General features: G+C 36.8%; 7 protein-coding genes and 1 long non-coding RNA gene across 13 annotated transcripts; 5 read left to right on the forward strand and 3 right to left on the reverse strand.

Moving 5' to 3' along the window:
- Positions 1–6,051: 6,051 nt before the first annotated feature.
- On the reverse strand, positions 6,052–9,814 carry LOC126712698 (uncharacterized). Its single transcript, XM_050412143.1, has 4 exons — positions 8,637–9,814; positions 6,858–7,079; positions 6,660–6,779; positions 6,052–6,591 (listed from the first exon to the last, which is right to left on the reverse strand). The coding sequence occupies exons 1-4, from the start codon at positions 8,925–8,927 to the stop codon at positions 6,208–6,210; spliced, it is 1,017 nt and encodes a 338-aa protein (XP_050268100.1). The 5' UTR covers positions 8,928–9,814; the 3' UTR covers positions 6,052–6,207.
- A 7,619-nt stretch (positions 9,815–17,433) lies between these two features.
- On the reverse strand, positions 17,434–39,591 carry LOC126712699 (E3 ubiquitin ligase PQT3-like). 4 transcript variants are annotated; one of them, XR_007651145.1, is made up of 18 exons: positions 39,209–39,591; positions 38,919–39,003; positions 38,737–38,806; positions 37,962–38,098; positions 37,759–37,829; positions 37,597–37,678; positions 37,376–37,506; positions 36,895–37,065; positions 36,470–36,814; positions 36,212–36,262; positions 36,065–36,105; positions 34,355–34,445; positions 34,070–34,268; positions 33,813–33,944; positions 32,577–33,276; positions 32,160–32,286; positions 24,548–25,756; positions 17,434–24,447 (listed from the first exon to the last, which is right to left on the reverse strand). XR_007651145.1 is itself a non-coding variant. In XM_050412145.1 (16 exons), exons 1-15 carry the CDS (start codon positions 39,375–39,377, stop codon positions 32,601–32,603), a joined length of 2,451 nt encoding a protein of 816 aa, XP_050268102.1. In that variant the 5' UTR covers positions 39,378–39,591; the 3' UTR covers positions 31,845–32,286; positions 32,577–32,600. The 4 variants fall into 4 exon arrangements, 3 of the variants coding, with proteins under 3 accessions (XP_050268102.1, XP_050268103.1, XP_050268101.1); XM_050412145.1 differs by lacking the exons at positions 17,434–24,447; positions 24,548–25,756 and having other exon boundaries at positions 31,845–32,286; XM_050412146.1 differs by lacking the exons at positions 17,434–24,447; positions 24,548–25,756; positions 32,160–32,286 and having other exon boundaries at positions 32,360–33,177.
- A 4,027-nt stretch (positions 39,592–43,618) lies between these two features.
- On the forward strand, positions 43,619–46,353 carry LOC126695663 (serine/threonine-protein phosphatase 7 long form homolog). The gene is made up of 4 exons (XM_050392496.1): positions 43,619–43,729; positions 44,767–45,524; positions 45,825–45,915; positions 46,042–46,353. The coding sequence occupies exons 1-4, from the start codon at positions 43,619–43,621 to the stop codon at positions 46,243–46,245; spliced, it is 1,164 nt and encodes a 387-aa protein (XP_050248453.1). The 3' UTR covers positions 46,246–46,353.
- Positions 46,354–46,868: 515 nt separating this feature from the next.
- On the forward strand, positions 46,869–52,091 carry LOC126712700 (uncharacterized). Of its 3 annotated transcripts, XR_007651146.1 has the most exons (12): positions 46,869–47,333; positions 47,436–47,543; positions 47,650–47,759; positions 47,900–48,111; positions 48,603–48,760; positions 49,635–49,765; positions 50,039–50,097; positions 50,345–50,461; positions 50,559–50,604; positions 51,419–51,448; positions 51,540–51,586; positions 51,744–52,091. It is a non-coding gene; the product is annotated as an uncharacterized LOC126712700 (long non-coding RNA). The 3 variants fall into 3 exon arrangements; XR_007651147.1 differs by lacking the exon at positions 51,419–51,448 and having other exon boundaries at positions 46,870–47,333; XR_007651148.1 differs by lacking the exons at positions 51,419–51,448; positions 51,540–51,586; positions 51,744–52,091 and adding an exon at positions 50,786–50,848 and having other exon boundaries at positions 46,872–47,333.
- Positions 52,092–53,375: 1,284 nt separating this feature from the next.
- On the forward strand, positions 53,376–58,714 carry LOC126712701 (chromatin-remodeling ATPase INO80-like). The gene is made up of 9 exons (XM_050412147.1): positions 53,376–53,574; positions 54,245–54,307; positions 54,815–54,940; positions 55,826–55,987; positions 56,093–56,150; positions 56,379–56,609; positions 56,784–56,930; positions 57,655–57,762; positions 57,846–58,714. The coding sequence occupies exons 3-8, from the start codon at positions 54,900–54,902 to the stop codon at positions 57,661–57,663; spliced, it is 648 nt and encodes a 215-aa protein (XP_050268104.1). The 5' UTR covers positions 53,376–53,574; positions 54,245–54,307; positions 54,815–54,899; the 3' UTR covers positions 57,664–57,762; positions 57,846–58,714.
- On the forward strand, positions 58,038–59,611 carry LOC126712702 (alanine--glyoxylate aminotransferase 2 homolog 1, mitochondrial-like). The gene is made up of 4 exons (XM_050412148.1): positions 58,038–58,155; positions 58,631–58,774; positions 58,915–59,094; positions 59,256–59,611. Exons 1-4 carry the CDS (start codon positions 58,123–58,125, stop codon positions 59,493–59,495), a joined length of 597 nt encoding a protein of 198 aa, XP_050268105.1. The 5' UTR covers positions 58,038–58,122; the 3' UTR covers positions 59,496–59,611.
- A 44,315-nt stretch (positions 59,612–103,926) lies between these two features.
- On the reverse strand, positions 103,927–105,392 carry LOC126712703 (transcription factor MYB123-like). Its single transcript, XM_050412149.1, has 3 exons — positions 105,222–105,392; positions 104,920–105,049; positions 103,927–104,831 (listed from the first exon to the last, which is right to left on the reverse strand). The coding sequence occupies exons 1-3, from the start codon at positions 105,355–105,357 to the stop codon at positions 104,183–104,185; spliced, it is 915 nt and encodes a 304-aa protein (XP_050268106.1). The 5' UTR covers positions 105,358–105,392; the 3' UTR covers positions 103,927–104,182.
- Positions 105,393–140,965: 35,573 nt separating this feature from the next.
- On the forward strand, positions 140,966–142,727 carry LOC126712704 (transcription factor MYB1-like). The gene is made up of 3 exons (XM_050412150.1): positions 140,966–141,171; positions 141,502–141,631; positions 142,073–142,727. The coding sequence occupies exons 1-3, from the start codon at positions 141,039–141,041 to the stop codon at positions 142,611–142,613; spliced, it is 804 nt and encodes a 267-aa protein (XP_050268107.1). The 5' UTR covers positions 140,966–141,038; the 3' UTR covers positions 142,614–142,727.
- Positions 142,728–144,179: the final 1,452 nt, after the last annotated feature.

Consider the following 144,179-nt stretch of genomic DNA (forward strand, 5'->3'; position numbering starts at 1 on the left):
GAAGGATTAGATAATGGTTTCCCCCCTGAGGGAGTCAGATGCGCATTAAGCTCAACTGGAGTGTCAACAGTCTTACTATCAGTGAGTCCAGCTCGAGACAAGAGTTCAGAAGCATATTTAGCTTGAGTAAGATAAAGTCCATCAGTAGAATGAGTGATTTCAAGACCCAAGAAGTAGCTGAGATGTCCAAGATCTTTCATCTCAAATTGCTGACTGAGAAAATTCTTGAGTTCTTGAATGCCACTGAGGTCATCACCAGTTATGATCATATCATCCACATACAGGAGAAGTAAAATAGTGCCTTTGTCAGTGCGACGAAGAAATAAGGCAGAATCATAATGACTGGCCATGTAACCCAAATGAGAGATGGTGGAGCTGAATTTGGCAAACCAAGCTCGTGGAGCTTGTTTAAGGCCATAAAGTGCACGTCGAAGGTAACAAACCTTATTTGAGTCAACAGAGAGACCAGGAGGAGGTTGCATATACACTTCTTCATGTAAATCCCCATTAAGGAATGCATTTTTGACATCCATCTGAAAAAGATCCCATTTACGGGCAGCAGCAACAGCTAAGAGGGCACGGACAGATGAGATACGAGCAACCGGAGCAAAGGTCTCTTCATAATCAATCCCATACTCCTGTGTAAAACCTTTTGCAACAAGACGAGCTTTGTAGCGCTCAATGGACCCATCAGAGCGAGTCTTAATCTTGTAGATCCACTTACAACCAACCACAGATTTCCCGGGAGGGAGTGTCACCAAATCCCAAGTATGGTTTTTAGATAATGCATCAAGTTCCTCTTTCATTGCAATCTGCCATAAAGGGTCAGTGGAAGCCTCACGATAGGTGTGAGGCTCATGTAATGTAGCAAGAGCAGTGTAACAATGATAGTCAAGTAAATGTGTAGGAATAGATCTTACTCGAGTTGAGTGACGAGGTGGAATGTCTTGTGCAAGATCTTCAGGCGGAGCAGGAGCAGGGGACCCAAGCTCAGGGTTGGGGTTGGGTAGCTCGTCTTCAACCTGTTCATCTTCCACCTGTTCATTAAAGGGTGAACTAGGAAAGGGATCAGTGATATCTGGTGGTTGGACAGAGAAGTCTACAAGAGAATCAGGAGCAACTACAGGAGGATCAGGAGCAGCTACAGAAGGAATATGTGCCTCATCTGGAAAAAGATCTAAAACAGAGGAGGAAGATAGGGAGGCACGAAAGTGAGAGAGCTCGACAAAGAGGCGATGTTCCCAAAAGACAACATTGCGGGAAACACGAAGACGATGAGAGACAGGGTCATAACACCGATACCCCTTTTGAGTTTCACCATAGCCAAGAAAACAACAAAGCCTTGACCGAGGCTCAAGTTTGTTATGCTCATGTGGCTGAAGAAGAACGAAACAAGCAGAACCAAAGGAGCGAAGGTGGTGATAGTCTGGAGATGACCCAAAAAGGCGCTCATATGGAGTTTGATTTTGGATAACCGGACTCGGAATGTGATTAATAGTATGAACAGCATGAAGAGCAGCTTCGCCCCAAAAAGGAGCAGGAACTTTGGCAGAGAGAAGAAGAGCACGAACAGTGTCAAGAATATGACGAAATTTCCGTTCGGCTCTACCATTTTGCTGAGAGGTACCTGGACAAGTTAGTTGATGAACAGTGCCATAGGAATGCAAAACACCTTGGAAAGCATATTGAGTATATTCAAGAGCATTATCAGATCGAAAAATTTTGATGCGTTTGGAAAATTGAGTTTCAACCATTTTTGCAAAATTAGAATATACTTGCAATAATTCAGAACGATGTTTCATATTAAAAATCCAGCTATAGCGAGAGTAATCATCAACAAAGACAACAAAATATCGAGACCCACCAATACTAGAGACAGAAGAAGGGCCCCAAACATCAGAATGAATAAGGTCAAAGATATCAGTGGATATTGATTCACTGGTATTGAAGGGCAAAGCTGGTTGTTTTCCTAATTGGCACGAAACACAATCAAAATTTTTGGTAGACACTGAACCTAACAAACCTCTAGAAGCTAATTGTTGTACCCGAGAGGAGGATGCATGACCAAGTCGAGCATGCCAAAGTGCAAGGGAAGGAATTGAAGAAGCTGTAGCAGCTGCAGCAACAGAAACAGGAGCAACAAGTGGAAGACGAAGGTTGTCCACGGGAAACATACGCCCAACTCTGGGACCAGTCCCAAGCTCCTGTCCCGTCCTCGGATCCTGCACAATACACCCAGAATAATCAAAGATAATGCGATAACCCAACTCAGCTAATTGTCCAACAGAAAATAAATTATAAGAAAGGTCAGGAATATTAAAGACTCCAGGAACCGAGAGATTGGAGGTCATAACGGAACCTATATTATGACCAGACATTGTGGAACCATTTGCTGTGCGAATATTAAGAGGGTGCGGTGCAGGTTTAAGCTCAGAAAATAAGGACGAGTGAGGTGTCATGTGATTGCAACAAGCAGAATCCATAAGCCAAGAGGTAGGAGACATACCAGATAAAGCTGAGAGAGAAGAGGAATAAGATGCATTACCCACCGTACGAATGACATTGGCGATGATATTTATAAGGTCATCTCTGGAAATGGTGAAAGTGGATCCAGAAGACTGAGACTTTGCAGAGACGGGAGCCATAGGTTGGACACTCTCAGTGTTAGCAACAGTAGCAGCAGAAATGGAAACAGCTGATTTGTTGCGTTGATAACAAGTCTCAATATTATGGCCAAAACGTTTGCAAAAATTGCAAAAACGTTTGTTGGATTGTCGGCGACGATTGTTACAAGAGGTAGAAGACTTGTCCTTATTCTTCATTTTGAAGCAAAATATGCAAAAATGGAGCGCAAAAATGAAATCTACGCGAAAAACTGGGTAAGGAGAACCTGGACTGAAAAAGTCAACCCTGGAAAAGTCAACGGTCAACGGTCAACGGCCAGTCAAAGTCAACGGTCAACCTGAAGTCAACGGTCAAATCCAGATTCAGAAGGTGACGTCAGCGGATGACGCAAGCAGTGACGTCAGCAAGCTGTTAGGGCTGACGTCAGCGAGGCTGTTGAGGGGCGTGGAAGCGCGTGACTGCGCGTGACGGCGCGTGACGAGAAGCTGCTGGCGCGTGGTGGCGCGTGGGGCGCGTGATCGGCGGCCCAGCAACTTTGATCGGCGCGTGGGGGCGCGTGCAGTCTCCGATGGCGACGAGGCTTCCACGAGTGTGTAGAGCGGCGCTGGACGATCTCAGTGGTACCTTCAAAATCGTAATCGGAGCAATAATTGCAGCGGAGCAGTGGTCTGTGCAGTGTGAAACTCCTTAACGACGGCGGCTGCAGGTCCGGAACCCAAGGACGACGGCTGGATGACGTCGGAAGTTCAACGGCGAGAGGCTGCAGCGGCAGTGTGATGGCGGAAGCGTTGTTAAAAAGAAAGCCACACTAATGAAGACAAGACTGCTAAGAAAAGGTCAGAGCAGTGGCTCTGATACCAAGTTAGAAATACTGGAAGAATGTATTGTATTTCATAATGAGAGAATATACATCAGAGCCTTATATAGGAGGCGTAAGTGTGCGGTACAAGTAAAGTGTAGTACAAGTACAAGTGTGCTATACAAGAAAGGTAATTGGGCCTAAAGCCCATAATATAATATAATATACATTAACATATATAATTTTCAAACAAAACAAATGAATAAAATACGTTTATCTAAACAAAACCCTTCAAAATGGTTTTTACTTTAGAATCATTATTCTTTTTTTTTTTTTTTTGAGGAAGTGGTCACCATATTGTTGTGTTGCTTATTTCCACAATCTTTATTGCTTTCACAAATTTAATAATTGATTGCATTAACTAAGAACTGTTCACAATTTGACTCAATACCTACTTTTTTTTTTAGAGTTCCAACCTATGACGTTTACTCCTGATAATAACTCTTATACAATCATCAGAGACTTTATCAGTTGAGCTAACTGGAACCCACACTCAATAACTACTTAGACTTAAAACTTTTTTTTTTTTTTTTTTAGAATACTAAGTATTTAACACACACACGGAGAGATGGGAGAAGGTCTAAAACTTGGTTAACCAAGGGTCTAAAACTAACATTTTTTTTTTGGTACTAGTCCATTTTAGGCATATTGATTGAAGTATTAGATTTCAGTTTGTAAATAAAGGATAAAAGTAAACTCGTGTCACCATCATAATAGGTTTAATGTATTGGTTTACTGGACCCAAGTCAAGTCCATAAATATTAATCTAGTATATTTATTTCCCTCTTATAAAAATTTTCTAAAACAAAGGAGGGCATTTTGTTTTTAACTCACCCTCCCATAATATCCAAAGCGAAACACAATTGACCATTCCTTCCATTTCCAATTTCCTTCTCCACTCCAAGCTTCTCTCTTTGCATCTCGACCTTGTTGGCATTGCTGCCTCAATCAACCCCTTTCTCTCTCTCCAAGAATTTCCCTTTTATTTCTCATGTTTTCTTTTTCAATCTCGAACATATGTGATTTTTATTTTTCTTGTTTTTTTCATTTCATTTTCATGCAGTAGGAATGTTCCCTTAATCTAATCCAAAATTATCATTTCATTTTCAGTAGACATAGGTAAGAGTTTTGAAATTTGTTATTTGTGTGATTTCAGTCAAATGCTAAATTGCTAATTTTATTTTTACAGAGCCTGACTACTAATTTTATAGTTTAATTTCTTTGTTGGAAGAGGGGCTATAAGGCTTAAAAATAAATAAATAAAACTCAACCCTACAAATACCGTTAGATACCGTCATATTTGTTTCCACAATTTTTTTTTTTTTTAGAGAATTTCAACCTATGGCGTTCACTCTTGATGGTAGCTCTTTATCATCAAACTAGGACATCAATCAGTTTTTGGTATAGGCAAAGATTGAATCCCAAATCTCTTATTTAACAATCAGAAATTTTACTAATTGAGCTAACTGGAACCCACTTTTTCACAGTTAAATGTGCATAAATAAGCTGGGAAGATTAATTGTAGTCTCCGATCGATCTACTTATTGTGAAATGCATAATCATATCTGACTTCACCATTTTAATTCATGAAACAAATTATGGTATGATTTCCTCTTGTTTTATTCGAAGGGGGAAGAAAAAAAACTTTAACACAGAAAAATAAAATACAAAGGCGCAAAACAGAAAAAAGTTTAAGAAAATTATTGAGCACAACTGTTGAATTTGATTAAAAGAAAAATGTACTGTTACCCTTAATATACCAACAACATTTTCAAAAAATAATAATTAAATTTCATACACACTATCTAAATGCACAGACCAACAAAGCATATAATTATATAAGATTTATAGACCTAATATTTTCAGAGTCATGAAAAAGTATATATGCATTAAAAAATCGTAGTATTCAAGCGAAAATTTGATTTGTACTTCTGCTGTATGCAAAATTAAAAAAATTCAAGCATAAATATTGCCTATCTCACTACCCCAACCAGATTATATAATACAAAATTGTATCTTTCAATAATTTCATAATTTTCAGCATATTATAACCTTTTCAAGCAGTCAAAAAAGAAAAAATAAATACTCTCTCCATCTCAATTTGTTTGTCCTCAATTCCATTTTGGGATGTCTCAAAATATTGTTCTATTTCTAAAATTAAAAATTATTAATTTACTAATATTCTTATTATGTCCCTACTTTATTTCCAAAACTATTTTTGATAAATTTATTTAAGGGTAGTTTTGAAAATTTATACATTTTTATAAAATAGACAAGATAATAGATAATGTTCCTTTAAAAAGTTGGACTTTTGAAATAAGACAAATAAATTAAGACGGAGGAAGCATATGTATAATCCCAAATATGTGAGCAAAAAGAAAAATACTCCGTATCCTGATTGGCACTCTGCCCTATGGTTTAGGCTTAGCCTCTTTTACCTATTTTCCAACAAACTGAATCCCAATGACCTAATCATCAACCATCATGAAAATCAAGGCAACAATTTTAAAAAAAAAATTAAGATTGAAAAGTTAATGAAAGAGAAAAATCAAGAAGCACCTCAAAAATCAAGTGCAAAAGAAATCCTTCTTTACCAGGGCATTAAGCTAATGTCATTCACCTAAAGTATTGTTTTCCATTTACATGGTTCCCAAAAGTTACCTACATGTTATAAGAATTGTACTAATCAAAAGGAAAAAAGAAAGAAGCTCTGCTGCAGGTGCTCACAGACGACCTCTCTTTCCCTGACGTTGTACCAAAGGTTCTATGTACTTCTTCTCTTCCTTGTCGTAATCATTGAAGGTAATCTGTTGACTAGAAGAAAGATGTCCGGATTTGGATTTGGATCTGGACGCGGCCATAGTTGTACTCTCACAAAGCTGGTAGTGAGAAGGATCTTGAAGAGCAAGACACTTCATATGTTGAGAGAAATCCTCTTTAGATTGCATTGTAGTTTTCATGGGATCTTCTTCATCAGCCGGAGGAGTTATAACACCGGCTGCATCAGTAACGGGATCACTTGATCTTCCAACCTCACGAGGTCCTAAACTACAAAGACATCTCTCTAGAGTCCTTATGTTACTTGCTTGACTTTCCACCTTGTTCCGCTGCAAGAAAATTGGACATGGATTAGTCAAGACTCAAGCAGAAACAACATGACAGAAAGTATACATACCAAGAGTTCAATTTCATGAGAAAGTTTGTTTTGACGGTCAAAAGATGATTGAGAACTAGACCAAATCCAGTTCTTCATGGATTCAATAAGGTAATGGCACTCAACAAAATCTACTTCAATCTACAAAGGAATAAAAAAAGTGGGTTAGCAAAAAAATGAAAAACCAAGAGAAAGACATACATGTCATAAGAGATTTACCTTGCCTCCTGTCAATGGCATGTAAGGAACATGCTTTGAGCGTGGAATAATCATGCTTTCAACTTCACCAGAGTCATTCGTCACCTGCACTTCCCATGAAGGTAAAGATGGGTATTTCAAACGAAAGGGGCAAGCATCCAGTGAGGGGTTTGTTTCTCTAGGATTTTCCTTGAGACTCAAAGGACTATCAGGTTCAATGACTTCAATCTCAGCTTCATTATGCTACAAGAGAGACAAAAAGCATTAAAACATGATAAATGAGTTGAAGAGAGATACACTACAATTCTTATGTATCTTGCTCTTCCACACACACTCCTGAAAACCCATGACTTAGAAATTGAGAACTGATAATGTTTAGCGAATAAGGTTATAGAGCATAGGTCAATGCTATTTACACTTTTCTTTTCATTTTTCCCCAGCCCAGGGTCAAAATTATAGGAAGCGATGAATATCAGAGACAATTTCAACTGTTGCAAAAAATTCATTCTGATGCCTATTATGCTGATGCCTATTATGCTGATGCCTATTATATATCAAAGATTCATTCTTTCTTTTGGTGGCCAATGGCTAAGAGCTTAAACTAATCTTGCTGATTAACATGTTTGTCTCTAGGACAACAACGAAATAATATTATTCTTGATAAGCAGTAAGCACTTGACAATGACATTGTCATGTCAAATAATGTGCATGACAACACTAAGACAGTAGTCTTAAGTTAAATAAATAATAGGCATCAGCATAATGCTATAGATGTGTCAAGTTTTGAAATACAAAACAGAAAAATAATAATAAATAAATAAATTCAAGAAATTTATTTTTTATGACATTGTGCCACCAATCACATTAATTGCCTCCTCCATTTGCAAACTTGTTGTAGCAAAATTGGTAGTACTTTTAGCATTTTGAAACTTTAACGTCTACAATATTAGCAAATGACTACATACTACAACTTGTGTAAATCATATAATTTATAAGATTAATAGACCTAATAATGTCAAAAGCATGAAAAAGTACATATGCACTGAGAAATGGTAGTATTCAAGGCAAAAATTTGACATGTACTTCTGCCATATACAAAATTAAAAAGGATTCAAGCATATATGTTGTCTATGTCATTAATCGATCCCACTTATCGACTATCTCACTACCCAAGTTGGCTTATCTCATGCAAGATACTTTATTTCAATAATTTCATGATTTACAGCAAATCCTAACATTTTCCAGCAATTTAACAAGTATAAAAAATGAATAGGAAAATATATATGTGAGCAAAAATCAAAATCCTGCTATTAGGATATTGAAATATACAATTTGACTTATTGCTTAGGACCAATAAATCAGCTTTATGCATCCGGTACAGATTGCAGAAGTTCATTCCCATTTTTCTTTGAACCAAGCCTAAGAGACGAAGCTCACCAACTAGTTCAAGTTGTCACTAAGACATACAAATGAAATAATATTATGTTGGCAAAGCACCTCTACTGCACCATGACATTGTCATCTTTGAGGAGGTGCACAATGTGCTAGACACAAAAATCAATTGGCATATAATAGCCACAATCTCCAAGGGGATTCATTTTTGTTTAGTAAATTGATACGTCTGCATCAATATATTAGAATAGGGAAAAAGGCAACATAATAAGAGCATCCAAGTGCAAATATGATGCCATGCCACAAAATACTTGTAACATAAACTTCGCATAGATTGTCATTTTGCTAGATAATTCAACGGAATAATATTTGATACAAACTAATCTTCAATTTAGATGACATTTTTACCTGATCAAGTAAAACCAAGCTCTCCAAAAGATCAGTTGTGCAACCCAACCCAGTGTCAAGTCCAATAAAAATTCCAAGTTTGTTCTTGTTCAGACTTTCAGGGTCATATGAAATGACCTCTGCGCCGATGTCAAATAGAAGTTCGCCACAATCAGTGCAGCCAAAGAAGTTATCAACCCCAGCCACTTGTACAATTATTTTTGTCCAAGACTCAACCACACCATACTCACTCATCACCCACAATTGGTATCTATCAATAAGTCCAAATTCACTTTCAACAAAAACAATCATAGCCAATGATCCCTTGAACACTACAAGCTGATCAAAGTGGTAAAACTCAGGAGAAAACTCATCTAAGTAAGGCAATAATATCTTTTGGAATGTCTCATCGTTGACATTGAAAGACAAAATGAAATTACACTCCTGAGTAGATGCTACACAGTGCAGAGCCCCATTAAAAAATAAACAAACTTCTGCATGTGTCTGAAAAATAGACCCAACATTGGGTTCAGAGTCAGACTCGAACGATATTACAGACCTTCCCCAAGAATCCGTACTCAATGTGTAAACCTCGGCCTCAGCCGGAGGCAGTTTTACTCCAAAAACCTCTACGTAAGACACAATTCTGAGAATCTTGTAGTCATTGTTTTTGGAATGCTAAGCAAGTCCAAGAGTGAAACTATAAGCATAGTGGTAATTATTGTAGGGAACAGAGAGCATCTTAAACTTTCTGATGCTCGGGTTCCACAAATATAATATTGTGTTAACATGGCGGTTGTCATAACATTCAAGGCAGAAAATGCCATTGCATAAGCTAATCACGTTGACACGATAAAAGGGGATTTTCAACCTAGAAATCTCGGTCGCTATTGCAAACAACCGTACGCAGTTCTTTCCAACATGAACCAGTATCATCGTCGTAATCCGTATATTGCAGATAACCATTGCTATTGGATAATGATTTGGCTTTGTTGAGGTTGAGGTTGAGGTTGAGGTTGAGGTTGAAGTGTTTGTTAATAAAAAAAGGGGTCTGTGATGACAGAGTACCAAGATTTAGAAACGCACCTGAATCTGATTAAGGATTTCACTGGCAGCCGACTCAGTATGTCGATAACGACGTCGTACGGGACACGCTCGGACAACGATTTTAGCTTTCTTCTCCTTCTCCTGGGCTCTTAATATTTAAGGTTTGAGCCCGCTCGGATCTGTATATGCTGGACCAAAATAAAATAAAATAAAAAAATATTTGGGCTCTTCAATAACACAAGGCTTTGCCTTTAGTGGAGTGTGTGCCTGTTTAATGGAAAAATCTCGTATGTTCAAATTTGTCATTACCACTAGTTCGAGTTCATATTTTTATATACACTAGATTTATCTTAATCAAGACTTTTATGTAAAATTAAATAAATATTAAAAGTGTAACTAAAACTGAATTAAAAATTAAATAATAATAAATATTTTAAGTTATATGATAAATTCATATTTTGCAAGCTAGTTTTACTAAAAACAAAATATAATAATAGATTATTTAAAATAATTTATAATAAATAGTGAAACTTACTTTTTAATGTTGAGACCATGAGTGGGATTTTGTTTAGTAAATTTATGAAAGTATGAGGTTTAAAGTGATACATTAAAAATATGGAAAATCATGCAACACTTTTATTTTTTGGGTGGAGAAATGGGATAGTAATTTTCATTAAAATGATAGCAAAGAAGTTACAATGCATCCTTAAGAATAACAACAGCAATACATGGTAAATTTTCCTCAAATCAAAAATCTCAGATCATATTGTTGTGTTGATTATTTCACTGTCTTTATTGTTTGTACAAAGTAAATGATTGATTGCATTAACCAAAGAACCATTTATAATTTGACTCAATAACTACTTGGACTTAAAAACTTGGTTAATATAGGATCTAAAACTAACATTTTTCCTACTAGTCCATTTCAGGCATACTAATTGGAGTATAAGGTTTTAGTTAGTAAATAAAGGGTAAAAGTGTACACGTGTTACTAGTATTAGACTCAAGTCAAGTCTGTAAATAAATTCTAATCCAATATATTTATTTCCCTATTTAAAATTTTTCTAATACTAAGGAGGGCATTTTTTATTTTATTTTTTTATCTCACCCTCCCATAACATCCAGAGTGAGACAAAATTGACAATTCCTTCCAATTTGCTTCTCCACTCCAAGCTTCTCCACCTTGTTGTCATTACTGCCTCAATCCACCCACTTTTCTCTCACCAATAATTTAACTTTTATTTCTCATGTTTTCTATTTCAATCTCAAAAACATATAATTTTTATTTTTCTCGAAATCTAATGCATCAATTCATTTAATTTTCATGCAGTAGGAACGTTCCCTTAATCTAATCCAAAATTATCATTTCATTTTTAGTAGAGGTAGGTAAGAGTTTTGAAATTTGCTATTTGAGTTATTTCGGTCAAATGCTAAATTGCTTAACGCTTTGGTTGATATTTATAATTTGTGACATTTTCAACAAATTATTTAGTAGGTGACATTTTCGGATTTTCCCCATGTCCACCGTGGAATGGCACGAGTGAGCAACCTTTTTTTTTTTTAGAATGTCGAGTGAACTACCTTGACTTAAATCCTTATTTTCAAATTGATGATGTGTGATATTGTTGTTTAGTTTTTGTAAATTTCTTTTATTTGGTTTCTTAGTATGTAATGAACCATTCAAATTTTATGTTATTTTGTTTTGATGCTAATGCTAAGAATATTGAGAACTTTGATTAATTTGTTTTGGATTGAGATGATGTTAATACTTTAAATGATGATGATCTAAATGAATAAAATTTCACTTTTGACTTTTGAGTATATATATAAAGGTAGTTTTAGAACAATATACTAGTATTGGCTAGTATATCTATATATATAACGAGTGAATAAGTATGTGAATAGTTTATTTACAGTACTTTGGTTTAGTCAAGTATTGATTTGTAGCCAAAATGGTGTGTTTTTAGTGAGGAAAAGCCAAAATGGTAAGAAATGGGCTTCTTGTATGATCAAGTCAAGAGAAGAAAGGTATAGTGAAAGAAACAATTCAAAAGGGGGATTTGTTTCATTTTGCCTTGCACGTGTTGCCAACACCAGGGCTCTCTCTTCTCGCTTACTGCCAATCTCTCTCTTGATGGTGGTGGCTCCATGGTGGCACGGTCGTGGTAGTATATCTATATATAAAAAGAGCAAATGAGTATGTGAAAAGTTTTTCTATAGTACTTCGGTTTAGTCAAGTATTGTCTTATTTGTAGCCAAAACGGTGTGCTTTTAGTGAGGAAAAGCAAAACTGTTTCAAGTGAAAAACCAAAACAAAACTTAAAGAGAGAGAAGGAGGAGAAAGAGTGGTTAAGAGGTGGAGAGGGAAAGTTCACAATACCTACACGATATGTCCATCGGACCAAGAGAGAGAAACGAATGATAAAGGAAATAGATCAAAAGAAGAGAAGCGTGTAAGAAATGGGCTTCTTGTATGATCAAGTCAAGAGAAGAAAGGCAATGGAAGAAACAATTCAAAAGGGGGATTTGTTTCATTTTGCCTTGCATGTGCTGCCAACACGAGGGCTCTCTCTTCTCGCTTACTGCCAGTCTCTTTCTTGATGGTGGCGGCGCCATGGTGGCATGGTCGTGGCAGTGGTGGCATGAGGGTGGGTTGTGGGTTAGGTGGATTGTGGGTTTTGTGGCATGGGTTTTTGTTGGGTTGTGAGTTGGTTCAATGGTTATGGCGCGATGGTGGAGTGGTCGTGGGTCTTGGTGGAATATGGGTTGTGGGGTAAGGATTAGTGTGAATGATGTGGAGTGGGGATCGAAGTCGTGGCGTGGACTGGGAATTGGAGTCGACAGCGTTGACTGAGGATCTACGTCAACAGCATGGTGGTGTGTGGCTAGGAACAGCGGCCTCTCTCTTTCTCTCACTCCATTCTCTCTCTCAGATTGGGTTTTGGTTTTGGTTTGATTTTTTATTATGGGTATCGATGCATTTGCAAGTTCATGGTGGTGGTGGTGGTGGGGGGTTGCCGTGGTGGAGATGGGGATGGATTCACTGTGGATTTACAAAGATGGCCACAGATTTTGGTGGTGATTGGTCAAAGTTTGGGTCGAATTTAATTGGTGTTTGGGTCAGATTTGGTGAGCAATGGGTGTTTCGGTGGTGGTAAGAATTTTCAATGGTGGCAACTAGGTGGTTGGTGGTGACAGTTTTTGTTTGGTAATTTTCATGGTGACGAAATTGATGTTTGTGGTTGAGTTTTGGTGGTTCGGTGGTTGTGTGGGTTTGTTGGAGAGAGATACAAAAAGGTAGAAAGGAAAGAGAGATGAAAGTGAAGAGAGAGAAACTAAGTTGTATGTAAGTATAGAAATTGGGATATTGGGTGAATTGTAAAATGAGATGGTAAAATAGATAAAATAAATTTTTAGAGTGTAAATTTTTTTTTTTTTTTTTTTGCATCCTCGGATGCTATGATATTAGCTAAAGTATCTACTTAAAAAGAAAAAAATATTGGTTAAGTTGAAGCAAGACTAGGGCGGTCCTTCAGCAAGGCCACTTAGGCCATTGCCTTGGGCTCCAAATAGAAAATAGGTCCAAAATATTTTAATTAACATTTTTTTTTAAGATGAACTCTTTCACTTTAAGAAGACCCCTCAAGATTCCCAAGATTGTGAGATAATAGAAATCCAACTCATTTGAAATTCTAAATTGTTTAACAAAAATAAAATTTAGGGAGTGTATTGAATTATCATTAATTATCAATTTCCCATAACAACTTAAGATTTAAGTTTTTTTATAAGTTTCTCTCCCATACAGTAAATTAAATTGTCAATATTAGTCATTTAATCTCTAATACCAAAAACAAATTTGAAAATTAGATTTCAACTTTCCTTCATTATGTATAACTTTATTCAACGTAAATTAAAACACATTTTACAACTTTATTAAGAGAGTGTTTGGTTCGTTGTAATGTGTCCTTGATGTGATGCACATTATGATAATGTAACATTAAAATTTTTGGTTTATTTTATTTTTTCTAACATTATCATAATTTAAAATTATAAAATATATCATATTACCTTAATCTCATCACCTTCCTAAACAATGTAATGTTGTATTCTTATTTTGAGATTACATTAACGAAAGATTACAATAATATAATATTATGGTGTAATGTAACATCACGACGAACCAAACACCCCTTAAGAGTCTTGTAACTCAACTAACATTTCTTGATATTTCCAAACGAAGACATCCAAAGTTTAAATCCTCCACCCCTAACTAACCAATTATCAAAACTCATTTAAATAAATAAATGAATAAAAAGTAGATGTTATATAGGCTTGAATTTAAAAACGTAATTAGTAATTTTGTAAATAAAAATTAAATAAATAATATTTCAATAAAAAAATGGCCTATTTAAAATTATTGTCCTAGGTCTCAAATAGGAGTAACACTTTTTCACCATAACCTATGAGATTATTTACAGTTCCACTTTAAACTTTAAAATTAAACAATTACCCGTAAACTAAATAATTACTTATATTTCCAAGATTTCTAATTTCCTTCATATTTAATTTTTAATTTCCACATATTCACAAAAACTCATTATCATGTGCTCATATGATGAACATGTAAAATTTGAGATTAAGTATAATGAAAATTAAATCAATTGTACCAGTTGAGAAACTTTACAACGAACTCTAGTTCAAGAGGCTGCTTGTGCTTGTTCAAATTTAGAGTTTGAAATGAATATTACAATTTATAACTAAGGATAATTTTTTAAGTATGGGGTCCAAAATTTACCATCATCGATTAAGACTAAAATGGTGGTAACTTCTAATTTCTTTATGTAAGGACACAAGTAAAGTGGGCTGTAATGAGTCAGACAACAAGTAAAGTGGGTCCAAATGACAAGAAAATGAAGATAAATTTGTTTGATCTAAAGAAAACCGTCCTCGGTACAATTCAAGGAGATCGGTTCTTATATATTTCTTCTCAAGTTTGATTACAAGTTCAATTCTTGATGACTACAATGTTTTCCTCTCAATTTCTCAATTCCCCTTTCTCAGGGCCTTCTTTCTATTTTATACTATATTTCTTCTTTCCTCTTTACCCTCCACGTGTAGGGTAGATTGCTGGTGTTGATCCTTGTTCCATCAGCCCCTTCCTGAAGTCACTGGAAGTTGCTGTAAGGCTGAAAATTACTATTTAGGTATCACCTCCACATTAATACGGCTAGTTGGTTAGGTGCAGAGCATTTAATGCGGTAGTAGCAATTTTCTCTTTAGATATTTTAGGACTTCCCTCTATCCTGCGCTTCTGTGATGCTTATCCGTATCAATAGAATCTCTTGGAACGCTGCCCTGGATGGTAGACCACCCCTTCGGACCTCGGCTCTGACTAGCTAAGAAGGTATTCATCCTCGAACATCCCTCATGGACCCTTATGGTCAAAACTAACCTCTTCACTTTAACACGAACTCCCCTGATAATGTTCACCCGTCCTCGGACTATTTCATATTCTCGGATTGGGCCTCCGGCCCAATATATACATAGATATATATATTACTGGGCCTAACACCCCTACAGTAGTCCTTCGAAATTTTCCTCTCTGGTTCCTCAGGAAGAAAGGAGGATTTCGATGTCACTATAGTGACCTCGTACCTTGCCACACATCACCCCTGTTTGCGCAGGTATCTTTTTAACTGCACAATGCACACTCCTGACACTTTGGCATCCGAGACGTGCCTTTATTAAATTCTTGCAGCTCTATGTTCCCCACGTTCTACGGCGCGATGTGGATCCAATAGCTAAGGATTTTATTGGAACTCAAGCGAGAATTTTCCCGCTTCTCACCCTTTCTTTGATATATATACTACCCAAACACTTCATTCACCTCATTTTAGCACTCACACACTGATCTTGCACACTTATTCAATCTACTCGTGCTTTCATAAATTTCAAGAGCCTGTTCGAGAATACTTCTCTTCTTTGCGTTAAGTCTTTTATAAACCTTTCCATTTATCTTTTCATCTACTTTTCTTTTCTTCGTGTCTTTTTCCCTTCTCGGCCCTTCTATTTTCTCTTTATCTTTATCTTCCTAGTACCCTTTTAGTTCCTTCAATCCTCTCTTAGGAATGGGTAGGTTTGCTTACCTAGCAGACTCTGCGGAGAATATAGAGAGCTTTAAAGCTCAATATAGAATCCCGTCAAGAGTCTCCATCAGGTACTGCAAGGAAGGGAAATGGCATGAGAAGAGGCAAGAGAGAGAAGTGGTAATCCCGATGATTACCTTTATAGAGGAAGGGATGAGAATCCCTATGGACACCATTACTAGGGATTACCTTAGGGCTCATAGATTAGCTCCCATCCAGTGTGCCCTAAACATGTTTAAGATTTTAGGTAGCGTCGATGCCCTTAATGAGAAAATGGGCTTAGGTCTTACCCATCACGATGTCAACTGAGTCTATAACTTTCACCATTTAAAGGGGCAAGGGTATTACCTAAAAACTAGGCACCCCGAGGTCAGATTCATCTCATGCCTCCCTGAGTCTAACAAAGGCATGAACAAGGATTTCCTGATTGTTTCAAGGGAGTGGCACGATGTCCTCCCCTACCCGACAAGAGAGGGGAAACCAGGTGGGGTTTTAGGTCTGGGTTTATCACTTGAAAATCACCCCTTCTTCTTTACATGTTTTCTACCCGTTTGTATGTGTTTATGCTTGCAATTGAACTTTTTCCTTTGATTCGTGCCATTTTTTCTAATGATGTTTTTTTGTTTTCCAAATCATCTTGTAGATAAGAATGTAGCTGTTCAAAATTTCAATCTTGTCAATCAGCAAAGTTTAGACAAGATCCTCCAAGCCGAGGTGTTCATTCATAAGGATGGCCAGCTAAAAGCAGCCCACCTAATCTTAGAGTACACCCTGCTCTCGTCCAACTTTTAAGCTCTGAAGTGCTAGATAAAGGCGAGAGACCCATGTCTGCACCAAATCAGCATTGCGGTTCCTGGCTTTCTTGTCATTGACCCCATACCAAAGGGCGTGCCAAAAGTAGATTTGTCATTCCTACGTACTGTCGAGGAAGCAGCCACACCATCACAACCAACCATCAAGGAGGAGGAAGAGGTAGTGGACATCTCTGAATCCGAAGACAATTTCGAAGTCTTCAACTACCTTCAATCCTCAGAAGTCCCTGCTGAGGATTTTGGTCATCCCCCCTCTGCCTAAGTGAGTCAGATACAAGAAGATATGGGGATACAACGCAAACCCAGGGCCAACCTCATGGAGGTGATGGAGTCCCAAGTTGGGGGGAAGGCGCCCGAGGTGGGTGCTTATGCTAAACTCCCTTCCCTTCCCACTCCTCATGACCCCCAACAAGAGCTTGTAGATAAGAAGAGAAAGCGAGAGCAGAAGGGGAAGGACGTGATGGAAGAGGGCCGAGGTGCCCTCCCTGAGGAGAATGAGCTTCAAAAAGGGGCTAAGGTAGCTAAGATTACCTAGACAAAGTCCTTGAGCAATGGGGCGCCTGAAGACAAGGGATGTGATCTTCGTGCTAGGGTTGCAAACTAGAACCCCCCTCTGGTACTAGATGGATCCCCTTTCCCTGTGAACTCATCAATCAGGGACTTTCAAAAGGGAAAGGTCGGGTATGTAGCAGATGCTATAGAGCAAGCTCTACTACTACCCGAGGACATGGTTGATCTGAGGACCATGAAGAAACACAAGGTGCTTTTAAGTCTAAAGAAAGACCTCGCTATGGTAAGCCTTTCAAGCTAAGGTTTTTTTTGTTTTTTTTTTTTTTTAATACTCACTGTCAAGTTTCCTTTGTAGGCTATTCAAGCCACTTTCAGAGCCAAGGAGTTGGTGGATATTTCCCACTGACAAATGAAGGATGAGGAGGGCAGGCGAGTTGTTGCTGTTGAGGCCTTTAAAGTGGCCGAGAAAAGGTTAAAGGAGTCAGACGCCAAGCTCACCAAGGTAGAAAGGGGTAGGAAAAGTGCTGAGGCAGCACTGGATGGGGCAGAGAGGTAGACTAAGGCTTAGCGCAAGCAACTCTGCCTGACCGAGGATGAGCTCGCTGCTGCTAGAGAGCAAATCAAGCTGTTAAAGAAAAAACCGGAGGATGTTGAGAAAGCCAAGGATCAAGCCGAACAAGACAGCTACGATGTGGGGGTAGCTAAGATCGAGGAGGCTTTCAGGGCCGAGGTCTCAGGGGTGTGTAGAGCATACTGCCTCCAAGTGTGAAATGAGGCCCTTAACCTGGCAGGGGTTGAGGCCTCCTCAGCACTTAGGAGAGCGGAGAATGTGTACTATCCCCCCGCAATTCGGGCGCCAAGCTCTTCAGCCTCCTTAGATGATGTAGCCCCCAACGTTACAAGCCCTATTGAAGAGGCTTCATCCAAGGACCCTCTTTATTCCAACAGTCCTCAAGAAGTGGCAGAGCAAGCCGATCCAGCTGATAAGGAAAAAGAAGTCTTCAAGGAGGTCGCCCCCGAGATGCCAAAGCCCTCAGACGCATCCAAAGATTCTTCCAAGGAATGAGTGATTTCTCAAAACCTAGAGTTGGTTTTGGCAACTCTCCCCATTCCTGCCAAGGAAGACCCCATAGGTAAGGGTCCGACATCCTCAGTAGTAGCAACCATCCAGGCCACCAAGACTCCAAAAGACAAACTTGTAATAAAGATAAAACCATGAATTATCTTCTTTTTTTTTTAGTTGTTTTTGTTCCTAGAACTTGTAATTTAGTTTGATTTTTTGTAATCAACTTTGCCTCTTCCTAAGGCTCAGATCAATGATAATTATAAGTTTTTTTTTCATATTTGTGATGTTTGTGTTGATCTTAACATAATTTCTGTCTTATCTAACACTCAACTAACTTGGAAATGAGATATAACTCCATTCATGTATATAAATGGTAAAGCACCCATTTATGTTAGGCTCCATCTAACTCTTTTCCCATTACTAAGTTTAAGGAACTGGATACAATAATCAACTCTTAAATAGATCATGGATATACTTTCAAATGCTTTAAGTGATGCTCATGAGCATGCAATTGATCATGTCACTTCGACAATGATCTTTACCATATATTATGGCTAACTCTGTTTGATACTTGAATAAATAACAGAAAGCATTAACTTACTCAAGGCATGTGGTTCAAGGAACCAAACATAACTTAGGTTCTGTTTGATACTTAAAAAACGGTCATGTAGTATTAATTTACCTATAGTAGATGGTCCAAGGAACCAGACATAACTATGGTTCTGTTTAACACTTAGAAAAATGATTAAAAGATATCAATTTACTCAAGATATGTGGTCCGAGGAGCCAAACATAACCAATATTCTGTTTGATACTTAGAAAACTGTTATGAAGTATTAATTTACTCATAGTAGATGATCCGAGGAATCAGACATAACTATAGTTCTGTTTAACATTTAGAAAAATAATTAAAAGATATCAATTTACTTAAGGTAAGTGATTCGAGGAGCCAGACATGACCAATGTTCTGTTTGATACTTAGATAAATGTCAGGAAACATTAATTTACTCAAAGCATGTGGTCCGAGGAACCAGGCATAGCTAAGATTCTGTTTAACACTTAGAAAATTGTCATGTAGTATTAATTTACCCATAGTAGGTGGTCCGAGGAACTATACATAACTATAATTCTGTTTAACACTTAGAAAAATGATTAAAAGATATCAATTTACTCAAGGTATGTGGTCCGAGGAGTTAGGCATGATCAAGATTCTATTTGATACTTAGAAAACTGTTATGAAGTATTAATTTACCCAAAGTAGGTGTCCGAGGAACCAGACATAACTATGGTTCTATTTAACATTTAGAAAAATGATTAAAAGATATAAATTTACCCAAGGTATGTGGCCTGAAGAGTCAAACATGACCAATGTTCTGTTTGATACTAGATAGATATTAGGAAGTATTAATTTACCCAAAACATGTGATCCGAGGAGCCAGGCATAGCTACGGTTCTGTTTAACACTTAGAAAAATGATTAAAATATATTAATTTACCCAAGGTATGTGGTCCAAGGAGCCAGGCATGACCAAAATTTTGTTTGATACTTAGATAGATGTCAGAAAGTATTAATTTACCCAAAGCATGTGGTTTGAGGAGTCAGGCATAGCTAAGGTTCTGTTTAATACTTAAAATATCAATTTACCCAAGGTATGTGGTCCGAGGAGCCAGACATGATCAAGATTCTGTTTGATATTCAAACAAATAGTAGGACACATGATGCATAATGTAATAAACCAAAATATGGTAAAGAAAGCTTTCATAAATAATAATACCTTCTCAAGTTATTTACATTCCAAGGGTGTGGTATAACATTTTTATCTAGATCTTCAAGATAATATGCACCTATTTCAGTCACTGATGTGATGCGATATGGCCCTTCCCAATTGAACCCTAACTTTCCCTAGGCTGGGTTCTTGGCAGTACCCAAAACCTTTCTTAATACTAGGTCTCTAGGCACTAATGGCCTTAACCTTACATTTAAGTCGTACCCCTGCTTGAGCTTGTATTGATAGTACGCCAGCTGAACCATAGCATTTTCCCTTCGCTCTTCAATTAAATCTAAACTTTTCTCCAATAGCCCATCATTGCTACTCAAAGTAAAAAAGCTTGTCCTCAGCGTTAGGAATCCTGTCTCTAGAGGAATCACAGCCTTAACCCTATAAGTCATTGAAAATGGGGTCTCTCCAGTGAACCTTCGAGGTGTAGTACGATACGTCCAGAGAACGTGCGACAAATCTTCCACCCATTTTCCCTTTGCATCATCCAACCTCTTTTTGAGCCCACTCACTATAACCTTATTGACAGCCTCGGCTTATTCATTCCCCTATAGATATGCCGGGGTGGAATATTTATTTGTTATGCGCAGGTCACAACAATACCTCCTGAAGGCTTTACTATCAAACTGAAGACCATTGTCTAAGATAAGTGTACGAGGGATTCCAAACCGAATGACAATATTTTTCCAGATAAATCTCTTGGCATCCATATCCCTGATATTTGCTAGTGGTTCAGCTTCAACCCATTTGGTGAAGTAATCCATACTGACCAGCAACCATCTCTTATTCCCTACTGCCTTAGGGAAGGGTCCAATAATATCCAAGCCCCATTGAGCAAATGGTCAAGGGCTGGACAGAGGATTAAAGGACTCCTCCTAGTTGATGAATGTTTGGAGCAAATCTTTGGCATTGATCGCATTTCTTCACATACTCTTGTGCTTCCTTTTGCACATTTGGCCACTAATATCCCTGGGTGAGGGCCCTGTGAGATAAGGATCTGCCTCCAATGTGGCTTCCACAAATCTCTTCATGTAACTCTTCTAGGAGTAGTTCAACTGCTTTAGGGTGTATGCATAGCAAATATGGTCCAGAAAAAGAGCACTTGTACAACTTTTGATCCTCAGACAGCCAAAGCCAAGGAGCCTTTCTCCGTAGCTTGTTGACCTCGAATTTACACTCGAGCAAGATATCTTCCTTAAAGAATAGCACAATAGAATCCATCCAGCTAGGACCCACTCTAATATGATGAATATGAACCACGTTTCTCCCTATTTCAGTAGGTTTACACAAGTCTTCCACAAGGATCACTCGAGGTAAACTTTGTGCCGAGAAGGCTACGAGCGTGGCAAGAGAGTCAGCATGTGTATTTCTACTTCTAGAGATTTGCGATAAATTAAAAGACTCAAATCCTAATTGTAAATGTCTAACCTGGTTCAAATATTCCTGCATTCTGAGATCTCTAGTTTCCAACTCTCCCCCTACCTGGCCTACAACCAATCTCGAATCTGAAAACATTTCCACTGCCTTTCATCCCATTCTCTGAACTATAGTTATCCTTACCAATAGAGCCTTATACTCAGCCTCATTATTGGTGGCCGAGAAGCCCAACCTTAAGAATTTCTCAATAATGATCTTCTCAGGATAAATAATATCTAGCCCCACTCCAGACCCTCTTTAATTCGTTGCCCCATCAACGTGTACTCTCCAGGGTAAAGGCTCTTGCAAGAAGACCACACCAACCGATTTTCCATCCATATTCTTCTTTTCAACTTTTTCTTCCAATGGAGATTTAGTGAACTTGGCCACCAAATCTGCGAGAACTTGACCCTTGACAGAGGCGCGAGACATGTACTTTATATCAAAAGCCCCTAGGATTATTCTCCACTTGGCAATTCTTCTAGTGTAATCAGCACTCCAAAGAAGTGATTTAAGCGAAAGTTGAGTTAAAACAACAATTGTATGAGATTGGAAATAATGGGGAAGCTTACGTGTAGTATGCACCACTGCCAAAATGGCCTTTTCCAGTGGTAGGTAACGAATCTTGGCCTCATGTAGTAACTTGCTCACATAATAAACTGACCTTTGTACACCACTATCAACCTGTACAAGCACTAGGCTCACTACATGGGAAGCCACAGCAATGTAAGCGAACAAACCTCATCCACCTTGGGCCTTAACATAATGGGTGGCCGAGATAGGTATTCCTTCAACTGCTGGAAGGCCAAGACACACTCCTTGGTCCATTCAAATCCCTTCCACTTGTTCAACAACTAGAAGAAAGGCCTACATCTATCTGCTGACCGAGAAATGAATCAGTTTAGAGCAGCAGTCATCCCTGTCAACTTTTGGACCTCTTTGGGATTCCGAGGTGGCTGTAAATTGTTAATTGCTTTAATTTGGTCAGAGTTGACTTCAATTCCGCGATGAATAACCATGTACCCCAAGAACTTTCCTGATCTAACACCAAAAGAGCACTTAGAAGCATTAAGTTGCAGCTTGTGTCTCCTCAAGATTTCAAAGATATTCCCGAGATCGTTAATATGCTCGGATTCCAACTTACTCTTAACCACCATGTCGTCTATATAAATTTCAATGTTTTTTCCTAGTTATGGCTCAAACATCCTGGTCATTATCCTCTGATAAGTAGACCCTGCATTCTTTAGACCAAAGGGCATCACTTTGTAGTGGTAATTCCCAATAGGAGTAACAAAAGCTGTTTTCTCTTAATTATCCAAAACCAAAAGTGTCTGGTGGTACCTTTGAAAGGCGTCCAGAAAGCTCATCCAAGGATGGCCTACAATGGCATCCACCAACTAGTCTATTCGAGACATGGGGAAAGGATCATTGGGATAAGCTTTACTCAGATCTGTGAAGTTTACACATACCCACCACTTCCCATTCTTCTTTTTCACTACTACCGTATTAGCCAACCACTCAGGGTAGAACACTTCCTTAATAGCCCTGGCCTGCTTAAGCTTGTTCACCTCTTCCTAAACAGCATCAGAATGCTCTTTAGATGAGCGCCAAGGTGATTGCTTCCTAGGGGGACAGCTAGGTTGACATTCAGATGATGACAAATGAAGTCTAGATCTACCCCAAGAGCTTCATAAGCATTCCATGCCAACACGTCAACATTCCTCAGAAATGCTAACAGTTCTTCCTTCTCTCGAGGAGGCAACTAAGCTCCGACCTGAAAAAACTTCTCTGGATCACCATCTATAACAATTTCCTCCAATCTCTCACACTTTGCCCCTTCTAGCACCACATCCGTAGACAGGATTGAGATCCTTGACTGTTATGAGCCCCCCTCAACGGAGACCGAGGACTCAACTACGGGCTGATGCATAATTGCAAATACCAAACACTGCCTAGCCATAAACTAGCTCCCAATTAGATCCTCAATCTGGTCCCCAGACAGATACTTAACTTTCAAATGCAAGGTGGACGAAACGACTCCCAAGGCATGGAGCCAGGGCCTTGCCACAATGGTGGTGTAGGGGGAATAAGCATCCACTACAATAAAATCCACCTTCACTACCTTTGAACCTGCCTGCACGGGCAGTCTAATCTGACTTTTTGGAATGATAACTTTCCTATCGAAGCTTACCAAAGGTGAATCATAGGCCGTTAAATCTTTAAGCTTCAAGTTTAGCCCATTGTTTAAGTTAGGATACATGATCTCTACACCGCTACCTTGGTCTACCAACACCCTCTTCACATCATACCCTTCTATCCTGAGGTTGACCACTAAAGCATCATCGTGCGGGTGTATGGTTCCAATCTTATCCTCATTCAAAAAACCCAACACCGGTCAGATCTCCACCCTCGCCCTCTTCGGCTCAGAATTAGAGTCCTTAACGATTGGTCGAACTATAGACATCATCCTGGAGGGATGAGAACTTGTCCTCCTAGGAGCAGCAAAGATGACATTAATTGTGCCCAAATGGGGCCTTGAAGAAGCATTCCTTTGAGCCCCTGACCTTGCTTGGTCTCCTTGCCCATTGGGTCGATACAAAAACTGTTGTAACCTTCCATCTCTGACCAATTGCTCCAGATGATTCCATAGAGTTTTACAGTCCTCGGTGGTATGCCCTCATTCCTGATGGTAATGGCAATGAAGACTTTGGTTGCACCTCATGGGGTCTCCTCCCATCTTGTTTGACTATTTGAAGTATGGCTCATTCTTGATCTTCTCCAAGACTTGATGTACTGGTTCTTGGAACACCGTGTTAACCACCTGAGGAACTGTAGACCCAAATTGCCCAGCAAAATCCCTTCGGGGCCTGTTATTATTGTTTCTGTCCAACCTAAAATCCCTCATGTCCAGAGGGATAACCTTAGCCTTTCCCTTCCCTTGCTGCTGGTATTCCTCAACTCGCTTATACTTGTCAATACGGTCCATAAGCCGACGCATACTCCTTATTGGCTTCTTGGTCAAAGACTTTCTCAAATCATGCTCGACGGGCAGGCCGACCTTAAAAGTCTTTATAGCCATGTCATCAAAGTTCTCATTGAACATCTCTCAGTATCTGTCCGAGTACGTTTTTAGGGTCTTCCCTTCTCGCATGGCCGACCTTAAAAGTCTTTATAGCCATGTCATCAAAGTTCTCATTGATCTCATTGAACATCTCTCAGTATCTGTTCGAGTACGTTTTCAGGGTCTTCCCTTCTCGCATGGACATGGACAACAAGGAATCTAGAGGCCGAGACACCCTACTGCATGTAATAAAACAAGATCCAAACGTCCGGGTCAGCTCTTTAAAAGAATCAATGGAACCTACACCTAGACCATCAAACTACCTCATCGCCATAAGCCCCAAGCTGGATGGAAATACCTTACACATCAAGGTCTCATTCTTGGAGTGCACTGCTATTCTCTGGTTGAAGTGGCTTACGTGCTCCACAGGGTTTGTTCAACCATTGTACATGGTGAACGTTGACTGAGTGAACCGCCAAGGAAGTCTCCCTCCCCCAATTCTACGCTTACGGTAGTAGTCCTCATCATACGAGAAAGACTCACTAGGAGAAGTCCTTGATTTGGGTTTATAACTACCATCCTCCTCATCATCAGAAGAGAAGTCAAAATTGGAGGGAGTTTGTCTTCGCCGTTCATGGCGCAACTGGAGATTGACTTCCTTTTTAAGTGATCAATCTTCAGTTGCATGGCCTTAGTATTCCCCTCATGAGAGAGGTGGCTTCCACTTCGAGACTTGCTCCTGCTAGTATGGGTGGTATGTACATTAACTTCCTGGTCCCTTCTTCGCTTAAGATTAACAAAATGATCTTAACGTTGGAATCCCATAGATTCCTTCAGACTTGGACCTAAACCTACCATAGTTGAACATCAAACTCACTAAAAAACAAGAATTTCCCACAGACAACGCTAATTGTAAGGACACAATTTGGTTCCCAAGCCCAAAAGATGGATGAACTTAGGCCCAAAGAGTCCAATACAATGAATTTGTAAAGAGTGGGTTAGAAAACTGGCTTTAATGAGTCAAACAACAAGTAAAGTGGATCCAGATGACAAGAAAATGAAGATAGACTTGTTTAATCTAAAGAAAACCGCCCTCGGCACAATCCGAGAAGATTAATTCTTATATATTTCTTCTCAAGTTTGATTACAAGTTCAATTCTTGATGACTACAATGTTTTCCTCTCAATTTCTTGATCTCCCTTCCTCAGGGTCTTCTTTCTGTTTTGTACTATCTTCCTTCTTTCCTCTTCACCCTCCACGTCTAGGGTAGATTGCTGATGTTGATCCTTGTCCCATCAGCCCCTTCCTAAAGTCATTGGAAATAGTTGTAAGGCTAAAAATTAATGTTCAGATATCACCTCCAAATTAATGCGACCAGTTGGTTAGGTACAGAGCATTTAATGCGGTGATAGCAGCTTTCTCTTTAGATATTTTAGGACTTCCCTCTATTCTGCACTTCTATGATGCTTATCCATATCAATAAAATCTCTTGGAATGCTACCCTAGATGGTAGACCACCCCTTCGAACCTCGGCTCTGACTAGCCCAGAAGGTATTCATCCTCGGACCTCCCTCATGGATCCTTATGGTCAAAACTAACCTCTTCACTTTAACACGGACTCCCCTGATAATGTTTACCCCTCCTCAGACTACTTCATGTCCTCAGATTAGGCCCCCGACCCAATATATACATAAATATATATTGCTGGGCCTAACACCCCTACACTTTACATGAAAATAGTAATATTTTATCATGCAAACAATGAATTAGGTGTGTGCATTCAACTCGCCTACCCAACTTGACACTTTGAGTTCGTTGGTTAGGTTAGGCTTTTAAAAGCTTGGATTAAGCCCAATTTGAGTTGTTCCAATCTAATGTAATTTTGATCTTGTTTGGTAACTTATTTCCAAAACAATTTTCAATTTTTTAAAGACAAAAAAAGGTGGAACTAACCAAAAATTGAAGATGTTTAGCAACTTTTTTTCTCAAAATAATTTTCACCATAAAGACAATTTTTTGAAAAAACTGTGTTTTCAATCTTCATTTATCAGTTTTGAGTGACAATATTGTAATAAAACCAACTTTTTTTTTTTTAATTCAATTTTTTCTCCTTCTCCCCAACCTCCCCCCTCCCCCCCCCCCCCCCCCCCCCAAAAAATAGTCTTCTTTCTCTCAGGCTTAGGCAAGACACCACAAGAACCACTAGTTCTGTTTGCTAATGGAAAAACAAAGAAAGTATTTCTGAATTGCCAAACACTAAAGAAGACACAAACCGACTCGAGAGAATTTGATTTGACTAGCCTTCACACACTCCTCGACAACGGGCAAATGATGGGTCCAAGATCCATAGATCTAGGTGGATCTATGCTACAACCCACCAACATGGCAGTCAATATAAGAACCATCATAGATTTGGGTTAACAATAACACTATGTTTGGTTTGAGAGGAAGAGGAGTGAAAGGAAGAGAAATTAAATCTTTTCTGCTGTTTGGATGGCAATAGAGAAAATAAAAATGAGCTAAATTTGTTAAAAAAACCTATCACTTGAGTCCACATTTTTCCCTTTCCCTTATTTTTTTTCTCCTCTTCCATTTCCTTCCCTTAAACCAAACATAGGGTAAATATTTACTCTAATTTAATTTATTATTGGATTCTCCTACACGTGAATCTATTGTTGGAATTCCATTTTAACTCCAATATGTATGAATTATTGTTGAAATTGATATGGGCATGGATCTGTTATTGGGTATGGTTAATTCCAATTAGCATTATTACCCATTGGAATTTTTGTAAAAATATGAGAATGAAAAACAAAAATCCAAAACATGTTGAAAACACTGCCTAACAAGTTTTTGGTTATAAAATCAAGTTTTGAGGAAAAAAAAAGTTTTTAAAAGAGAAAATAATTTTCAACAACCAAAAAGACTCTTAAATTTGCTAGTTTGATTTATTTTGGATTTCAAAATTTTATTTAAAATTGTTAGTTTGATTTGTTTTGGCATTTTGAAACTTAGTTTTAATAAATTTAAATATTAGAGTTAATGGTGTAAACAGTAATCAGTTATTAAGAATGGGCTTAAATTATCATTGCACACCTTATGATCACTCCACAAGTACAAAGTTCTTGTTTAATGTGGAGGTAAGAGCCAAGATTCAAGTATCCAGGAGTAAAACTCCCACACATATATACTTAGATTATACTAGAATATAATTTTTATCTTGTATAAAAAGGATTTAAAAACAATGAGCTTAAATAATTGAATAAAAATTCAAAAATGCTTTTATTAAGCTTGACAAAATGACCTTAACACATGGTTGAATTAGAGATTACTCAATCCCACCAAAAATCAAAAAGCAAAACAAAAAAATAAATCTAAAAAAAGAAAAACAAATAGATAAATATAAAAATAAAAAGGTTTATATATATATATATATAAAAGGAAGTGGTGTCTTAATTTTTGGCCTATTCTGCTTCTAGCCCATGAGACATTCTAGAAATCCTATGTACCCATAGCATGACGGATAAAACTTGAGACCTCTGAATTTAAAGCACATCTTTTAAGTACATTAAACTCAAAGGTGACCTCGAGAGGCTATTTTAATTATAAAAAAACCCCTCCATGCATATACAAAAGTAGTGTCCTAACTTTTGGCCAAGTATTCCACTTCTAGCCTATGAGACACTCCAAAAATCCCATGGACCCATAGCATATTAGATAACAGTTGGAACCTCCCAATTTAAAACACATTTTTTTAAGTCCATTGAACTCATGAGGGACCTTGAAAGGTTTTTTAAATTATAAAAAGACCCCCCAATTAAGAAGATAGGGTTATAACAAATAAGTCTATTTTCCACATGAATTAACATGTGAAATTATTCAATACAATGGGAGAAGATATTTTTTACATACACACTATTTGCTTCGATAGAAAACGTTGTGTAAAGATAGTTTTATGCATTTTCTAATGTTTGGTAGCATCAGAAGAAAAAAAGAAGTTAAAGAAAACTATCTTCGGTCAGTATAAAACAAAATATGATTTATTTTTTAGAGATTGTTTTCCACTTTTTTTTTTTTTGAAAAAAAAAAAAAAAAAAAAAAAAAAAAAAAAAAAAACCTCTCACAACAAGCTAAATAAATGAGGTTAGAAGATTGTTTCCTAACTCATTTAAGGTTACTATCAAAGATAGGAAAATGAGATAATTTTATAAAATATACTTTTTAGAAAATGATTCATTTTTAAGAAAACATTAACGTCGAAGCAAACAAAGCATAACTCCTAATTTCAAAGAGTCCCCATAGTCACTCAGACCCAAAATGTCCCTATAGTCACTCAGACCCAAAATAGATTACTTATCTTTTCAAGCACTTGATTTTTCCCTTTGGTATATGTTAGGACCCGTCTCACACACACACAAGTAATTATAGTGAAGAATCCTTTAGAGTGAACCCAAGATGCTAGTTAAGAGCGTTGAATTCAAAACTTCACAAATCTTATGAAGCCATAAGAACTACTAGAACAACCTCTTAAGGTTACAATAGATTTAAAGGGGCTTATGCACACCACTCGTTACCACCAAACAACAAAGCCAGTAGCAGAAGGAGGGACTTGAACCCTCAACCTTAGTCTTGGCAAGGCTATGCTCTACCGTTAAGCTATTGACTTTGGAAGTTCACAACCAACAATATATTTACTCAATATACTATGTTTCAACCCTTACTAATATTTTATTGACTGATATGACTAACACTTTTATAATTAATGTCCAAATAATCACTGCTTTTATCCTCAATTAAAAATCTGACATAAGACAAGTGATAGTTTAATGATAATGACATATTTTGTGATATTTTTATGCATGAATTTCAAACCAACCCTCCTCCATTATCTACCTAAAAAAAATGAAGGGGGAAGTCTGTCATTTTACACACATATATATGTATATATAAAGAAGAAGAAAAAAAGGAGGGTGGGGGGGAAGAAAGTAAAAGTAAAAGGGCGGACTCAGCCCACTAAAGCCAACAGTAGACTACCCAGCATAATTGGCATTTTGTCCACAGTTACAGGACCACATTTCTCAGGTCCATAATTTTTTGGGCTCAGGTCGACAACTTTTGAACAACGTTATTAGACAAAATGATTTTTTTTTTTTTTTTTAATTATTGGATGAGTCTGCATGCCAGACCACAAGAAAAAGAAAATAAAATGGGACCAAACGACAAAATGACATGCCACTATTACTAATATCAAGAAATATCATGGCCACAACAGTTTTTTTTTTTTTTTTTTTTTTTTTTTTTTTTTTTTTTTTTTTTATGTTAAATCATGGCCACAACACTCTGATAGACGGTTGTAGCATATTTGTTCCAAACGGGAAAGAAATTTTTTAAAGTAAACCAGCCTCATTACACGCCTCGTGCGTCTAATGAAGCTCTTTTTTAAAAAAAGTAGTTTTTTTTATAAAAAGAAACTTGGGATTTTCTTTTTTATATAGATAATGGGGTAATATTTTTTTAGAAACATGGGATTGTTTTAATTGTGTAGATGAGGTAGTGGGAAGTTTTATAAAACATGGGATAGTTTTATAAACATGGGTACATTTTTTGTTTTCAATTTGTCAATTTACAGTTTTATCCTCATTTTTGTTTTTAGGAATAAAAATATTAGAAGTATTTTTTAAAGTCAAAAAGACATTAACTAACTTTCTGAGTCCTCTTAATATATAAAGATATGTAAAAAATGTGATAAAAATAACTGGTTCTAGTTCTTAATACTGTACAGTATCAACCGTTAGGCCAATAATTTAGTACACTTGACTTCTTGAAAAATACTAGTTTAAATACCAGGTTGTTTTAGATTGTACGATTGTTTCGGCCTATTTTATTTGTTTTGGTTAATCCAAAACTATACATTTTTTTGGTAATATTTTTTTTTAAACTATATATATATATAATTAAGATGATATGAGTTTTTTCTTAATAATATGCCATTTAAAATATATACACATATTTCAAGGCACATCAATAATTACTCACACGGAAACATATTATTCCCCTATGTGAAACGACCTCCAGAATGACATTTATAACTTTGAAACGGCCAGCTAATTCCAAACCGATCTGGTTTGAATAATGCATCTCAACTAAGGTAGGTTGAGAATGAACGTTGAGGAGACTCTCATTGAATTAAATTTTAACATCTTTGAATCTTTTCTTTAAACACCACTGCCACAGGTAGAGACTCCACAACAAGTTGCACCCCACCCCACCCCACCCCACCCCACCCACCCCCCAACTGCTCTCCCTGTCCTCGTTACTAATATATATGTATATATTTAAAAAGCTAAGAACATTTTGTGATCGCCTCAAGCTCAGAAATATACTACAGAGATAGCTGATCCGATCCCCCAATGATTAAAATGTCCAAATCTTCAGTCATGATCCTTTCTCCCCTCCATTTTGCATTAGGGTGATCCACTTCAGGGATTAACACGTCCAACAATAAACCCTTTTCAGAATTTCTGTCTAACAGGTATTGAACCTCAACTAGGTTTGACAAAAGAAATTAAGTCTAAATTTGGGTTGCCTTATTAAGTAGCAAATGGCTAAACATACTCTCTCCAGGGAAGTAAGCTAATGAAAGCAAAGGTCAAGAATATCTTGAACATTATCTCAGGTGGGTAATTGGCTCCTGCTTCCAAGCCAATCACAAGGGAAATGAAAACTAAGATTTGCAAATGGAGCATAGGAGAAACCACTCATTTATTTATTTTTCTTACATAAGTAGGTTTGAATGGAGGGAGAGAAGAGGGAGGAGATGGGATTATTTGAGGAAAGGTGGGAAGATTTGAGGGAATTTGACAGACATACCTCCTCAAAGGTGAAATTATACAGTGCACCCAATATATTACAACATCTTACATAAATATGGATCTCACCTGTAAGTCCCACTCATAAGACCCACCCTTATGTGAGGTTAGGTACTTAGGCATAATACACAGTGTGCACAGAATAATTTCTCCCCTCAAAAGTTTGTTTTTTCAATTCCCTCAGATTCAGGGAATTTGGAAGGAGAGAATATCAAATTTATTCTTTTTTTATTTATAAATTACATATTACCCTCAACAGTTTGTTATAAATATTAATAACCCAGACCAACCCTTAGCACTTATCTCTCTAAAAATGTCAAATACTTAAAACTAATCTTTTCATCTCCTTTCCACTCTACAACCAAAGGGCGGAACATCTACTCTCCTATCATTTACTTTTGAAAGCATCTCAACAAAGAAGAGAATAGCTGTTCCCTTTTTCTCCTCTCCCTCTTTCCCCTTATCCTCTCATTTCTTCTCTTCAAACTCTCAAACATATAAGTATACAATCCTACAAGAATGTAATGATTCTAGGCAAGAAAATCAACAAAGATGCCTGAATGTTGATTACATCATATGTTGAAACAGTCTGGAATGAAACCAAGGTCGGAAGCCACATATATCACTATCGTCTCTCAGTATTGTTTCTTTTTCCTTTTATGTTTCTGGGTGAGAGGGAAATACATGGGCGGGGGGTTTTGCATACCTATGTGACAAGCTATAGTCAAATCCAACTTAAGCTGAGGAAGGAATTCAATGCACCAAGATTCAAGGGAACTGATCATTGAAAGGCCTTTTTTTTCACCCCCCTTTTTTGGAATTTATGAAAGGAAAACATACCTTTACCAGCTGCAACAATCTCTGCAGAAAGAAGTTTGGGCACGTCATAAAGCATCCAAACCCTATATTAAATTTTACCGATGCTGCTCTGATTAAAACTTTAGTTTGCTAGCGTCCACACCTCAAGCTAAAAAAGTGAAGAGGGTTAGTTGGCAGATAGTAACAAATAGATACAGTTTAAAAGCCGAACACTCACTAAATCTGTATCAACAAAACCAACAGAGATTGATATTAGATCATAACATGCCTATATGTGTTCATGAAAACTTGTGCGCTAAATCCAACACTTCTAAACATATAAAGGGTGACAGAACAAAACTAATAATGAATCAAGTTAGTACAATATCTAACTGAAATGAGGGAGAGTAACAGATTGATCACCTAAGTTGAGATATGCGACACCATATACACGTTTACCTCAGTCAGGCCTGCTGCATCTTTTTAATGACCTCTTTTCCGTTTATAAGAATGGTAGTCTTCTCCTCCATCCTCATTGGATCCACTAACCATCTGCCACCTGTCATGACTGAGATCATCAGTACTCTTGTGCGAGCGTCTGGAGGTGTGACTGGTCTCCTTCCGTTGCTTTCTGCGATCACTAGAAAGACTTTGGTCCAAACCAGATTCTGCATGGCTGTGACGTTTGTGATTTTGCCGTTTGATGTCAGATCTATTTCTCTTCCTTTCAACCTCTTTTTCTTTGTAAGTTTGATGGTGACTCCGACTAGAATCACTTCCGCATTTATCCCTTCTTTCACTGTGCTTCTCGGAGCTTGTATGGTGGTGTACACGCCTCTTTTTACTATGCCACTTTGGGCTACTGGGCATATCTTCTACTTCTGAACTTGATCTCTCTGTGTGATGATGTGACCTCAGATCCCTAACAGCAATTGAGGGATGAGATCCCTTCTCACATCTTTCATCAACCAAGTTGTTATCATGTACATAATTATCACGCTGATGTTTCTTCTGTGACCTCTGAGTGAAGCTGTCCTCAGAGTAACTGACACTCCTTTCCCTGTTTAAAGAAGATTTACGGTCATGTGATCTTTCTGTCTCATTATAGGGACCCCTCTTACTAAAATCATCATTTTCATAATCATCACGAGATAGTTCTCTGTTGAGCAAAGAAATAGCAATAAAAATTAGGACAAATATATAAATTAAGGATCAATGCCAACAGTATCTATCCTAAAGACAATAAATAAGCCAAAAGCTTAAAACATCTCTTTTATTGCAGAAAAACATTTACAGGTAAGAAATTCTGTCTGTGTCTTCCATGCATAAGTTTTTGTGTTTAATAAATTTAGAGACAGAGAGGGAGTTTACATCCAAACTTATATCTTCAAATTTCCACCCAGGTTTATTAGCTATCAATTAATAGAAAAACTTTAGTTTATCTGGGCATGGAGGGTGAGAGATGATCCTTACAGCCCATCCCTATTTGCAGCCTGATAGCAGGTCGTGAAAATGTTGGTTAAAGAATATTGAAATGAAAAAAAGTAATAACAATAAGAAGGAAGCTAATTCCAAATAAATAACCACCAAAAAAAAAAAGGGAAAGCAAAGAAAATAATCACATAGCCAAGGAGCGAAATGTCAATAAATGCTTTCTATCCAAATTATTATAGCCTAATATTATTAAAGAATTACCTCCTCATATTCTCATTTGAGATCTTCCGTCTCTTTTCAAAATTTTGAAAATCCACAAAGTCTTGATTAGTTTGATGTAGTTCTTCAATTGGCCCCCGTGGAGGTGCCACACCTCCCATTGGCATATATCCACTGCAAAATGATTCAGTGTCAAATTTTAAATGATCTAATGAATCAACCAGAATTTTTCATGTGAGGACATTGATCAGAACCAGTACATTGCAAACAGCATTCAACAAAATATAAATTGAACTTGCCTGTATGAAGGAAAGCCACCATACACAGATGGCATATAATTAGGTACGGCATAAGGGGCAGCTGGGACCATGGCTGCATTGAAGGGCATCATCCCAGCATTGCCATATATGTTCCCAAAGGGCCTGATATGGGGGAAGGAAGTTCCATTCCAATATGGTGGTACATAACCCTGAATGACTCCTGGAAACATAGCACTTCCTGAATCACAAAAGAAGGTTAATATCAGAGACATACTTTGGCAATACAGATTCTTAGGGGAATGTAAAAGTATATCAAGACCATACCTCTCTGAAGCAAAGGATGCGGACTTGAAGCATCTGGACAGTCCCGTATGAAATGGTCTGGCGAACCACACATGAAACAGGTACGGTCCCCCTGATTCCAACATTGTTGCTTGGATCAGTTCAAAATGGAAAACAGAAAAATAAAAGCTTTGTTGAAGGAGAGTTGCTTAAAATGGTTTGATCATGTTCAGAAGAGACCGATTAATGCACCAATGATAAAGACTAAGTTGATTTAAGTTGAGGGAACAAAAAAAAGGTGGAGAAAGGGAAAAAAAAGTAGTAAAAAATGACGTCTTTTATTTTATTTTATTTTTTTGCTAATAGTAAAAAAAAAATGACATGTCAATTGAGAAAGCAACAGAGAGTATGATTTTAGATAGAATAGAATGGCGAAAAATAATACATTTGGCCTAAGTGATGAAGTGGAGAGGTGCATTGAGAGAATTGTGTGATTGCACATGTTAAGTTGAAGAAATTTTTTATAAGACAGCTATAAGACCAACTATGCTCTGTGGTACTGCTTGTTTGGCAGTTAAGAAACAATATATTAATAAAAATGAGTGTAGTTGAAATGCGAATGTTAAGGTGGATAAGTTTAATGACATGGAAAAATAGGATATGAAATGAGGAAAGTCGCATTCAGATAGGGGGCGACTCCTATTGATGAAAAGATGAGGGAGAGTCACATGTGATGGTATGATCAGGTGCTAAAGAGAGCAATTAATGCAACAGTGAGGAAGCGTAGGTTGATTCAATTTGAGGAAATGAAAAAAAGGTAAAGGACGACCTAAAAAAAAGCATGTCAATTAAGAAGGTAACAAAGAGCATTACTATGGATGAAATAGAATGACAGAAAAGAATACATGTAGTTGAGGTCCTAAGGATCCAAAGCCGACTCCAAGATTTGGGGACTGAGGCTTGGTTGTTACTATTGTTGTTATAGCTTGGTAATAATCCAAATGAGAAGGAATTTTGATGCAATGCAAATCTCAACTTTAGAATCATTATAGGGAATCATATAACATGATGAGTAGTATTTTTTTTTTATAAGTTCATAGCATGTGATAAGTTGATATTGGCCACCAATTTGAGCCAAAGTACCAAGAAAAAAAAGTTGGCATACGAATTGAAACAAGCAAATGGCCACCCCACACCCCTCCACCCCCAAAAAAAAAAAAAAAAGCATGAAATGTAAACGGCAACACAATTTGGCTTAAACAAATGCAAAAGACTTTTATGTGAAAGCGTTGGTACAATCTTATAAGAATGGTAAGAGTAGATGGACTGAAAAAGTTGGCATGCAAATTGCAACAAGGGAATGGACCCAAAAAATAAATAAACAGAGAAAAATACAACAAAAACGCGAACACAATATAGCTTAGACAAATACAACATGACTTTGAGATGAAAACGTCGGTACAATCATATCAGCAGAATCAGAGTTGATGGACCAAAAACAAAGGTTCATGAGCACAACATTTAAAACTTCACAAAAACCCACCAAAATATTCTCAGAGTCAGGAATCAGATTCTTAAGTAATACTCCTATTCGGACCCCCAAGCTGGGCATCCCAAATTCTTAGTTCATAAGGAAGCCACTTATGCCCCCCATAGAATGAAAGGATTTAATTGTGTGTAGTTGTTGAAAAACTAAAAAGATTTTCACTTGGTAACATATAATGAATGCAAGTTTTTTGTGAAAACTAGTACCTTTCTGTATCTTCCAGACTCCATAAAAGGCTTGTCTCCACCTGCAATTTTACCATATGAATCAGAATGAAAAAAAAATATATTGGAGATGGAATCTTAAAGAGGTTTGCAATGAGGCTACAAAAACACCGTAGATGTAAATTCTACCTGCAGCATTATTAACCCAAAATCCCTTCTTTTTCTTCAGACTGGATTCAGCTGTGGTAATATCAGAAATAGAAAAATTAGAGCAGCAGAGCCAGTCCCAGAGTAGAAATAAATACATGCAGACAATAAATATCATAAGGAACTATAAGCTGGTAACAGTCATTCAGAATGCAGCTCAAACACATTATTAACAGTGGGAATATCATAATTAGAGAATTTGCCAAAGAATGAGGTCACAGAATTTTGATAAGATCATACCTTCCTCGTGCATGGCCAGACTTTCCCCTTGAAAATCATCAAAAGCAGCCAAGTCCTCAGGTCTACTTTTGATGTCCACAGGATAACAAGAGCCATGTCGTTCTCCATTCATTTTGTTTATCTTGTGTGACATGGGTGATGCTTTCAAAGGATTCTTCACACCCGAATGATTGAGACCAATGCCACCCATGGATGTATTATTTTTTATCTGTAAGTCATAAGTAGATTCTAACATAATTTGATTGGATCCCCTCCCTGTTGCAGTGGGAGAGTAGGGCTCTGGCTCTCTTTGAAGGATAGTCACACCACAAGAGACATCTTTTGCTTGAATTCCAGATTCACCGTCTGCTTTTGGATTAATAACTAGTTATTCACTAGAATTTAGTAGGTGTAAGAAAGGAAACTTGTATAACTAATTTTCCTACCTGGAGCATATTGACAAAAGGCAGTGCCTGAACCGGTGTTTAAAATTTGAGACTCAAGGAAATGTTCAATTGCTTGCCTAAGAGATACATTTGGTAGTAGATCTTCTACTCTGCACCTGGTAGAAAGACACTTAGGACACCTTCGTTTCTCAAGCAGCACTAGACGAATGCCTGTACCAAAATATACACAAGCAAGGTACAAATATGTCAGATACAAAAAAAAAAACAACTGAGGATCACCAAGGCCTCTCAAAAATTGAGGTTGCCTGTAGAATTTTGTAAAGGAAGAAACACAAGTTTCTCACTAGGCTCAAATCATTTCGTTATTTACTTTAGGCAGTTGATAAAAAAAATGCATAAGCTCTGTGCTTCAGTCTATACATTTCAAAAGAAACATACAACTTAAAAATAAAGAAAGAACAATTTGATTTAAGCAATTATAACATGTACATAACAAACCAAAAAAAAATAAAAAACTTACATTTCTGACAAAAACTATGCTGGCAGCAAGGTATCATCACAGCCTCCTTGAAAAATGAATCACAGAGAGAGCACTTCAGCTCTGATGGCAAGTAGGCGTTTTGCATGGCCGGAGGATTGGCATCAATCACCCTTTATAATTCCAATGAGTATAAAGAATCAGATATTTGAAACCAAATGACCAAAAGAACTAATAAGGATATGACTAAGTACAGATCCTACCTTTCTAAATTTTTATCTTCTTCAACTTTAAGTATTGACTTTTTCTGGGGCATATTCCCTTCAGCTCCACAATGTGCAGGATCTGCCATTTAAATTTAAGCATGGTAAGCATCAAGCTGCATCTTGAAGATTTTTTAATATACATTTGGACACATTACATACCCCTAGGAATAGCTTCACTGAGGTCACTTTCTTCATGTCTTTGACATCCTTCCGTAGATGGCTTCAAGCATCTGAATACACATAAGAATCAATTATGAAATTTTTTTGTGGGGAGGGTGGGGGGTTAATCCAAGAATTAACCATAAGTTTGACCCAACTACAACAACCCTACATAATTAAGAGTTCCACAAAAACAAGTATACCTTGTAAGAGCATCATTTCTCTGATCACTTCCAGTGCATACATTCTTGTCAGCATCAAGGTCCTCTCCAGAAAAGGTCGCCTCAGGAACAGGATACAAGTCGATCCCAAAGTCATCAAAGTCATCCACTTCAACATTCTGCAAAATATAAAAGTTTGACTGAGATGTAGAATCATATAGGTAAGTAAAATATGCAAGCAAAGTGATTTAAATGTTGAGATAAAAGAGAGTAAAAAAACCATCTTAGACATCTATGCACTTTCCAAAAAATAAAACGATGTCGTAAATGTGCACATTGGACTTTCATCAGCACTTGCTCTCTGGCCTCTGCCCTGAAGGTCCTCAAGTCAATCCCAAAATCCCAAGCTTAAAACCTTTGTGTAATTTGCTTCTTAAAAAGATTCTAACATAGAACCCATGGCGTTCAATGTGAAATAAAATAACTATATGATAAATAAATAAACAATACAGGAGTATACCACAAAACATGGATGATGATGACGTGACATGCGTTGTGAAGGGTTGAGTTGATTGTAAAATTCAGAATTTAAGATTTGAGTTTAGATTGAGGTGTGAATTCCCTCTCTCTCTCTCTCTCTAGAAAATGCAAGTATTAATTTTCTGGAATCAATAAATCTCTTAACACAAATTATAAGATACGCAGAGAAGAAGCTAAACCATTTATCCATCAATCATCATATAGCAAGTAATTCTAATCTTCTTGTTGACAGAGTATCTGAAAAACCTTCCAATGGAAAGCAAATTTGTTGACATACCATTGGAAGAGTAGAATTAACCAACTTTGAGGGCTTGTTCTGGACGTTTTCAATCGTGTTAAAGTTCACCCTGGAAAAAAAATGATATATATCATGTAAAAAGAAGCACCAAACAATCATCAGATTTGAAATTTTCTCAGCTACAATATAAAATTGCCAAAAAAATTTAAAGTTAAACTTACATATTAGAAGGAGCTGATCCGGCAGGCACTCTTTTGATTATCACACTCGAACCACTCGGAATTTGAAATTTCTCATCAGAGTACTCTGAATTAAAATTCAAACAAATTAACAACAATAGATTTTAATAAATAAATAAATAAATGAACAAATACTCTTCGATATTTTTGAATTGGAACATTTTTCAATTTACTATTCTAAGCATGCGATTGATTTCTCAAAAATAAGTAACTTAAATCAAATTCTGCAAAATTTCGAAAAGATTGCTATGAGAGAGAGAGAGAGAGTTGACCTTGGCCGGTGAGGGCATCAGAGAAAACGAGATCGAAGTCTTGGCAGATATCGAGGTTCTTGTGACGAACGATCTTGGATTTCAGATCACGAATCGAAATGGAAGGTCGACCTTCAATATCGACGGAGTCAAAGTCCGGTGAACTCCTGAATTTGAAACGGACAGCCATGGACGAGTCGAATCGCTGAGTCGTTTGAACTCGGATAATGAATTTTTCGTCTTATTACGAATCGGTGAGAGAGATTTGTTCTTTGTGTAAAGAGACAGAGTCCGGAGAATATTATGGTTTCTTGGGGCAGCGAGTTTATACAAAACCTAAATACTGTTTCCCTTTATAAATTTACTATATTGTTCCATTTCCTTTGGCCGTAAGCTAAAGCTAAGGGATTTTTTTAGAAAATAACTATAAAATCTAAACAATATCATTAGTTAGCAAACGTTTTAAACTATTTTGGTTTCTAACAATTCGAGTTTATTGGAGTCGATTTGTGGGTTGTAAAATCGAGTTTAGTATACTCGATTTTCCTTTTTTGCAGTGAACGACGTGGGAAATGGGCGTACAGAAATCGAGTTAAATAAACTCGATTTCTATGCATACAAACCGAGTCCAATACACTTGGTTTTTACACATAGAAATCGAGTTAAATAAACTCGATTTCCATGCATACAAACCGAGTCCAATACACTCGGTTTTTACACATAGAAATCGAGTCCATTGGACTCGATTTCTGTGTGTAGAAAACGAGTCAATTAGACTCGGTTTGTATTTATAAAAACCGACTAGCGGTTTTTCTACACAGAAATCAAGTCCGTTGGACTTGATTTCTATTTTCTTTTGCCACACGTGTCTCTCAACAAAACTCTCAAAAACAGTCTCAAAAAAACTCAGTCCTCCCACACTTTACAGTACTCTCTCAAAAAAAACTCTTTAGTTCAAAAAACTCTCATTCCCTCCCACACTCACAGTGCATCACTCAAAAAACTCAGTCTCTCTCTCTCTCTCTCACTCTCAGTCCTCTTCAGCTCCGTCGCCGTTCCGTCGCACTCGATCTCTCTTCAGCTCCGTCGCCGTTCCGTCGCATTCATTCCCTCTCTTCAGCTCCGTCCTTGTCCGTCGCCGTCGGCCCTCCATCTCGCTTCGGTCTCTCACTTTCCGTCGCCGTCGCCGTCATAGAAACGTCGCCTTCGCCGTCAGCGTCTCCGTCTCCGTCGCCGTCGCCGTCGCCGTCGCCGTCCCAACAAACCGCAGGGTATCATTCTCATTTGATCTCTTCTTTTTGGGTTTTTATATCATTGTATGATTTTTGCTTATATGTTCTTTTATTTTTTTTATTTTTTATAGTGAGTTTCTGTCATTGCCCAGATATTGCTGGGTATGGGTATGGCAATTATAATAGATACGCTTGGAATTGAATAATTAAAGTAATATTATTTCTGGTCTAACAAAGATATGTTCAAAGCAAATCAATTTGATTGCATGTTAAGATCTAACATAGATTTGTTCAAAGTAAACGAATTTGACTGCATATTAATTTTGGAAGGCAATGCAAGAGGAAAAATATAGAAAATCTTCTTATAATTTAACTACAAGAACATATGCTTCACCGGGTTGCATCCAATCCCCTGAATCATTTTTAGTAGTGTTTGCCACCACTGGCCGAGGTGCATCTCTAGTGTTTGGATCCACCTCTAATTTGGTGTATTGTCCAAATGTTGAGAGTATCATATGATGATTGAATTATTAAACATATAAATTTATGGTTATAAGGGTTCATATATTAAGGATTAATAATTGCTCAATTTTGAGCAGTAATGCACATTTTTCAAAGAAGAAAATACATTTGTTTTAATAATTTATTAGCTTACATGCATAATTTCATTGTGGTTATTGTGTGTGCTTTTTGGAATATATGCGTATAGTTTGTCTGTAATATTTTTTAAATATAAATAAAAAAAATAAACATTAAATACATCTTAATCACTATCCTTATGACATTTGTTATATAACAAAATCATTAATTTATTAAACTATAATATGCTCCATAAGTTTTTTATTTTACATTTATTAAAATTTTAATGCAATCAGTGATCAAACAACTCTTTGAGACTATGAGGTCGTATGACATTGGGACTTCCACTCCAAATCAGCTCTGCGAATTGCTGGTAGGCTTTTTCGGAAGGATGAGGAGCATCAAAGAACACATAGTCACTAATGTTCCTACATAATTCGTACTTTGGGCCATCTGCTCTCTTTCCTCCGCAACTATAAATTCCATTATATGGACCAGTTCCACAGCATGCAATCTTCCCTTCTTTAAAACCTTCCCAACATAATTAAAACAAAGATGCTATTAGTCTATGGCAAAAATAAAAAGCAAAGTACAATTAAAAAAAAAAAAAATACATATCGTACTATTGAATATTTGAGTCCTTTCAGTTCACTCTCTAGCTTCTTAAGGGCTTTAGGAAGTGCTTTATTGTGTAGTTTCGTAATTGATGTTACTTCCTCCACGCATAGATTGGCTTTTTCTGGTGTCATTGCTTTCACAAGCGGGAAACAACCCAAAGGGGGCAGGTTTAAGATCACATGTTTTCTTCCTCCTTTCTTATATATTTCCTAACAAATCAAATTATAATTATGACCAATGAATTGAGTTATTAATGGGTTTTTGGATTTTTATTTTTATAAAATGTTTATTATTTCTGTGATTTGAATGCACAAGTTATGCTTACCAGTAAATAGGTAGCATTGATTGCTGGGATGACATGATTTCTTATTTATTGAATTGCTGTTTGAACCTAGGGTTTTTATCATGTGGCCTTTTCAATGAACTTTTAACTCTTCACCATCTTGTGTGAAGTTGCCATAATCACGATATATGTTCCTTCCTAGCAAATAAATTGCTCTGATAGTTTTTTCTTGTCATGACTAGCATCTAACTGGGTCTAACGTATTTGTAGAAATATAGGAGGCATTGAAAAGGCCTGAATAAAAACATCTCTTTAATCTTGGTTTTCTGTTAGGCATTGAACGAGAGGGCAGGGATTTTCTTTATACATATGTACATATGTAAAGAATCTATTGATAGATTTCTCATCATTTGGAAATTAAAAAATTACGTTATTAACTGCTCATACAAGTGTAAATGGACTTTGCCATTAATGCTCCTCTTTCCAATTAATCGTTTTAGTTCTCAAATCAGCATATTTCTTCATTTTTGGCAGTTCCACATATATCATGATGCTTTAACTTTCATTAAATGTCTTATTCCTTTTTTTATATTGTTTTATGGTCTTTTGGTTTTATGGTCTTTGTTTCACAACTAGTGACGCCATTCCTGCATTTATAGTCTCTTTCTTATTGAACATAATTTTTTTTTTTTTTCGTGTAATTGTTTTGGCTGCTTTGTGCTTTTTGTATGTAGTCTTTTTTTCAATAAAATTATTCTTATAAAAAAAAGGCTCTCCTAAATATTACAATATGAAATTCATCATATATATTAAAATGTCTGTCTAGAAATTTATTTTCCTTTCTTCCTTCTTTATATAAGCATAGAAATAATGTTCATCCATATATATACGTATTTGAGGTGCTAATTGCATTTTATACCTTGCAGGAATAGGCTTGAAAAGGCTTCACAACATAAGCTTTTATTGCATGTAGTTGCATAGTGATATTGCAGGTAATGATTCTACTATGTTGCTGCATTTCAAATCTTGGCTACCATGTTTGCTTTGTTACCTTTGTTCATCTGCTTTACTATACATTGCTGTTATTGAAGATTTTTTATTTATTTATTTATTTATTTTTTGTCCTGGTCTTTAAATTTTGCATTATATTGTCTTATTTTTAACATCTGGTTCTTCACTTCTTCTGCATAGTTTTCACATGAATCTACACAGGCAATGCTGCAATGTTGAAATGATTTTATGATTTCTTACATTATGTTTGGTAGGATGAAGTGTAGAAATGAGATTTTTCGTACCTAGTTGTGTTGGGGTGGTAGGGTAAAGGCTTTGTTCACCATTGTACCCTGGTTTGGATGTTTTGTTGTGAGTTCAGACAATCAATTTTAGAAAGTCTTTTAAGAACCCACCCCACAAACTCCTCCCCCCTTTTTAATTTTTTCAGATCTTTTATGTAGCACGTAACTGTAGGGTCCATTTGGTAGGAGGGAAAATAGTAAGGCCAACTATGTGGGTAGCCCAAATTAATCAACGCGGATATGATTTTCCTTCATTCTTTTTGTCACCTTTTGTAAAACTTCATTGTAGCCCAAATTAATTTTATGAGTAAAGAGGACCATCTGCTTGTTGTCAAAATAAACTGAATCATTTTCTTGTTCATCACTTTCCTTGCCAATTTAACATGTGATTATATTACTCTTGACTCCCTAAACTTCGTGCAGTATGGCTGCTGTTCCTGCTCAGCTCCCTGATGAGTTTGGTCCTGAGCCCACTGACGATTCAGTGTTAAGGTTTATAAAAACACATCGAGCGTGCGCTGTTTGGGAAGGCAAGGTAAAAATGAAAACCGATCACCTGCTGAATATTCTCTTCTTATCCTTTTACATTATGTTGATTTTTTTTTCTTCCCATTTCTGAAATTCTAAGTGTCAATGGTATTACTAGCTTTCAATGCATGGTCATGCGCATTAGTTGGGTTAAGTTAGATTGGTTGACTGTTAGTGTGGGTGTACATGAACAAAGCAATCCTAGGTTCATAAGAGTTATTTTTGTTTGAAGCAATGTGACCTGTGATAATTTTATTGTTGCTTGGCAAGAAGTTGTTCAGGTTGTGGTTGTTGCAGTAATTTTTATTGTTATTATTGAGAACGCTAGCCTTTGCCTCTAGTTTCTTTTACTTTCCTCTATTTAGGTTGTTTATTTTCCATATCATGTCAAACAGAGCTAAATTTTTTTAAAAAAAATGTGCTTGAGATTGGAAGCAATGGTACATGCATAAAATATGATCCTTAGGTTCCAAAAGCAAAACATAGAAGTTTATATTTAGGAATCCATTTGGAATTACAACTTGTCTAACAAACCTAGCTTAATGAATCATATTGAAGACAAGCTTTTGTCATAAATCAAATAAAATCCTTAAGGACCCTTTTCACTTGAGTTTCTTACTTGCATTAAAATACTTAGTTAAGTAAATTCAAGGGTTGGACAACAACAGAGCTTAAGGGAAAACAAACACAAATCAGCAACTATGACAACGAAATACAACCAAATTCCAAGATAGTTACTTAAAGCTTCTTAAATTAATGAAATAGCTTTAAGAAGCCTTTTGACTTTTCCTGGTTTAGAGGCAGCAATAGGCTGGTTGCATGGGAAGCCTTTCATTACTAGACAAATGTATAAAGTGCATTGCATCCTTTTATTTTGCTCCCGTTGTTGCTTTTTTTTTTGGTTTTTTTTTTTCTTTTTGGGGTTGATATTTTAAGGTCCCTTCATAATTGCTTTATTTTTGTTTTTTGGGATCAATAACTACAATCATATATACAAAGGTTATGGCATATTGCATCTCATCACCATAATTCTATCATGTGCAGGATCCAGGGCCACTGAAATGCCACGGTCGTAATGACGAGTTCCGAAAACGACGCCGGATAGTGGTGGATGATCGTATCGTCGACATTGTGAAGAGAGTTGGATTAGAGGGGCTGTATAGGACCCCAGGTAGAGAGATTGATCATAACCTGATCACGGCCTTCGTTGAGCGATGGCGGCCTGAAACCCACACCTTCCACCTGCCACATGGTGAGACAACGATCACATTACAAGATGTGGAGGTTCTTTTTGGGATTCCAATCGATGGTGAGGCAATTGTTGGAACAACTGACTTGACATGGAAAGATGAATGTCAGAGTCTGCTTGGAATTGCTACTAATGACACCACGCTTAAAGGACAAAGGATCCAAATAAAGAAGCTACTAGAAAAAATTGACGAAGGGTTGCCCGATGATGCAACAGAGGTGGTTGTGCATCAATATGCACGGTGTTATATCCTAGCACTCCTGGCAGACACAATTTTCGCCGACAAGTCTGGTGATAGGGTGCATACGATGTGGTTGCAGATGCTGAGGAACCTTCGGAATCCACCTCAGTACAGTTGGGGGAGCGCTTGCCTTGCATGGCTGTACAGAGAGTTATGCAAGGCAACCGACAGAGGTGCTAGTCAGATTGGTGGGGCCTTGTTGCTAGTTCAGTATTGGGCATGGGTCAGATTCCCTTTTTTGTGCCCAAGGATGGACCTCCCACCAGATGGTGCATATGGCCCACCATTTGCACCTTCTCCATTGTCTATTAAGTAAGTCTCTTCCTTGACCGATTCTCTCTATTGGAAATAAATCCATAATTTTAAACACATTGTTAGACATAGAAAATAAAATTTTAACCTTGACAACCACGGAGGTCATATGTTATGATTGATGTATAATATAAGTCTTATTAATTTTTAGCTCCACCTCTAATCATATGTATAGATAATCATTTATTAGTATAATCTTAGTGGTATGTACTGTTAAATTTACGATTGCCCATCACTTATTGTTGTTGATTACTTCATATTCTCAATTCCAAGTATTGACTCCCTCTTTCGCAATTGTAGGACTGTGTGGGTTGTGAACACCTTGAATAGCCCCGCCGAAATCTGTCTGGTCCGGTACCGTCAGCTTTTAGATTGTATGCATCCAAAGCAGGTACCAACATTGTGTTTATTCTATTGTTTATGACTATTGTTTATGATTATTGTATTTATAAATGTAAAAGAGCTCATAGATATGGAACATTGCATAATGTGCTGCCCTTTGATTTGACTATTTTAGGTGGTGTGGCAACCATATGAAGCTGAATTAGCCCACCTGCCTGCGTTTTGTGTCGCCGGAAGGGATGTATGGACGGCAAAGATACCGCTTGTATGTTTCTGGCTAGTAGAGAAACATACACCGGACCGTGTTGTTCGTCAGTTCGGGATGGTACAAGAACCCCCCCCCCATATGTTGATACTGACGAAGCCCTTCATGCCATAGACCTGAGGGGGAAGGTGGAGGTGAATTGGAGGGACAGACATGATGGCCATATCCGAGTATGGAATACTCGAGCACGATCTCTATGTCTTGGAGCACGACTAGAGGGTGATATGTCGCTTGCTCATCCATACTTCGATTGGTACGATAGGGTGACTTGGAGGTTCGTCGACCACACTTCGGCTTCACTTATTATTATGGTAATTGCTTCGACCTTTCTTTTCAATTTTTGTTGCGTATCAGGAACTTCAGTATGATGTACTAATTGTATTTATTTACTTTCAGGTTGCCAGTCACAAGAAGTTGTTGAGACTTTATACAGTAGGCAGTCTTGAGTACAAGCATATTTCAGCTGTACTTAAGACAGTGGAACGCCTTCACCGTATAACTGCTCGACTTCCGTTGGAAGATATCGATGGGGCAAATCCAGAAGTGCCAGAAGATACTGGACGACCAAGCACGAGCTCATGAGTGCCAGCCATAGCCATGGTCAGCGTGCTGCATCCCATCAGGTTGTCAGTAGGGCAGATCTCCCTCCACCCCCACGTGCATCTCCTGCCCCAGAGTTCCCTCCACCTCCACATGCATCTCCTTCCCTAGAGATCCCTCCACATACTGCTCATGCAGTTTCTGACCTAGATATCTCTCTACCCAGTACTCCTGCATCTTTTCACCCCGAGATCCCTTCACACACCTCACATACATTTTTTGATCCTGCTCATCTTTCATTTACTCCACCATCCTTTGATCTCGGCCCTGATTTCAATCAAACCCCTCCTGTCATGCACACGCAATCCCCATCGTACAACATTGGTCATATAGACCATGTACCGCCCCATAGTCACTCCATGTCATTCATGCCCACTCCTAGACTGCATATAGATCCCATGAGTACGGGCACTCACATTTCATTTGCTACACCATCCTCCCCCGCAGTTGTTGGGAGTCAAGCAAAACAACCAGCTGTGCATGTTGAGAATGAGCAGGTTGTTGGGTTACAGTCACCCCCACAAGGTCGACCTAAACGTACAATGAAAGCACCTCCTTGTGGGACAGGTGGTCACAAAGCAGGACACAACGCTGGCCCCACGGTATGACAAATCATTTAATGTAATAAATATCGAGTAACTACTGTTATGGTTGGTATTGGAATTCATGTAATCCATTGTTTGGTTGTAACTTCATCTTTGCAGCAACGTGAGGAGCCTCACGAAGGAGATGCAGTACCCCCTCCCCCACATACCAGACACTATACGAGACAGCATAAGCGTAAAATGCATTAGGATTAGCATCCCATAGAGGTTCGCTCTCTCTCTCTCTCGCTCTCTGAAATCACTTTTTTTTTATTTATTTAATTCTTTTAATGCTTTCAAAACATTCCTAATTATTTGATGTGGGTTTATCAAGAAACAAAGGAGGACACTCGAGAATTGGAGTTTCTGACCCTAAGTGATGATCAGCACTTAGCTTAGAAAACACCTCACTCTTTCTAGGTTGGACCTGAAAATGCTTCACAGGTTTGTTAGGATCTCTCTTTCTGCCATATTAATGGTGTTTTTAACAATTAATTTGAATTGACTTTTAGGTAAAATGATAATGTAATGCTTTCAGTTTTCAAATTTTGAACTGCACGTTTTAATTTTTTGCCATGGAGCAGGTTTGTCCAGCCCCGTACTGAATGAAGGGGAGCTTGAGTCCTTGCTAAATGATCCCTCTTTGAAACCTCAAGTTTTGCCAACATTTTTTGATATTCGTAAAGGAGTTGATGGTTCCTTGGAAAAGACACTAAATATATATAGTGAAGCTGCTGATGAAGCTGTTCGAAATGGTTCCCAACTGCTTGTTCTGTCAGACCGTTCTGATGTGCTGGTAAAAAACTTTCACCTTACCTCTGTATTCATCCTGAAGTTATCTTTGTTTTTATATCTCAATCCTTTTTTTAGCTCATTGAGAGTTTATATCTACTGTGAGCATGAGTTAATTTTATTAAGTTAAAAAGAATTATATTTAGTTAAATGACCATTGAACAGAAACTTTTATAGTTCACTACTAGCATTATTCTGATCATACCGATGTTTGAACTTCCTGATTATTATTCGTTGTCTTGCATTTTTCTTGATAAAGTTTTATGGCTTTATAAAATATTGTATGTTATGCAAACGATTGCCATTTGTCCTACATGTAGTGGGTCATGTTCTAGTGTGTATGCATGAGTTTTTACGTAAACACACACACACACACACATATATATGTGCGTGTGTGTGGTACTTTAACGTAATCCTCATTAAAGCCTGGGAGGAAACTTTTTTGTAGACTGATTTTCTTATGTTGGAGCAATGCGTTGTTTCTTTTTCTTCCAGGAACCAACTCGTCCGGCAGTTCCAATACTTCTGGCTGTTGGTGCGGTTCATCAGCATCTTATTCAGAATGGATTGCGAATGTCAGCTTCTATTGTTGCAGAGACTGCACAATGCTTCAGCACTCATCAGTTTGCCTGTTTGGTTGGATTTGGTGCAAGGTAATTTTTCCCTTGTGAAAATTTTTAAATAATGGATTTCTTTTTATTTGTTGAAAAAAATTAACAAATATTGTTTCTTGTTAATATTTTCTTAAAGCATTATTTTATTTGGTCTGATACCAGTTACTCTAAAATGTTCTCAGATAAATTCACTTTCTGTGTGTTAGTTGCATTATCTTAGACAATTTCATAGATCCTTTATAGTTGACACCTATGAAAAAAAATAGATCGTTTATAGCTGATCCCACTGTGAGAAGCAAAAAATTAATAATCAATATATATTATAATTTAATTATTGCAATTAAAAATTAACTGCTTTAATTTTTTTTTTACTTACAAATGGGGAGGGGGATTTGAACCCATACTCTCTCCATGGAGAGGAGCATACAATGCTACTGAGCCATGAGGCTCTTGGCATTTGTACGGCATACATAAAATAGAACAAAGTGTATTTCTGTAAATGAAGGAACAGTTTTTTATTACTTATAAAAAAAAAAAGTAGGAATAGTTTCTTGAAAGTAAAGCTATAAGTTGCAGGGACAAGATTACTTTCCGGAAATGTCTCAGTAGCTGATTAAATCCCGCTAACAGTGTAGAATATTGTAAAAATGCTTTAAATGTATAATAAGTCCTTTTTTTTTTTTTTTTTGCTAAACAATGTATTGCAAACTTCTGTTCCTGTTTTACATGCACGTTTGGTTGTGTTAATGCTTGACCAAACTGTCTTATGAAAAGATCTTAGAGGGTTCTACATCCCTCTGAATCAGAATCCTCTTCTTCATCTTCATTCCATTATTTGGGCTTGTTGATACTTTTACGTCTATTTTTTATCTTGAAAATGCTTAACACTATATCTCTTGAATTATTTTTTCAGTGCCATATGTCCATACTTGGCACTAGAAACATGCCGACAGTGGCGTCTGAGTAATAAAACCGTAAACAATTATGAGGAATGGAAAGATGCCTACTGTAACAATTGAGCAGGCTCAAAAGAACTTTTGCAAGGTCAGTACATCAATATTAGAAGGAATATTTTAGGGATGAAAATATTTTGCTGTAATTTTCTAATGCAATTCATGTAATATTGTTCCCATAGCGTGTGTTGGCCCAATTCAATCCAGGCACTTATGTCAAGTGCGTTAGAACTTGATGATTCATTTTAGTGAGTTCCACCTTAAGAATTATCCACTTCTGGTTTATCTGTGGTTTCAATAGAAAAAAATGTTGCTCTATTCCATTGCTTTACTATTTTATACTGATTGTTTCTAATTATTTCAGGCTGTTAAATCCGGTCTTCTCAAAATTCTTTCCAAAATGGGAATCTCATTGCTTTCTAGGTATTAACTCTTTTTATTTTTATTTATTTATTTATATATATATATATATATATTTTTTTTTTTAATCATGAATACCTCCGGTGTACTAGAGTGGCACTAATGTAATACCTGTTTTTTGTTCACTTTGCTAATTATATTCCCATTATACGTATAAAATATTCCTTTCCCATGTATATGAAAACAAGAGCTCCTATCAGCAGTCCTGGTTAATAGGCAGCAATTTTGACTAAATATCTAAAATTTGCAGGCTTAAGCAAGGGAGAAAGCTGAAAAAGAGGGATTTGAAGTAAGCAATCCCAAGACCCAAAATTTGGTGGCTAACACAAAGGCCCTAGCAGAAAATGAAGGGGAGGGACTTGCCAAGGTTACATTTCTTTTACTTTTGTGCCTTGATTTATCCACCCCCTAGCTTAAATAAGTGTCCCTGCTCAGCACACTGTAATTCATCTTGATTATTACAGCACAGTTGAAGAGTTGGTGGAAGTGGGTCCTGAACAGTTAAAGGAGGTAAGGAGTTTTTTTTTTCTTTTTTATAAACCTATAGTTGTAAGACTCCAGAACATATGACCTTACAAGAGTAATTGTGAATCATTTTCCCCCCTAGTAAAAGATATAAGGTGTTAGCAAATAGCTTTCAATGAAGGGATGATATCCTCCTCCATTAACTGAGGCAGTGGCTTGGCCGCAGCTTTTGCTGGAGGTTTGGCCTTTGCTGGAGCTTCTTCTTGAGCTGTCTTCACCTCCTTTGTGGGTCCAATGATAATGTAGTATGCCTTACTTTGTGATAGTTATTATTAAATTACCATCTCATATATATATACACACACACATATATCACCAAATTGTTCATTTTCTTTCCCGGCTGATAATTAGTAGCACAAAAGTCAATTGTTTTTAAAAAAATAACAAAAAAAAACTACTGGATATGTTGAATTCTCCATTTATTTTTTTGTATCCCTTGATTTGTTATCACTTTTTTGGCAATTGAACAAGACTCAAAACACAAAATAATAGTCTTTGGTGTGTAGAACAACTCGCTACAGCATATTCCAGAAAATAAGAAAATTACCAAACTACCCCTAGTTTTAGTAAGACTTTATTAAAACTGAACCAGCAACTTTCTAAAGTAAAGAAACTAAATACTTAGATTTAATAACAACTAAAGTAGCCTTTAAAAGGTGCCAAAAAGCCCCCCACGTCAAAATTAGTCCATAATTCTAGGTTTACTATTTAATCTTGTTTCTCCTTGAACACTTTACTTTTTGCATCATTAAGCCTAACGTATAAGTTATCATTTGTCCTTAATGCCATTATCTTTCAGGTACTTAATATACCGACTAAGATGAATGAGGTGACTAATAACTTATGTTGAATCATTTTGCTCATACAGTCATTGATAGTCATCCTTTAATACTGATCATTTGTGCATCCTTTTTGTGCAGCTGTTGGTGCCATATTGTCAGCAACTGATTCAGTTTGCACGCTGCAGGTACACGATGTTCATCCTTACATGAATGTTATACATGGCAGCATTTTAGGAGAGCAGCCTCTATTCATGTTGTGTATCCTCCTTATAGAGCATTTTAAAATGCCATTCTTTCACATACTAGTTGATATCTGATTAATGGATTCTGGCTTTGAAACAGGGACAAGGAGCTTGTCATTTCCTTCAATGGGAGGATACTCAAGAAATTACCACAATTAATGATCTTGTAGATGAAAGCAAACATGGCATATCTGTAGATTCTACTTCAACAAGCCATGAGTTAGTCACTAAAATGGGTGATTTGAGTACTAATAATTGAAAGAGGAAGTTTGATTCACTAGAGATGGAAAATCCTCAACATCTCCCAACTTCTGTGGCTGTACATGAACATTTTGAGAAAGATCAAGAGCCTGTCATAGAGAGGAGTGAACATGATGAGAGTTCAGAGAATTTAACATCTACAAAGTATATTGATCCATCACGAGTTGAGGACTCTTCAAATCTCCAAGACCTAGCTCTGCTGGAGGTTGAGTTGACTGTAAGTGAACCTTCTGCTCTTACTGTATCTTTGCATTCTTGTTGGCCTTTTGCCAATGGTGATTGGTACAGTTTTTGTGTCAATCATAAACTCCTCGTGTATGCACTCCATCTGTGTTCAGTGTGAAATGCTCCTGTCTATCATCATTAATTGTCTGATATTTAACTAGTTAACACTTGTGACATGGTATGACCTGATTAGACATGGTGTGACTTGGGTGGGGTAGTGTGAGTTGTGAGGGTGGTTTTGATAGTTGTGGAAAAAAATGCCCACACCTTATATGGAGGAAGTGGGGAATATTTGGCTAAACAAAAACGGGAAGGCTGCTATCCTTATATATGAATTCTCAATTTACATGCTGGATTGGCTACATTAATTCTTACATCTAAATTTTGGATGGAGTGAGTGTACTGCTCTCCAACCCCCCACCTCCAATCCTTTTGTTTTACTTGTTGTTGGCTAGCAAGGTATTATCGGCCAATTGACTATAATTGGAGCCTATCTTTAGCTAAACTAGAGCTTTCAATCTTTTTTGCAACTCAAGTTTGCATCCTTTCCTGCCATTGTCCTTTCGGTGCTGCAATTCAGATCATTTGTGTCCATTGGTGCAGCCATTGGACAACAACAAATCTTGCACTTGATCATGGCAGCTTGCCCTGAATTAATGCAAGCCATAAGCCTGTAACCACCAAGAATTAAGCAAGCATCTTCTTTTGCCATATGCCCTTCTGATCAGTTTGTGCCTGTCTGACTATCATGATCTGATAGGTACAGGAACATGCCAATTTTGCTGTGTTTGAAGTATTTAGGATTCTAGAAAGAAAAAAAATGATAAAAACTTAGGATTCTTTTTGACAATAATCTGAACTTTTTGAATATATTTATATTGTAGCCAAAGAAAGAAAATGGATCATACTAGATTTAATATAGTACTATATTTGCATGTTTTTAATATAGTAAACTAGTCTGCATCGCACTATATTTGTTGAGCTAATGTCTACCATCCTTTTGTGCCTTTTCAGTTCTCTATGTTGACCTCTTCATTTCTTGTCTGCTTCCTATCTTGAGGGGGATGGTGGACAAATTGTTCTAGTAGGCATTAGACTTTGACAGTTAAAAGGTTGAAAGCTTCGGATAATCTTATGGTATAAGCCATCGAAGTCCCAATTTTATGCTACTGACCTGATTTGAGTTTTTTGGGACTTGGGAAAACTGAAAAGATTGCATAGGTTCAAAGATAATTGCTAGTGTATTTTTGCATGACTCAGATGCAGGATAGTAGCTTTTCTGGGAATGACTTTGCCTTTGTGATGATTCCTTTGACATTGACTTGATTTTTCAGAGAGGATCTGTCCTTGAGTGCTCTAACTGCTGCTGTTTCTATTTCAGTGGTCCTCCTACGGAGTGTTTTGTCTACCATGCTCGAGCCACAGAAGCCCGACTGCCATCCTCTGTAAGTGTTTCATTATTCATTTGCTGTTTTATTTTCTGACTTTTCTTTCCTTTTTTCTGCTAATGTTAAAATCTCCTTAAATTGTTGTTATCCTGAAGAATGGAACCCATTAATGTGTGACTTTTGTGCGTGTGTGTGCCCGCATGCATGCAAAATGAATGTGTGCTTTAAATATTTGAGGAAAAATTCTCAATTAACAAGACTTTGTTGGTTTTTGGGTGATGCAAATGATAAGAAAGAAATTGAAAATCTTGTAAATAATTTAAGAGTTGACATGGGACTTCTTGTTCCAAGCTCTCAACTTGTGGCCTAACTGAAATTGGAGCTGGATACCAATTCATCTAAAAAAAATGTACAGTTTGTGTGGGTGTTCTAGATATCTTTTCTTACAATCTGATAGTTATATTGTAGGATTAAGTAGAACTTCTAGAATAACATTCTATTTAATCTTGGAACAGTCATCTGCTAAGAACATATTTTATAAACTAGAACATGTAAAGGTTAAATTTCTTCTTGCATTTTTTGAATGGACAAATAGGTATATGATTGATTTTGTAATGTGCAAGCATGTCCAAACCATTTTTATTTGCTGCTCGGACGTGATTGTGTTGTCCTTATGTATGCTGCAACACCAATTTTTGGATATTCATGTTTCTCTGTATTTTTCTAGGATCATGGGGAAGGAAGAAAGGTTATGTGTGTTGAGCTGGTGGCTAATCGCTTCTTACGCAAGGTGATTGTTTTACGTTTTATCATGTCAAGAAATATATGTGGTAAAGTGCATACATTGAGAAAATAGGTATTGCAAAGATGACAACATGAAATTAATTTCTTTGGATGTGGAAACTAAGGGCCTGATTGGAACAGAAAACTGTTTTTGAGAAGGAGAATACAAAACTGATTCCTATTATTTTTTAAATAAAAAATGTGTTCGATAAAGAAATAGTTCAAAAACAGTTTTAAAAAATTAAACAGAATTTGGGTTTGGGTAATAAAAAAAACTGTTGGAAAGTGTTTAAAACAACAAAACTAACAAGAGTGGTTAGTGCCATGCATACATTTATCTTTGTATTTCCATTCTTAAAACCATCAACCTGCATTTTCGGGTTATCTTGCTGATGCTCTAGGGTCTTGTTGCCACTAATTTGGTGGCTAACCATAATTGAAACATAAACTATAAAGAAGTGCATTATATCGTTTTTTTAATTTTTATTTTATATGAGCTTCTTTCTCTTGCCAGGGAAGCTGGATTTCACATTCTCATTACCAGCTAACAGCTGTTAGTGTCTGATGAGAAGTACTTTCGGCGTGTGAAATGGCAATACATGGTGTTAGATGAAGCCCAGGCAATCAAAAGTTCGAACAGGTTCTAACTTATTTCTTTGTGGTTGTAGTGGCTTTATTCTTTTGAGATGTTTTTATTCTTTGGTCTTTGTTGCTATCATTTTATTTCTTGCGTCCCACTAAAGAGTCAACCGTGGGGAGTTATCTTATTTTGTGTGTATGTAATAAAATGGACATATAGTGGGAAGAGAGTAATACCATTAAAAAAAAGGGTCATACCTAGTACCTATAAAAAAAAAAGGGCGTCATACCTAATGCACAAGACTCCCACTTTTGCGGGTTTGGGAGAGGTGATTGGCAGGCAATCTTACCTCCAAAATTTTCTTTTTGGAGACTAACTTCTAGATTCGATCTTGCAACTTGTCAATTTTGGTTGAAGGCACTTGCCATCGCATCAAAGCCTGACATCTAGAGTAGTACCATAAAAAAATTGAAACAAACCCAAGAATCTACTGAAATCATTTATTTATTCAGCATTCGTTTATTAAATATGTAGTCACATAAAGAACAAGTTTTCTCATCCATCTGATCTTTCCTTTCCTTTTTTGAACTCTGCTTTTATTTCTTTTAATAAATTGATACCTGTTGTTACTTTAGTTTTCATTTCATATCCATTCTGTTCTTTTTATTTCAATGTGCTTTTTTTATCATCATCATTCTTGTTGATGTTGATATTATTATTAGAATTATTTTGTTAAGAGAAATTAAGATTCAATATAAAACGTCATCCAGATAAATTGTATCTTTTTAGTATTGCAGTATCGACATGTCTACAGTATCACATAAGAATTCAGTTTTAGCCATTACAGCCCTCCTAAAGTTTCATGAATCATCTTTCTGGTGAATAGTTTATGTTTCTAATCCTTTATATTCTCATCATTAATTCATTGGATATTTGACTCGGCAGTATAAGATGGAAGACACTGCTTAGCTTCAATTGTCGGAACCGATTGCTGCTGACTGGTACACCTATCCAGAATAATATGGCAGAGCTGTGGGCCCTTTTGCATTTTATTATGCCAACCTTATTTGACAGCCATGAACAATTTAATGAGTGGTTTTCAAAAGGGTAAGCATTTTTTCTTTGGTTGGTTCATCTTTTCGGTGAGTGTAGCCTGCAGTCTACAGAATTATAATATTTTCCTATCAATGATCTTTTACTGCATTCTATCAGAATCGAGAACCATGCAGAGCACGGGGGTACTTTGAACGAGCACCAGCTTAACAGATTGGTGAGTTTGCCTTTTTCAGTATTGTCATTGTGAGAGTGAGCAATAAAGTTTTTTTGTCTACTTGCTGCCACGTACCATCCAAGACCATATATGTATGCTATTTAAAATAACTACAATAATTCTCAGTTTCTTTTTAGATCATGATCTCTTCTGCCTTCACTTTTGACCTTTGATATTAATATAACTATATCTTTCTAACTTGTATTTTGGTTGCCTTTTTTCTTACAGCATTCAATTCTTAAGCCTTTTATGCTGCGAAGAGTTAAAACAGATGTAATTTCTGAGCTGACCAGGAAAACTGAGGTTACAGTGCATTGCAAGTTGAGTTCTCGCCAGCAAGCTTTTTATCAGGCTATTAAGAACAAGATATCTCTTGCCGAGTTGTTTGAGGGCAATCGTGGGCATCTTAATGAGAAGAAAATACTAAATTTAATGAATATTGTCATTCAGCTGAGAAAGGTATATTCTCAATTCTATTGGCATTCTGTTTGGTTCCCCTTCTTCATTTAAAAAGTATAACTTATCAACTCTGTGGGGGCAAGAAGTTGTGGAGTTTCATGCATTTTGTCTGTCATGTGGAATATTTCTTTTTACTAGTTGTCCATGACATGTGTTCCAATGGTGCAATGGTAGGTGTGTAATCATCCAGAGTTGTTTGAAAGGAATGAGGGAAGAACATACCTCCACTTTGGGGAGATCCCAAATTCTCTTCTGCCCCCTCCCTTTGGGGAGTTGGAGGACGTGCACTATGCAGGAGGTCACAATCCTATAACATACAAGGTACGTTCTTAAAGCTTTTTCTGCCTTACATTAATGTTTTTGTTTGTTATATATACTACCAAAACATTAAGGTTCACTGTCATGAAAATGCCAACCTTACTAAATACTCAATTCTTAGGTTTCTCTTATAGCTTTAAAAGTGAGGAAAGTTGCTTTGCTTCTTCTTCTTCTTCTTTATTTATTTATTTATTTATTTTTAATAAAATAAGTGAATACTTCATGCATTTGCACTTGCTTTATGTGTTTGGCTATAGACATGACACATGTACAAAAAAAATTAAAAAATTAAAATTAATGATTCTTTTTTGTTGATAAGGGCAGATTGTTCTGTATTTTTTTTGAGTTAGGCCAGCAGGCTAATATTTTTTTCTAGGAGGTCATTTGGTGAGCTCAAATATTTTTTTGTGGGGGAATGGGGGGGGGAGAGGGGTGGGCAATTCAATTTTTTCGAATCCCAGCCTTTGGCAGGCCTCTATATATGTGCGTGTGTGGGTGTTGTAAATGGGAATTCAAATTTTGGTGGGCACCATAGCCACCCAAGGGATATTTTGACTCTTCCAATGTGATGAGAATGCACGCTCCAGCTTCATTCTCTGCTTTAGTTTATGAGAATAAGGAACTTGAGCTCTTTATAGTTTATGTTTCTCTTGCTTTGTTCTTGCTAACTTGCTGCTTGCCCTTATCAGTTATCTGTTAATATATATATTTTTTCTTCCAGTGACAGATTGTATAAGTCAAGTTTTAGGACTTCATATTCTGGGTTGGTTGGGCCGGCTTGCTTTCCCTCCTCCTCGATGTTTATTAGTTCTTCCACCTCGGCCTCTCTCTTGTGGTAAATACAGATTACATTCCATTTGTTTGGTTTTTTTTCCCTCTTTCATCTTTGGTTGTGACTCTGATTCATATTTTTGGCAGGTGTTTTCCCTAATTTTGATTCCATATTTGTTCCTCGAGATAAAGATGTGTCTAATTGTGAAGGCTCTGCTGACCTGCATCATAGTCCTTCAATTGTTAAATTTGATGAGACGTCATCACAAATATCTTGTCGTGACGCTCAGTCTTCGAGTGAATTGTCAATCCCCAAGAGTCCTTATGTGTTTGGCTAAAAGGTAGCGTAACAACTTTAAACGTGGATGTGCTTGAGCAGACAGTGTTGCATGTTCAAAATCAGCTTCTTACCCGTCTTGAATCAATGAATCCGCTTCAACACGAGTCCATGACACAGGTGGTGGAATCTACTTTTATCGTTTTGGATCGTCTATTAGTTAATTATACACCTTTTCAAGAGCGTGTGAAGGAGTTCATTGCCTGTGCATCATCAGACAATGGACAATTAGCTATGAGTGTTCTATTCCATATCTTTATTTTAAATTTGTTCTGGTATTGATGAAACATTCACAAACTCACAAGAAGTTTATTGTAGGAAATACAAAGTTGGTAATCTCTTGTTATCAAACACTTGCTGAGAGTAATAATGGAAATGTCTTTTCCCAATTCTTTTGCACATTGACCACAAACATGTAGAAAAACTCACTGAAGCTCTGTTGTTTGCGAGTCTATAGTTATAACTATTGTAATTATCACTGTCACAATGAAACTTAGTATGTGAAATTCATCATGTACATGTGTGTAAAAGACATTTGTCAAAATATAATAAATATTCTGATCTATCTGCTCAAAATTACTGCAACATTTTGCAGGGTGAAATTCATCATGTTGTAAATCCAGATCCATACCATGGAGTTTTTGGTTCCGATGCCAATCGTTATGCCAAAGATTTGCAAGATCACATTGATTTTGGTACTTCAGGAAAAGTTGCAGGATTTATAGCTGAAACAATTCAGGTTATCTTCTTTTCTTGTCTTTTTTCTTCATTTTTTTCTTTTTTGGCATCTATAGTAAGGTCTGAAATTGTTGGTGTTACAACCACCTATTTAAGGACACTGAAAATTTTCTAATTGGTTGTACTTTTCACTTACTGTAGGGAGCTGGAGGAGCAGTTGAATTGGCGCCTGGATACTTGAAACTGGTTTATGACATTGTACGCAAGGCTGGTGGTGTCTGCATTGTAGATGAAGTGCAAACTGGCTTTGGTCGAACAGGAAGCAATTACTGGGGCTTTGAAACACAGGGCGTCATTCCTGATATATTTACTATGGCAAAGGTCATTACCCATAATCTATTTTAGGAAGACATGTAAATCATGTTAGTGTTGCAAGTGTCAATAGCTTTTTTCTTTAAATAACTTACAATTTCAGTTAATCAGTTTTTGTTTTATAATCTTATGCAACCATTCCATTGAATCTCACAATTAATATCTATCAGGGTATTGGCAATGGTTTACCATTGGGAGCAGTTGTGACAACCCCAGAGATTGCGAGTGTATTGGCCCAGAAAATTCAATTTAATACTTTTGGAGGAAACCCTGTATGTTCGGCTGGGGGGCTAGCAGTGCTGAGAGTTATTGACCAGGAGAAGCGTCAAGCTCATTGCGATGATGTTGGTTCTCACTTGCTCGCACGTTTGAGAGCTCTTCAGCAAACACATGAAAGTAATTACTCTTGAATTTAACATTTGTAAAAAAATCATCACACTTTTGTCTGTATACGGGTATCTATTGTAATTTAATAGATAATATTGGCCTTGCCCTTTTAGAGCACTTCCTCTAAGTCTCCAAATTACATTGAAATGTGAATCCTATGAACCAATTGTTAGGTTTCTATGCACTAGTGGAATTTCTTTCCTTAGTATTAAAAACCCATATACGTAATATAGTATTCCCATTAATCACTAATTCCCATTAATCAATGAATGCAAACCTTAAGAAGGTCACTGTTAATTTAATATTTGCCTTCATGCATCATGCTAATGAAAATTGTATGAGGATTTTAGTCTTCAGGCAGGAGCTTGCATTTAAACTTAAACAGAGTTTTATCAAGTTTTACTTGATGTCATGGCCCTCAGTCGGTACTTCCCTGTATCTGTTAGAATCAGTTTTTCGCAGTAGCCAATGTGTTATCTATATGGGTTTCCTCTCCAATTCAATATCGTTGTCTACTTGTTTTTTATGTGTTATTTGTACACTTATTTCCTCTCCAACTTTGTATTTCCTACAATAAACTTGTTGTGATATTGTGAATGTTTCATCAATACCAGAACAAATTTAAAATAAAGATATGGAATAGAACACTCATAGCTAATTGTCCATTGTTCAATTTAAAATAAAAGTCATCTATTTCACCTTTTCTGTTCCATTGATGCTTCTATCAATCACAAATTGTTAGAATTTATTTTTTCCTTATAAAATAACCAATGTTTAAAATGGGGAAAAAAAATCAGACAAATGGGAGGTTGTAATTGATATATTTGATAGACAATAATCTGTTCACTAGATAAATGCATAGTCGGGTTTGCATGGATGTTGAGGTGGGAAATTTCCTATGAGTGTCGTTAGAAATAAGTGTTTCCTTGGGGTGTTTATTGTTTCTCTCTTTTTGGTTGTTTTTTGATGAATGAGCATGATTGCACTGATGGTACTGACCAAGCTTCAATTGGAAGTTGTAGCATCAATGCTCAAAGCACGAATAATTAAAGGGCTGATGGTGGATTGACAATATATATTACTGCTTGAAGGGGAAGGGAAGGATGTGCATGTGTCTATAGCATTCAGGAAAAATCATAGTTAAGAATTGTGAACATTGGGTTCAATAAAGGCTTTTTATGTTTTTTTTTTTGGGAACAAAAGAACCCTTACAAGTAATATTCTCCCCTAAAAAATAAAATAAATTTTTATTTTTATTTTTTTACCTAAATAATGAGGCTATTGCATTTACGTGGAGCTCTCTTGCCATTTCTCTTTTTGGTCTTCTATAATTAACTATAATAGGAGGAAAAAAACAACCTTAAAAACAACCTTAACCGTCCAAGTCACACATCACTCTGACAAAATTTGTTCCTGGCCTGGATATATATGTACTGTTTAAAGTTCATTTCAGTAAGTTAATTCAATCATCACAATTAAACTAGTGAGTAGTAAGCAATATAAACTACAAAATTGTGGGGATTTAAAATTGAAAGACAAAATTAAACAGTCATAATATCACAATCTAGAAACAGGTACATTAGATATAAAATACTTCAATTACAAGTTCATTCAGTGACAAACAAAATAATAATTGTGTGGATACAACCCAGTAGTAAGTTCAAATACATAATAAAGAGAACCCCAATTCACATCTACAATGCCATTCCAAACTCGAGTATTTGCATGCCTAGCAAAAATTCAAATATTGTTGTTAGATACCAAAACCCAAAACATACGTACTAATCTATGCAACTTGGCTAATTGATACAATCATGGCATTTTATATAAAAGCATCACTTACCTAGTTTGGATTATTACTGCTTGTCGAAGCCCCACGGGAAAGCGGACATCTTCTACGGTTATGCCCATGTTGATGACACAGTCCACAGCTCTGCTTTTGCTGAATCTCCCTCAAGTCAGAATCTGGCCTCCGGCTTCCCGGTTCTCGCCGGACCCCATCCATCTCATTTCGTATCCTAGACGCCACAGGTCGACCTTTGCCCCGCAACAGTTTTGGGTCAGGCACCCACTTTGGACCATCCACATCCCTCCACAATGAATCTGACTTTGGCACCACAAATGCATGTGAGTAGGTGTGAATGACGTTCACCAAACTATAACATGGGTCAATATATGCAGTCGCATCTTGCCCCAAGTACTGAAGAGCTTTAATTGCATGTGAACAAGGGATCTTTCTAATTTGCCACTTTCCACAACCACATGTTCTGGCCTTTACATTTACTTCATAACTATGGTGTCCCCCTCCAGAGCTATAGATGTTGTATGAAGTAATTACTTGATATATACCATTCTGATTATTAAACGGATTTATTTGGTGTGAAATTGATTTTTGTAGGTTGTGTCCATAGATTTTTAAGGCATATTTAGTCCATACCTTGTCCTTTGAGAGCTCATGAGTAATTTCTTTGTGTCGATCATGGAAATACGCAACAAGTTTGCAATGAGTGAATTCAACCATTGCAGCAATGGGTAGGCCACGGGCACCTTTGAGTACTCCATTGAAGCACTCCGAGACATTGGTTGTCATAGCCCCATAACGGTATCCACCATCATGTAGTTGGGTCCACTTGTCTAGATCCTCATTCATTAGATATGTGTATGGCATGATGGATGAGTCGGGTTCACTTTCCTGCCGCTCGGTTCTCCGTTTCTTCCTAAGGGCCTCGATCTCAGCTTCCTTGATAGGTTGCATGTACAGCTCAAATTTTGATTCCTTAGTAGCATACCCCGCTTTCAAGGCTAATGACTTTAAAGTGGCGTCCTGAAAATGCGTGTTGAAGTTGCTAGCAACATGTCGAAGGCAATATCTGTGAACTACTCGTTGTCGTCCATCATCATGTCTAGGCCAGTTTGCAATTGCACTTTGAATACCCTTATGTCGGTCAGAAATTATACAGATGTCCTTATCTGCTATCACATCCCCCAGTGCATTCCTGAGGCGTTCTAAAAACCACCCCCAACTAGACCCTGACTCTTTGTCCACAAAAGCAAAGGCAAGAGGCAAAACCTTGTTGTTGGCATCGGTGGCCATTGCAATCAACAACACCCCTCGATATTTACCATACAAATGGGTCCCATCAATACTGATCACTGGCTTACAATGTCTGAATCCTGCAATGCATGGAGCGAAAGCCCAAAATATATAGCGCAATATTGTATCACCGAACTCGTCCCTGGGTATGGTGTGAAACCAGAAACGGGTGCCAGGTTCTTGATCCCAGTATGCAAACAATAACTTTTTCAACCTTTCGTAAGACTCTTCCCAATCCCCAAATATCTTTGCAATACCTCGTTGTTTCGCATCCCATATCTTATAGTAAGAAAGAATATGCCCATAATACTTCCCTTTAATGAAATGTCTGAGGTGATAAATTGTTGCCGTGTGTTTCTCTTTCAACAATGGAACAAATTCTTCTGCTAGAAAATTACAATCCATCATTCTACCATCAAGGGCCGTGGCAAGGGGCATACAACTATGAGGACCCCTATAAGATGTGACCATCCATAGTCCGAGTTCAGGCTTCACAACTGCCCCAACGTACCACATGCATGATTCATCGCTGCATTTCACAGACAGTCTACTTGTGGTCGACCTACTAGTCACAAAGTTTCTGTTATGCTTTGCGGCGTAAATTGTTAATGCACGTCTCACCGCATCTTTATTAGCAAAAATCAACCCTTTCGCAAAATTCATGTCTGCATTCCAAGAACCAAATGATTGCTGAACAACTTCAGGATCAACCATATTTTCCCAAGTATTTTCATAAAATGATGAGGCAGGAGGTTCATAAACGAGGGCCGTATTTGTAACATGCTGAACTCTAGCATTAGCGTCCTCATCATCTTCATCACATTCAGCCATATCATCAACATGAGGAATGTGAGTAATTTCATGGTCATCAAGACCCCTGTCAAAGTCACCATCGTCAATCCTCTCTTCATACTCATCTCTATCCTCACAATCTTCCCTAGAACAGTCTTCGTCTTCATCTTCATCTTCAACTACTGGAACTGTAGAGGATTCACCTCGATGTGTACAAAATTGATCTTCATATCTATTTCCAGGTTCACTCTCAATTGTTACTGGTGTCTCTTGAAAAGGGGGTGTATAGCCTCCCAATGTGGTGCATTGATCATCTAGGACTGCAAACTGTAGAGATGTAGTTGTTTGTACAATTTCGTCTTCTACGCCGACTTCTGCACGAGGCTCCAAAGTGACATATAACTCAAAATCTGTTGCTTGTTTCCATTTGTCCATCTTACTAAACATGAATTTCACATGTTTGTCCTCTGTTATCGCCATATATCTGTAATTAATGCATTGATTGAGGACTTCATATGGAGAACGGAAAGTAATATGTATGTCATGCAAAGCAGGGTTCACTTGCAACTCTTCCATAATTTTTACTTTCAGCTCATTCAGGGTCTTTAGCTTACGGCGTATCATCATATAGTAGCACTGGATACCCGGACCTTGAAATGAGGCTCCATCATAAGGGTTGGCATTGCTAAGGGGTCCACCATAGTATATATTTATATAGATCATTGTCAACCTATAGATCATCAAGTGCAATTGTGTTAGTGACAAATTTATAACGCTCAATCAACATCAATCACAAAACTTTGCGTATGAAATGCCAACAATACTAACCTCAACCAAATTTGCATATACTCACCTTTAGTAATCTTACAAAAATAGTCATTACCAATTTCATATTCTTTAAAAATTCTAAATCATTCTAGGGGCATGACTTTCAAAACCCATTCAAATAAGTTATGATGAACAAAATATTATATACCAACCAGTTATCCATTGAAATCTCTGTTACAAATCTTAAACAAATATATCTTGAAATAATTTATGGTAAAAAGACTACTATCTTAGGTATCAAACTCATAATGTTATGATATATCCATGAGAAAGACCTAAAAGTACTAAATATTCCTAACAATTGATCACAATATTTAGTACTAAATATTCCCAATAATTAATCACAATATTAATTTTTTTTTTAACTTAGCATATTATCACAATATTTACACTAACAAACAAAACAAATATTCCCATATGTTGTAATAACATAATAATCACAATATTTGGTACTAAATATTCCCAATAATCACAATATTTGTAGTTATTTTCTAAAAAAACCCTAATGACTCCATTCTTTTTGCCAATATCTAATCCCCTAAAATCCTAAAGGGCTATGGAAATGGACAGCGTTTGCTCTCTTTCTATTTTTAAAGTCTGCTCCTTTTTTCCTAACTTGGAATGTTACAAATGGTAATAACACCAAATATTTGTAAATTTTTCACAAACTATACGTGCTCGTGCTGCACCATCCTTACACATTCATTCATGGTCATGGTCATGGTCATGACCATTTCATGTTACAATTTTACTGTTGCAACTTCCTTAAAAAAAATAAAAAATAATTGGATTTATAAAATAATTGGATTTATGCCAAAAAAGTTTTATATATTCTCTTAAATGAAAAAATAAAAATAAAAAGGAAAAAATTGCATATCTAGAGTACTCAAATTTTCACATAATAATCACAATATTTGGTACTAAATATTCCCAATAATCACAATATTAACTTTCTTAAAAAAAAACTTAGCAAATAATTTAATCACAATATTCACACTAACAAAAAAAAAAAAAAAAAAAATTCCCCAATATGTTGTAATTTAATCAAAATATTTACACTAACAAAAAAAAATTCCCCAATATGTTGTAATTTAATTACAATTATTTACTAAATATTCCCAACAATTAATCATTAAATTACTACTCATTATAGATATTTTTTCTTAAGTAGATTTATGATCTTATATAAATGTGTTATAACATTAATTTAAAAAAAAAAAATAGCAAATAATCACAATATACTAACAAATAAATTAATCACACTATTTACACTAACAAATAAGAAAAACAAAACATTTCCTAATATGTTCTAAATTTTTCTTTAAAAAAAACCTAGCAAATAATCACAATATACTAACAAATAAATTGATCACAATATTTACACTAACAAATAAGAAAAAACAAAACTTTTCCTAATATGTTCTAAATTTTTCTTTAAAAAAAATCTAGCAAAATAATCACAACATTGTAAAAATATTACCTGAGAATGTTGTGTGATGAGTGTTCTGTGAGTGAGTTGAATATAGAGACTGTGAGTTGAAAGAGTGTTCAAGAGAACTTATATTCACAATACAGAGAGAGCATATAGAGACTGAGTTGAAAGAGTTGAAAGAGAACTTATATTCACAATACAGAGAGAGCATATAGAGACTAAGTTGAAAGAGTTGAAAGAGTGTTTAAGATAACTTATATTCACAATACAGAGAGAGCATATAGAGACTGAGTTGAAACAGTTGAGAGAGCATAAGACAGTCTTGAGTTTCTGATATTCACAATACAACTTATTCCCACGGCAAGAGAGAACTTATTGGAGCTGGGACCCACAGACACATGGAGGGCTGGGGACTGAAGCTGCTGTGGGGGAACTGTGATGCCCACGTGAAAGCTGCTGTGGGATGGGAGTGTTGCTGTTTGATGGAACTGATGCTGGTTTATAAAAGGAAATCGAGTCCAAAGGACTCGGTTCCTAAGCCTGAAAAACGAGTTCGTTAAACTCGACTTCTAAGGCTGGAAATCGAGTCCAATGGACTCGGTTTCCAGGCTTTGAAACCGAGTGCAAGGGACTCGGTTTCCATGCTTTAAAACCGAGTCCTTTGGACTCGATTTCCAGCCTTAGAAGTCGAGTTCTTTTAACTCGATTTCTAGCAATAATAAACTAATAAACCCAGGAAATCGTGGATACTGAACTCGAGTTGCTATATTCCAAATTAGTTTCAAACGTTTCCTAACTAATGAAATAGTTTCGGTTTCAAGGTTATTTTCTAAAAAATCCCTAAAGCTAAGGCCTGGATTCTTTTTGGTTGTTACGTGTTTGGGTGCGACTTCTATCCCACACCGGCTCATGTAGTCCGAGTTCAGTTAGAGCTGTTATTAGAAAATCTTCTTTCTTTTTTTGATAGGTGGAAAATATCTTATTTATTCCATTCGTTTTGAAATTAATATGGATTATAGATACTTACTTATCATAAATTATTAACATTGTAATAAAAAGTAAAAACCAATCAATTCATGCTCTAATTATATAATCTATATATCTATTATAGGATAAGGGCCGAAAATCATATATTGGGTTTTGGGTTTTGTCCGAGGACATTGATAAATCCGAGAAAGAATAAATAGTTGATAGGGTTTCCCATTTAAAGTCTCATTAGTAGGGAACGAATGGAGAGTGATCTGAGGAGGAACTTCTCCTCGAATACGATGAATGTAGCCCAAGTATCTATTCTAGCGATTAAAATGACCTTCCAGAAAACCCCAATAATAGGGACATGCCTTTTGAACATACAAGAAATAAGGAAACACAAAAATATCTAAGGAAAAGTTTCTACCACCGTATTAAATGCACTGCAACTACTTTTCTGGCCGCATTTATGTGGAGAAGACCTCTGAACAGTGTTGTCTTGGCTATCACAACTTACAGAAAGCCAAAGAAGGTGTCTGATGGGACATGTACTCAAGTAAGGGCTTAGATGATCAATAAGTATAAGATCAAAATGATCCTAAGGGAGGTATATAATGTGAGAGATCCTTCATATCCAAGGGATCGGAAAAATAGAGAGAGAACACTGTAGCAATCTAAATTGTTCTTGTATTCAATTGTAACCAATTTATATAAGTTTGACCTCCTCGGACGGTGAAGTCGTTCAACTTTACTTTCTTTGTTCTTATTTGATCATCTTCCAAACCCATACTAGCCGTTGTCAAATTTATTAGGGTCTAGTTCTTCAACCCACTCTCTACAAATTTATCGTATTGGGCTCATTAGGCCAAGATCCCTCACATTTTGGGCTTGGGCTGTAAACCATGTCCCTACATCTATATATATATATATATATATATATATATATATATATATTTATATATATAACTGAAACCTCTGAAACTCCCATAATTTTTTACATCAACAATTATTAATTTTTAAAATAAAAATAAATTATTTTATTAAGTTTTTTACTTGCTTACTCGACAAACTACCCTCACCCGATAAACTTCTCTCCTTTTTTGCCTTTTCCATTCTCTCTGCCTCTCTCAATTCTCAAACCCCTAAACTATAGTCCACGGGCGCTGGCCTCCCACTCCTTTAGTGGTAGAAAGTTTTGATTTTAAGACTTTACCATCATACCAGATTCTCTCCGCAAACATTACCGGTAAATTTTTTATTTTCGTTTTTGGTTGTTAAATATGATTTAGGGTTTCGTTTAGGAGTATTTCTTTTGAATGATTAGCTTAGATTGATGGGTTTGGAGCCAGTAGTGGGTTTTATTAATTTCAATTATTAGCCGCAAGAAAATCCATCTGGGATTTTAGAGTTGTTATTCTGTTTCATTGTTAATAACTTTGTTATGTTTTATGTAAGGAGTTTTGCACCCAAAAAAAGGTGATGGCTTGAATGAATAATACAAGTTAAGGTTTATACTATACTTGATGCTCATCTTTTGGGACAGTAATGATATTTCCTATCATTTTATTAGACAAGCTGGCATGCCCTTGATGTTTTTGTAAGTCATTTGTTTGTGTTTGGATTTAATTTAAGTTTATGGGTTATGGTCAAGCTTGGTTTTATGTTTAGTTTAATTATTATTTCATCCCAAGTTTACCATTGTTTTTATGTTTAGTTTAATGGCGTGAACACTACTTATCTATTTAAGGATGTCAGTTTTTCTTTGATTTTTTGGGTATTTTCTAATTGTTTTTGCCGTGATAAAAAAAGATTTAATTTTGATCAAAACTATAGAGGCAAAGTAAAAAACTATGAAACAAACAGAATTTCTATTGCTTTATTTATTTATTTATTTAGGTAGGTAGAGGAATTCTGATGACAGGCATTCTTGGTGATAAAAATAGATATTTGAATAACCATTTTGAACAATTCAAAAACTACAAGGTGAGATTCATCTAATTTCCTGCAAGGCTAAGTACAAGTCCTCCAATGATCAGCGATTGCACAACAAATTCAAGGTTTTCTTTCCTCTTAATATTGTAGATTTATGTTCTTGTTAATTATTTGATTAAATTTGCTGTATATGATATAGTGTAATTTCAAAAAGTTGGCCCCCTTTTTTCCCACCATTGTTTTTTGAAGATGTTTTATTGCTTTTGAAAAGCAAATGGATTTTACTTTTTAGCGAGATATTGCATGGTCAGCCCAAACTAAAATGGTACAGTGAAATTTGAAATCAGTTCAATTTTCATTATGGATCATTTTGAAGTTTTTTCTTCACTTTTGTCAATGTTCAATTGTAGTGTGGAATTTTTTTGGGTGTATTCATGCTGTAAAATATGCTTTTCATCCCCATTTAGAACATGTACACCACATGTTTCACAAAAAGTCCCACTCAAAATTGAAACTTACCTAATAACACCGTTTGAAATCCCAACCAAGGTAGCGGTAACTTGCACCCAAATTGTTTTGAGGGCTATGAATGGATTGTAGCCAACTTGCTCAACTTTTTTCAAGCAGAAGATTGTAGGTGTAGCTAGTTCTATGGGTTGAGGTGGAAGATGCTCTTCTTGCCATCTGGGGCTATTCCAAAATTCAGTTGGTCTGGTAGCATGACATGATGGAATGTGTGTTCTACAGCTAGCCTTCTTTTGCTGAACTCATGGATTGGGCTTGGGATAGGGACCAAAAAACATGTGAACTCACTACCATGCTTTCATGGGTACTATGGCAACGAAGAAACAAAATTCAGCCTATATTATGTTGTAGTGAGTTCCATTAAATCCTAAAATTGCATACTTGAACTTGTGATGAACAATTTTATGATATAGCTGAGAAGAGCATCACTTTTTGATTTGTATGTATAGAATTTTGTCTTACGCACAAATAATTTTAAGATGGATTTGTATTTGTTTAAGGGAGCAGCCAGCTTGTGCTAACCAAAAGGAATGAAATCATACAATGGGCTGTTATGTATATTCTAATTATGCTTAAGAATATCAAGCATAATTAGAATATACATAACAGCCCATTGTATGATTTCATTCCTTTTGGTTAGCACAAGCTGGCTGCTCCCTTAAACAAATCCATGATATCCCATGTAGTTTTTTAACGAGAAAGGTGGCAGAGAAGTTGTGTGATACAGTGGGTGAGGTCCAGAAGTCTATTGGAGCAGTGGATGACGATGGAGGTAGTTTTTTCAGAGTTCGGGTTCTGGTTGATGTCACTCTTCCGTTATGCAGAGGAAGGGTCATCTCTCTACCAAATGGAAGCAAGAGCTGGGTAAACTTTAAGTATGAACGATTGCCTAATGTGTGTTACTGGTGTGGGCGGTTGGATCATGACGAGAGGGATTGTGAACTCTGGGTTGAAAGTAAGGGCACGCTGACCACTGATTAGCAACAATTTGGTCCGAGTCTAAGAGCACCACCGTACAAAACAGCGGGTAGAGACGTCATATATGTTCCGGGGTATTTTGAGGGAAGAGCTAGGCGTCCTCAAGGCAGAACGGTGGTGGCGGGACCAGTGGATGTGGCACCAGACATGGAAGTGGAGTGGACAGGTGGAGTAATGACTGCTGAAACCGTTGCATGCCATGAGTCACCCATTAATTCAGGGGGGGTGTCCGTTACGGAAGGCAGCCTTAAACATGCCAACTCCTTTTCGGATTTAATGCAATCTGTAGAGAATAAATCGGGGAGTAATGATTCAGATATCCCAGCAAAACTGAACGTGATTGATGCTGAAATAAATGTATCCAACTCAGAAAAATCCGTTGAGGAGCAGTGTACGTTGAGCAACGTAAATCTTGGCATTAATCTCGAAGGCTCAAATTCAATGCCCAAGATAATAGGGTCAGCCTCCACTAGCAGGGTTTCGAAGTTAATGGAGAAAAACCTAGTTGACTCTAACTTAGACAAACCCGCACATAACTCTGCCATTAATGAACCTTTGATCCAAGCCGGTGATGGGGAAGTGTCGCAATCTTCCAACCTTAGAACGTGGAAAAGGTTCATGCGCCTACCTAAACCTAATGAGGCAGAGACTAAAGTGGAACGGGGAACAAAGAGGAAATCAAGTCCAGAATTTTCAGGTCTACACGATGTACCTAATAAACGCATGCAGGTTATTCATGTTAATCAGAATATTTCTAATGTATTGGTGGAGGCTGTGGAGCAGCCCCGCCAGGAGCCATGAGTCTACTAGTGTGGAACTGTCGCGGGCTTGGGAACCTAGTGACAGAGAAAGAGCTTGGTGAGATTTCCCGGGCAAAACATCCCTCTGTCATGTTCATTGCCGAAACATGGGCAGATGAAGCAAGGCTAAAATCAATAAAACACAGGTTACAATTCGATCACATGTTTATGGTCCCTCGGATTCATAGAAGTGGGGGACTCGTGCTATATTGGAAGGATTCTATCAAGCTGAATGTGGAAACTTCATCAAAAAACCATATTGATTGTATCATAGGGAAGGGAAGTGAAGATGCGTGGCGGCTTACAGGATTTTATGGCGAGCCTATTACCCATAAAAGATTTGAATCTTGGGAGTTACTGAGACATTTGAATAGGCAATTTGGCTTACCTTGGCTGTGTAGTGGGGACTTTAATGAGATTTTGAGAGGATCGGAGAAGATGGGGGGGAGCACTAGAAGCCACACACAAATGCAACTTTTTAGAGACACAATTGATGAATGTGGTTTTTTGGACATGGGTTACAAGGGCCATCCGTTCACATGGAAGAAGTTTTTTAGTGATGGGAGAACAATTGCAGAGAGATTGGATAGGTGTTTGGCCAATAACGAGTGGTTGGTTCGATTTGGGGGTTCTATGGTGCACCATCTGACTTGTAGTACCTCTGATCATTCACCCTTGTGGATCTTACCCGAAAATCTGGTGGTGACTAATTCAGAGAAGCCATTCCGTTTTGAAGAGATGTGGCTGGCGGAGAAAGGGTGTACAGATACTGTCAAGGCCGAATGGGGGAAGTGCAGAAACAACACCAATAATCCATCGGGCATTGTCGGAAAAATTGAGAATTGTGGTAAAGCTTTAACAAAGTGGAGCCGCAATTGCTTTGGCAGTGTCCGAAAAGAGTTGAAGCATAAACAAAAACTGTTGGCTCAAGCAAAACTGGAAGCTCTTACTACGGGAGTGAATTTTAGGGCCAAAATGCTCAAAACCGAGGTCAATGATCTCCTTGATAAGGAAACAAGGATGTGGTTCCAACGGTCCAGATCTCTTTGGGCTGTACATGGAGATAAAAATTCTAAATACTTTCACCGGAGGGCATCCCAAAGGTTGAGGAAGAACCGGATTGGTGGGATCAAGGATTCACAAGGCAGGTGGTGCTCGGATCCAAGTGAGGTGGCTATGGCTATTCTAGAGTTTTATAGTAACCTATTCTCCTCTCCCCATACTTGCCAACCCGAAGTGGTTTTGGGTTCAATTCAGTGCATTGTGTCTGATGATATGAATAGGCAGCTCTGAAGGAATTCTCAGAGAGTGAAGTTCATGTGGCTCTCAATCAAATGGCCCCTATGAAAGCTCCGGGTCCGGATGGAATGCCCCCCATTTTCTATCAGCACTACTGGGATTTGATGGGTAAGGAAATCACTCATTTTGTAATTTCTTTTTTAAATTCTGCCTCCCTTCCGGAACACTTAAACCACACTTTTATCACTTTAATCCCGAAGGTCAAAAATCCTGAGTTAGTGTCTGAATTTCGCCCTATAAGCCTTTGCAATGTTTTGTACAAAATATTCTCCAAGGTTTTGGCAAACCATTTGAAAAAAATCCTTCCTCATATTATCTCTGAAAATCAAAGTGCCTTTACAAAAAACCAGTTGATTACAGACAATATCCTTGTAGCTTTTGAGTCCCTTCATAGTATGCAAAATCATAATTCTACAAGGGGGGGTTACATGGCTCTTAAGCTTGATATGAGTAAAGCGTATGATCGGGTGGAGTGGGTTTTTTTGGAAGCTATTATGAGGAAATTGGGGTTTCATGAGAATTGGATTTCACTTATGATACTTTGTATATCAACTGTATCGTATTCCATCCTTATTAATGGTGCACCAACGGGATTCATTAGACCTACAAGGGGAATAAGGCAAGGAGATCCCCTCTCCCCGTTCTTGTTCTTACTATGTACCGAAGGTCTCCATGGCTTAATCTCTCAAGCATCCTTGAGAGGAGACATTCATGGCTTCTCTCTTGGTAGGAGGTACCCTTCACTAACCCATCTACTACTTTTGCAGATGATAGCCTGTTATTTTGCAGATCAAATGTTGAGGAACGTCAGAAAGTTATGGAAGTGTTGCAAGTTTATGAGGTTGGTTCGGGGCAACAACTCAACAAAGCAAAAACCACAGTCTTCTTTAGTAAGTCCACCAATGAAGAAAATAGACGGTTGATTAAAGAATGCTTGGGGGTGGAAGAGATTCGGAGTTATGAGAAGTACTTGGGGCTACCATCCTTAGTGGGCAGAAATAAAAAAAGTAGTTTCAACTACATAAAGGAGAATGTTTGGCGGAAGCTTCAAGGTTGGGAAGGAAAATTACTTTCTTAAGCCGGTAGAGAAATCTTGATAAAGGCGGTGGCCCAAGCAATTCCCACCTATTCAATGAATTGTTTCAAGCTTCCCATTGGTTTGTGCAACGAGATTGAGGGGCTAATTAGGAAGTTTTGGTGGGGTCAAAGGGGGGATAGGAGGAAAATACATTGGGTAAGATGGGAGGAGCTTTGTAAACCTAAGAGTGAGGGTAGGATGGGCTTCAAGGACCTTGCATTATTCAATGACGTTCTCTTAGCTAAACAAGCTTGGAGATTACTCCATAACACTAATTCCCTATTCTATAAGGTTTTCAAGTCAAAGTTTTTTCCAAATTGTTCCATCATGGAGGCAATAGAGTGTCATTCGGGTTCATACGCATGGAGGAGTATTTTAGTTGGTAGAGAGGTGCTTAAAGAGGGCATGAGATGGAGGGTGGGCTCGGGTGCAAAGATTAAGGCATGGTCTGACCCCTGGCTGCCTTCAGAATTCCTTCCATATGTCACTTCCCCACCAGCCAGGGGCTTTGAAGACGTCACAGTGTCAAGCCTTATCAACCAGGATCCAGTGTCTTGGAACATACCCTTGCTACATGATATTTTCCACTCAAGAGACATCTCTTTTGGCCCTTTACTCCATCGGGCTTGTACTCTGTTAAGTCGGGGTACCATTTTCTTTGCAAAGCCCAAAGCCTAGATGACCATTCTTATCAACCAGATTCGGATGGTATATGGAAGAAGGTGTGGGGGTTAGCAATGCAGCCAAAGATCAGAAATTTTCTGTGGCATGCCATCAAAGATACCATCCCGACTAAAGCAAACCTTAAACGGCGAAGAGTAATCCCAGCCGATTGCTGTGATCACTGTCTTAACACCTCGGAGAACACCTTACACGCGTTGTGGTCATGCCCGTCTCTGTCCCAGGTATAGTTACATGATCAGAGCTGGAGAAACTGCCATTCCAGGACATTTGAAAGGTTCAGGGACTTAGTGGAATTTATTATTGAAGACGGCTTGGACTTGGCAAGCTTTGCTACTACAGCATGGATGGTATGGCATAGGAGGAATGCTTTGAGAACCACCAGCAAACCCTTCCCGATCCAGCAAGTGCTCCCTGAGGTGCGGGCAATCCGAGCTGCATATGTCCGCTCCATTCCGCCTAAACCCCCTCATCCACCCTCTAGAGCTCCAGAACGGGTCATCTGGAAACCTCCACCTTGGCTGAGACACAAAGTGAACTTCGACGGAGCTGTGTTTAGGGAAGACGATTCAGCAGGTGTTGGTGCTGTGATCCGGGATGAGAAGGGGTTCATGGTGGCTGCAATGGCGGAAAAAATCCCACTCCCATATTCGATCACTGCAGTTGAGGCTCTTGCAGCAATACGGGCTCTGAGATTGGCTAGGGACATTGGTCTTGAGTCTTTCATCCTAGAGGGGGATTCCAAGATCACTATTGATGCTCTAGCAGGAAACAACGTGGAGCATGCTGAGTTTGGAAATCTGTTTGAGGTAGCTAAGTGGTTGTCAAGTCAGTTTGGTGACGTGAGCTTTAATCATGTAAAGAGACAGGGCAATGGTGCCGCACATAACAGTGCTAGACATGCAAGACATGTTAGCAAGTATACGGTGTGGATGGAGGATGTTCCTCCACATCTTTCTACTGTAATTCAAGCCGAGTTGGCGTCTTTTGAATAAAGTAACAGTGTTTCTTTCTCAAAAAAAAAAAAAATTATGCTTAAGAAACAAAAGCACATAAGGATGGGTTGTTATATTTATTCTAATTATGCCTTTTGTTCTAATAAATAATGTTTATTCTAATTATGCTTTTGTTCACCCCATAATTATCTGTAACTCATACCTCTTTGTTTTATAATTCTGCAATTCATAGCTTTATTTTTATCTGTTGGGTTCTAATTTGGAAGACCAATTTTACTGTCAATTTTGATTGTGTTTGTGGTTTTGGATCCCTAAACTTAATGCTGACACCATGAAATGAAGCAATTTCAAGGCCTGCCCAACAGTCACCACCAATATATATGGGTACCTTCTTTTCTCATTCTTACTCTCATTAGTAGACCAGCAATTTAGTTTTTTATTTTCATTGGATTTTCAATTTTGACAGATATATATCATTTTCTCAATCCAAAAAATATTCTTACTCAAATGGAAATTCCTCCTTCCATATGGATGAATGGAAGGTACACCTAGCATTCAAAACTGATTGACTATTGCAAGTTATGTTATGACTACATTTGACCTTAGGCAAAACTTTTTCGACATTGGATCCTAGGGCAGGGATGTGATGTCCATGTTGTCGAAGGTACATAGCCAAAAAAAAATGTTATTGAAATAGATGCTAAAGACATAAATTGAGAAGTTGTCATTGCTTCCAAGGCAATCGATGAAGGACCATGGCCAAAGATGACTACTTATGTAACCATCCTTATTATACTTCTTATTTGTCAGTTTTAATCGGATGTAGAAAGAAAACGTTATCGTCTACAAATTTTAAGAATGATTTTATTTTTAATTCTAATAAATATCCAAGAAAGACAAATGGTGTTTTTGAATTTTGCTAATTTGATTGAACAACCAATGATGAACTTGCTGTGCTTGAGACTCGGGATGTTAAATGTGATACCATTTTGGTATATCCATTGATATAGTTCATCTGTTGCTTTGTAAATTTTGAGTGTTCCCTACATTTTATCTATTTTTGTGAGATTTATATACAAGAACTTTTAGATGTGGGCGGATAAGGTCCATGGGCTCACCATATATTTTTCTTTATTAGTAAGCAGTTAATTCAAGTATTTGCAAGCATAAGATTGAAAGAAACAACATGTTTGCTTTGTAGTAGTAGTAATCTCTTATGTATATTTTGCTTTCAAAAAAAATCTCTTATGTATATATTTTTTTTCTCTTTTCCAAGTGATCATAACTTTAAGCAAAGTGAAATTTTAAACAGTTTTTATCAAACTTCCCGGTGCATTACACGGGTTAGTGACTAGTGTATTATAAGGCCGTTCAAAAAAAGACTGATGATACATAAAAAATCAGTAAGCTGAATGCTTCGGGTTTCAATGATCTGGAAGGCCTGAAAAGGAAAAACAAACAATCAAAGGAGACCAGTGGTGATCAACTAAGAACCCTCCGATAGTTTCTCTCTAAATTTCTAGAGTTCTAACATTTAGGAATTGTCACACTTACCTTTATTTGTCGTGAATGAGTGTTTATATAGTGTACTCTTGAAGCGATTACTTGTCTTGTAACTTCTCCCATATTTGTGGAGGTTAAAGGGTTTATACTTAACTCTTACAATCGCTATAGAAGTTATAATATTTATTCTTAACTTCTATAACTGTCATTGGAAGTTAAGTGCTTGGCAGGAAGTTATAATGATGAATCAGGATCTCACTCATGTACTAAAATGGTTACACGTGGTCCAATTCGTACGCTCTTGTAGATAATCCTTGTACTTAAAAATATTCCTAAGTATTGGAGGGTCATCCATATATGGACGACCTTCCTTAGTCTAGACAACCTTCTCTTGAGGCACTCATGAATAATACAATGGACAAGTAGGAGCAGCCCAATTGTCGTGGTATCTTACATTCTATGGACGATCACTCAAGGACGAGCTATACATTCTATGGACGACCACTCAAGGACGAGCTATACTTATCTTTCCCCATCAATTGCCCCTTTGTCCTTGCGTTGTCTATCATAAAAATGTCTTCTCTCTCTCTCTCTTCTTCTTCTTCTTCTTCTTCTTCTTCTTCTTTTTAACACGTGGCCCAATCTGGCGTATTTTAATAATGGTGTTTCGTCTTTCAAGACAGATGCCACGTGGTCTATCCTGGTTGGTCACGTCGCTTTGAATGCCAAACCTCGCTGCCTATAAATAGTAGAATTCCTCTCCTACCCTTTTCATTTCAAAAATTTTCCTCCTTAACATTCCTCGTCTAGAGCCTCGTCTAGAGCCTCATCTAGAAGTTCTTCTGCGTCTATAGTCTTCTTCCATCTAGAGCCAGGTATTCTCTTCATTCTCGTCTTTAGGCTTTCCTTAAAGTTTTCTTCAAGATGTTTGAAACTGTCGTTTCATCATGTAGTAATAATATAGATAAGGCTATAAACGAGTATCATGATTCAATCAGCTATAGTGGCTCTAGTAATAGTACTAGCAATAGTAGTAATGGGGGGAACACCACGGACGAGGAGTACACGTATAGTGTTCCTGGAGTTCCTTTAGAAGTTCTTCAGGAACAACTTAATATGAGAGCAGCTTCTGGGTCTAGAGCTGGCACCTCGGCGAGTGTCCATCCAGGTAGAAATAGTTTATAGTTATGCAGTAGGTATCCCTTCCAAAACAAGTGAACAGAGACTCACCTCACTTAAGACATGGTACCAAATTCCAAATGAGCTTAACCCTAGGTTAGCCGTCCGTGGGGAGTGGTGTTGCAACCCTTATTTTGTAATAGGCATCTATAAGACTTACCTTTTAGGGAGGCTTAGGTTACCCCTTAATGCCTTTGTTAGGGAATTACTTGTTAAGTTAGGTTTAACAGTATGTCAGTTTAACCTTAATACATGTCTCTATGCAAGTTTTGTGGAGGGAAGTATTTGGAGGAGATCGTCCTCTTACTGTGGACGAGTTCCTTTTCTGTTACAAACCCTCAGAAATTAACCAGTCCCTTGGCTGCTATCAATTTATAGCCAAGAGTACAGATTGTAGATTAATAAAATCCCTTGTCTCGTCTGATAGAAACTGGAAGACGGAGTTCTTCTTCGTCTCTGGTTTCTAGGCTGGGAACCCAGTTGAGGTTGGCAGGGATACATTTGCCCCTTACATTGGGGATTTAGGAAACCTTCGTCCTGAAGGTTTTTTTTTTTTTTTTTTTTGGTAGCTGTTGGACGAACATCTTTAAGCAAATTTTATCGTGACCGCATCCACAAAGCTCGTCTTTACGTTGACAGGAGTATTCATTCATTGGTTACTCTTTAACATCTTGCCAAGTGGAGACTTGGTCTTGAGCCATCCGTTGAAGCCCTTACTCATGAGCTCACTGTTCGTAGACGTGAGTTTTATTTTACTTAGATTTCATCTAAGTATTATATGTCATACACTTTGGTTTAACTCTAAATTTCATTTCTTCATTTTTTTTTTTTTTTTTTTGGGATGGCAACTATGAAAGGAAACAAGGGAAAGGAGGTTGTGGGCAAGGCAAATGGGCCTGAAACTCAGTCCTAGCTTCGTCATTCTACTGGGGACAAAAGGAAATCCTTATCCAAGACACTTGACTTGGGAAACCTTCCCAATCGTCGAGGAAAGAAGGCAAAGCATGGGTCGTCCAAACCAGTCAAGCCTAGTCTCCCTACGTCTCAACCATCCGTCCAGATTTTTGATGTAGACTCGTTTGCCCCTATTGAGATTACCCCGTCCAAGGTTACTGCGCCTGCCTCGTCCCAACCTTCTCAAAGGACTCCTATGAATGTTATTGAAAATGAGGATTTGGCTTGGGAACGCTTTGAGAAGGTTGTGTCTGATGAGGACATAGCTGCATGCTATGACATGTCTTTGAAAGACTTTGAGCATTCTGGTGTTCATGATCTTTTCAAGGTACGTAATTTCATTTTTGTCTCATCTTTGTTACTTCACGCTTTTCTCATCTAACCATTATCCTATTGCTCATTTCTTGTAGGCAATGTTAAAGTTCATTACAGCATCTAGCCAGGCCATTGAATTGGATAAGACTAGGATTTTGCTTGAGACGAGGCTTTAGGAGGTGAAGGGCGATTGCAAGGGTTGGGCTAAGGTGGCAGCTAAGGCTACAGATGAGGCTAAAGGAATGCAAAACCTCATTGAAGAGCTCAAGGCTGATGTCATCGAAAAGGACTCTCGTCTTGATCATCTTTAGAAGAAAAATGACGAGCTGAGCTCCCTTCTTTAGAAAGCCAAAGAAGACGCTGTTATAGAATTCAAAGCTTCCAAACAGTATACTGATCTTCTAGACGCAAATTATGTTGCTGGCTTTGAAGATTTTAGCATAAACGCCATGAAAAACTTCCCTAAAGTGGACTTCAGCTTAATTAAGGTCAATCTTCGTGCTGCTACAAGCTCTATTCTCTAGATGAGTTCTAAAGATGTTAATATTGAAGATGATGCCACCAATCAGCTTGCCCAGGATGACCCAAATGTTGGAAATGACCCTCATTGAAAATATCAAATTTTTAACGTTTTAGTCTTCTTTTCTTTCTTTTGTAAGGTCCGTTGTTTTGGACCATTTGAAATTTATCAAAGTACATTTTAATCGTCCATAATATTTAGGACGAGCTTCCAACAGTTGCCTTTTAGACTTTTACTTTATAAGGGTTTTTGGACGGTGGTCGTCTACCCTTTTCTAAACTTTTATGAATGAACGTTTATTTCCTTTTTTATTTACTATTGAACATGCTATTGTATGGACGAATCTTTCTTTATCTACATCATCCATACTATACTGGTTTTTTTAGTGTGGTCCGTCCACCTATGGAGGCATTTAGTTCGCCCATGTTAATGTAAATTTCTTATGTTCAATATTCTTACCATTCTACACATTTTTACAAGTATAACTCGTCTTACGAATGGCATTGCTTTTACCAACTTTACTCGTCTATAGATTTAGCAGTTTTCTTGCTTTTCGTCCATGGGCTAGACGTTTCTAGCATTTTCTTGTCCAGATATTGGATTGTTATAGCTGGATATTTATCCATGGATCTTGAATGTTCTTGCATATATGCATTTTTAAGTACATTTCTTGGACGAACATGCATTTTTTCGTACATTTCTTGGATGAATATGCTTCAAGCCTTATTCCGTCCATTGGTTAGACGAATATACCTTAGGCTTTGCTTCTTCCTCATTTTGAGGAAAGCTTGTAGACGTTACGTCCTTGCGTCCAGAGACTATTCGTCTTAAGCCTTTAGCTTTCTTGTGGATGAAATTATGGAAAATAGATTCGTGCATCATATGTATTGGAAATTCAAACTTCATATACATAACATAAACACTGTCCACAAGCATGGCACATGCTTAGAAGCTAGTGCCTTAGGGAATTAAAAATACACAAACAAATAGACTAAGTACATAACTTCGTCCATCATAAACTTGTCCCTAGATAGTGCATAAGTTACAGTCTAATACACTTTTTAGGGAATTAAAATATTCAAAACACATAGTAGTAGTAACAAACATAAGTAAACATGAGGGAAACACTTCAAACTTCAACTTCATCCATGATGCTGCTCGTCTTGGCGGACCCTTTATTGGTAGTATTTCCTCAGGTGCTCAACATTCCAAGGGTGTTTTTAGCTTTCGTCTATCTAGGGCTTCTAAGTAGTATGATCCTTGCCTTTTGCAATTAATGACCCTATAGGGTCCTTCCCAATTAGGTCTCAGTTTCCCATGGGCTGGGTTTTTGGTTGCTAAAGAGACCCTTTTTAGGACGAGGTCCCTAATGTTGAAACCCCTGGGTTTCACCATTGCATCATATTGCCTAGCCATAAGATTTTTGTATCTTACTGTCTTTTGCTCCGCATCCATCCTTACCTCGTCAATGAGATCGAGGTTAAGATGAAGTTGTTCTTCATTTTCCTTGTGCTAATACTTCATTACCCTGTGATTGGCCATATGCACTTTTGCAGATATGACTGTTTCGCTTCTATAGGCTAATTTGAAAGGGGTTTCTCCTGTGGGGTCCTCACAGTCATCTTGTAAGCCCATAGAATACCTAGTAGTTCGTCTGGCCATACTCTCTTTGCCCCCTCAAGCCGAGTCTTGATGATTTTCAACAAGGACCGGTTTGTCACTTCTACTTGACCATTTGCTTGCGGGTGGAGGGTAAGGAATAATGATTCTTGATTCCAAAGTGTTTGCAAAAGTTTCTAAAAGGCGTATTGTCAAATTATCGTCCATTGTTTGATACCAATACCCTGGGCACCCCAAACCTGCATATAATGTTCTTCTAAACGAAGTTCTTAATATTCTGCTGTGTGATCTTTGCTAGGGGTTCTGCTTCCACCCACTTAGTGAAGTAGTTAATCCCTACCATTAAGAATTTCATCTACCTGGTTCTAAGTGGAAAGGGGCCTAAGATATCTAATCCCTATTGCGTAAAGGGCCATCATTGGGGTGAGATTTTCTGATGGCTGCCTGAGGATATTGCTAAAGCGTTGACATTGGTCACACACCTTGACGTAAAATTTTGCGTTTGCTTAAATAGTTAGCCAGTAATAACCTGCACGGACGACTTTATGGACTAGTGCCCTTGCTCCTGAGTGGTTTTCACATGCTCTTTCATGAACTTCCCTCAGTACGTAGTTTGCCTCATTTGGAACTAAGCACCTAAAATAGGGCTGAGAAAAACCTCTTTTGTATAGTACCTCGTCCATAAGGATGTACCTGGCTGATCTGATTCTTAGCTTTCTGGCATCGTTCTTTTCCTCTAGAAGCCTTGCATCCTTTAGGTAAGCTACTATAGGGGTCATCCAATTTTCTTCACTTTCTATCTGTTATACTTCTGGAAGATCTATGCTTGGCATATATTGGACTTCATCAAACTCGTCCATTAATTCACTTGCTGAGTCCTTCTTTGCTAAAGCGTTTGCTTTCATGTTTTCTTCTCTTGGGACTTGAGTGAAACTAGCTTCCTTAAATTTCTTCACAAGGCGTCTTACCTTATTAAGATATTTCTTCATCCGCTCTTCCTTAACTTTATAAATTCCATTCACTTGACCCATAACCAATTGGGAGTCTCCTTGGACGAGTATTGATTCTACCCCCAAGGACTTTGCCAACTCTAGCCCTTTGAGAAGGGCTTCATACTCCACCTAATTGTTTGTTGTTGGATATTGCAGACGAACTTTATACTTCAACTCATCTCCTTTTGGGGACTGCAAAACAACTTCTATCCCTCCTGTATATAGTGTAGACGACCCATCCATATGGACAACCCATCTCTGAGCTTTGTCCAACTCATCTAGCTTTCTTTGACTAAGAGTGAACTCTGCAATGAAATCTGCTAATACTTGTGCTTTTATCGTGCTCCTTGGTTGGTACTTGACATTGAACTCACTAAGTTCTATAGCCAATTGGATTAGTCGTCCTATGGCCTCCAACTTGTTCATTGCCTTTTTTAATGGATGATCTGTTAAGACATTGATAACATGAGCTTGAAAATAATGCCTTAACTTCCTAAAAGCTGTACCAAAGCAAAGGCTAGTTTTTCCATCATAGGATACCGTCCTTTCGCCCTTCTCAGTGCTCGACTTATATAGTAGATTTACTTCTATACCCTTCCTTCTTCTTTAATCAATGTTGAGCTCACTGCATGTGAGGAAACTACCAAATACAAATATAATTCTTCACCAGGTACGGACGGGCTTAACAGAGGAGTTGTAGTAAGGTAGGTCTTGAGGTCTTGGAAGGTTTCCTGACACTCATCCATCCATTCAAATGCCTTCTTAAGAACCTTGAAAAATGGTAAACACTTGTCAGTAGCTTTAGAAACGAACCTGTTAAGGGTAGCAACTCGTCTGGTGAGGGACTGGGCTTCCTTGATGTATCTTAGTGGCTCCATATTTAGTATCACTTGGATTTTATCGGGGTTCGCCTCAATTCCCTTATGAGAAACCATGAACCCAAGAAACTTACCAGACGAGACTCCGAAAGCACACTTGCTCGGATTTAGCTTTATGTTGTACCGTTTAAGTGTGTTAAAGGTTTCTTGGAGGTCGTTCAGATGCTTATCCTTGTCTAGGATCTTTACTAGCATGTCATCTACGTAAACTTCCACATTTCGCCTAATTCATGAATGAAACATATGGTTCACCAGCCTTTAATAAGTTGCCCTTGCGTTCTTCAACCTGAAGGGCATCACCTTGTAACAAAACAGACTTGACCGGTAATGAAGGATGTCTTCTCTTGATCTACCTTGTTCATCCTTATCTAGTTATAACCTGAGAAGACATCCATGAAACTTAGCAGCTTATGACCCGCTGTCGAGTCCACCAACTGATCAATATGTGACAACAGGTAGCTATCTTTGGGGCAAGCCTTGTTTGGATTGGTGAAGTCTAATCACATCCTCCATTTGCCATTAGCCTTCTTTACCATCACCACATTAGCTAACTAGTCCAAGTAATAAATTTCCCGGATAAATTTTGCAGTTGTTAGCTTTTGAACTTCTTCTTTAATGGCGTTGTCTAGTTCAAGGGCAAACACTTTTTTCTTTTGACGCACAAGCTTCGAGGAAGGATATACATTTAGATGATAGGTAATGACATTAGGGTCAATACCTAGCATGTCTTCGTGACTTCATGCAAATACATCAATGCTTTTCTTTAAGAACTGGACAAGGTCTTGCTTTATCTTGCCTTCCATACTTGCTCCAACCCTTGTATACTTCTCAGGATTATTCTTGTCTAAAGGAATGTCTTACAGCAATTCGGTGGACTCTGCAACAACTTTCCTCTCCTCAATGCTCATTGTCTAAACTTGCTCGACCATAGCCAACATGGCTAGATAACATTCTCTCGCTACTAACTAGTCTTCTTGCGTTTGCCTTACCCCATAGTCTGTAGGAAACTTGACTGACAGGTGGTAGGTAGACGTTATTGCCTTCTAACTGTTCAAAGTTGGTCTTCCAATGATGTCATTATATGATGACGAACAGTCCACCACAAGAAAGTTTACTTCTTTGGTTATCTACAGATATGCTCCTACCACCATAGGCAACTTAACAGTACCTACGGGTTGTACTTTCATCTCTCCAAATCCTACCAAGGGTGAGCTCACTAGACGAAGTTGGTCTCGTCCAAGTCTCATTTGCTGGAAAGTAGGGTAGTACAAGATATCTACCGAACTACCATTGTCCACTAACACTCTTCTGGTTGTATAATCAGTAATAAGCAAAGTAATGACGATCGTGTCGTCATGTGGGTGGTGGACCCTTTCAACATCTTTGTCCATGAATGTAATGGCCTGCTTGTCCGTGGTCCTTGTCTTCGAGGATCGTCCTAAAAGTTGGACGTTTTGCATTACCTTTAGGTACATCTTCCTTGACTTGGAAGATTGTCCTATTAAGGTTCCCCCTATGATGACTCTTATTTCTCCAGGTGGAGGTCTTGATGGCTCTTCTTACTTTGCCTTCAACTTCTCATCTTTATGATCTTGTCCAAAGAAATTTGTCAACTTCCCTTGCTTGATGAGATTTTCTATCTACTACTTCAAATCAAAACACTCGTTCATATCATGCCTATGGTCTCTATGGAAGTTGCAATACTTGTTCCTATTGCGCTTATTGGGATCTCCCTTCATTTTTCCCAGCCACTTCAAGGAAGGATCATCCTTGATTTGCATAAGCACTTGTTCAAGCGGCATGTTCAAAGGCGTGTATTGCTGACTCTGTGTTGAAGAGCCTGCCTTCTTGTTGTCCTGATCTTTCTTCTCTCCCGTCCGTGCCTTCTTTGGACGAGGTCCTAATGGCGTGGGAGATCTGTTTCCATATGCTCAGCTCTCTTCCTTTTCTTAACTATAATTGCATCCTTTGCATTCATAAAATTTTGGGCTGAATGGATGAGTTTAGCCATGGTCTGAGACTCTTGCTCATAAAGCTTATGGATGAATAAATCAGAATTAACTCCATTATGGAAGGCCGCCAATAACAACTTGTCGTTCATCTCATCCACCGTTAAGGCTTCCCTATTGAAACAAGTAATGAAGGACCGTAAGCTTTCATTTTTCCCTTACATTATGGTTAGCAGGCTAAATGAGGAATGTTTATGCTTTTGTCCTCCAATGAAGTTGTTGACAAACATCTTACTCAATTCTTTGAAGGAATTCACAGTATTCAAAGGTATCTTACTGAACCATACTTGTGCTGGTCTTTGAGGGTACTAGGGAAGGCCCTGCACATAATCTCATCCAGAACCCCTTGAAGATGCATCGTAGTCTTGAAAGTAGCAATATGATCAAAAGGGTCATGCGTTCCATCATACGAGTCCAAGGAAGGCATATTGGACTTCGGAGGCAACGGGTGACCGTTGATGAAAGTAGTGAAAGGGGAGTCTATTTGATGAACTAAATCCTCTACGGGATTCACCCCTTCTCATGTTCTCCCTCATCTTGTCCATGACTTTCCTCATTTGGTCCATCTCCCTCTCTAAGTGTGGCACCCTTCACGAAGTGGTACCCTTTGACTGGCTCTTGGGCTCAGAATTTCCTCTATCTTCTTGACTCTAGGCTTGTCCTTTAGCATATCCTTCATGACATTGCCTCCTTAAGTTAATCTCCCTAGTCAACTTTTGGTTCTGACGAGTTAACTCTGCCATGGCGGCTACCATGGACTGTATGTGTTGGATGGAAGATGGTTGCGTGACAGGCGCTGACTGGTGATCACAGTGGGGATTGCTAGAAGCATCCCTACTCTCTTGGTGGCCTGGGCTAGTGGCCCTTGATCTTGTCCAAATCATGCAGCCTTTTGTCGGAGAAAGATACTGCAAAACACAAAAAATGATCTCCCTATAGACGGCGCCAACTGATGATGCACTAAAAATCAGTAGGCTGAATGCTTCAGGTTTGAATGATCTGGAAGGCCTGAAAAGGAAAAACAAACAATCAAAGGAAACTGGTGGTGACCGACCAAGAACCCTCTAATGCTTAAGTTAGTTGTTCTCTGAATTTCTAGAGTTCCAACTTTTTGGGAATTGTCACACTTACCTTTATTTGTCGTGAATGAGTGTTTATATACTGTACTCTTGAAGCGGTTACTTGTCTTGTAACTTCCCCTATATTTGTGAAGGTCAAAGGGTTTACACTCAACTCTTACAACCGCTATAGAAGTTATAATATTTATTCTTATCTTCTATAACTGTCATTAGAAGTTAAGTGCTTGGCAGGAAGTTATAACGATGAATCAGGATCTCACTCATCTACTAAAATGGTTACATGTGGTCCGATTCTTAAGCTCTTGTAGATAATCCTTGTACTTAGAAATATTCCTAAGTATTGGAGGGTCATTCATATCTGGACGATCTTCCTTATTCTAGATGAGCTTTTCTTGAGGCACTCATGAATAATACAATGGGCGAGTAGGAGCAGGCCCAATTGTCGTGGTATCTTACATTCTATGGACGACCACTTAAGGATGAGCTATGCATTCTATTGACGACCACTCAAGGACGAGTTATACTTATCTTTCCCCATTAATTCTATATATTACTTTCGTGTTTGTATGTTCTAATAAGTATTATTGTTTCCTAAAAAATCATTTATAATTTTTTATATGAATTCATTTATAATTGAATATAAATGGAGTATAAAAAAATTATCTATATTTATAATTTTTTTTATAGGAATTCATTTATAATTGAATATAAATGGAGTATAAAGAAATTATATATATATATATATATATATATATTTTCTATTTGGATTTCACCATTTTGCATACCAAAATATTATAAACAACTAACAAAAAAACCTGATCTTAAGATTTTAGCTTTCCCCTTTATCTCTCATCGTCCCATTGCGATTATCTTTATCACTACTGAAAAGTTTGAATAATTGTCAATTTTATTTTCTAGTTTTCAAAATAAAACAAATATTATCCTTATAACTCCTTCATGGGATAAAATTTCCAAGTTTACAGTTATAATAACAAGATTCCTCTGTTTGGTTTCACTATTTTGCGTACCAAAAATACCTTCAAATTCACATATTTAGAAAGGGTAGATAATAGAGTTAGGCATATAAAATTACCAATTTAAAATTTCCCAAATTTTTGATAATTTTGAAAAAACAATTTCTTCCATTCATGTTGTTTCTCCCTCCCCAACTAATTTTTAAAAGGGAATACCTATGAGTTTCTCTTTTTCAGTGCGACTAATTTAGTTAGCTAATGTTCTCCTTTCATTACTAGTATTATTATTTTTGTTTAGGGTCATTGGATTATATATATATATATATATATATATATATATATTTATAATTAGGGTTCAAGAACTCAAAATTTTGAATGTCAAAAGACTCAAAACTGTAGAAAGTTAAAACATATATATGTTCTAATTTTTCTTTTTTCAAAACTTTAAAAACTTATTAAATCTATTTGTTTCTTTAATAAAAAATTAAATCTACTTTTTTTTTATGAGAAAATTAAATCTACTTGTTTATTCATGGATGTTGAACTTTGTCAAGAAATTTCCATCTTTTCTCAGTTGGGCCGGTGCTGCAACCCTTACCCGAGCGGCCGAACGGTCACCCATCCGGTTTCAACTTTCAAAGTCTCCAGAACTTGATTCTGTAATTTGGTGTAATCTGGGCTTGGAAAATTGGCTGCCCGTATAGCCCGTTCCATCAATTTTTGTGGGCTTGGGTAATATTTTTCTCAAGTAGCCCGTTCTGGCTAGGAAGATAAGCTCAAGGCCCAATTAGTATATTAAAGAAATTGGGCACAGTACGACCGCACATGCCTAGCCCAAGTTTGGTCTAGTGGTGAGTAAAGCCGAAGTGGTATCTTCTAGCAATTTAAGCCGGATTAAAAAAAAAAAAAAAAATTTCCCCTGCAAAACGCAACGAGACCATTGAGTTTGGAACAATTGTAAACTAACTCCTGTGCTATCAATTTTGTATTATTGAATCCTAAGATTTAAGAAGTGTTTAAATTAATATCTTTATCTAACTTTAGTTTTTCTATAATAAAAAAAAAAAAAAATCTAAATTTAGTTAACTTTAATTGATAAAAATGGTCATGTGTTATATTTGTGTGTGGAGTAAAAATCAGGAGCCCAATAGATTTTTGGGCTTAGATCAAGGCCCACTATAATTAATTTGTAGAGATGAGTGTGCAAACCAACACTTGGACTTCCTAACTGATGAGTCAGAGCAAAGAAATGTGTCAAGACAAAAAGACTAAGTTGAAAAAGGTTAAACAAGGACAAAAGATTGCATTCATCGTTCCTCAAAATGGCTGAGGAGCCCTTTTACATTTGGGGTGTTACAAGTTTGAGTGTAATTTTCTCCCTAATTTCTAGGTGCCAAGCCTGGTTCACTGGGATTCTTCTCCATTTTATAGTGATCCAGCTTCCATCTTAACCCTCCCCTTGGAGGGTAGTTGATCTCAACCAAGATACTTGTCCCATCCTTCCTCTGGAGGATGTGCTGAATAAGAATCATAAGATACATGTTGTATAGGCATTGTTAAGATGTCATTTAATCATTAATGCAGCTGACATGGTTGCTGCAGTGCACTCAATCCAGAGATGATGGATACTTTCCTAGGAAGCTTCCCTTCTCCCTTATCCATGCTTGTCACTGTAGCCTCCCTTGGTCCGCACACTTTAGTTTTTGAGGTCTTCATCACATTTCACTACAACAAACAAGACCTATGGTGACGAACACTTTTCATCCCTAAATACCCTTATTTTGTCACCTACAAGTTATGGTGATGAAACATAATTCATTGCATAATCTTGGTCACAGAAAGTTGTGGTGACGAAAATTTTCATTACTAAATTGTTTTTGTTTTTTTTTAATTAAAAAAATTATAGGCGACGAAAATTTTTTCGTTATCTAATATTTTCCTCACTAAACATTATGTTTAAAGACAAAATAAATTCATTACCAATTATTTTTAATTTTTAATCCTTTTTATTTCACCATATTCTGTGATGAAATATTTCGTCACTAATTTTATTTTTTATTTTTTTTTATTTTCCAATTTTAATGGATTTGGTGACGAATTATTTCGTCACCAGTTTCTATGTATACTCAAAGTTCAACCTGTTAGTAACAAAACATTTCGTCTCCAATCACATTAACCTATTCTCTCCATTAAATTGCCATTAAATTACACATTAACCAGTTCATTTCCAATCGCATTCTTCTTGGACTTAGCCCAATAAGGCTAGTACTCTTTGCCTTCCCCACAATTCGCATGTATTATTTTTTAAAATGATATATCTTTTTAAATAATAAAATGGTTATGTGCACATTATGTGTGAGTGACAGTGTGTGTGTATATATATATTGAGAGAGAGAGAGAGAGAGTTACACCTCGTGTAACTCTAAATAGCTACACATTTTTTAAACCATTAGATTTAAATAAATCCAACAGTAAAAAAGAGACCCCCATTAATGCTAATATTCTAATTGATTTTATTTATTATCTCTTATTTAATACATTCCATACTTATTTCTAAACCCAAAAAAATTTATAGGTTTGACTCTCTCTCTTTCTCCTCTACACGTCTCTCTCTCTCTTTTGCACGTATTTCTCTCTAATTGTTGGTATGGCTGTTTAGTTTTTAGCGGGCGACATCTTTTTTCATATAAGATTGGTGTGGAATGTAAAGATGCTGTGATTTCTTTGAAATCACACGTGGAGGAGAGCAATTTTGCTGAGAAATTAGGTTTGAGGAAATGGATGGATGAGAATGATGTGGCTGGAATGGTGGATATGTACACTACCAAGTGTTACGAAACTCTTGGATCACATTGACAGTATAGCAAAGCAGTATAATATGACTAACCTTGTCACTGGGATTAAGTATTTTGTAATAGAGACACCGGTTAATGATTCTGTGAATTTGAATTCAACGTCTTTGGTTGAGTCCTCTCCTTACATATACTAAGAGATCTTTGAGCGTAAGGATTAGCCATAACTTTGTTGCCTATGAAACTGCTAGTTTTTATATGACAAAGATGTTTGGATGTGTTTCAATTAGTTTTAAGAAGAAAAATTGTTTCCATTCTACCTTAAAAAATTGCCTTTGTTTGCTATGACAAAGATGCTTGTGATATATGTTCAGCATTTTCAATGGTAAATCACTATTTTCAATTGTAAATCAAATAATGAGCGGGTGTCATTTTCATCCGTCCACTTCTTCAAACCTAATTTCTCAGCATAATTGCTCTCCTCCACATGTAATTTCAAAGAAATCACAGCATCTTTACATTCCACGCCAATCTTATATGAAAAAAAGATGTATAAATTTTTTTGGGTTTAGAAATAAGTATTGGGTTTAAAAATAAGTATGGAATGTATTAAATAAGCGATAATAGATGAGATCAATTAGAATATTAGTATTAATGAGGGTTTCTTTTTTACCGTTAGATCTACTTAAATCCAATAGGCAATAGTCTAAAAAATGTGTAACTATTTAAAATTACATAAGATATAATTTGAACTCATCTCATATATATATATATATATATATATATATATATTAGTTTTGGACGTGGGGAAAAGAGGACAAAACCCAAATATATTTTTTCTTGCATAAAATGCAAATTGCATTTAGACCATTTATGTTTGACTACAATTTATTTTAGTTCTATAACTTTATTTTCGTTAAATCGAGTTTTCTAAAATTTGAATTTATTCAATTTAAACATTCCATCCAATTTCATTTAAAAAAAAAATATTTTTCTCACATGAAAAAAAAAACTATAAAACTAATAAAAATATTTAATAGAATTTTTATGCAAGAATTATGTAGGGTTACGGGCCCAAATTATATATTGGGCCTTGGACCTTGGCCGAGAGCATGAGCAGTCTGAGAAGGAACAAATGGAAATGAATGATTAAGATCAAAGACTTAATGAGCAAAATACGAATGGGAGGATGGTTCGAGGAGTAATATCTCCTTGGACATGATTATACAGCTCAAATCTATATTCCAACAATCAAGGTGACCTTCCAAGAAACTTCAGTGATAAGAATGTGCAACATACATGTATAAGGGTAATGGGAACTCAGAAATATCTAAAGAAAAGTTGTTACCACCGCATTGAATGCACTACAGTTACTTTTCTGGCCGTATTTATATGCAGAAGACCCTTGAATAGTGCTGTTTTATCTACCACAACTCACAGAAAACTAGAGAGGATGTTTGATGGGACAGGTACTCAAGTAAGGGCTCAGATGACCAATAAGTATAGGATCAAGATGATCCACAGGGAACTATATAATGTAAGGGACCTTCCATGAGGAAGAGATCAAAAAAATAGAGAAAGAATACTATAGCAATCAAAATTATACTTGTATCCAGCTATTATTGATTTGTATGACAATATACTTCTCGGACAGTGAATTCATTCAGCTTTATTTTCTTTGTTTTTGCTTGATCATCTTTTAAATCCATACTAGCTGTTGTCAAATTCATTAAAGTCTAGTTCTTCGACCCACTCTCTACAAATTTATTGTACTGGGCTCACTGGACCAAGATCTCATCTTGGGCTGCAAATCGTGTCCCTACAAATTATTTTTCAATTATTTTTTATTAGTTAATTGCATACTTAAGGACAAATTTTTAATGGAATTGGAAGAAAGGCCTAAATTAAATAAATTTTAAATTTAGAGAATTCAATTGAATGAAAGTAAAGATAAATCCCTGAAATGAATTTCAGTTAAACTTAAATAGTGCAATTTGCATTTTAGCATTTAAAAAAAAAAAATCAATGCTCATTCTCCAAGTTCTAGATCATTTTTGTTTAGTTTTGGAGACTTTTTGTTTATGTAATAGAGGGGTCTTGGAACCCTTTTAAGATTTTTGGGGGACAGGGGGCACTTAGGGCCGACTCTACCCTGGTTACATTTATGCGGTAGTGAAATACTACGTTAAACATGCACACTTTTATTCAGCAAAAAAAAACATGCACACTTTTAATGTTTGTTTCATTTCATGAGAGCAAATTGCTATAAATATGATTGAAATATATATATATATATATATATATATATATTATGGTGGATGTAGGGTTTGGTAGTTTCATTGATTTTAATTCGTAAAATTCCTTGTTTTCTAACAACACTATCGAGCCTACAGAAGAAAAAAGAAGTTGAAGTTGCCAACCACATGCATGAATGATGGGTGTGAAGTCGAGTGTGAACAAATATAATCAAGCCCAAAAAGTGGATGGCCAAGCTCAACAAGTGGTTGGTCAGGACCCAACAACCAATGGGACACCTCTTCCGTGCGTGGGCAATCTGTACACGTACCGGTTAGAAGTTGAAGTCCTCCTCAGTTGAAACCATGCACGAGACAAGCACAAGCAAAAGCCATGTAGAACGATTTTGGGACGGCTACATAACACCAAAGAGATGAGAGAATATACGACCAATGAAAGAGCTGCCTTGTTAGTTGTTATATAGTCAATTGCGAGATATATATATATATATATATATATACACATGTACGCAAAATAATAGTGTTTGCTAGGTCACGTATCTTTCAGAGATGAATAATACAGTATAAAATAAAACATAAGAGAAACAGACAATTATTGATCATTACAGAGACCCCATGCCAGCGAGACGGAATAAGACAACTCAATCAGGCACATATAATATATAGGAGGTATATATGAATTGAAGTTTAATGTCATTTTTTTTTTTTAGTATTTTTTTTGTTTTTGTTTTCTAATGTATGCTAGCTGGTAAAACTATGCATCATTTTTTGTATTTTATGAATGATGTATATTTTAGGTAAAACTATACATCATGGTATTTCACTCTGTAAAATCAGTCATGATTTTCGTAAATCAGGGTTTGATTCTCAGGCTTATTCTTGGTTTGCTTACTAGGGTTTATTTGCTAATATAGAATATATATTATAATATAGTTTTGCTATCATCACCTATACTTGCTTTCTGGACCCTCCTTTCTAGAACCTTTTGATGATGGGAAACTGGAGGCCAGGTTGTCGTGTCAAACCAGGATAACGCCACCACACCACTTTTTTATGGTTCTTATATTTTTAAATTGTTCAAGTTTTCTACTTTTCTGGTATTGAAAAGCTTGATTGAAAGTCTTTTAAGTCATGACATACAAAGAATAATACATGCAAAATAATTTAACTTGTGCATGTTTAGTTTAGCATCTTTAAATTCTAATGTCATCATGTGATCATGATCTCATGAAGAGTCTCTCTTTCATATAAAGACAAGATCGAATAGTTATAAACAATGTTTTATTTCAAAGGGGGAAGGAATTGTGATTTGTGATGTTGAAAATGAAACATGTCATTATCTCATCTGTCCTTCCATTACGCTATTGTTTATTTTACCTTTGCTAGAATGTTAGATAGCGTGGTAGACTAGTCAAATACATGCATCAAGTTTCAGTTACACGTTGGAAGAATTAACTCTAGTTGTTTACTTTAAGCATCCTATAATATATTCTAGTCTCATTAAAAATTTGTTACTATCAGTTTTGTCAAACTTTAGTTTTTGCAACCTCGGGGTGTCTTTTTCCTCATCACCATCATTTAATACACGAGGTAAATAGTTTCCTATAGTTCAAAATTAACTTATTGTTTTTTAATGCTACATTATACTGTTTGAGTGCTAATAAATTATGAATTCAAAGTTTTGCTTTCTGGACTATTGTGTAAAGTACTGGCTGATTGGCCCCCAATGCCCAAGTCTACATTTCAACTTTCACAGGGTGGTGGTTTCTTCCAGATTCTATAAACAAGTTGGTCGAACTTTTTGTGATCTGACCTGCAGACATGGACGGAGGTAGACTTGGGCATTGGGGGCCAATGGCCCCCCTAATTTTTTTAATAAAAAATATTAGTATATATATAGCTACTAATTTTAACAATTTCGTTCTATAAAATTACACTTTGCCCTCTTTAATAATATCATTGATTCTTTTAAAAGTAATGCTATAATCACAAGCTTTTTTACAACATTTTTACAAACTGTTGAGGTAGTAAATTTTTATCGGTTTGCATCTAAACCTAGCTACTACTTACATCACTTTTTTACTTATCAATAACTACTCACCACATCAACAATTTGTAAAAAAAAATTATAACTCTAGCATTTTCCTCTTTCTAAAGGCCAGAAAAAAATTTATAGGTACAAACCCAAAAAAAATTAGTCTAACAACAAAAATTACCAATAGTAAAGTTAAAAACAATTAAGTTCAATCAATCAATTTTACTCAAAATAAACAACCTAACCTTTTAAAAAATTTGAAATAAAATAATTTTGTCTTTACTCAGTAACAACGCACACATCAAAAGCACAAAAAAAAAAAAAAAGAAAAAGAAAAAAGAAAAACTCTTGGCAATTAGTTAAGCAGCAAAGTCAGAGGCCAAAACTGCCGCACATAGTCAACAGTAAAGCCGCCCCCCTAACTCTAAGTTCTGGCTTCGTCCCTACCTGCAGAATGACTATCTCATTACTGCCCTCTCTGCTTCTTTCAGGAGTTTTTTACTACGATGATAAAAGGTAACCATGTTTAAACTTTACCGCCTTTGTCTTTCCAAGTGTTTTGGAAATTATAGGGAGGCAGTTTTTGAGGGAATATGCTCACATATTCTCTGCAATTATAAAACTGAAAGTCATTAATTGGTCAATGTAAACTTAGAAGAGCTTTCTTAATTGGTTGATAAAAAGCAGAGTTTTAGACATTTACGTAAATGGTGTTCACACTAGATATAGACTCATGTAGTCCTTTGTCCGTCACAACTCACAAGGATATATATATATATATATATATATATATATATATATATATATATATATATTTTGTGGAATCATAAAGAAAAATAATAGAATATATACTACCCTATCAAGATAGGGTTACATTATAAATTTAATCAGTAGGATTTATTATTATATATGTGAGAGGAGAGTATTAATTTATGATACTTTCTAGGATAATTACTGGTGTACTTTATTGCACACAACTATATAAACACTTTTTGTACTGTGTGTGGGGCATGGCATGCATATGGGGCATGAAATATGAATGCATGGGAACAACAATAGCTATACATTAATAAGTACTAAAATGTATGGTTAACTGTGTGATTTGTCAAATGAATAACTTGTGGTGATGTTTTTGGTAGTTGCACTAGATCCATTAGCTACAGGAAATGATTTAACTGCTACGAACCAGGTTTTGACAGATAGCATCTTTGCTAGCTAGATAGCGATACTATGGGGAAAAAATGGTGCAAAGGAGCAGGAACCGGAGAGTCTGAACGAGATGAGCTGTTCCCAGTTTCAACATAAGCATCATTATTCTTACAAAAAAATGTCGCTGCTGCTGGGATTCAAAATTGTTAAAAAAAAAAAGATTGTTTCCCTAAAATGATTTAGTGTGTTCGGTCAATAAAAGAAACTCATTTTTACTGCAACCCAAGCAATAAAAATTAGTGGCGTAACAAGCCTTCTCTCTTTGAAAAGGGCAGCAGTGGCAATGACATTGCCACATTGGAGGGATTGGAATTTGGAAGTCAGAACTAGGAACCGTATTTTTTGATATCTTGGGGCCAAAGAAAGCCAGAGTTTGATTCGTCTTCTCGAACCTTGATGTATACCTAATTTATAATTTAGTAACCACAGAGGAAGGAAACTGGGATTCCGTACACAAATTATTCTATGAGTATTGTCACGAACCCTGAAAAAGTATGGTTGGGACTTAACAGCTTGGGATGAAACTCAATCACATAGCCTGAGGGTGTTCATTAATTAGAAGTTTCTATTGTACATGTATTATTACCTATATATATTTTTGCCCGCACGATGAAGTATATCTTCTGCCAAGCTTTCTTTTCTTTCACTTCCACGAGTCGATTGGTGGTTGTGTTTCAGTTGCATGAGAATTGAAAGCATGCAAATTCCTAATGTGTACTATGAATTATGGACAACAATTCAAAAGGAACATATATATATATATATATATATATACTATTCGTGCCAAAGGAGATCAAATTAAAGTACTAGACACCACCAATTGGGTTCAATCAGTGGATATAAATGTGTAAGGTCTTGCACTCAAACATTGGCTTAATTCCACGTTGCAGAGGCAGAAAGAAGGAAGAAGTTGCTTAATTAAAAGTCACAGTATATGGTGCACCCAACCAACGGGGCAGCACAAAATTGAATACAAAAACAATAACAACCATGATAATATCAATATTAGTTTTAGATAAACTAGCATTAATTAACCTAAAGTAATGATTAATTAACAAAGAATTTAAAGAATTTACCGTACGAAAATGAAAAATACCAAACGGTTTCAGCTGGTCTATTCATAGTGGTCAGTCTTATATAGCTGCTGGTTAAACTTTGCTTGTCTGCTGAGAATTATTATATCACATCAGATATATGCATTTTCCCTCTTACAACGTATGAGTTTCATGGCTATATGAGATCTATACATTATGAGAAAGATGATGGCTATATGAGATCTATACATTATGAGAAAGATGATGTATCAGATTGATGCATTAGATACATTCTTCATCTTCTTCTTTCTAAGGATAGACTTCCTAAGTTCTAACCTTATCTTCATGACTTTGGTTCTTTAATTAGTAATTACGCACTAGGCTCCAGGGTCTTTAGTCTTACATAAAATGAGGATAGTCTCTATGAGACGGTTCAACTTCAACCAATTGACAAGCAGCGCGAATACCTCTGAATTCCACTCAGTTTACTTAAAGGCGTAACAAGTTGCTTAATAGGACTCATTCAAATATGGTACCCAAATTCAGATAAAATATATATATATATATATGGTACCCAAATTATGGAAAATCATGATTAATCTAGGTCCTAAGGTTAATCTCACCATCGAAATAAATACTGAGCTAATCTACTGCCTTCTGGATTTCTCAGATGTTCTAGTCAATTTCTATTCTTTTTGCTTCCATGAATACCCTTCGATTTTCATCTGATGTAGTATTGCAAGGTACAGCGAAAGTGGGCTATAATTATTTCAATCAAATTAAAATCGAGTTGATGTTTGATTTGGTGGTAAGTAAGAATTTAATGGTAAATTTTATATGCTAACTGACTAAGTATCGATCTAATGGTCAACAACAAGAGAAGATATTAAGCAAACATATTGGTTAGTGAAATGGGCTTATCATCGGACCTGCTCTACCTGCAATTCAAACCCAAAAAAGAAAAGGGAAAAAGAGAAAAAGGAAAAAAACGAAGAGTGTCGAAGCCTTTTCTTAATAGAAGGTATCACATAAAGACAAGATAATTATTCTTAGAGGACAAACTACTAATGTTCATGTTTAGTACTTCACCGCACATTTGGCGCACGCAAGTGGGACTTTGGGTCCATGACTACGTCACCAAGATACTAATAATTCAAAGGACTCGAACGAAAATCCAATCAGAAAAAATTAAATTTCAGAGTCTACCCAATTTTTGTACGTGTCTTGGAAAAAATAATCATGGTGGAACCCATATAATTAAACAAGGTCGTTATCAAATAGAAGCTCTGAATTTTCCAATCCAAACGTGTTCATCATATTTATAGCATGTTTGTGCAATAGTCGTTGCAACTAGCTTTATTAAGACGAAAATAACCTGCATCTACATCAACATTTCAATTGCATCGACTATATGTCTTTCTAAAATTTACTTAACCCAAAAATAAAAACTAAGATTCTAAAACGCAATTACCAAACTAAGAAAGTACAAGCTGCAGAACTAGATTCTGAGGAATTGTACCAGAATGAAATCCCCACGAATACGCTTATTATGCTTTTGCTGTTTGCTGGGATGTTACTTTTTGATTGTGAACGTAGTGTGTCCTGTGTGCTGTGTATATCACTATAACTTTTTCCCTTCCTAATTTATGATAGAAATGAGTTATTTTAGTGTAACATTGATTATATTGGAGAAATAGAGCCATATCTCTGGTGAAGCAAAAGCAACAGCAGCATTAATGACTATATACAGAGGAATTTTCTTCTCCTTGAAAAATTTTGGGTGAGTTAATTTTTACCATGCGTGATAGATAAGGTAGTTTGTTGCTTTGAATTTGTCCAGTCCTTCAAAATTTTTGGTCAGGTTATCTTCACCGTGTTTGATAAATAAGGTGGTTAGGTGCTTTGGATAAGTCTAATGTTTAATACTTTAATATTATAAGAAAATTTTATAGGACAAAGTTTGACTGCATACTTAGTTGTAATTTAAGACTACAACTTCAATCAATATATTTTCTTTTTATATTTTCTATACTTACAAAATTTTTTGAAAATTGAAGATTAATAGCTATGTCATCAATAAAATATTTAAATTTTAAGTTTTTATAGTTCAAAATTATTCATGAAAAATAAGTTTATGGATCGAATAGTAAATAACATCCAATTTGCATGAAATTTTGACATGTGTATTAAGAACATAAAAAACATGCAATTCAACGGTTGGATTTTCTAAATATGTAACCATGTTAATTGTTTTAGTAAAAATTATAACTTTAGACTATAACCAATTTTGTAGCCAAATTTTGTCCAATTTTATATATCAAGTTAGCATAATTAATATTTTTCAATTCATTGATTCTAGTGATTTTATGACATTATGTTGGCCTTCATATTTGTATCATGTTGCAACCTTGTGCCAATTTTGTTTGTAATAACATTTAAAATAAAATTTACTTGATTGAATTTGAGTGTTTTGTTTATAATTTGACATCTATTGTTTCTGCCAGGGTCCATCTAATTGTTATATTTTGTAAAAAACACTTGCATTTAAAAAAAAAAAAAAAAAACTGTAACATTAGTGGTGATATACTTTATTAGAAGAAATGAGAGAGAGAGAGAGAGAGAGAGAGAGAGAGAGAGAGAGAGAGAGAGAGAGAGAGAGAGAGAGAGAGAGAGAGAGAGAGAGAGAGAGAGAGAGAGGAACCATGTCCCCAACCCTAAGCTATCATATAATAACTCAAATGCTCAGGGATGACAAAAATTTCTGCCCTCCCCATCCTGAATCTATGGGTTTAATTTATTTAAATTATATATTAGTTAATTTATTTTTTTATACATATCCTTTTTCTTTTTCTTTTTTGCATATTCTATTACTATCTCCTAAAACACTTTATTTCTCTCTTAGCACTCTCATAATTGTTTCTCATCATTTTCTTTCATCTCTATCTTATAAATGTCGAAATCAACTCATTAGAGATGGAAAAAATACTTTCAACTTGCCCCGACACTGATCCTAATTTGCCTTGATCCTACCTAGTGTGGGTTTTCCCCTCCCTGAATAAGGGATGGGTGGAACGGGGCACTACTATTCTAATCTTGCCCTAGCCCGTTGCCATCCCTTGCTAGAGCTCATCGAACACTACAATAGATTATAATTGTTTGTGAACCTAGTGTGAATGAGGTATTTAAGGGTAATCAACTTGCTACCCACTATAATAAAACATGTTGGAGAATATAAAAGTTTCTTTTAAGAAGAATACCTATAAGAAATATCTTAGGATAAAGTATAAGAATAAGTGGGATACGTTGAAAATAGATTGGATAACTTGAAACAAGTTAAAGGGGATTGAAACTGAATTGGGATGAATTGTGGCCAAGGGAACAATTGCTGTGACTGATTAGTGGTGGGAAAGGAAGCTACAAGTGTGTCTTTTAGAAGGCACTCGAGGCTGTAAAATTCTGTGAGAGGGTTTTGAGAATGTTAACTTAGTACACATCATGTTCATGGACACTGTAACCTTTAAAGTAATAACAAGGACCCTTTTTTAGGTGTGTTTGTCACACCCCAACTCATCGTTGGCATAATATTGTCCTCTTTAGAAGTGACACAAAACCTCTTTCCTTGAGGTTTTAAAATGCCTCATACCAATTATAGTCCAAGACATTCCATACAAGGCTTAGGATCTCCACTTACCTAGGCAATGTGAGATTTAGTCAATATTTGGTTTTCCTACACCTCACCCCACTTAGGAGGTCTTTTTGATCTTCACAATCTACCCCATTATAGGGCCACGTACACATCCCCCGTATAGGACCTACCCACCATCTTATCGCACATGCCTCAACTCATCATTGACATTATATTATCTTCTTTGGAAGTCAAATAAAACCTTATTCCTTAAGTTTTTAAAATGTTTCATACTAATTAGGGTCCAAGGCTTACGGCCCTACATAGGCAATTAGAACTTAGTCAAGATTTTTTTTTTCCTCACCTCAACTCATTTACGAGGTCTTTTGCCCTTTTGGATCCTCATAGTCCGTTGATTTTGTGATTTTTCTTCTCTAGATGATGGTTATGTTAAGATAACCTTCTACAAAGACCTAACCCCACATAGCTAACCTACGATAAGGGAAGAAATTAAGCATCAACCTCATTCACACTAGGTGAAGGGAAGAAATGAGAAGCAACATTAAAGTTGACACACTAGCTTAGTTGTATTTGTGATACTAAGTATCCATTTGGATAGCGTATCTAGCGTTGCGCGTCCAGCGTCTGTCAGTGGGTCCCGTGCACTGTTCACGAGACCCACAAATATCTCTTTTTAGCCAAACTTTCATTAAAAATGGGCCCCACGGTACTAGTCACACATTTAAAAATTATTTTGGTAAAGTATTTTCAGTTTTTAATAATAAGCGGTATCTAAACACACTTTAAATAGTTAAGGAGCTCAGCTAGCTTGTTTGGTGGATATGGGTGGTGGTATTCGTGATGTCATGGAATGTGGTGCACCTTAGATGGCATTGAAAAGGGTTTTGAATTCTATCTCACGGGAGCTCATATTTTTAAAAAACGAGAGAAAAGAGAGATGTTTATTGCGTTAGAAGAACTATAATTGTAGCTTATTACATTGAAAGATGATGTGATATTGTGAGTGGAACGCTACTTCAAGACTTGCTTAGCAAGTGGGTACTGCATTAAGAAAATGATAAGATGATCTTAACAATATCGTTATGTCTGTTTTGGCTATTTGAACTTGAAACAACAATTGTATGCCAATGCTATTTAAACACTCAATTGACAGAAACAATATTTTTTTCACAAAATTACCAAACACTTTATTGTGATTTTAAAAATGACATTCTTAAAATCAATATTTTTTTTTAAAGAGGGATGATAAAGATACAATAAAATTTACTACAGTACATAACTTTTAGTCTTTTAGTATGTTTCATTAATCATAAAAAAGTGATTTAGACATTTATTTATTACTAGCTGATATTCCGCGCAATGCGCGGTGCAATTTGATAAATTTTGTAAAAAATTATTTTTGACCCATTGATTTCATGATATCTATTAATGTTAGTCATGATTAATCTGAGGTTTTCTACTAAAACTAAATTCAAACTAAATACATTAGGGGAAAAATTCTTCTAATTCATGCAACTAAGAAATGTCACTAGATCATAGTGAAATTGTCACCTACAAACTTGTTGGTTCCTTGGTGTCTTTCTTGTATTTTTTATGTTTAATCTATCAATTGGCTATAAAATTTCTAGAATTTCATGATACAACAATAGAAAATATTAATGTCATAGTGATGCAATAATATCACAATTTAACCTCCAAATTTTAATTGAGCTAAAAGTAGTCAAAAGTAGATCCTTACCAAGTATAAGCATCATATAGAAAACCAAAAATATAAATTGGCACATAATATGAAAAAATAAGCCTAAATAAATTACAATGCTACATAAGTAAAACCATATACATAAAATCTAAACAAAATATTTAAGACAAACATAATATTTTGAAAATTAGCATAGCTCTTAGAAAGAAAAACAAAGATATTGTGAGAAAATTATGGAGTTTAATTTTTAAGTCCAATGGAAATGGGGATTTATATTGGACAAATGTAGAGACAAATAATATTTGCCCAATTCATTGAATTTGCCTCTTGCAATTTTGCATTAAAGTTAGTCTTATGCAGAAAATTGAATTTTTTTTTTTATTCCTATATTTCCTATGACTTTTTAGATCCATCCGTATCAATTCAAAGTATGTAAAGTTATAAACGTATACAAATTCTTTGAATTTTATTCCTAAATTTCCCATGACTTTTTAAATCCATCCGTATCAATTCAAAGTATGTAAAGTTATAAATATATACAAATTCTTTGAATTTTATTAATACATTGAAATAAATGCATTTGTCATTGCTTAATAGTTTGACATAAATGCTAAATTTAGATGAGGTGGAAACTTAAATGAGAAGGATGTCATATAATGTGCCACTTGGCAGAACCTCATACTTTCCCACATGAGGTCCAATCCATTAAATTCGACTCTTGCAATTATGCATTGAAGTTAGTCTTACGAAGAAAATTGAAATGTTTTTTTAATTCCTACATTTTCCATGACTTTTTAGATCCATTCGTTTCAATTCAAATCATGTAAAGTTACAAATGTATACAATACATTATTTGAATTTTATTTCTACATTTCCCATGACTTTTTAAATCCATTTGTATCAATTCAAAGCATACAAAGTCATAAATGTATACAAATTCTTTAAATTTGATTAATACATTGAAATAAATGCATTTGTCATTACATAATAATTTGACATAAATGCTAAATTTAAATGAGGTGAAAGCCTAAATAAGAAGAATGTCATACAATATACCACTTGGCAGAACTTCATATTTTCCAACATGAGATCTCTACTTTATATATATATATATATATATATATATATATTTTGATGTTTGAAATCTAACCATCATATTCACTAATACGTTAGTCTATAATTTTTACTACTTTTAGGATTTTCCTTTTTTCAAACTTCTAAATTCTAATCCAAACTGGCGACTGATATTGCTAACACTTGACAGTCGGCAAGCATATTTACAGACTACTATTTCAACTCTCTAGAACCCCACCGTGATATTTAAGAGATAAACCCTATTTACTAGTCTTTATAATCTATAATAATAGCCTTCTTAGCTAGGATTCCCAAGTGAAATCGTTATGACTAATGAGGACAATATGACTACGTAAAAAGAATCACGTGACTTTGTTGGATTAGGTAGTCAAAATTATCCACGAAGACAATCATGTTATAAGAACTTTTTTTGTTTGAAGTGGATGAATTTTATTATTCAAATTAAATGTTATAAATTTAAAAATATATTTTGTGGGTACCTAAAGCATGCTTGGCAACGTCCTAAGCATGCTTGCAACATCCTCGGCCGTCCTCGGCATACTTGGCAACATCCCCCTTACTTGGCAACATCCCCCTTTGTTTCACAGCTTATAAGGCAGAAAGTGGAGGAGTTTTCTTTTGATGTAGGACGCCTAGGTTATAAGCATGCCAAGGTCGACCAAGGAGCATACCAAGGTCGGCCAAGGACGTTGCCAAGCATGCCGAGGACGTTGCAAAACATGTCAAGGACGACCGAGAACGTTGCAAGCATGCCTTAGGTACCCACATATTTAGTATCAGTTCTCGGCATACTTGGCAACGTCCTTGACCGACCTTGACATGCTTATAACCTAGGCGTCCCACATCGAAAGAAAACCCCCCCCCACTTTCTGCCTTATAAGCTGTGAAGCAAAGGGACCAAGCCTCTGATCAGATATTTGATGGTACACTACTCCCTTTGCTTCACAGCTTATAAGGCAGAAAGTGGGGGGGTTTTCCTTCAATGTGGGACGCCTAGGTTGTAAGCATGCCGATGACGTTGCCAAGCATGCCGAGGACGTTGCAAAGCATGCTGAGGACGGCTGAGAACGTTGCAAGCATGCCTAGGACGTTGCCAAGCATGCCTTAGGTACCCACATATTTAGTATCAGTTCATGTAAAATTTTAAATAACATAAAACTCTAATATAATATTATATCTTGGAAGTGTACACTTAATTCTTGTTTGGGTTTTTTTTATTATTATTTATTTTTCCCTCTCTTTTTTATTTTATTTTATTTTTTTGAGTAAAAATATTCATTGAAGAAAGAGGGCTCTTGAGTCTTGACCCAAAATCTATTTTGGCATTTGCTCAAAAAAATAAAAACTCTATTTTGACATGGTTACAAACTAACAATAATCAGTTTAAATCACCCTGGACACTATTTTTTTGGTGAGCACAATCACTCAGGAATCAGGACAGAAGTTTCAAATAAGACAAATGCAGATAATTAAAATTATTTGTGAACAAGTTTTCTAGCGTCTTCTTCTACTCTAACATATAGATGGTTTGATATACGGTGTGTAGTGCGTACGTGGATCATGGCCATTCCCCAGAATCAAGCAAAAATGTCAAAGATTCTATATCCAAATTGAAATTGTCCTCAAGACAATAATTTGTGGTCCAATCCTTGAACATTGTTTCGTCGAAAGGTAGGGACTGGTCAGGACCTTGCATGTTAGAGCTGTTGAAATTACAGTCCCCATTTCTATCTCCATTGTTTGCTTGGAACTCATTGCAGCTAAAATTAAAGAAATCCGAGTCTTGAGCACAGGTCTCGTGTAGCTCTTCAGTTCCACCGCGAACTTCGCACTTAGCCGAATCTTGATGATAACTTTGTAGTTGACTTTGAAGAGCTTGAGGCTTTAATGGGTCTATGGCTGTTGAGTTGAGAGAGTGGTGTTCATTGAGAGATGGTAATGCTGGGATTAGCACTTTGGTGAATCTCCTGGCCTTGGTTCTGATTACTTGGGTTGGAGTTGCTGAAGCCTGTGCTAAGTTCGATGGCTCAGCAGCAGTACTGTTGGGTTTAGTGGCTAACTTTTTGTCTTGAGATTTGCTCGGGGGACTCTGTTCGGCAAGTGGTGAAGATGTTTGAGCTTTGGCTTTCTTTCCCAGGGTTGTGTTCCAGTAGTTCTTGATTTCATTGTCTGTTCGCCCCGGTAGCCTTCCAGCTATTAGAGACCATCTACATACATAATATCAAGTTAATAACTCCTAAAACTGAATCAACTTGTTGGGATAGAGATAAAAGAGTCTGAGGATCGAGAAACAACCTGTTGCCAAGAAGATTGTGGAGTCTGATAATGAGTTCCTCTTCATCATGAGATATGTTACCTCTTTTAATGTCTGGTCTTAGATAATTCAACCATCTAAGTCTACAACTCTTGCCACATCTCTTCAAACCTGCGTTTTCAAATAGCACCATCAGCATTTGGCCTTAGAAAACGCTTCAAACATGCATTTTTCTGTAATGGGTTTTACTAAAAAAACAGAGATAACAGAGCAAAAGATGTTCAAAAATGGTTCAGAAAAAAAAAAGAAAAAGCTTTGATTGGATATGGTAACTAATATGTACCAGCTCTCTTGGGGAGGTATCTCCATTTGCCTTCTCCATGAGCTCTAATATAAGCAGAGAGTATTTTATCTTCTAAGGCAGTCCAGGCTCCTCGGTTGAGTCCTTCCTGCTTGGAGCAACATGGGCTCCTCCCCATTTCTCTCTCTCTCTCTCTCTCTTTCTCTCTCTCTCTCTCATATGAAGGAGGTCTCATGGTGCATTTATTGCCCAAAGAGTCAAGGTAATTGGTAGGGAAGGACCACTGCTACTATTTTGTTGGGCCCGGAGGTGACAGATCAAGTCTTGACGGAAACAACTTTTATTTTATTTTATTTTTACGTGGTGGTTGGATTTCTGTGGATAAAAATCGTTTGTAAAGATTAAGGTAAAGACATGTTAATACTCTATCTGATGGGTTCGTTTGGATTGAGCTTATTTTTGCTGAAACTGAAAACTGAAACTGAAAACACTGTAGCAAAATAATTTTTAAATGTGTGAATAGTACTGTGTGACCCATTTTTAATGAAAAAGTTACTGAAAAGTAGAATTTGTGGGTCCGTAAACAGTGCACGAATGCACTGTTCACTGTGCAAAAGTCAACAAATGCGGGCTGAACAAAAAAAAAAAAAAAAAAAAAAAAGAGAAAACTGCAAGACAAAAACGCAGACGCCAGGAAACGGGCAATCCAAACGGGCACTATGTTACCACTCTTTATGTTATGTTATATTCTCTATCACGTGCCTTTTTTTTTTTTTTAATTTTTTTAAGGCGAAAAAAAAAAAGACATATGATAGACTCTGATTTGTTAAAAATTGGAATACTTTTTTTTGTTTAGAGAGTTTCAATTTAGAATATACGTTTTTGGTGATTTGTCTTTATTCAATCATTAGAAATTTTACCAGTTGAGTTAACAACTTTAATTTATTTTAACAAGAAAATCTAAATTTTCTATTTTACACAACAACTTTTTAAAACTCACACATTAAACTATTTATTCTAAAAATTATTTCAATAAAATATTCATTATTCATGAAACCACTTTTTTTTAAAGCACCCAACTCACTCGCGGAGGAAGCCATTAAGCGGTATTATTTTTGTAACAGATCTAGCTAGCAGACCTTGATATTAATAAGGAAAGGCAATTATTTACTCTACAGCACCATTTTTAATCTTTTTCCAAACTTAGGTAATGAGTAATGACTATTGAGTACGTCCTATTTAAAACACAATATTTTATTTGCTTTTAATGGTTTCACGGGGCAATTCAACGACTTCAATTAAGGAGATTGGGCGGGTCCTACAAAACAATAATTAATAAAAAATTAAGAAGCCATTTATGTACATTTATAGCACTAAAAAGAAAAAAGTTTACAGAAAATGTTAAATCTACTGCAAAAATATATCTCTAAAATCATTAAAAATTTAAACCAATTACCCAGCAAAAAAATAAAAAAAAAAATCATTAAAAATTTAAAACGCTAGTCTCTCTAATCTCTACTAACATTTTTGTCTTCCAACTCACTATTTTTTCATAGTTTCAAACTAAGCTTTTTTTTTTTTTTTTTTTTTTGGGGGGGGTGGGGGGGATAAATCCAAAATTTAAGTATATACTAAGGTTTGATTCAAGGTTGTGAGAGACATAATTTTATAAAAGTTAGAGATACATGATAGGTTACATAATTTTATAAAAGTTTCAAGGTTGTGAGATACACATACAACTTTGTAGGTATGTTACTCTATTCTTCATGCTTTTTACATTGACTTATTTTCTCAATTTAAGGAATCAAATTATATATTTAAACTTTGTGTTTAGATTAATATCTTAATTTGATTATTATTAACTATGATTTTTTTGTTCGAATCTTATTCACTATGAATTGATTAATATTGCCCAGAGTGATTGAATAAATTAAACTAAGTATGAAAAATAAATTAAAGTTTACATTTATATTAGATTTTGTATGACAATTTCATTAGTATATAAATATATTTATTTATCTTATTTTATTGATTAACATTTTTCATATGAATTTTACTTTTTCTCTTATCCATTAATTATTCTTACTAATTGAAATCCTAACGCTGCCATTGCTTACATACATACACCAACCAAAAAAGTGAATTAAGAAATGAATAAGATATGTCTTTACATATGAATATTAGGCGTGTAAATTTACATGGGTTACTAGGTATTGTAGTTGTAGACAATATACATAATTTTAAACAAACTAATGTTGGTGATATTTTTGGATTGGTTGGCCAAATTTTTTTACATTATTTACCATTTTATATTGACTGATACAAATGCTTTTGGAGTAGGAAATAAGATTTGTATTTGATTTTTATGGTTTAAATAATAAATATTATAATCACATAACCACATTTTATTTTCTTTTTTATGCATTAACCACACATTTGTGTTAAATAATACGTTTGAGGCACTTGACTATGCAATGTGTTACACTAGCTCCCATATGATATATCAATTTCTTGTGCCATATATGATTATATGGCTAATTTACTGATTTCCTCTAATAACTCATCTATGATATGAAATTGGTTAATTTTTAATTATTTATTAATATATTTATACTATTAAGAGTCTTATACTTCATTCTTTACAAATAAAAAAGAGTCTTGTACTTTAGTGTTAGTATCTTTTAAAAAAAAAAGTTTTGTACTTTAGTCACATTCTCTCATTTTCCTATAGAGGAAAAATCTAAGTTTGAACCATTTCATAGTAAAAAAAAAAAAAAAAAAAAAAAGCCCTAAATTAATTACCTGTATATTCTACAAAGGCATACAATTGCATATTACTTAGCTTTGTTGCACATGCTTTTGAATAGTTTTGCAAGTTGGTTTATTTGGCATTAGTTTGCTTTACTTTTTGTTGAAAGTATGCTAAAGTGTACTTATACTTTGAAAAAATAAAATAGTGAGATGTATATAAATAAAATAAGTTAAAAATTAAATGAAAAAGTTGGTTGCATGGTTGTCAAAATCCCAATTTGGATATTACAATTTTACGATTCTACCTGCCCAAAACAATTCGGATCTTTTAAGGATCTTTGTGATCATTTAGGATCGGTACGATAGTATGATTTTGACGATCCCAAACGATCTTGGTTTCTTGTTGTAAGGAGCAGATTTGAATTTCTAGCCCAACAGATAGATGGACTGAGGCCCAAAAAGCCCAAAATAATGAATTTGTGGAGAATGAGTTGGAAAACTGGGCTCTAATGAATCAGACAAATACAAAAGTAGATTTAGATGACAAGAAGATGTAAATGGACAAGTTTATAACGAAGAAAATCGTCCTCGACAAAGTTCGAGGAGATCCGTTCTTATATATTTCTTTCAAATTTAATTACAAAGTTAGTTCTTGTTGTTATAGTAATTTTCTCTTTTTTTCTCCATCCTCTTCTCTTGTTACCTCTTCCTCCTTTTATACTTCCTTCTCCTCTCATCCTTTTCCTCCACGTGTATGCCAGATGACTGGTGTTGATACTTGTCTCATTAGCATCTTCCATAAGTCTTGTGTAGTAACTGTAAGGCTGATAACCACTATTCAGGTATCACCTTCATATTAATGCGGTCAGAGAGTTAGTTGCAGTGCATTTAATGCGGTGGTAGCAGCTTTCCCTTAAGATATTTTGGGACCCTTCCCTATCTGATGTCTTTGTAATGCTTATCCGTACCAACGGAACTTCCTGGAACATTACTCTGGGTGACAGACCACCTCTTCGAACCTTGGCTTTGGCTAGCCGATGAGGTATTTATCCTCGGCTCACCCTTTTGAGCCATTATGACCAAAAATAACCTTTTTGTTTAATAACACAGTCTCTTCTAACCAAGATTTCCCCTCCTCGGACAACTTGAGTCCTCGGCTTGGGCCACAAGCCCAAAATATAAATAGATAATGAACTTCTGAACTCAACCTCCCTACATTTGTAATCTTCTTTAACTTGACAAAAAACTCAATTGGACCCAAATGAAAAATAATATCCCAATGGACCAGGTTTTGCTTTTCTAATATAGGGAGATAGAGTGTCAGCTGGACCCAAATGAAAAATAACATTGCAATAGAGTGTTACGTTTTGAGGTTTTTGGCCTCTTTAAATGATGTTTAAAAATGGATGTAGTGATGTATGATAACTACATCAAATGGATGCCAATTTTTGGTTTTATTTTTATTTTTTATTTTTATGAATAAATGTATAATTTATGTGATTATTTAATATACTAATATATGTTTTTTTTTCTCAAATAATGTAGTATTTTACGATTCACAATCTAATCCCACGATTTACGATCTTACTTACCTTCCATGGTTTTATATAGGATCCCGATTTTGACAACCTTGATTGATTACAAACAAAAAATGAGTAGACTTATCAATTGCCAAGGAGTCAATCGAATCTACATTTCTAGTCGTTTGTTTGTTTGTTTGCTTGCTTTGTTTTTGTATTTTGTGTTTTTTTTGCCGAACCATAGAGTAGGGGTTTAATGTTCAATCCTTAGTGCCTTACAAGTTACAAACATCTTTCAAAGGAATGAACTCAATCCTTGTGTGAGGAGCTAGCCTCAACAATAAGCAATTTCTTGTAGGACCAAAGACAATGAGAAAATGATCCATCGGGCGGGTTGGAAACAAATGTGTGAGCCTGAAAACCAAGGGTTATGGAATTTTGTGACATCCAAGCCTTTTATTGTGAAATTTTATTACACTCGCAAGTCGGTTCTGTACGTAAACATAGTTTGTCAAGTGTGAGGTTGAACCCACAGGAGCTCGTGAAGATGTAGGAAAACTAAACAAAATCTAAACTAAATAAATCCTAATTTTCTTATAAAAAACTGATTTTTCAGCTATAAAATAAAACTAAATATGCAATTAATCCAAATAAAAATGAATGAAAGTAGTAAGTTATTAAAAGAAAAAAAAAGGGTTTTGGAATCCAACATAAATTCATGATAATTGATTTGTTTACAATAATTTAGAAGTCAATCCTATTGTCATTGAAACTCTTCAAAAATCTAAAGCATGTTCTTCTTTGCTCAAAAATTTAGAACTAAATTATCCATTGTATTTATTAAAAAACAAACTAGGAGGATTTCCAATTCTAAATCAGAAGTAGAAACCAAGTATTCAATCAATTAAGATGATTCTAAATCATGAGAGGAACATAACTGAAATCATATCTAGAGTTCCATCATTATCAATTGATGTGAGGTAAGAGCAATTTAATCATTAAAGAAAACATCTATCTAGATAACATCAAATCTCATAAATAAATATTGATACTCATTAACAAGGCTTCATCCTCAACCTTAGTTGAAAATTTTAGCCTTGCGTGGAGTTAAGATACATGGAAGAATATAAAGAAAAAGACATGAAAAGAGAAGAAAAACTTAATATCCAAAGCACATCATTCTTTGCAATCGGTCTTTTACTTCAAATTGTGCTCTCTAGAGTTCATCCAATTTGTCTTTTCTCTTATGTAGCCTCCATAGAATTCATTATCAGCCCTCATATCCAGTGGCGGAGCCAGGAATTTATATTTGGGGGGGTCATGTATAAATTTTTTTTTTTGTGTGTGTATGAAATGTAAAATAGTAATATATAATATTTCATAATTGAGTATGTATAAACCAAAGTATATTTAATTAAAATTAAACAATCATGAATATATATATATATATATATATATAAAATAAACAACAATTAAATACATGAATATATATATATTGATTATTATAATAATAAATAATATATTATAAGAAATTTAAAAAAGAAAGCAATGAAAAAAAAAAAAAAAAAAAAACTTGGAGCACACTGTGACACAGCACAAGCACAAGCTGTCAAGCACAAGTTCAAGCACAAAAGCTTCACAAAATTGAGTCACAAATTGAGGGGCCCACAGCAATAGCTTACTGACAATTGTAATGAGAAAGGGACAAAATTAATCACTTTTTATGGTCTAAATTCAACACATATCACGTTTACCCAAGAAAAATTGAACACAGTACATATATTTAACTATTGCAATTCTGGAAAGTGCATAACAAAGAGACAAAACCTTTACCTTTAAACAAAGAGACAAAAATTTTACTTTTAAACAAAGGGATGAAAAGCAAAGAACTAAAATCTGAAAAGATTAAAAAAAGAAAGAAGAAGAGGGCAAAGGTAGTGCAGTGGCTGTGGCGAGAAGGACTGAAGGAGGCTAAAGGCAAAGAGAAAGAACTGAAAGAAGAAAAAGAAGAAGAATGCAAAGCCCAAGTCCTCAACGGAGACAGAGAGAGCGAGAGAGAGAGAGAGTCACTTGTTGAAAGATTTTATCTGTTCTGCAACTGCAAGACTGCTGCAACTGTGTGGTGGCATGTGGGAGAGACAAAGTTTCAGACTTTTTCAATTTTTGGTGCTGTGTACAAGTAAGCCCTAGATACATTGGGATGAAAATTAGAAATTTTTTTCTCTTTATTTGTTGAGATATTTGTTTTTTTGGCCTAATTTGTTGAGGTAATTGTTAAAACACCTGTATTCGTTTTAAAGATGTTAAATATGTAATTACTGTAATTTGTTTACATGTATTTGTGGATTATATTTTATTGAAATGAAAATTGTATTAATTTTTAGACTTTATATAGGTATATTATCAGGATGGGGGGCCAAAATGACAAATATTTACGAATCTTCAAATTATTTAAGATATATATTTTTTTTAAATTTTGGGGGTGGGGCAAAGCGGAAAAATTTTGGGGGCTGCTCATATCATAGGGTGGTTTTGGCATAGTAAATGTACAAATTAAGTGTTTGTTTGGTAAAGATTATTTTTGTTAACTTATTTTACTATTCAGTTTATTTTTGCTACTATTTATGGGTCCTATTGTACTTTTTGGTATTATTCATGAGTCTCACTGTACTATTTCAGCTCACTTTTACCTTTACTTATAATACTTTTAACAAAAAGTTTTCAGTTTCAGCAAAATAAGCGGATTCCAAATGAACCTTAAGAAAAACGATACTACTTATTGGTGAAAATTGAAAACTTATTGCTGAAAACACTGTAATAAAATAATTTTTAAATGATGAATAGTGCTCGTGGATTCCATGAACAGTTTTTACATGATGAATAATTTGTGTTTTTCTATACAATTGGGTCCCATAAACAGTGTACAGAACTAGTTGCTGAACACAAATGCTAGACATAATGAGTTTCGAATGCAATCCAAACTCATATTTAGTGTGCATTTGAATATCGCTTATTTTGCTGAAAACTGAAAATAATAAAAACTTACTGTTCATGCTTGAAAGTACTGTTTATATGCCACATAAACAGTACAATAGGCGCTGGTTAAAAAAAAAAAAAAAAAAAAAAAAAACTGAAAACGCAAATAATCTGGACGTTGACGCACCAAACCGACCCTTAAAGAAAATTGTTAAATTTTGAATTATCTTTCAAATGATATCAGTTTCAGTAATCCGACGTGTGAACCAAAAGTTATGGTCAAAAACTGCTCTTACCTTGATTTCATAGTCTTCCACTCTCTTAACATTTAACATATTGACCATATTCCTTTTCCATGTGCAGTTGCCTTTTTCATCAATCGAATGCCAACACTCAACCATAAGTTCACTTCTCCTTGGGAAGTGAGAACTATTGTTTGGTTCCGTTCTAGAGAACTCAAGGTTTTAAGTCATTTTGTTGTCTTTGTTTGCAGGGGCGGCCCAATCTTATGGTCAGGGCGTTCCTGGGACCGCCCTAATCTGAAATAAAAAAATAAAAAAAATAAAAATAAAACCATACTTTGGATAAAATGTAAAATTGTTTTTTTAAGTTTTTTCATATTTCATTTCAGTAGGCTTTTTCATCAACTTTTATTATAAATTGTGGTTAATTTTTTAATTTTATAAATTTTTTTTTCAAATTTTAAATTAAAAAAATTCAATTAATGATTAAAAAATATTTTCCAGATTTTTTTTTCAAAATTTTTTAACAAAAGTTAATAAAAAGACCTTAATTGAATAAATTTGAAACTTAAAGGACTTAAATGAACGAAACCATAGTTAGAAGACTGAAATAAAATCTAAAAAAAGTTAGAGGGTCAGTTTTACATTTTAACCTAAAATTTTATATTTATCTACCTTTAAAAAAAAATTTGGGAACGCCCTGAATTTTTTTTATGCCAATAAAGTTAAATTTTGGTCCATAATTTGAGCAACTTAACAATATATTAGGGCTTTTTAAGTAAAAAGAACTGTGGGGCCAGAGAATTTGTGACCCTGGCCCACTTTACATTAGGGCGTAAGGCCTGAGCCGAGGAGGGATATAGCCGATGACCTACAATAAAAGTCCAAATAGCCTTGAGACATAGCCGAGGATGACTCTGTCCTCGGCTCCCCCAAGGCACTCCTAAGAGAAAGGAGAAGAACGACATAGGAACAGTTTTGGGAAGAACCGAACACATCTGCGTTGATAGAGAAAGGACCCCTGGACAATATGGCGACAAAGGACAAATGAAAGGCTGCCATTACTGCAATTAAATACTCTGCGCCAGACAGAGCAATACTTTTCAGCTTTTACAACCACCCCCAACCACTTTGGGTATGGGCTGATGGGACAAGTATCAGCCTTGGAAAGTTGAACCTACACGTGGACGTTGGAGGAGGGGTAAAGGCTAATATAAAATGAGAAGTAAGCAGTCCAGTAAAAGGGGCTGGGAAAAAAGGCCAAGAACCAGAGCCTCCCAGGCCGTACCGAGGAGAAAGACTTCTCGAGCGAACATGGTTTAGTTCTGTATGAGCACCATGACTAACCATTGTCCGGTGACCAAGGCCTAGCCTTTCAAGCCCACGCTTTACAAATTATGTTGTTTGGGCCCTTAACGTGCGAACCCAATATCATTTTGGGGTCGTTACAAATTGAGTCCTTACAAGAACCATATGCTTTTATATTCTTTTAAGCTTATACTATGGTTTTATTTTTAGTTTTTATTTTACCTGACACACTGTCATTGTACGACTACTTTACCTCAAAAACATTAAAATATATAGCGTAAATTCCACTAAATCCCCCTGAGGTTTAGGCTAATACCATTTAAGTCCAAAACTTTTAAAAAACGACCAACTTGGTCCTTCTTTTTTTTTGAGGAACCAAACCTCAAGCCTGGGAATTTATTGAAACAACAAAATCAAAACTTAATGGACATCAAAGTCAACTAAAGCAGCAATGTCCAAAGGTAATGCATCCGGCCAAACATGACAGCCAACAATGGATGAAGCCTTTTTTGCAAGAGCATCCGCTACTAAATTACCAGAGCGGTTAACATGACTAAATTTAATTAAAGAAAAATTAGACAATTTTATCCCTAACTCCATTTAGCACTATTCACTCTTCTCTTTCTCATCTCAGATCCTCTCTTCTATTCATTGTGATTACACTAACATGAACATGGATTTGAGCACAAATCACACTACACAGATGCACCATCTCATAGAACACAAACATACACACTTAGCCATACAAATTCCCAAACCCAAAACCCCCAAAAATCATCCCAGATCACCAATCATACACAGATTCATATGCACACACTTACAAAATCACCAATTAGAACCATTTTGAGACAAACTCTAAATAAAAAAATACCCACAAATCTGCAAATGATCATATCCAAACCCCATTTCAAACCCAAATTCAAACCCAAATAAAAAATCACCAAATCCTTATATCACATAAGAAACCCAATCCGTAAATTGACCAAGACCCAAACAAACAAAGAACCAAACCAAAAGAGAAAAAAAAAAAATTAGAATAGAGAAAGAGGATAGAGATCGATGACTACCAGTGTTGGCGTTGCCGATGGTGGTGGCAGAGCTCGGGGGTCTTGTCAAATGTTCCCTTGACATTTGACACACAAACCTAAATACAAACAAAGACCCAAACCCAGGAATAGAGATGCAAACCCAAAAACGAAAACCCAAGCACGTTTGGCACTAGATCAGAGTTGTTGGCATGGAACAATAGCAGTGGTGGTGATGTGAAGCTCAAAAATCCCTAGTCAAATGTCTCCATGGCACTGATTTAAGAAGAAAGTGGAAGATGGTAGTGGAAAAAATGGGTTTCAGCCATGAAAGAGGGAGTAAGTAGCCGCTGTGGGTATGGGTGAGAGAAAGGGAGCCGCTGTGGGTGTGGGTCAGGGAGAGAGGGAGCTACCGTAGGTGTGGTTGAGAGAGAGAGAGGGAGCTAGAAGTCTGAGAGAGAGAGAAGGGTTTGGGACTGAGATGAGAAGGGTTTGGCTAGTTAGGGATAAAAATGTCTTTTAAGAACTAAGTTGGTCGTTTTTTAAAAGTCTTGAACTTAAATGGTATTAGCCCATACCTCAAGGGGGGGTGGGTTTAGTGGAATTTACCCTAATATATATGTAAGGACTAGGGCCCAAAATAATGTATTAGGCCTTGAGCCTTGTCCGAGGACACTAACAAGTCCAAGGAGGAGAAGATAACTATTAAATGACTCCCATTAAAAGTCTCATCAGTGGGGGATGAAGGGAAGGAGGAATTCCTCTTCAGACACGACAAATGCAGACCAAGTATGTACTCTAGCAATTGAAATGCGCCCCATGAACATGTGAGAGGGAAGGAAACTCGAAATATCTAAGGAAAAACTGCTACCACCGCATTAAGTGCACTACAGCTACTTTTATGGCCGCATTAATATGGAGAGGACCTCTGAACAGTGCTGCCTTGACTACCACAACTCACAAAAGGCTGAAAGGGGTGTCTGATGGGATGGGTACTCAAGTGGGGATCCAGATGATCAACAAGTGTAAGGTCTAGATGATCAGAAATGAGCTATATAATGTGGAAGAACCCCATGAGTGGGGGGTGGAAAAACATAGAGAGAACATTGTAGCATACTAAATTATCTTAATATTCAATTGTGATCAGTATACATTAAACTTTGGCCTCCTCGGACTAAAAATCTACTGACACCAATGTCTTTTATTTGTGTTTGATTGTCTCTTAACTCAACATTAGCCATTGCCCAACTCATTAAGATCTAGTTTTCTGACCCATACTCTACAATTCATTGTATTGGGCTCATTAGACCAGGACTCCATACATTTTGGGCTTGGGCTCCAAATCGTGCCCCTACAATATATTATACAATTAATTAGTCAAAATCATGTAAATTTAGCTTTTTTCCGTTGTACAACTACTTTTCTTTTTCTTTTCTTTTTTCTGATAATTTTGATTAGAAAAAAATAGTAGTTTTAGTTAATTAAGTGAATAAACTTAAAAAGTTACTTAATTTTTATATAACATCAATTAATTCATTATATATATATATATATATATATATATAATAAACTTTTTATTTTTATGATTATAATTAAACATATGATTGTCCATTCTAAGGAAATTTGATTAAATTTACACGAAAAGTGTCACTAAATATTATGTTTTTACATTTTGCTATCATATTATTAGTAATATACTTATTATATTTTTATTTATATAATTTAAAATTTTATTAATTATATTATTTATGACGTCACTGATTCAACCATTGGTTGGATCTCAATCTGACCAAAAAACTAGTAACCAGTCCATTTTCTGGTTTTTTCACTGTACTGGATTATAAAACCATGGAAAAAACCCAAAAAAAAAAAAAAAAAAAAACTTGAATGAAAATTTGGAAAAAAAAAATTATAATAAAACCACAAACAAGGCCCAAACCAAATGCCAATAGAAAACCCCAGTATAAGATCAATCTCATCTCAGACTAAGACTATCACTACTCCAACACCAACACGATTACGTTTTTAATTCAACAAATATTAAAAAAAAATCCTCACTACCTCAATGCCTTGCGGATTCACAAGTCATTAAACAATTTAAACTAAAACTAAATCAAACCTAAAGGCTAAAAGGAAATAAGAAACTTACTTACTCTCCCCAGCTATTGCCGTCCATCCCTGTTCAGTAACACTAACAGCAACCACAATTGAACTTCACAAGTTTTATGTTGTAAAACTTTACGCATTTGTGTGTGTTTTTTTTTATTGTTGTTGTTGTCAATATATAAATTTTTTTTTATTAGATTGTGTAATTTATGCTTGTTGAGGAACACTTTGAAAAAAATTCTTGAAACCGCCACTGTATGTTTGTCTCTGTTGCGGCCATACAATATAAAGATAAATTAGATTTTCATTCGTTAGAATGTGTATTTCTAGGCTATGCTCTCAATGCCAAAGAATAGCTTTGCTTTAATCTTAAAATGCACAAGCTCATTGTGTCTTGACATTTTGTTTTTCATGAAAATGTGTATCCCATTAAACACACAAAAAGAAGAAGAAGAAGAAGGAGGGAACTTCAATATATCGATACCGACTGTGAAAATGTGATTTGAATTATAAATGTTTCCGTCAAAAAAAAAAAAAAAAAACTAGTTGAGTTCAGTGAGAGCTTTAGGATTATTTTATTATTGGGGTCAATAAGAAATATAAATTATATAAAATCTAAAATAAAAGGGAACTTCAATATATCGATACCACAAGAAAAAAAAAAAAAACAAAAAAAACAAAAAACCCAAATACATGAAGTTTTATAATTGCCTTCTACAAGATTTCATACTTTGATATTGTTGCATGATATCTTCATTATCAATCCTAGGCCTGTCCAACGCAACCCGTTGACCCGACCCACCCAAAATTCTGACCAACCCAATCCGAAAACTGCCTGATCAGACTCACGTGACGGGTTGATGGCGGTTTCCAAGGTACCCAACCCGATTTTGGCGAGTTGGTTGGCGGGTCCTTGCATCTAAACCTGATTTCAATCGACTCGACCAACTCTACCACCAAAAAGGCCACTGATCTCCATCGTTTGAAGAATTTCTCAGTCAGATCTCGCCAGATACGACGAGATCTCATTAAGATCCAGTGTGATCTTATCGAGATCTGGCGAGATCTCATCAAAATTCAGCGAGATCTCTTCGAGATCCGCCTACATTCGGCGAGATCTCACCATACAAGGCCGGATTTCGGCCAGATTTGCCCAATTTTCGGCTAAATCCGGCGAGTTTCGGCCAAATTCGACTCCGACTGAGACCCGATCACCTTCTGGTAAAGAATTGTCCGATCTGACCCAACTCTCTGACCGGTTGGCAGCGGCTCTGAAAATTGTTCACTCGATTTGGTTGGGTTAGTCGTGGGTTGGGCACAAACTTGACTCAGACCGACCCATGGTCATCCCTAATCAATCCTACGAGCTACATCTTTTTCAATGTACATTGCCAAATAATTGTTCATCCAATGATCTTCCCATTTGATTGATTTATTTCAATTATTTTAAGATTTAAATGGGCATTTTCTAAGTTTAAGATTAACAAATTTCTACTTTTTGCTGTTGGGTTTTTATTTATTTTTATTTAGATTTTAGATCAAATTGGTTTGTTATTGAGATTTTTTTTTTTGGTGTGTTTAAAAAATGCCAAGATATTGTTAAGCGGATCATATTAAAATTTATTTTAGTTGGGCTTTAAAAAAAATAGGGTCAGGGTATTCAAAATTTTATTTTAAGGGGTCACAGAAATTAAAAATTATATATAATATTTTTTATTGCCAATTTACGGGGTTCATTTGAACCCTTAGACTTCAAGTGAAGCCGCTTCTGGTTGAGTTACAAGACTCGTAACTAATATAGTAATTAAAAAAAAAATTAATATAGTAATTACTTTTTTTTTTTTTTAGGAGAAACAATATAGAAGTTACTTTATTTTTTATTTTTTTATTTATGAAATATAGAAGTTACTTTTTTTTTTTTTGCTAAATGAAATATAGAAGTTAATTTATATCATAGATTGTCGGAGTTTTAATAAACATCTAATTTGTTTTTTAGAAAAATATTAGTAAGTCAAATTTATGGGATGTGCGTCATGCGTGAATGTCAATCTTCGATGCAATAGTTTCTTTACGGATGGCATTGGTCAAACTTACTTCTAGAAATAATGAAATAAGTAAACTTGATTAAGGAAAGGTAATGAGGGCCTAATGACAATTTCTAAAACTAATGCATATCATCAAATTTTACTTTGGAAGAATCTCAAATCTCAAACTAATGCATGATACAATCCAAGATTGACGAATCATATTCGTTTGGAAACAATTTATTTAACTTTTTGTTGAAAACTTTTCGTTGAAAGTGTGACATTGGTTGATTTTGGAATTTGATAAATTGTGAGAGTTGGAAATTTGAGCATGGGGTTTACAATGAAACCACATATTGCAAATGGGTTTGTGCCCATGAGATCTTTGTTTTTGATTTGCCATAAGAGAGAGAAAAGCTCAACAAAAAGAGAGAGATAGGCTGTGCGTGAGGGAGAGAGAGGTGGGAGGTAAAGGCTCTGCGTGAGGGAGAGAAAGTTGGGTTGAAAAAAACAAAAAAAAAGAGTACGATTTTAAAAAATTGTACATAAAAGTTAAAAGCCTAAAAACTAAAAGTTGAACTTACAGGTTGACGTGAAACAATCATATTTATATATTGCAAAAAAGCATTACCAAATTTCCTTTTTTAACAATTCAGAAACAATTCTCAACGGTCAACACGCAACCGAAGTGAAACATTTGTCCATTTTTCAGCCCCTACAAAATAAGAAAAGCCTTAGGCTCTTTTGATCACAACCGACTTTTAAACTTCAGTTCAGTCTTTGACTAAAACTCATTTTGATACTTGAACGGTGGTTAGCAAATTCAATGTCTTATTTAATCAAGTTGCAATTTATCTTTCTCTCTATTCACCAACCACATTTAATAGAGAAAATTTCGTCTATGGTGCAGAATGTATTGACAGATTGGGTCGTTGTCAAGAGCTCGTATTTTTACGGCGGACTATTCATCAGGCCTTTGAGTTCGGGACGATCATGTTCAGTCACGGACAATTCGAAGTTTGCAACAAGAGGAGAATGTTCTTGAAAAATTAATATTCTTTAAAATTTTTTCAAGAGTTTCAACTCTTGAAAAATTGGTTTTGAATGAGCTAGAGATGATTCTATTAATAGTGGTTTTTCAGTACAAATCTCATTTTAAATTATTTTCTTTAAAGATAAGCCGCCACCTTTTTAAGCCCAAAATCAAAAGGTCCCATCGGGACTCTGTGTATGGTTACAATAATTCATGATTTGATTTCTTTTATTGAAAATAATTATCAACTAATTTGATTTTTTTTTTTAAAGAAAGATCAATTAAATTAATTTGATTGGATGGTCTATCCCTATCCCTATATCTTTTGTGTCCAAATGAGACACGACAATTATTTAATTTAATTTATCATTATGGTATCAACTTTTATTTATTTATTTTTGAGAATCGTCAATATGATATCAACTTAGATGACACGCCTTTCTCAAAAAAAAAAAAACTTAGATGACACGCGATACCAATAAATTTGTTCTCCGACATTATTTTAGTGACATATGTAAATTTAGGATTTATCACTAAATTTTAATATTACATTTTGTAATTGGCTTAATATCCCCCCTATTTCTACACTCATTCACCACCATGGTGTACGACACCGAGATCCCAAGACCCATATGGGTCCTGGGCTCAGGCCCAACGGAACAGCCCTATTACCTTAAGCCCTTCTTGAAACTGCCTTCATGTAAAAACAAGTTTTGGGTCTTGAATCCTGAGAAGTGTTCGGCATAAGCTTTCCTGAACAAGCATATGAACCGTGTCCGGGAAAATCATGAAATGCTCGGGAAACTGCATTACCGAGCACAATCGACTAAGCTGGAACCAAATTCCAAGGTCATAATTGTTGCATCCCACTCTCACCTAAACACCCACTTAAAGCAGATAATATTGGACCTTCAATAGCACTAGCGGTGGCTGTAATCATAATCTCCCCACTAACCTTAGCTATAAATAGCAGAAGTTTAGGAAGAGGAAGGGGTTCAGAAAAAAAGAGAGAGAAACAGTCAAGGAGGAAGAGAGAATGAATATTACTTTGAGTCTCTTTGCCGAGAACGACCCAGAGTAGGAAATCGTGAAGCCCATTCTACAAATAAATTGTGAGCCCAAGTGAGTTCAAGCCCAATAGTCTCACCTCTGGTTCGCACAATTGGCGCCCACCATGGGGCTCTCCTACGAAGCTGTGGTTCAACTAAGACTCAAACAAGGGAAATGTCCGAGGAGCGTTCAGGAGGGCGTGCGCCGAGCAGTTCCATAGGATCTTCTCGGGGATCGACGTGGAGGGAGAGAAGGCAGAAATGGCGGGAGGATAGGGAGCACCCCAGAGGAGAGGAAAGGTTCGGATTGGGAGAAGGGTCGGATCAAACCCATCGAACGGTTTCGGGTGTCTCGGCACATAGGCAGTATGATGATAGAGACCGAGAATTGGAGCGGTTGCGCAGACTGGTAATAGATCTAGAGCTGGAAGCAAAGGGTCGACGCCAAGAAAGGAATCGTAACCTCCGGCAAAGGAGAAATTGGGGCGAGGAGGGTTCCAGTCGATCTGGTACGCAACGATTCCAAAACCGATCACGCTTTCAAGAGTCACACCGGCACTCCCGAGAGACACGTCATCATCGGGACCGTTCACGGTCACATGGATATGATGACCGAGGGTTAGAATCACCGGAGGAATGGCAGCCCCACAATGCTGCCATGGATGCCATGAGCCGAGCCTTACGAATGGCTGCCCGGTCATCGTTCTCTGATGAGATTGAACGGGCCCTTATGCCGAGCAGATTTACACGACCGCCATTCAATTCCTACGAGGGGAAGACAGACCCTGTGGAGCATGTCAGTCATTACATCCACATGATGTCCTTGCATGCCCACAATGATGCGTTGATGTGTAAGGTATTCCCCTCCAGTCTCGGCTCAATGGCCCTGAGATGGTTCAATGGGTTACGAAAAGACTCCATTCGTAGCTTCGCCGAGCTGATTCAAGAGTTCGGCAGTAGATTCGTGACATGCAGCTGAGTGCAACAGCCGGTAGACGCGCTACTTTCCATAAAGATGAGGGTCGGAGAAACCCTTCGGAGTTATGCCAGCCGGTACTGGGAACTCTACAACGAGATTGGTGGAGGAAATGAGAAAATTGCGGGAAGCACCTTCAGGATGGGGCTCCCCGAAGACTCTGAATTACGGGAGTCATTGACGAAAAGACCTCCCAAGGATATGAGGCAACTTATGAGACGCATAGAGGAGTACAAACGCCTGGAGGACGATCGGCTGCAGAACAAGGGGAAAGCTCCGTTACTCGGGAGATCTTGGCAAGGCGTTGTGCCGGCAAGACCCAAAAAAGACTTCAGAATGCAGGAACCAGAGGTGCCAATTGAAGGAGTTAATGTGGCGTTCAAAGAGCCCATGCACAAAATCTTAGATCGGATCAAGAACGAGTCATTCCTAAGGTGGCCAAACAAAATGGGGGGCGACCCATCTCGGAGGAACCAAAACCTATACTGCACATACTATAGAGACAAAGGGCACACCACTGAGCAGTGTTTGGTACTAAAAGATCACCTCGGGCAGCTGGTAAAGGCAGGGTACTTGAAAGAGTTTGTAGTAGACTCCACTGACCGAGAAGCCGGCCAGGGCGTCCAACAGAAAAGGAACCCCCTCCCGCCACCACTGGGGGTGATCGAAGTCATTCACGCTGCACCAAGAGGAACGGCAGCAGCAAAAAGGGTATTGACAGTGGCTTGCACGGAAAGAGATTCAGCCAAGAAGAAGAAGAAAGTTGAACGGCTGATTATCTCATTCGGAGAAGACGATTTGGAAGGGACGGTCCAACCTCATGACGATGCATTGGTGGTGACGGCTCGAATAAGCGGGTTCCTAGTGAAGAGGGTGATGATAGACCAAGGAAGCGGGGCTGACGTCATGTACCCAAACCTGTTCGAAAGGTCGGATTGAAGACCCAGGATTTGGCGAAATATGACACGCCGCTGGTCTCATTTGACGGGAGAGTCGTGATTCCCGAGGGATAAATCTCTCTCCCGGTGGACATGGAAGGCAAGGGAGTTGTAGTGACCTTTATAGTAGTCTGATCATTCTCACCGTATACTGCAATCCTGGGGAGGTCGTGGATTCACGCAATGAAGGCTGTCCCGTCCACCCTTCACGTGAAAGTTAAATTTCCCACTGAGTATGGAGTCGCCGAGGTGAAAGGGAACCAACAAGTGGTGAGGCAGTGTCTTGTCACCGCGGTCAGGTGGAAAAGTGAACAGCTCGAACAAGCGGAGCAGACCGAGAAAGAAACTTCATAGCAATTACAGAAGTCCCGAGGGGAAACGAGGGCGGACGTGGCCGAGGAGGTATTGAAGGTTAGAATTTTTCCAAATACTGACAGGTATTTCCAGATAGGTACAAGCATGAATGACCAGGAAAAGGTAGAGATGTTGTTGTTCCTTTTGCAAAATGTAGACGTTTTTGCCTGGAACCCGTATGAAGTGCCCGGCGTAGATCCCAAGTTCATTGTCCACAAACTCAACGTGGACCCATCATTTCCCCTGAAGAAGTAAAAACCGAGAAGAGTGTCAAAGGAACATGTCGACGCAGTAAACTTGGAGGTCCAGCGGCTGAAGGAAGCAGGAGTGATAAGAGAAATATTCTTCCCGAGATGGCTAGCAAATACAGTTGTAGTGAAGAAGAAGAACGGTAAATGGAGAGTTTGTGTGGACTTCACAGACTTGAACAAGGCGTGTCCCAAGGACCCGTTCCCAATGCCCAAGATTGACCAACTAGTAGACGCCACGTATGGACACCCGAGGATGAGCTTCCTGGATGCTTTCCAGGGTTACCACCAGATTGCCTTGGCGCCCGAAGATCAAGAAAAGACAGCATTTATCTCCCCGAGTGCAAACTATCACTACGAGGTCATGCCGTTTGGATTGAAGAACGCCGGAGCCACGTACCAGCGGATGATGACGAGAATGTTCCGAGAAAAAATTGGATGCACGGTTGAAGTATATATTGACAACATGGTGGTAAAAAGCAGAAAAGAGTCACAACATACGGAAGACCTCCGGGGAGTATTCGAGATACTACGGTGGCATAAATTACGCCTGAATGCCGAGAAGTGCACTTTCGGTGTGAGGGCTGGCAAGTTCCTGGGTTATCTGATCTCTATTCGGGGAATAGAGGCTAACCCCGACCAAATAGAGGCCGTGAACCGTCTCAGACCACCAAGCAATCCCAAGAAAGTGCAAGTGCTTACCGGGATGTTAGCCGCCCTAAACCGATTCATCTCCAAATTCGCCGATCGCTGCCGGCCGTTTTATCAACTTCTGAAGAAGTGTAAGGGGTTTCATTGGGACGAGGGATGTGATGAGGCTTTTCGAAAGCTGAAGGAATACTTGGCAAAGGCGCCAAGGTTGACGACCCCGGAGCCCGGGGAGGATTTGTTTATGTACCTCTCAGTCACCGACCATGCCGTAAGTGCTGTGTTACTAAGGGACCAAGGAGTACAGATGCCAGTGTATTACATAAGCAAAACCTTGGTAGATGCCGAGACGAGGTACCTGCCCCTGGAGAAGTTGGTTTTAGCCCTGGTACACGTCACTAGGAAGTTGCCACATTACTTCCAGGCTCATACGGTCTTCGTCCTCACCGAGTATCCATTGCAATCACTGTTAAAGAGATCAGACTTCATGGGCCGAATTGCCAAATGGGGGACACGGTTGGGATCGTTTGACATAAGGTATCGACCGAGAAGCTCGGTGAAGGGACAGGTTCTTACAGATTTCATCACAGAATTCACACCTAAGAACGACGGCAAGGTAATTTGTAATGCAGAAATTCATCCGTGGAAGGTATTTGTGGACGGTGCTTCAAATGCTATGGGGGCCGGGGCTGGTATTGTCATAATCACCCAGAGGGCATACGATTGGAACACTCCTTCAGATTGGGATTCAAAGCCTTAAACAACGAAGCCGAGTATGAGGCCCTACTGGCCGGTTTGAGGGCCGTATTGCATCTAGGCGCAAAAGATGTTGAGATTTATTCAGACTCTCGGCTGGTTGTTTATCAAATCATAGGAGACTTCGAGGCTCGGGACTCTCGAATGAAAGCTTATCTAAGTGCGGCCAAGCAGATTATCAGTCAATTCAGAATGGTAAAGGTGTCCCAGGTAGGTCGATCACAAAACAAACACGCCGACTCACTTGCCACGTTAGCTTCATCGGCTACCGAGGATACGCCACGGCTAGTCACAATAGAGCTTATAAGGGAGCCAAGCATCAGTGTGAAGAGTATTCACGACCAAACCAGAATGGAGGTTGCCAAGGTAACGGTGGCCAATCCATGCTGGATGAACCCGATCATAGATTTCTTTGCCGAGGATAAAGTTCCGGATGATGAAGACGAGGCTAAAAAGATTCGTCGGGTAGCTCCCCGGTACTGGCTGTCTTCGGATCACAAACTGTACTGAAGGTCTTTCGCAGACCCTTACCTTTTGTGTTTACATCTCGAGAAAGTAGGCGAGCTTCTGACCGAGCTACATGAGGGAGTGTGTGGCGGCCATGTTGGGGGACGATCTTTAGCGCACAGAGTGATGACCGAGGGGTTTTGGTGGCCACAGATGCAGAAGGATGCCACCGAATATGTCCGGAGGTGCGAACAGTGTCAAAAGCATGCCCCTTTGATCCATCAGCCAACAGGTCGTCTGAACCCCGTCAGCAGCCCGTGGCCGTTCGCGCAATGGGGGCTTGAGATCCTCGAACTGTTCCCCCAAGCAACGGGAAACCGCCGTTTTGTATTAGTGGCTGTAGATTACTTCACAAAATGGGCGGAAGCTGAGGCCTTGGCCAACATCCGGGATACTGACGTAAAAAAGTTTGTATGGAAAAACATAGTCACAAGGTTTGGGGTGCCAAATTCGCTAGTAACAGACAATGGGCTATAGTTCGATAGCAAAACTTTTCGGGCCTTCTGCAGCGATCTCGGCATCAGGAACAAGTATTCAACCTCGGCTTATCTACAAAGCAACGGCCAAGCTGAGGCAGTGAACAAGACGATTTTGAACGGGCTCAAGAGGAGTTTGGACGGGGCAAAAGGAAGGTGGGTTGAAGAGCTGCCCAATGTATTATGGGCCTACCGTACGACCCCCAGAAGATCCATGGGCGAGACCCCTTTCTCTTTGACATACGGGGCGGAGGCGGTGATACCAATCGAGGTGAGCTTATGCAGTGCACGGGTCGCGGGGTTTGACCCCGCCTAGAACGCCGACCTGATGATGGAGCGTTTGGACTGGCTAGAAGAATGCAGGGAGGCCGCAATCATACGGCTAGCCGAGTATCAGCAGAAACTAGCCCAAAGATACAACTGAGATGTAAAGGGGAGGGAATTCAGTGCTGGAGAATTGGTACTAAGAAAGGTCGTGGGAAACATGCGAGATGTAGCTGCAGGGAAGCTTGCTCAAACCTGGGAAGGACCGTACAGAGTTACCGCCATCGCCGGTGCAGGGGCCTACTACTTGGAAGACCTTGACGAGAGGCCGCTTCCTCGGCCGTGGAATGCCAACAACTTAAAGAAGTTCTACGCCTGACCATTCGTGTAAGCCAAAACTTGTATTTTACTAAAATCAAGATTATGATGGAGTTGCTTGTATATACTGTTTTTGATTCCATAATTGCACACCAAGAGAATTGCAAATAAAAAATTCTAAGGACAGAAACCTGGCCCTCGGCTCGATTAAAATCGCCGAGCGGGTGGAAACCTTATCATTAAAATCTCTAAGGACAGAAACCTAGCCCTCGGCTCGATTAAAATCGCCGAGCAGGTGGAAACCTTATCACTAAAAACTCTAAGGACAACAACTTGGCCCTCGGCTCGATTAAAATCGCCGAGCAGGTGGAAACCTTATTACTAAAAACACTAAGGATAGAAATCTGGCCCTCGGCTAGGCTAAAATCATCGAGTGGGTGGAATCCTTATCGTCACAAAGGAATAAAAGATAAAGGACAAAAACATCATCCTCGGTAGGACCAAAATCGCCGAACATACGGGAACCCTAACTCTTTACAAACGTTAAATCCATTGACACTCTCGGATTTTCCAAAGCACCGCGCAATAGGTTTTAGGGTATCATTCCATTTACGGCCAAAACACTGGCATAGTCCAAGCGAAACATACAAATAGATAGAAATTCATTCAACGAATTAAAACCAAAGTTAAAAAAGGAAGCTGTTTACCGATCAAACAAGTAGAGGAAATTGTTCGTTCACCACATCCCAGTGACATAGGCAAATAAACCATTAAGAAAACTAAAAATGCGATAAAAATAGATGAAAGCATAAAAAAAGTGAGAGGCTGCAGAAAATCAGCTGGAGGGTCGGGTCGGATCCGTCACTTCTGGCTGGTCGGTCATGGGGTAACGCGAGTCTTTGCCGAGAAGGTCCTATACAGACGGGATGCTGGTGGCTTCCATGTCTTCCGGCTCGGCATGAGCGTCAATTTGTTCAACCAGCTCCCTCATGCTTGCCGTTTCCTCCTCCTCAGCAACAGCCGGGGGATCCTGCACGGCAGTAACGGGGCTCGGAAAGGGAATTTGGCCGGGGTCTCTCAGGTGGGAATCCTCAGGAACTCCCAGTGCTTGGAGAGCGGCGAACCACCCGGCCTCAAAACCCAGGTTCCGAGCCTGGGCCACTACCGGCTCTGCAGATTTTTCGGCATCAGTAAAGCCTTCGTTGTACCACTTCTGCTCACACGCCGCCAGGGCTGCCCTAAGGTCGGCTAGTTCCTCGGCATTGGAAGTATTAAGGCTGATGGCTTCAGCTAGCTTGACTTCCGTTTCGTTCTGCTTAGTCAAAAGCTCCGAACACCTTTTTTCCACCAATGCCCTGTTTTTCTCCGCGGCAGCGGCCTTCTTCTCGGCGGACTCAGCTGCCTTTAGTTTTTCCTTCGCTGTTTTGGCTGCTGACTCCGGCGCCCCCTTTTCACGCTCGACTTCCTCGGCAAGATCTCGTGCCCGGCCAGCCATTATGTGAGCCAGTTGAGCAGCCTAGCAAGCACAAAAGTTAGTAAGGAAGCAGAAGTAAATGTATGGGAAGAAATAGATAACTAAAGAATTACCGCGATAGCGTGCCACTCTAACTGGCGCCCCACAGACTCCTCAGATCCCTCCTCAAAGGCGTGCACGTCCTCGGGAAGAAGAAGACCCTCGACCAGGGTTTGGGCAATACGGCCACTCTCGCCTTTCTCCCACATCCGCACACAGGCGGTCGAAGGCAAAGGCTTGCCGTCCAACAAGAACTTGGGCTTCCATGCTGGAGCCACTTGGGAAGAGGACGCAACCCCCAGACCAACCTGGGTTTGTGGCTTACGGATAACGATCCCCTCTGTTGGATGGGGAGGAGTCTGGACGGCAGCATCTCCCGGGCTTGTGGATGGTTAATCGGTGACCTTTTGTTTCTTACGGGCCCGTCCAGCTTGAGAAGAGGGTGGAGGCTGAGGCACCTGGCTCCGAACCTGAGAAGGTGGGGGCTGGTTGGGCTGCCGTGCACCGGGCACGAAGCGGTCAATGGTCATGACCATCCTTTACACTATCCTTCCGCCGGGTTGGATAACTTCAGCCGACGAGGCAGCCGCTTCAATCACTGGTTGCTGGGGCTCAGCGGGCGGATTCTCGGGCTACGGCTGCTCTTGAACAGGGTCCTCTTGTTGGATAGCTTCGTGGGCTAACTCTCTAAGGCGCTGAGACACGCGTTCCGCGGACTCGTCTCGCAAAGGAGCTAGCTCGTTCGAGCAGGTGAAGCGCCGTCCAAACTCCCTTGCCTCCCCGGTTATAAGTTTCGGTGGCAAGAAGTTTGCGTACCGGACGTCTATGTATGACAGTAGGGGGCTGTCAACTAGAAGTGCCTGCTTAAAGTTCTGCCAGGTGGAGTAAACTGGCTCTACTCCGAGGATCAGGTGCGAAGCCCGGAGTTGTCCGTCCCAATGCACGTATTTCTCGAAACGAAGGATGAAGTTCAAATCCTTGGCACGGACGGTTCTTATGTCCGGAATAAACACTTTGCCGCCTGCAAAAGAGCAAGTGCCATATCAGTATCTGATAATAAAGATTTACTTCAATAAAAAGAAAAGGAAAAGTGGAGGAAAACAATTAGATCAAGGGATTGGTACAAACCCACTTCACGCCGTGAAATGGGGCAAGGGACGTCCCCGGCAAACCAATTGCCGCGCACCCGAACAAACTCCCCGGCGGAGTTCCTGTTCGAATCAAGTAGGCATGATATCAGCCGTACCCGATTATCTCTTGTCTTTAGGTAATAGTTGGTAGCTTTGTTCCCACAGAGGCTATACATATGATTAATGTCATGATAATTTAATTGTAAATCAAAGGTTTGGTTCAACTTACTGACGCAGCTAACTACCCGGTAAAAGTTGGGGGGAAGCTGGTCGGGACACAGCCCGTAGTACCTAAGTGTATCTGTCAAAAGGGGATCCACGGGGAACCTAACCCTGCCCTCTAAAATTGACATCAAAGGAAAGAAGTCTGTACCTAATCCTCGGTGGAGAGCAATATCACTCTCATGGCAGTAAGCCACTTCCACGTCATCGGGAATACTAAATTTGCTCCTAAAGGTGGCCAAGGCAGCTGGGGACTCTAGAAGATAAGAGTAACCCATCTATAACGCTTAATGCTATGAAAGGGAACTTGAAGAAATAAAGCTGAAGGAATAGGAAGGGGAAGAAAACTTACTTTGGGTTCTAAGGAGGAAAGGAACACTGGGCAGGTGAGTAAGCGCACAGAAAGTTGGTCGGCAGAGAGTAAGTGCGAAAAATCAGAGGTGGAGGAAAAATGAAAGAATGTTCTGAGGGAAACTATTTATAGAGTCAAAAAGGGGGGCAAAGAAACGTTTAATCAAGCAATAAATGAGCACGATTTACGAACGGCCCTGCGAATACCAAAGGTAACCGATACGCGCGCCGCTTCGGTTCACGAACCGTCAGGCAATAATGACAACTGTACCTGACGCCGCGAAACGGCATGTCTTTTGAGATGAGCATTAATGAGAAACCATAACCACGAGTCCCAGGCCATAAGATCTCCGAGATCAAAAAGCTCGGCCAGCTCCTTGATTCTTCCCGGCAACCGAGTATGAATCAAGGGGGGGGCTAATGTACGGTATCGAGATCCCAAGACCCATATGGGCCCTGGGCCCAGGCCCAACGGAACAGCCCCATTGCCCTAAGCCCTTCTTGAAACTACCTTTATGTAAAAACAAGTTTTGGGCCTTGAATCCTGAGAAGTGTTCGGCATAAGCTTTCCCGAACAAGCATATGAACCGTGTCCGGGAAAATCATGAAATGCTCGGGAAACCAACCCGTGAGACCCACGGAGGCTTGATTCAAGGGAAGATTAGAGAGAAAAAAAAAAAAGAAAAAAAAAAGAAAGGAAAGAGATTTCAAAGAGAGACGGAGAGGGAAGAGATCTGCCCAAGCCACTAGACCCACGTCGTTGCAACCACCTACCCACGCTGCCGCACCATCTGACCCATGTTGTATGATCTGAGATACACCAATGCATGGGCACTAATCCAGAGAGAGAGAGAGAGAGAGAGAGAGAGAGAGAGAGAGAGAGAGAGAGAGAGAGAGAGAGAGAGAGAGAGAGAGAGAGAGAGAGAATCATAAACTAAAAATAAAAAAAAAATGAAAAAGCGATAGTAAGAGAGAGAAAAAAAGAGTAAAAACAAATATAATATGTTTACAATCTTGCTACAGTACCATCATAAATTTAGGATGGTACTGTAGCTAAATTGTAAATTTTTTTACAATTAAAAGGGCGGATAATGCACATTTTTAGTGGCTTGATGCAAATTTTAGCATATTCAGAATTTTATAACTCCAGATACTGATGCTCTTATAGGTCTTGGATTGCTCTTTAAATACTATTATACCTATATAAAAAGGTGTTTTTATTACCCATCCTCTAAACAAAAGTACATCAGTGACTTTTTTTTATTTTTATAATTCAATAGTTATGACTTATGAGGAGGAATGATTTGAATTATAAATGTTTCCGTCAAAAAAAAAAAAAAAAAAACTAGTTGAGTTCAGTGAGAGCTTTAGGATTATTTTATTATTGGGGTCAATAAGAAATATAAATTATATAAAATCTAAAATAAAAGGGAACTTCAATATATCGATACCACAAGAAAAAAAAAAAAAAAAAAACAAAAAACCCAAATACATGAAGTTTTATAATTGCCTTCTACAAGATTTCATACTTTGATATCGTTGCATGATATCTTCATTATCAATCCTAGGCCTGTCCAACGCAACCCGTTGACCCGACCCACCCAAAATTCTGACCAACCCAATCCGAAAACTGCCTGATCAGACTCACGTGACGGGTTGATGGCGGTTTCCAAGGTACCCAACCCGATTTTGGCGAGTTGGTTGGCGGGTCCTTGCATCTAAACCTGATTTCAATCGACTCGACCAACTTTACCACCAAAAAGGCCACTGATCTCCATCGTTTGAAGAATTTCTCAGTCAGATCTCGCCAGATACGACGAGATCTCATTAAGATCCAGTGTGATCTTATCGAGATCTAGCGAGATCTCGTCAAAATTCAGCGAGATCTCTTCGAGATCCGCCTAGATTCGGCGAGATCTCACCATACAAGACCTGATTTCGGCCAGATTTGCCCAATTTTCGGCTAAATCCGGCGAGTTTCGGCCAAATTCGACTCCGACTGAGACCCGATCACCTTCCGGCAAAGAATTGTCCGATCTGACCCAACTCTCTGACCGGTTGGCGGCGGCTCTGAAAATTGTTCACTCGATTTGGTTGGGTTAATCGTGGGTTGGGCACAAACTTGACTCGGATCGACCCATGGTCATCCCTAATCAATCCTACGAGCTACATCTTTTTCAATGTACATTGCCAAATAATTGTTCATCCAATGATCTGCCCATTTGATTGATTTATTTCAATTTTTTTAAGATTTAAATGGGCATTTTCTAAGTTTAAGATTAACAAATTTCTACTTTTTGCTGTTGAGTTTTTATTTATTTTTATTTAGATTTTAGATCAAATTGGTTTGTTATTGAGATTTTTTTTTTGGTGTGTTTAAAAAATGCCAAGATATTGTTAAGCGGATCATATTAAAATTTATTTTAGTTGGGCTTTAAAAAAATAGGGTCAGGGTATTCAAAATTTTATTTTAAGGGGTCACAGAAATTAAAAATTATATATAATATTTTTTATTGCCAATTTACGGGGTTCATTTGAACCCTTAGACTCAAGTGAAGCCGCTCCTGGTTGAGTTACAAGACTCGTAACTAATATAGTAATTAAAAAAAAAATTAATATAGTAATTACTTTTTTTTTTTATGAGAAACAATATAGAAGTTACTTTATTTTTTATTTTTTTTATTTATGAAATATAGAAGTTACTTTTTTTTTTTTTTTTTTTTTGCTAAATGAAATATAGAAGTTAATTTATATCATAGATTGTCGGAGTTTTAATAAACATCTAATTTGTTTTTTAGAAAAATATTAGTAAGTCAAATTTATGGGATGTGCATCATGCGTGAATGTCAATCTTCGATGCAATAGTTTCTTTACGGATGGCATTGGTCAAACTTACTTCTAGAAATAATGAAATAAGTAAACTTGATTAAGGAAAGGTAATGAGGGCCTAATGACACTTTCTAAAACTAATGCATGTCATCAAATTTTACTTTGGAAGAATCTCAAATCTCAAACTAATGCATGATACAATCCAAGATTGACGAATCATATTCGTTTGGAAACAATTTATTTAACTTTTTGTTGAAAACTTTTCGTTGAAAGTGTGACTTTGGTTGATTTTGGAATTTAATAAATTGTGAGAGTTGGAAATTTGAGCATGGGGTTTACAATGAAACCACATATTGCAAATGGGTTTGTACCCATGAGATCTTTGTTTTTGTTTTGCCATAAGAGAGAGAAAAGCTCAACAAAGAGAGAGATAGGCTGTGCGTGAGGGAGAGAGAGGTGGGAGGTAAAGGCTCTACGTGAGGGAGAGAAAGTTGGGTTGAAAAAAACAAAAAAAAGAGTAAAATTTTAAAAAGTTGTACATAAAAATTAAAAGCCTAAAAACTAAAAATTGAACTTAAGGTTGATGTGAAACAATCATATTTATATATTGCAAAAAAGCATTACCAAATTTCCTTTTTTAACAATTCAGAAACAATTCTCAACGATCAACACGCAACCGAAGTGAAGCATTTGTCCATTTTTCAGCCCCTACAAAATAAGAAAAGCCTTAGGCTCTTTTGATCACAACCGACTTTTAAACTTCAGTTCAGTCTTTGACTAAAACTCATTTTGATACTTGAACGGTGGTTAGCAAATTCAATGTCTTATTTAATCAAGTTGCAATTTATCTTTCTCTCTATTCACCAACCACATTTAATAGAGAAAATTTCGTCTATGGTGCAGCATGTATTGACAGATTGGGTCGTTGTCAAGAGCTCGTATTTTTACGGCGGACTATTCATCAGGCCTTTGAGTGCGGGACGATAATGTTCTGTCACGGACAATTCGAAGTTTGCAACAAGAAGAGAATGTGGTTTGACAAGTAGGAGAGTGATTTTTTTTTTGGGTCCGATTGGCAGACTTATTAGCCCTGCCCTTGGCCAAATTTACCTTGGAGCATAAGAAACAAGAGGTTGATTCTAATCAACAATAGGCTAGCATTCTTCTCTGAAAATTCTAGTGTTTTCTTTTTTTTTGAAAAACTTTGAAAATTCACTAATATAAATTGGCTTGATTCCAAAAAAACTTTGAAACTTAGAAAAGTGATTCAAATTAATATTCTTTTAAAATTTTTTCAACAGTTTCAACTCTTGAAAAATTGGTTTTGAATGAGCTAGAGATGATTCTATTAATAGTGGTTTTTCAGTACAAATCTCATTTTAAATTATTTTCTTTAAAGATAAGCCGCCACCTTTTTAAGCCCAAAATCAAAAGGTCCCATCGGGACTTTGTGTATGTTGACAATAATTCATGATTTGATTTCTTTTATTGAAAATAATTATCAACTAATTTGATTTTTTTTATTTTATAGAAAGATCAATTAAATTAATTTGATTGGATGGTCTATCCCTATCCCTATATCTTTTGTGTCCAAATGAGACACGACAATTATTTAATTTAATTTATCGTTATGGTATCAACTTTTATTTATTTATTTTTGAGAATCGTCAATATGATATCAACTTAAATGACACGCGACACCAATAAATTTGTTCTCCGACATTATTTTAGTGACATATGTAAATTTAGGATTTATCACTAAATTTTAATATTACATTTTGTAATTGGCTTAATATCCCCCCTATTTCTACACTCATTCACCACCATGGAATAGATTGAACCATACATAGAGCTGCTACTCAAGTCAAGTTCAATCATATGACCTGTGTCCCCATCACGAAATAACACCATCCCATTTACAACAATCTGTTTTAACCTTCTAGAGTCCAATATGCAACCTTAGGATAAACAAATCAGTCAGTAGAAGCAGACCCTTTTATGATAAAGCCATTTTTGAATTGCAACAAGGCTGAACTCTCATCATAATGGCACAGTGGCTGTATATATATAGAAGGTGGTTTTTATTTTATTTTATATATATATATATATATATATATATATATATATATATAAAACACCACCATTTCAAGCTGGGCAGAGATGGCCCCCGATTAGGAACAAGGGCATGGCCCTTAAACCTCCCTCTCCCTTTTTTTTTTTTTTTTTTTTTAATTTTTTTAAATATTTTTAATAATGGATATACTTAAATATAAGCATTTGATGTTTGGCCAAGAATTCAATTGGTCCAAAGAGAAGAAAGAAAGAAATATATGATCGGCTATCCTAAACGCTCATAATTTCTTGTACTTTGTCAAATTATTTAACAAAAATATCTTTTCCTAATCAACAAAAAATTAAGGGCAAATCAAAAAAATAAGAAGCTAAGGGCCTTTAAGAAAATTACTCTTTTATTTTGAAGTACACTTTTGGTTCTTAAATTTTGAGGTTGTTTTCATTTTAGCCCTTTACGTTTAAGATTTCATTTTGTTCCTTCATGTTTGATCCAATTTTCTTTTTGGCCCTTTATGCTTCAAGAGTTTATTCTATTCCTTTCATTTTAGCACTACATGGGAAAGAAAATTTGTGTATGTGTGTAAGAATTAGAAGTTCAACAACCTACCAACTTGTCTATAAAGTTTTTGTACTTGTGCTTACTTTATAATTTCTATTGCAACTATGAAATGGGGTTTTTTAAATCATTAATATTGTCAAAATTAGGTTTGCAATAAAAAGAAATATGATTCCAAAATACTCTTTGATTTTGATTATTAAAAAATTTATTACATAATTGAAAATGCATACATTACTTTTAGGATTTAAAATAAAAATGAGTTCCATTTTCATAAATGATCAAATTAATTTGAAATGTCTTGAGAAACTATTATTTTATGTCTTTTTGTTGATTAGATTTTGGTAACATTGAATTAATTTAGTCTTGTATCGTAATATAATTGTCATTCTTAAATTAATTTTTCTTTTAGTTTTTTTTTTAATTTTTTAATTTATTATTAGACCCCATGACTAAAATTTTAGTTTCGTCTAGAGCATCCACAGTAGTGGAGCTAAAAATTTAGCTTTTTAGCTCCACCAAAAGTTACTTTATTTATTTTACCTACACATATGCTGCAGTAGTGGATCTATTTTAGCTTTCACATCACAATAAAATAATATATTCCCTACAATAAAATAATATATCTTACTACCCAAAAAACATCCACAACACCAACCACAACCACCTCTACGATCAGCCACAGCTATAGCCACAGTCACAACCACAACCATAGCCACAACCACCCCTACCACCACCAGTCCACAGCAGGAGAAAAAAAAAATTGAAATCTCCAATCTTTTTCCTCAACCTAGACCAAACAAAATCACCAATCACAAACAAAATAAAAAATCACTAATCACAGAGCTGGGCTTCGGTGAGGAGGACAGTGTCGGCGTGGGTCTGGTTGGCGGAAGAGAAGTGGGTCTGAGGCGGATGGGTCTGATCGGCAGAAAACCAAAGCAATGGTTTGATCAGCATTGGATGAGTGTTGAGATGGAGGACTAGGCGGAGGTGTGGGTCTGATCGGTGGAAAACCAAAGCAATGGTCTAGGTGGAGGCGTTGGGTCGGAGACGTGGATTGGCGGAGCATGATTTGGGGTTGGGTGAGCGTTGAGATGGAGGACATGGATCGGCAGCTTGGGGCTTGGCTCGGTGACGTTGAGGCCGACGGAGGCGTGGGTTGGAGATGTTGAGAGAGAGAGGTGAGAGTGACTGAGAGAGAGAGAGAGAGAGAGGGGCACGGAGTAACTGAGAGAGAGATAGAGACTTTTTATTATTTTAATCAACCGGCAGAATAAAATAATTTTTTTTTAGCTCTCATGAACAGTGCACATGTGCACTGTAGCAATGGAGCTAAAAAAAATAGATTTAGCTCCACTACTGGAGCATGATTTTGGTGTTTGAGGAGTTAAAATATAGCAATATACCAATATAGCACCACTATAATGATTGATTCAGACCTGTGGATCGAGCCCAACAAAATCCATGCTTAGTTGAGTTCGAGTAAGTGTCTTCAGTAGACGGTTGGGCTAGCCCGAAAATAAAAACTGGAAAGCAGTGCAAAGGATCGAATTTCTGGCCCAAGTTCTACACAAAGATTTTGAGGCCTGAACCCAACCCATTCATTCTAGACTCATTTCAAAGGGATTTGGTTTCCTGCGAAGCTACAGACACTAATCCTTTTTTTTTAAAAATGAAGAGACTCTACTAGTTTTTATTTTATTTTATTATTATTTTTTTTCGAATCAGAGATTTTACTAGTTGAACTAATTAAAATTCACTACTAATACTAATAAATAAAATAAGAGAAGAAAAAGAATGATCGAGGCTAATATTTTTAGTTGATGATGTAAGTCAAAGTGCTCTAAATGAGCATCACAAAGTAAACAAATTTGTGATGGGTGTTGAGGGTGGTTTTTTCACTTCTTGTATTCTAAACACGTGTTTTGATACTATTTGACAGTTTCTAGTATGGGCTTTAATAAAGAAGTCGGGTTTAATGCTTTCCTGAAATGGGCTTTAGGGTCCCATTTTGTGCATAAATATTGAATTCAAAGTTCAAGGGACATTGCTGCAAAAATGAGCTTATTGCAGGAGGAACCTTTCTCCATCTTCTATTATAGAACAAACTTTTCTCAAATTTCTGTTGTGTGATAAGGCTTCCTTCGAATGAATATTTCTCCACTTTCTGCATATAAACACTAAAGCCCAAAGAAAATTCTTATCAAGTAAATGTTAGTTTACAAGGCGTTAACATGATTGGGATGCAAAGGGACAAACCCATGCCACCATCCTTGCTTTCACGTTCTTGGATCTTGGCTTTTTCTTGGTCATGCTTATTTTGTTCCCTTAGCTTTCTCTGATTCTCTGCCTTTTTCTTTTTCAGTGTCTTCTATTTTTGTGCATGGTGGATTACAATGAGGGTTGCTCTTATCCTTTTATACAAAAGGGTTTGGGCCTCAATGAGCTTATTCTCTGCATTTGGATCACAAAAGGGTCTTGGGCCTTATTTATTTTGGCTTGCCTAGGCCGTTCTACAGCGGACTTCTTTTGGGTTTTCTACTCTTTTTCATAGTATTTGGATTATGTAGGCCCACGGTTACTCTTCTTGAGACATGCTCCTAATAGATGCCATCTTCTCGTCTCATTCCCCATTCAAGGAAGGATAGGCCATCCTTGGACCCCATTTTATTACCCCATTTAAAGGTAATTTGCTGCAAGCAATTCTTTCCCCCATGTTCTCTCTCTCTCTCTCTCTCTCTCTCTCTCTCTTTTTGCCTAAGTGTAAGCTAAGGCTTTATTATCTTTTTTATTCCTCTTCACTTGGGGTTTTTATGTCCTGGCCATGACTTGACTGGATTACTGAGCTTTTGCTTTTGTTTTGTTTTGGTTTTTTTGTTTTTTTTTTTATACAAGATAGCAATTTTTATGTGTGTGAAGTGTAAGCTAAGTGTACATGTATAAAGTTTTCTTATAGAGACTTGAACTTCGACATTTGCCTTCCAAATTTCATAAACACTTATGTGTGAAGCGTAAGTAAAGTGTATATGTGTGAAGTTCCCTTCTAGAAATTTGAACTTCGATCTTTACCCTCTAAACTCTATAAGTATTTATACTTATAGAGTGACCATCATACTAAAGTTGTGAACCTCTGTTAGTTGGTCTGAAAGCGTGAAAAATCGGGCATCAACAATTAATGAATGGGCAAACAGGAGAAGTCGGAGGGATTCAGTCTAACTGGGATCACCATACAGAAAAGAAACTAGTAAAACAAAGTGAAGGGATTTCTTATGTCTTTCTTCTTTGTTCATTACCAATTCTTATCGGTAAAGATTGATTAAAAGTTATCGCTGGTATTCTTCATCAACCTGTCGGAGAAGACTCTGTACGTAGGAAGCAGAGGAATCAATTTTCTTGGATAATCTTTTTGGCTGAGTTTGGAGGATAGCATAGGTGTATTAATCCCCACCTTTTCGATTTTTTGTTGTCCCAAAAATATTTTTCCATTTTCTGTCAAAACAAACGGAACGTAATATATTGCTTTCGTCTTTATATGGGCTCTTACGTACACATGAATGAAGTTGTTCACTTGTTTTTTCCCCTTCATATTGTCACTCCACTAGTTTGATACAAAAGATGAAAATCATTGTGAAAATCCAAACCTAAAACTCCTGGATATAAGGACAAAAAGGGAAAGAAATCATGTGCCGGATTCCAGAATACGAAGCATTGGCAAAGAAGATACTGAAGCCAATAGCTAGCCTAGATATGTCCTATAATTCATACGAGTCCATGTACGATACGTGTGAAATTCTCCAACAATATGTAAATGTTACAAACTTTGGTGAAAGTCATGAATTAAGCTAGAAATGCTTCTACAATGATTTATTTTAAACTATAAATTATTATACATGCTTTTTTTTTATTAGGTTTTGATCTCACCATTTCATATATACCACTTCTAGATACGCTTGGATTAGACTATCATTACGTTGTAGTTAATAGTAATCCTTTCTATATTTCAGTAGAATCTATTTGGTATTAAGAAAATAAAAGCTACACGCTTATGCTTACTTTTATATTATCAAATCTCAACTCTTTTTTTAGATTACAAATAGTATTATCTGCACACCTTTTGTATAAATTTCCTGTATACATATCTGTCATTTACATTGTTAAAATCACATTTAATTGTTCTATTTGTACTTTTGTTCAAAATCGATAATGCAGATGAAAGGTGTGCACAAAACAAATGCATGAGAGAGAGAGAGAGAGAGAGCTACATATTTTTCAATAGACATATCATGTTCTTGTGTTCCCACATGTTGAGAGTGCATCCCATATGCAAGCTAAGATGATCTTTTAAAAAGCACATATGGATTTCATCATTTTGTGTCTGACTTTATGTATTTTATTACATGAATATAACACGAAAAATTGAAAGGAAAGGACAAGAAACATTTGGTTCGTACCTTGAATTTAAAAATACTATGAATTTTAAGATATATAAGAAGGACACGTGTTAATAGTTAAGGATTTGGACCATTTGGTTGCAATCGGGCAAAGTTGATGACATAATTGACCCAAATATCTTTCTGATCATGACTTTGTACCCATGTAACCCATTTCATAAAAGGAGCAATTATTGGTACTTTAATTGTCCTCTCTTTTTGAGTCGTTGGATCACTTTCACCAGAGAGAGCTGGAGCAACGAACTTTCATGTTTCTAGACCACGTTGTGAAAGTTAGTTTGAAAGAGTAGAGACTAATAATATGAGATAATCTGAATGGTAGCTGAATAAGATTATTAAAAACCTAATAGAAGAAAAATAACTTAATTAATTCATCAACATTATCATATTATATATAAGCATAAAATCTCGTGATCCCGTTCCAACACTATGATATACGTAATCCCATGGCCCCTGAAAACATTTTTTAATTGGTTATTAATAATCTATATAGAACCATATTATTACATCCACGTACTACCAGAGCCTGTACGACAAATGGCGGGGCGTCTTGGACTATGCGCTTATATTAGAATGGATCAATTTGTTAATTTTTAGCAATAAATTAGAATGGATCAATTGGTTTTCACAATCCTAATAAAAACAATTGAAATCATGAGTTAAGTCAGGATTAAGTATTCGTTTAAAAATAATTTATTTAATTCTTTACAGAAAATTTTTTATTTATACTTTAGAAAAGAAAAAAGAAAATTTAAAATTGTACATAAAAATTAAAAAGCAAAAGATTAACTTATAATTTGTTCCAAAATTGTATACTTGTAAAACTGTGTTTTTTAATTAAGAAATGTCTAAGATCCAGTAAAATAATTTGTAACAAGTTGAACCCATAAATTTATCACATGGGGTCATTTGGGTTCCCAATCCAAGTACACATGCACGCGACTGAAAGTGTGAAACACGTTGGCTACTTCAATTAATTATATTATATTTTTTTGTTGTCTAGCTGCATCAAAATCAGATCGTGTAGATTGTAATTCTCAGATCCTACTGGTTGTGACCCCACGTGAATTGTAAAATGGTTTTGTCCATTTTTAAACCGACTAATCCTTCTATAAAACGATCTCCCCACCTTCATGCATGTCGGAAACAAATTTGCAAATTTCTCTAGGAACTTGAGAGAGAGAGAGAGAGAGGATTAGGATTAAACACGAAATGGGAAGGAATCCTTGTTGTTCTAAAGAGGGACTAAATAAAGGGGCTTGGACAGCTCAAGAAGACAAGTTACTCACAGATTACATCAAAGCCCATGGAGAAGGAAAGTGGGCAAAAGTTCACAGAGACACAGGTTAGATACTAAGGGATAGTTTCACTTCTCTAACTGCAAGTTTTTTAGCATTACTTTAGACTTTACGGATTGTAGAAAAAAGCTAGGTTGCTGTGGGAAGAAAACCATGAAGAGCGTTCATGAAAAATAAAACAGATTAAAAAGAAAAGATGCAGGTGATTCCTTCGCTTGAAAAAAATACATTAAATTATGTAAGAGTATATCTTCAATTAGGTTTGCTTTACCTAAAGAAAAAGAAAGGGTTAGCTTGGTTTTGCTAGAAATAGGAATTTATTTTCTTAATGGAACAAGTGTGCTGCATAGAAATGACGTTTAATTGTTCATGTGCAGGGCTTAAGAGATGTGGGAAGAGCTGTAGGCTTCGCTGGTTGAATTATTTGAGACCCGATATCAAGAGAGGCAGCATTACAAATGATGAAGAAGACCTTATCATCAGGCTCCACAAACTCTTAGGCAACAGGTCTTGTCCATGCTCTATTATTATTTTTATCCGATATTTCACACAATTCCAGAACTTTTGTAGATCCTAATTTAACATGGGTATTTTAGAAACTTTTTATAGAAAAATGAAAAAATGACTAATTTTTTTAAAAAAATATTTTTTTAGTTTCTCATAAAAAATTTTAAAATAAATGATTAATATATATTTTAAGGCATGTATTAACTAGACTCATTTAATATTATTACATTCTGAAATGTGGAAAATTTTGTATCACATTTGTAGTTATACACCTTATTTATATAATGTTAATACTATCATGCTATAGTCACATTTTTTTTTATTAATGTCCACATTTAAATGTAAAATGGATAATTTGTAAGGACAATATAAGCGTGAGAAAATCCATATCCATTAAAAGGAATAGATTTTTTACTCTATTTGGCGTGTGTTTATTTATAGATGGTCTTTGATAGCTGGGAGACTCCCAGGGAGAACAGACAATGAAATCAAGAATTATTGGAACACCATTTTGGCTAAGCGGGAACAACGGAAACCACTAAACCATAGCAAAACTGCGAAAAAAGCAATAACCAGAAAAGTTGATGAATCACAAAACACAGATGTGATACACAGCAAGGCAAAAAGTCCATCCATGCATGGCAGCGTGGTGAACAGCATTGAAGTACATTCCAGATCCAGTGATGGGTTATCACCATCCACGTCTACAGAGGAAAACTCATTGGACTTATTGATGGATTTCGATGTGGGAGAAATAGGCCTTTCAGATTTTCTTAATTCCGACTTCACAAAGCTCAATGATTTTGAAATGTTTAATATGAACAGTTTGACAGAAGGAGATGTTAGCAAACCAGCTTTTGTCAGTCACACACTTTTGTCACCTAAGGATGTGTCGGAGAATTGGAGTGTCCAAGCTAGCATGGACTCAGATTTCACATCTTTGGCGTCTTTTCTAGAATCAGCCGAGGAATGGACAATCTAAATAGTGTTGTTTTTTTAAACTGAGTTTGTATGTATTATTGGTCATGTAAACCTTCTAAATTTCGAATAATTTCATTATTGCCTAGGGTGAGGCCACTAGAAGTATTCAAGTTGATTACCTTGTCATTGTTATTTCCACGAGTAAGATAAAATGTTGCGTTCAAAATCATTAATCCCACTTTCGACTTCCCTCTTCATTTGGAAAAGTCTAGGATCACATAATTTTTCACAACTTCTTATCACAACTATGATATGGCAGAATATAATTGGTAAAGAAAAAATGGTGGGTTCATATGTAAGTGATAGTTAACCACTCATAATTTGTCACGTTAAAGTTGTGGTAAAAAAATTGTGAAATAATTTGTGATTATAAAACTACTCTCTTCTTTTTCCTTAAGTACTTTATGATATTTAAGTAATGATTATCATACACTCACTATTCACTAGTCTATTCCATCGGTATACACTGTCACTTTTTATATTTAATTGTGCAAATTATACATTATTGAATGTGAGAATATTTTCTTTATGGCCCTTGAGACCCAGTTAGATAGGCGCCAACCTTGCCCGAGTTACACGAGAAACATTCAAAAAGATAAGGAAAAAAAAAAAAAAAATTAGACTTGTGTGGGGGCACAACGTGTAGTCAACCTCAAATAAAAATATTTTGTCCATCTTTGTCTTTCACTTTAATTAGGTGACACTCATTATAATTTGTACATATTCCTTTTTCTTTTCCAACCAAATAAATAAAATTTGTAATGTAAAAAAAAAAAAAAAAAAAAAAAAATCATACACATCACATATTGGAATTGGTAAAACATAAAATGGATTATGAAGCATAAAAGAAATCAAACAGGTGAGTGGGTTTTTTTGTGGGAGAGAGTGAGCTCGAATGGTGCAGGTCATAGATTATGAAGCTCATGTATTTTTCTAGGTTTTATGGATATCTTGGCCAGAGTAGAGTAGTTTTTGGCTTTTGATGGAGGATGCGATATGATAATTAATTCATGGATTGTTCTTGAAAAGCTTAGTTTTGGAGCTCAGCTCATTGTGTGGTTGCTCCTTGTGTTTCTGTGTTGTTCTTCCCCATTGGGTTCTCCTTCTATTATAAGGACATGTAGGTTGATTCCCGCCCATGGTACACACTCTCCCATATTTTGGTTCAAATGGCTTGAAATAGCAACCTTGGGGATTGGGGTGGAGCCAGGAATTTTTGTTTGGAGGGTTAAGTTGCAGTATTAATATATTTATCAAGACAACCCCACATACATATATACACACACAGATTTTGTTATTATATATACACACACATATATATATACACACTTTTCTATTTGATAAGTTATATATATACACACACTCAATTAAAGAAAAAAAAAGTTTAGTATCTTCAATCAAAATTATGTTAAATAACGATCTTTCATAAAATAAAATTCATTTTTTCCATTTTCATAGTAAAATTCTTAGAAAATTTCATTTTAAATACAAATTATTAAATTTTATACTAAAGTAAGTAAGAAATCTTTCAATTGAACTAATAAAATTTTCAAAAATATGAATAATC

This window comes from Quercus robur, chromosome 2, assembly GCF_932294415.1.
Source record: "Quercus robur chromosome 2, dhQueRobu3.1, whole genome shotgun sequence".
NCBI lineage: Eukaryota > Viridiplantae > Streptophyta > Magnoliopsida > Fagales > Fagaceae > Quercus > Quercus robur.

Bases quoted from the DNA above. Each gene is read 5' to 3' on its own strand.
- LOC126712698 (XM_050412143.1), bottom strand. From the start codon at position 8,927: ATGATTGTTTTTGTTGAAAGTGAATTTGGACTTATTGATAGATACCAA. The intron at 7,080-8,636 runs GTAAAAATGTCA...TCTCTCTTGTAG, and splicing joins GCTTGGTTTTACTTGATCAG to CATAATGAAGCTGAGATTGA. The intron at 6,780-6,857 runs GTAAATCTCTTA...ATTCCTTTGTAG, and splicing joins TGCCATTGACAGGAGGCAAG to ATTGAAGTAGATTTTGTTGA.
- LOC126712699 (XM_050412145.1), bottom strand. From the start codon at position 39,377: ATGGCTGTCCGTTTCAAATTCAGGAGTTCACCGGACTTTGACTCCGTC. The intron at 39,004-39,208 runs GTCAACTCTCTC...ATTTTAATTCAG, and splicing joins TGATGCCCTCACCGGCCAAG to AGTACTCTGATGAGAAATTT. The intron at 34,446-36,064 runs GTACTAGTTTTC...TGTTGGAATCAG, and splicing joins AGTCTGGAAGATACAGAAAG to GGGGACCGTACCTGTTTCAT.
- LOC126695663 (XM_050392496.1), top strand. From the start codon at position 43,619: ATGGCTGCTGTTCCTGCTCAGCTCCCTGATGAGTTTGGTCCTGAGCCC. The intron at 45,525-45,824 runs GTAAGTCTCTTC...TCGCAATTGTAG, and splicing joins CCTTCTCCATTGTCTATTAA to GACTGTGTGGGTTGTGAACA. The intron at 45,916-46,041 runs GTACCAACATTG...TGACTATTTTAG, and splicing joins ATTGTATGCATCCAAAGCAG to GTGGTGTGGCAACCATATGA.
- LOC126712701 (XM_050412147.1), top strand. From the start codon at position 54,900: ATGGTGTTAGATGAAGCCCAGGCAATCAAAAGTTCGAACAG. The intron at 54,941-55,825 runs GTTCTAACTTAT...TTGACTCGGCAG, and splicing joins GCAATCAAAAGTTCGAACAG to TATAAGATGGAAGACACTGC. The intron at 56,151-56,378 runs GTGAGTTTGCCT...TTTTTCTTACAG, and splicing joins AGCACCAGCTTAACAGATTG to CATTCAATTCTTAAGCCTTT.
- LOC126712702 (XM_050412148.1), top strand. From the start codon at position 58,123: ATGAATCCGCTTCAACACGAGTCCATGACACAG. The intron at 58,775-58,914 runs GTTATCTTCTTT...CACTTACTGTAG, and splicing joins TTATAGCTGAAACAATTCAG to GGAGCTGGAGGAGCAGTTGA. The intron at 59,095-59,255 runs GTCATTACCCAT...AATATCTATCAG, and splicing joins ATATATTTACTATGGCAAAG to GGTATTGGCAATGGTTTACC.
- LOC126712703 (XM_050412149.1), bottom strand. From the start codon at position 105,357: ATGGGGAGGAGCCCATGTTGCTCCAAGCAGGAAGGACTCAACCGAGGA. The intron at 105,050-105,221 runs GTACATATTAGT...TTGAAAACGCAG, and splicing joins ATACCTCCCCAAGAGAGCTG to GTTTGAAGAGATGTGGCAAG. The intron at 104,832-104,919 runs GTTGTTTCTCGA...TTATGTATGTAG, and splicing joins CACAATCTTCTTGGCAACAG to ATGGTCTCTAATAGCTGGAA.
- LOC126712704 (XM_050412150.1), top strand. From the start codon at position 141,039: ATGGGAAGGAATCCTTGTTGTTCTAAAGAGGGACTAAATAAAGGGGCT. The intron at 141,172-141,501 runs GTTAGATACTAA...GTTCATGTGCAG, and splicing joins AAAAGTTCACAGAGACACAG to GGCTTAAGAGATGTGGGAAG. The intron at 141,632-142,072 runs GTCTTGTCCATG...GTTTATTTATAG, and splicing joins CACAAACTCTTAGGCAACAG to ATGGTCTTTGATAGCTGGGA.